This window comes from Xenopus laevis, chromosome 8L, assembly GCF_017654675.1.
Source record: "Xenopus laevis strain J_2021 chromosome 8L, Xenopus_laevis_v10.1, whole genome shotgun sequence".
Lineage (NCBI taxonomy): Eukaryota > Metazoa > Chordata > Amphibia > Anura > Pipidae > Xenopus > Xenopus laevis.
The window spans coordinates 65,541,238-65,658,843 of NC_054385.1; the positions used below are offsets into that span (position 1 = coordinate 65,541,238).

Sequence of the window (117,606 nt, forward strand, 5' to 3'; positions counted from 1 at the left end):
AGCACGAAGGTGATCAGTTCTCTCCATTTGTTATCTAAACTGTGTGTGACTTTAGTGGATATTTATATGTCCTTGACTGGAAGGCGTGTGGGGGTATCATTTCAGGAAATACACCTTATAAAGTTACTGCTTTATCTCACAGTGTCAACATAGATCACATTGCTGCCTGAACTTTTCTAATTTAGCTGTAAAATGACATAGCAGCTCTGTCTGATGCAATACAAACCAGCACATTTTAAATATACACAAACATATACAATGTGAAACTCTAATGCAACAGAAAAAAATGTGTAAAAAAAATAAAATTAAGAGGGTAATAAAGTGACATGATCACTTTAAAACTAGGGAACAATAGTAACTGACTTATTATATTAAAGATTTTACACACTAATGATTCTAACATTTTATTATTTTAAAGTCAGTTAGATGGGAAAAAACAATAAATTACAAAATGACAAGGGACCAAGGTCCTGAAATATTTACATATAAAAACAAGTCACACAATGTCTAATATAATAAAAATCAGATCAGATTGCTGTTATTTCTACGTGATTGACATAATCCAATCAGTATGAAACTGTGCTAGTCACATATATTCTTTATTCCTGGCAAATATCAGGGAGACATTTACAATGAAGCAGTCCCTACAATGCCTTGATGTAATGCTTTTGTATATACCCAAATATGGAGGATTGGATATATAAAAGAATAAAAAGACACAGACCCATTGGCAGTTAGGAAGACAATTGTGTATAAAAAGAGAAGCAAAGGTCTTTATTTCCACTTACGAGACAGGTAAATTTACAAGAGAATGGTCAGAATGTTGAAGGGTCAATAGATCAACACCCCGAAAGGATTTTCATGGTCATGGTGTAATGGAGTGACAATACAGGCACTGTAAATGGGGACTACACAGAGGTGCTCTGGTCAGTCAAATACATGAGCAACAAACAAGTTTACTGAAAGTGGAGTCCAGCAGAAGTAGGGAGAGAGTCACACAGTTTGTGGTGTTGATGCTGGCACAGACACTGCATCCGGAACTTCAAGCCTGGCAAGGCGGCTCTGCTCCAGGGCGATGGCTTCGGCAGAGTGCTTACATCTTTCTGACCCACACTGGCAAGTGAAGTACTTACTCTTAATGTCCCAGAAACGGTCACCATAGTCAAAGCTACCAAGAATAAGCAAGTAAGAGAAAAGGGGATGAAATGGTTTTTAGGTGTATTGATCAGATAGTAATTTTGCTGTTCTTACATGCTGCCATTCATGCCCAACTTAAGGGCAATGGCACACGAGGAAATCTGAGCTAGCGCGGGTGACAAATCTCCTGAAAATGCCTTTCCTTCTTGAAAACTTCCCATTGCAAAAAGACATTACACAAGCCAATCACGCATAATTGCCGAAAAATTGGAAGGAAGACATTTACCAGTGATTAAGCAGAGTAATGTGTTTAACGCTTAAAAAGCAGAATAACTACATTAGATTCAACTAGGATAGTATAATTTGAGGGCATAGCTCCCTCTTTATAATGACTGTGTGAGAGCTGCAATAGAATATGTAAATGCACAAATACAGGAAAATGATGCGCAAATACATATAAATAGTATATTTTTAAACTTTTATTCTGTTTCTATAAATCAAATTATTTCACGTCTTGTGAAATAGCTTTCTTACCCTAGTTCCTCTCCTGCACGGATATCCCTCCCACTAAAGAAAGCAATTCGAGGAAAGCGCAGATCTTGGTGAGACATGAAGACTCGCACTGGGATCAAGTTTGGCTCACAAAGGTGATTAATAAAACGGCTGACATTCCCATAATATCGGGCATCAATGCAGTACACTTCTCCATCCTGGCAGGACAAATCCAAAGAGAAAGAATTAAAAAGATAGAAAGTGGGAGATATGTGAACAGACTAAGGATAAAGCAATGGTAACAAGCATTAAACTGATCATCCCACAGGCAACCCTTACTGTTGCTTTTCCATGTTAGGTCACTTTCAGCTGATCATGTCCCCATGAAATCACACCTAAACTGCAGTGATTGTTCTTAGCAGGAGTCCACTATGCAGGGGTATTACCTTTGCAGTGGACCTCACAGGGACTAAACTTGGAGCAGCTTTAATTTCCCTGTCTTAACACCTACTAAACTATCACATTTTCACCAGAATTCAATTATTGGCTCATAAACCTTTTTTATACTTAAGTATTCACATATTCCTCAGCTCCAGACTAATCTTTGCTCTCACACTAATCACACTAGATCCATTTACCTACAGAAAAAGGTTTACCTTGTTGTCCAAATCAAACAAGTAAGAATCGTCTTCTCTTACATCAGCTTCAGCATCAGAGATCAGTTCCCCAACATACCTACATTGGACAAAAGATCAGGGTAAAGAATACAAGTTCTAAAAGAATATGAAAAGGTCAATTTCATCATATAAAATGGTAAGAGACTTTTATATTCTGCTTATTCACCATTTTATTTTGCATGGGGAAGCTTGCTTTTAGCAATCATAATTTGCAGATTTTCTTTCTAACCCTAACACAATTTATTCCACCCCCAATAACAAAGAAATGCAGCTTTTTTTTTATATTATGTTAGATGTTAGATGCTAGTCTATGAAGCATTGCGGAGCACGCAAAAATATTAAGAACAGTGTTAAAAAATCTCTGCAGTCTCTGCAGCTGTAATTCCAAGAAATTGGCCAATGACCCTATATATAACTCGGCATACCATACCAGTCTAGGATATAAATATTGAATAATAATATAAATATCAGAATTAGTACATTATAAGGGCTTCTAAAATAAACCCGTATACACCTTTAAAAAAAACAAAAAACAGTAAACATATGTAAATATAATGACTAGGCGTACATTAAAGGTAGACTTACTCGCAAATGAATGTTCCCTGAGGAATTGCTTGCAAGGCTCTCACACCCCAACCCATTTTTGCTGTGCGGTATAGCTGGAGACGCACCCTAAAATTGTAGAGCAAGGAAGGGGAACATATTAAAACAGGCTTTATGAAAGATCTATTAAAAATTGCTTAGCTTGAGTTTATGGCCTTCTGATTTAAACCTTAGTTCTTGTGTGTCACATACCACAAATCATCTGTATATAACTAGTTTATACTTGCTTAAAAAACCAAAGGATAATATTGTTATATTGTTTATAGCAATATAACCTTGGTGAAATATATTTTAAATTTCCTGAAACTGCTGTGACTATTTCTATTTTGTAAAGCAACTTAACTTTTACTACAATGCTGCTAGGTGGACCTGGAGTTGATCGGACAGAAAATGTACAGCTAACTTTCTGCATGTGTATAGTGAACCACCAATTCCAAACAATATTCATTATGAATATTGGCCAATTCAGGTAGTGAGCCTGCTTGAAAATCTTTTTCTGTTGATGCATCATATTGGCTAGTATATGGGTGCACTAACAAATTAGGAATTATAGAGGTGGTGTTCTGGCTGTCGGCCCAAACAGCAACAATATAAACGTAGCCTTACTGTATAGCCACTCAAACACTATTGGTCTGTTTGACTGGGCGCTAAAATATAGACTGGCGTAAAGAAACTGGAAATTTTGGCAAAAATATGTGACAATGGCCTGTTAAATATCTGTGGGTCATCTTTACACTCGATGGCACTTACTTTATACCACTTTGCACAACTCTGTTTTTGCAAGTCTGCCAACAAGAACAAGCCTGGTTACACTCAAAGATGAGAGGTGGTTCAATTTTGTTAAACTCCTGAAGCAGACGCCCATCCTGAGAAGGAAAAAGGAAAGGATCATTCTTGGCCTGTTACTGGCATAGACTACACATAATGCAACTGTGTAAGCTCACCTTATCATACCAGCAACGAATACTGAGCTGCCCACAGAGGCAGTTGCTAGAGGAGCAATCATCTAGACAGCTGCAATTCTGCATTAAGAAAACAAAGAATAAGCTTGGTGCAATAAATTAAACACATACAAGGATACGCAAATTAAACATAAAAGGAACACTTTGTACCTGAAGGTGAGTGATGTTACGATCAATACTCATGGCAGAAGTCTCACAGTTTTCAGACACGTACTTATAGTCATCTGGAGAAAGCTCCTCATCCACTCCATTTACACAAGGGATTGGGACACGCTCATATCCATGAGCAATGTCCCTATGGTGAAAAATATAAACATTATATATAACATAGATGACAGAATGTAAAGAAAACTTATTAAATAATAATGCTGCATTTTCTTACAAAAGGATAATTGTACACATGGAAATGTAATGCTTTACTGTAACTAAAATATCTCAAAGCATCTACCCAACAATAAACGATTGCAGGGAACAGTTTCCTATACAACTCATTTCTCTTCCCTAGAACTGATGGCAACATGTGCCTTGGCGATTAAATTCCACTAGACAGGAAATAAAGCACTGCAGAGTTACACAAAGTGACATCATCCACTGGTGACTTCTACTACTAATAGTTTTAGTATCCTCCAAGCAAGGATGAGTGTAGTATGACCTTTTGTGCTTATCGTTCCTCTCTGCACACCACCTTACTGACCTGGAGTACTTGCCTTTCACTCTGCTGAAGCTGCAGGCAGGGATTTTGCTCAGGGAGGTGCTCTCTTGTTTTTTTGCACCAATGTACTCTCTACTACAAGTAACCCCCTTTTGCACCAGAGAAATTATACTTCCTATGAGTCCCTTTTTCTCTGCTCGTCGCCAGCAAGCCAGAAAAAGACAAAAAATCTGGGCATTACGGCAAATACTACAGTTTTCACTAATTCTCCTGCAAGCAGTGCCCTGAGTAGATTTCTTGAGGCCTATAAGCCCTTCTTTTCCTCATCTAGTTTTATTTGTTAGCTATGTCTGAGGGAATGAAGATTTCTCTAAACCTGTTGGCATGTTGTCTAAAGCTAAAGTTATTTTGCTAGAGGCAAAGTTAAATGGAAATACATAATAATGCTTCTAGGCACACTGTTGGATAAGAAACAGGATTGAGTCATTGAAGGGATACTGTCATGGGAAAAAACGATTTTTTTATAGACATATTGTCAATTTCCCAGCTGCCCCAAGTCATGTGACTTGTGCTCTGATAAACTTCAATCACTCTTTACTGCTGTACTGCAAGTTGGAGCGATATCATCCCCCTCCCTCCCCCCCCCCCAGCAGCCAAACAAAAGAACAATGGGAAGGTAAACCAGATAACAGCTCCCTAACACAAGATAACAGCTGCCTGGTAGATCTAAGAACAACACTCAATAGTAAAAACCCATGTCCCACTGAGACACATTCAGTTACATTGAGAAGGAAAAACAGCAGCCTGCCAGAAAGCATTTCTCTCCTAAAGTGCAGGCACAAGTCACATGACCAGGGGCAGCTGGGAAATTGACAAAATGTCGAGCCCCATGTCAGATTTCAAAATTGAATATAAAAAAATCTGTTTGCTCTTTTGAGAAATGGATTTCAGTGCAGAAGTCTGCTGGAGTAGTACTATTAACTGATGCGTTTTTTGAAGAAAACAAAAACATGTTTGCCGATGACTGTATCCCTTTAAGGTGGAAAATATAGGAAGAGATTTGTAATCTGTATTTTGGCAGGGACATGCTTACCAAGAAAAATGGCAGACAAATCAGTTGCAGATAAAGAACAAATCAACAGTACCTTTAAACTAGTCTTGTAATTTAACCTTGTCATCATCCAATAAAGAAATAACTAAGGCTAAAAATTAAACTTATGCTTCTTAGCGCATAATAAAATGTATTGACCATTGGTTATATAGCACACTGAATTGGCAGAAAGAGGGTGATTTCTGCTCAAACCCACCCATTTCATATTTTCTCACATCACTCTCACCTACTGATAATCCTCTCAGTCCTCACGGCTCTGTTGTTGATTCCCTGGCGTATCTTGCGGTTTAGCTGCAAGGCATACCACACATCTGTATGTTCCAGGGTCAAGTCACATGGCGTATCTCCTTCATTATTCCGAATTTCTGTATCAGCCCCTCGTGACAAAAAAAGGCTAAAAAAAAACAAACATTTAAGGGAAAAGCATGTTTTCTTATGTATCACAATACTACTGTGTAGAATCAAGAGGAAACTATATATAAATAAAAAAAACTGCTTAACAGCAACATGTGTACATGTAATGCAAAATAATATTGCTTAGAATGTGCAAGGGATCTTGTAAGTAATCTATTAAAACTTTTCTTCATTCCCCTGTAAATGACGTAGTAGTACTGTAAAAACTAAAACAGTATACAATTACAGTTATCAAAATATATATTAAATGTATATAAATTACTGTAAGGTGCCTCTAAGTATAGTTGCCAACACAAGCTTTAGTCAGTCATTTCTATCCCTTCCTCAAACAAGATGAAGAGCTCTCACTTGACACACTGGATGAAACCCTCACGTGAAGCAATATGCAGAGGGGTATCGCCGTGGAAGTTTACAGCATGAAGTTCACATTGTGCATTAAGAAGAACCTCAGCAATTTCAGCGCTGCCAGTAAAGGATGCCCAATGCAAGCAGATGTTCTTTTCCTAAATGACAGGGTGGAGATGTACAATTATGATTAAGAGTGAATTAAGAGGGAATAAAGTGATATCTAGTTATACTGAAATAATACAAAGAAAATACTCAATCAAGCAGTGATAAATAGAGGGAGAGACACACACTCACATTGTCTTTCAGAGTGACATCTGCTCCCCTTGTCAGAAGTGTACGAATCACATCAATGTGCTTGTGCTCAGCTGCCCAAATGATAGGGGTCCATCCACCGTTATCCTATGCAAGAACATGATTAAAAACAGCCTAATTTTCTACAACTGCATAATGACTATGCATCTGTTTATTCTTACTTGGGCATTAACATTGACTTGCCCTGTAGACAGAAGGTAACAAAGTAACTCCAGGTTTCCACTTTTTGCTGCATGATGAAGGCATGTTGAACCATCCTCCTCCTAAAAATATAAAAATTAAACCTTTTTAGTTGCGTTTTTTCAGATAGCACACAAGAAATAAAGGCTATTTCAATTGCTTTCTATTCATTATTTTTTCTCAAATGGGTTTTATTGAAAAAGACAGACAAGCATGCATATGACCATACACATTGTAATAAACTTCAAGAAAATACTGTTACACAGTTGTGCATCTGCTAACATTTGGTTTGGTCTAGGTTGGCATCTTTACCCTCGATTGTTGATAACTTAGGTGCCACCAGGGGGTAGGGGTCTGCGTCCAGCGGTGCCAGATTTGTATGAATTTAAGCATTTGTCCTTTTTTGTCTGGTGCTGCTCTTTCCATAGCTGCTACATCGTCCATGGCTATGTGCCATTCCAGAAATGATAGTGGGGAGCTGTCCTTCCAGCGGATGGTGATTAATCTCCTTGTTTTAGTTAACCGTGAACATATGTCACTCCAGTACTGCTGGAGCTTTACACAGCTCCATATGCCCCAGGGTGGCTACCTCGCTATTACATCTTTGGCATCGTGGGGAGTGCAAGGTTTCATAGGATGGAGCCTCTGAGCCGTGTAACAAACCAAATGTATTGGGTACAGTTGGAGTAGCTTGTGCGTTTGGGAGATGGAGACTATCAGAGGTGTACTTCGAATCCAATCGCACTGGGCATCTTTGATTGCACCAACGTCCCCTTCACATGCAGCTCTGGCAGGGATTTCTCAGTCAGTGTGCGTTGGGTTTGTGGAATTGCTTGTATAAGGTAGAAAGTTTATCCTTTCAATTATAGACTTCAGTAAAGTGTCCACAATCGGAGAGCTGGTTAGCATGGATAGATGCATAGATTTCCTACGGGATTGCCTAGTTAGGGCCGTCTTTAGCCTATGGTACATTAACCACTGAGACGTTGGTAGCTATCTCATGTCATGCAAGGATTGCAGGGGCATAACCTGATTGTTCTCCCAGACATCCCCAAGAGGAGTGAGATATAGCGTAAGCAAGGCCCCTGGAGGGTTTAATGAAGCCAGGGAATTCTGCATTTCCCCTTATGGATGTTTGTGGCGGGTAGTGGTCAGACATTGCAATCTTGTGTGCTTGGTTTAGTACTCTTGTCTGCAAGATAACCAGGGGTGGAATGAATTTACAAGGTTTCCTGATTAGCAAAGCCTGCCACGGAGTTAGTATACCCAGTTATGGTCCCCCACAAACAGTATAGTGGAGGGGTTAGGTCCTAGTGTATCATTGGGAAGATATGCGTTAGCTGGGCTGCGATGCAATACAGGTGTCTGGGAGAGCCATTCCCCCATTATCTCAATCTCATTAGTGTATACGTTTGCAGTCTCGCTCTTGAGGTTCCCCATATAAATTTACTAAAAAGTACATTTATTTTAGTAAACACTGTCCTAGGGATAAAGGTTGGGGAGTGTCAAAGGATATACAGCACCTTAGGAAGAATAAACATTCTGATCAGGCGGATTTTACCTGCTGGGCCGATTGGTAGGGTGCCCCAGTGGGTCTAGGTTAAGTGCCATAAATTATGATACAGGGAGTGAAATTTGTGTCCCCAGGAATGTGAACTTGTTGGTGACTTGAAGTGGGCATGCTGCCAAGGTCTCCCCCTGTCTTAGTTTGTCTATTAAGAAAAGTCTTAACTTATCTGTACTTGTTTTAGGGTTAGGGTGCCTTTTAAAGATTTCAATTGGGATGCCATCTGAGCCAGCAGATTTGCCTAGCGGGAAAGAGTCTACCACCTCCTGGATTTCTATCCTAGTGAGGTTCCTGTGGGAGTACCGGAAGCTGCAGTGGGGCAAGGAATTGTTTGATATCTTCAGTTACTTGTAATTTAAAGGCGTATAGGTCCCTATAGAACTCTACCAACATCCCTTTGTCCTTGTCTGGAGTATTCCTTGGGCATCTTTCAGAGCTGGAATAGGTAAAGTGTGCGCCTTAGCCAGGTGTGCTAGCAGGCGAACGGATTTCTCTCCATGCTCATAGATACTGACTTTGGAAGACTTATGCTTACTCCGCGCCTTTTAAGGTGCAAGTACTTTTCTTGGGCCTCTCAGTTGTCCAAGGACTTATTTGTTCCACTAGCGCATTTTGCGCTAGCAATGACTGCTTCTTACAGGCCATTATCTCAGCTACTGTTGAGTTACGTAAAAAGGTTTTTAAGTCCCCGAAGGGAAGGATACAGTTGGCACTGTGGTTGAATGACATAAAATCTTGTTATTTTCTACTGATTCGCTGATATCAAGTATGTTTAGCCTGACTGGGTTGAGAGAGGGCCGGGGCGTGCCACCTTATATGGGAGGTTCAGCTGGGTATGGTCAGATATCCTCTGAGGTGGGTATGAAGAAGTGCTTATATATCATGGCCACGTTGATGAATGCAATGTCCATCCACTACAGTGCTAAGTGAGAAGTATGTATTCGGGTTGGCTGCTCTCCACGGGTCTGTAAGAGACAAGAACATTAGCCTTGCCAGCGGTGTTTTTTTTTTTTTTGGGGGGGGGGGGGGTTAGTTGGATGCCTACACAGCCTATCCAGGCTTGGTGCTAGGACCTCATTAAAGTCCCCTGCAGCCATCACCAGTGCATGTGGAAATAAGGTCTGCTGTTGAGACAGGATATGTATAACCTTTGTAACAAAGGGGGGAGGGATATAAATATTGACTAGCAGTACCTCGCAAGCCTGTATTTAGCAGTGCAAGAACAGGTACCTTCCCTTACTGTCGGACTTGAGAGAGTTAAACGAGATGGAGACTCCTGAGGAGTGCGAAGAGTATGGGACATGATAGGCCCACCCGACCCACTAGTTTGTACCCTGTGAGGTGGGTTTCTTGCAAAGATGCAATGGATGCGGTGTGGTTTTTTTAGAAAGTCCATTACCAATCTGTGTTTGATGGGGCAGTTTAGCACCCTCACATTCCAACTTGTCAGGTATAACAACATTCCTCTGGTAAGTAATTAATGTTACATGCATTGTCATAATTTGCCTTTCCTACTACCTTGGTAGCCCTTTGAGCTTTAGTATGCATTTAACCAGAAAAAAAAAAACTAACTTCACACGTACCAACACCCCCTGGGTCATGCCACTTAGTAAGACTGTGATGTTAAATCCTTTGTGCTGTACACCAGAGGGGCTAAGTCTATAGTCAGTATTGTCAGGGCTGCCAATCACCCCTGTTACATTGATGTGGGATTAAGCGTCATCTGCCATTTTACTTATCAGTGGTCTGGCCAGAGTCAGTGCCTTGGTTGCCCAATTGCCCTCCTGTGCACGTCCAGGGGCATTATGAATGGGGACTATTTACAGCTGGTTGTGTGGAGGGTCAGTGTATATGCGCTCCTTTCCAGGGCATCTTAGGCTATTTAGCCCTGGGTTCATTAAGCTTTGCAGAGAGGTGGGCACCGGGATGTGATATGTGGGGCCTACGAGAAAGGCTGTAGACCTGTTAGGTGTTCACTGGGCTTGTCCCGCCAGCGCACCTCTTGCATCCAGCTGTGCGTGGAGATCCTGGGGGGGGGAGTGTGAACTTCCATCTGCTTGCAGTCGTAGGTAAGCAGGGTACAAAATTGTGTAGACCAGTCCCACTGCACTTAGTAGATTCTTGCCCCTTTGGACTCCAGCCCTTTGTCTTTGCACCTGCATGGAATTATCCGCGTAGATAGAAATGTTGGCAGCTTGATAGCACAGCGGTCCTCTCGTTCTGGCTAGAGAGCAGCAGCCTGACGATCAGGAGTGTTGGATGGACTCCAGGTGAGACTCGTCATCTCTCTCAATTACTAGCGTGTTTGAGAGTTGTGCTGCTCTGAACTTGTCTTTTAGTCATGTTTCCAGGAAGGATTCAGGGGCATTGCCCTCAGAGAGCTTGGGGAATCCTATGAATCTCAGGTTGTTTCGGCTCAAACGGTTCTCCAAGTCGTCCAATTTGCGCTGGCACTCTGTGATCAGTTTGCACACTGCCCGGTACTGCTCTGGTAGGTTGTGGCAGGTATCTTTAAGGCTCCTCACTCAAGTTTCCACCTCCATTGTCCAGTCCCTCCATTTTTGCAGGTTGTCCTTGATAGAGAGGTCGTTTTTGATTTCTTCTGTTTTGGAGTGTATCAGCAATATGCAAGAGGTATTCACAGAGCGTATCTCTGCCATCACATCATGTTGCGTGGGTTCTACTGGGGCTGAAGGTGCTTCATGCTCCTGCAGCGTTGGCGCTGGAGGGTCATTGTCCACCGGGCCTTCTGGAGAGCTGGCATTGCTCGCCTCCTGTTCTGAGGAGCCGCCATTTTTGGAGGATTCCTGGGCAAACTTCTCCAGCCGTGCAGTGGGCTCGTTTTTGTGCTCTGCCCTATCAGTTGCCTCTGGGGTAGGGGGTCACCAAGCAAATTGCAATTTGCTACATTAGTTGATACATTTCTCATCAGCATTTGTGGACCAGTAGCAACTACTGTATCAATTACAACAGCTGCCTTTACTGAAACACAGATTCTGCTCACCTAGGCCAACAATAAGCAATGTATGGACTCATGTATCAAGTTAGACTAGTTTTCAGAGTTGTAAAATGAGAAGGTGAACATTTAAACTTTAAATTTTTATTTGGAGAACAGAAACAAAATAAAAAGTAGAAATCAACTGAAAGTATATTTCTTTTGTACTATCTGACAACTGAAATGAAAGTGTTTGGAAGGTGAACACCCCCTTTAAGGTGGAGGTAAATCTGACTGACAGCTCATCTCAGAGTTATGCAAGAAGCACATATCTACATTAATGTCTCATGTCAAGTGGAAAATTGTTACCATCCAACATTTATATAGTTAGAGCAGACATTTAGAACCAAGCATGCATAGTCCTCAAACTCAAGTGTCAAAGGTCCAAACATACATAGTAAATTTAGCAATATGTTCATCAAATGCAGTGAGGGCAATTAGCTAACATGAATACAAATGCATGAAAACAGGGCATAATAAAGAAGATGAGGATTGTTAGCAAAAATGTAGTGGTACCTTGTGATATACGCATGCACCACAGTGCGCCAAGTACTTGGTAAGCTCAATGTGGTTATTTACAACGGCCTCCAGAAGAGGAGTACGGAGCACCTTATCAGTTGCATTGATGTTGGCACCAGCCTGTAATAGTAGAATTCATACATCATAAAGAGATACAGCTTAAGCTAATAAAGTAAATAAAATAAGCAGATTGTGACATTACCTGTAGTAAAATGTGGCACAGCTCCAAACTGCCCCTCTGAGCAGCTGCATGGAGTGGACTTCTCTTCAGCTGCTGGTCATTCAAAAAGTTGGAATCCTGATTATCCACTGTGGAAAAGCACAAGGGCAAAAGCCTGTCAGTGAGGAAAACTTAATAATTGTAGTAGCAGAAAGAGAGGCTGAAGATGAACTAAAGGCTGGTGAGAAATATTTGCATAAAGTGCTCCAAGTCAGTGATCTGGCAGAAATATTGTAATAAGGTACAAAATTAAAAAAAAACATTTTTAAAACTATATCTTAGTGCAAAGAGCTAACATGTAAATGGTATTGTGGTCAGCAGTACTTGTCTAAATACTGCCCAGGGCTTAGGGATGGTGTTCATTCCCTCCTGAACCCAGCGCAGTGACCTGGTATTGCTGAAAGTACAGGAGGCTTCTGATTGGAGAGGCCTACTGTATTATGAAATATACCCTATTGCAATTTCAGTCATTTTGGACTCATGCATAATCTTTTTGCAAAATACTTTGTTCTAAAAAAGAAACATCTAGCTGGTGACTACCGGTAAGCTGCATTCTAACATTAATGGTAGGCATAGAGAGATGTCCAAGAACAAAGGTTATGGCCCAAAAATAGGAGGGCTGTACCCACAAAAAAGTACAAAGAAACATTGCAGGACATAATAGGATCTCTTTTCCTCCCTCCATGTCTCTGCAAAAGAGTAGAAAGGGGGAAAAAGGCCAGTGCTCTCTACCAACCAAGCAGAATGCGTTAAGGGCAGGAGAAATTGCACCACTGTTAAAGAGGTGACCCATGCCAGACAATAGAGTAGGTAAAGGTAGATAGACAAGAGGAAACAGTTCTTAGATTAGTATGCCAATATGTTGTCGCTATATAAATACATGTTAATAATAATAATCCTCAAAACCTGCTTCCATATTGGCCACCCACATATTCAATGGGGTTTGCAAGGACCACTGTAAAGAGTAAGAAGCAAGAAAAGCAACAAGAGCAGGGTTGGACTGGGCCAGCAGGACAGCAGGAAAAAACTGTGGGTTCTACCGGCCCAGAGCCGCTACCCAAGGCTGCCAGAGATTATGAGCCACCATAAAAAGGTACATGACAGTGGGAATATGGGCCCAGAGCTCCCCTCCCAATCTGACACTGAAGAAGAGACAGAATAAAAGATGAAGTGGCAGGTAAATAGAACAGACAAAAATGTAATATTTAGTAAGTCATTATTACCATTACAGGATGATGGAATATGAAGAATTAATAAACACGACAAACTATAACATGCAGACACTCACTGAGCATTAGTAAAACCTTCTGCAGTTCTCCTTGTTTCACACAAAGATATAGTTGACGGGAGTTGTACCGAATTTTTTTCCTACGATCTCTTTTCTGCTGCAATAAACTGCGTATTGACAAGACAAAAATAATTCAAGAGGATAAAAATAATAATTTAGGTTGAGATGCTATCATTAGTAACACTGCATATTTAAGTTTAAATGATCGGTAAGCCCAGGATGAATGAACAAACAGCAACCATATAACCCAGTGAAAGTTTCTCATGTGAGCGGATAGTTAATCTTGATCTTTTTTTACTAGACTTTTTTCTATTAGACATATTAGGGAGGCAGGGCAATTTGAACAAAACCAGGTATTAGTAACTGGTGGAAGCTTCTTTCCAGCCATTCAAAAAAGAGTAAACTTAAACAAATAGTCAAAGCCCACCACCCCAAGGAAAGCAAAAAGAACATATGTAAAACTAATGGTATAATGCAGTGATCCCCAACCAGTAGCTCGTGAGCAACATGTTGCTCCCCAACCCCTTTGATGTTGCTCTCAGTGGCTCAAAGCAGGTGCTTATTTTTGAATTCCAGGCTTGGAGGCAAGTTTTGGCTGCATAAAAACCAGGAGTCCAACCAAACAGAGGCTCCTGTAGGCTACCAGTCCACATAGGCGCTACTAATAGTCAATCACAACCCTTATTTGGCACTACCCAGGAACATTTTTCATGCTTGTGTTGCTCCCCAACTAATTTTACATCTGAACGTTGCTCACGGGTGGAAAAAGGTTGGGGACCCCTGGTATAATGGAAAGAGCACCACAAGTCCTCAGAGAAATGGAACAATGGGCAACTTGGACTGTTTTCTTGCCCTGGCATTTTGTAGCTCAGTGGGTGGGAGGTGAAACGCTTGGTGGAAGATTATAGTTTATCCTAAGTGTTAGTCCCTCCACCCATTGAGATACACAATCCCAGGAAATCAATACACACCACACAACCAAATGTGCCATTACCCCCTAAGCAATGCCCAGAAGGGATTTTGAAAGTGGATTGTTAACTCTGCAAAGCAAGAATTGTCAATGTTAAAAAGCTGCCATGCATCCACTGGTCAGAGGTAAACTACCATAGGGACTGACCGATCTACAAGAGAAAGATAATCCTTGCTCTGTAGAAGACTAAACCAGCATAAAAATAAAGTTCATAAGAAGCCATATATATCTAGATAGATAGATAGATAGATAGGATAGTTTGCAGCTGCAGATTCTGAAATAAAGAGTAGGCAAATGTTTCCCCAGCTTCATGAAGTCAAAATAATACGACCACTTAGTTAACACTAGATGAAGCAGCAAATGATGGTAAAATGAAATGAAATAAGGACAACACTAATGTCACCTGTCAGTCTCCTGGGACTGTAAGGCCTTTTCAAGAGCATCATGAGCATGTCCAGGTGGTAAACCTGCAGTACTTAGATACACGCCTGAATGCAGAAGCACAGAAGGACCTTGTGGCTCCTCGTTAGAAGAATTTTCCAGAGAAGATCTCTTCCCCTCACCCACACCACGCATACGTGCACTAAGATTAGATAGAAATAAAATGTATTTATAACTTTTATCCCACAAATTGCATATAAATGATATTAAGGATGCCTCAGTCTCACCTAGGCTGTGTAGTATCTGCCCTGCCTGGTCCCCCTCTATCATGATGAGGCGGAGCAGGTATGGGCACTGGAGTATCTGCCTTTGCTATAGTTATTTGCTCAGCTTCAGATGCATCCTCGCCACAGTGGGGACAGAAAACGATTCCATTTAATGGGGAGACACAAGCCTTGTGAAAACGATGATTAATCCTAAAATCAGGATGACACTCCAAAAATGTTCCCTGTAAACCAACAGAACATTGTAATGGTGAAGGACCAAGTTTCTGTTAAGAATAAAATGTAGGTGGGTGGGGTTGGAAACAGAGAGATAGAGAGATAGGGTGTGCTCTGGAAATACCAGTTAAAATTGATATTTTTGTTTGCAAGTTAATTTAAATTAAATTGGCTGTTCCACGAAGGGAGATGATCATTTTCCTAAGCCAAATTATATTACTATTGAGGCTGACGTATTACCCCACATAAAGATATCCAGAGTATCACAAGCAAAATTCAGTTAAAAACATAACTTATTTATATCCAAAATTCAAGATTAAATGTACTTCTCCAACCATAAAAATAATAAGGAATGAGACAGGAAGGTCCACACCAAAAAATATACCTTTGAATAGCACCAACCATATATGCTATTGACGTGCTGTATACTATATATAATATCTGCCAACACCAAATGAGCTATTAATATTGCAGCAACTAATTTCTGAAAAATATATAGTTGGGTGACATGTATACAACTCCAACCAGCAGCTACCATTCCATAGTATACTAGATAATATTTCTTAAAAAAAATCACCCACATGTGCTACAAGACATTGTTGTTATGTATATTTTTTAACTATAATCAAGCAACATTTATCCACTGCACCACTCTGTACACTACTTAAAGACGGCTAAACAATCCATTCCATTCATTAGGGGTTGATCACCTTCAAACACCTAGTTGTTTTCAATTCACCAGAAATAACGACCTTTTCCAATTACTTTCTATTTTCTGTCTTTAAAATATTGAAGAGTAAAGTGTAATTTTTCACCTACTAAAGCAGCTCTGGGTGGAGGGGTCGCCGATCCTGTAAACGGTTCTAAATTGATACATTTAGTGGATACATTTCTTATCGTTGTCCCTGCTGAGCAGAATCCCTGAGTTTAACTAAAGGCAGCTGTTAGAATTGATACAATAGTTGCTAATACTCCAGAGATGCTGCGAGAAATGTATCAACTGACTGTTGCAAATTTGTAATAGTTTAGAGTGCGCCTAAATTACTGAACTGCCAGATTGAAACACCAGACAGGGATATTCAATTTTAAACTTTTTTTTTTGGAAAAAAACCTAAAAAATAAATAATGGAAAGTAATTGAAAAAAAGTCTTTATTTCTGAGGAACAATCTGAAAACAATTGAACTGAAAAAAGTGTTTGGAAGGTGAACAACCCCTTATATTCCATTATGGTAAAATCAATACTCCTGACTCAGACTGTGCTATTTGTGCTGTAGATAATCAAATTAACTCAATATTGTAAACATCATTTACGTTATAGTGTAGAGCTGCTCCTTTCCAGACTGCTGCAAAGCAACTATAAAAAAAGAAAATGGTGCCATGGATAAATGTCAATGAAAAAGAGTTAAAATAACATACTTAACCATGATTTGTGTCACACATGGGCAAAAAAAAATGAAACAAGACATTTTTATCTAGTATACTACGGAGTGTTTGGAGTGCTACATTCTTAAATAACCCGCCAGAAGCTACTGTACTAACGGACTTATTCCGCCCACATTATATGATGCTAAATATAAGATAATGTGGGGGGAGGGTTATAAACGTCTTGGTGACAGATTTTTGGAAGGTGGCTGACATTCCCTGCAGGGGTTGGTGAAGCATTTTAAATCTCCTGCATTTTCCTAAGCAGTAACTAGGTACTTACAGTAGTACAGAAGTATCCACAGCCTGGACAACAGTGATGTGTGACCATCCTAGCCCGGTGGCTCTCACAAAGGACCATAAGAGGGACCCTGCTGGATGGACGCATTGTTTCTCTCTTTGTGATTGGAACATTGCAGCCACTTAGCTAGTGAAATAGAAAATAGAATATACATTATTGCATATCAGAGCAACATACACTGTTACTTGCACTACTGAATACAGGAAACAGACACTCCTTGATCACATGAACCGCATGTCTCATTTCTAGACTTTCTTGGCTGATTAGGAATTTAATATGGCAGATCTGTGTTAAGATTTACATATTTCACAGAGGACTGAAAGGGTCTGTGTGTATAATGACGAGATGTCCAGGAGTAAGGCAGGCCCTGAAACAGTCATTGTCTGTGAACGTTTTTCATTTTTAATGTATTCTCTTGGATGAAATGTTATTCTATTGACAAGAAGGGCTTAATTTAATCATGTCCTTTAGATAGTGCCTTCTTTACTGCTGTAATCCAAAATCCTAGCATTTTTATTCCACACACCTTAATTAAGCAAGCATACTATTTCTGACTATACTTAGGCCTAATAAAGCAAATGGCCCACAAAAAGAATTAAAGACAAAGCACACATATATTTGGAACACAAAAACTGTGTCCAGAGAGAATACAGGTAAGGCAATAATCATCACACACAATTCTTAATGTCTGATCTATTCACTTTTTCTCTGTAATGAGACAGTATTATGTACTTAGCTAATAAAGCTAGCAAAGATCCCTGTTAATGTTTAAATGTATATAAATATTGAATTTAGAACGCTCCAAATTAAAAATCGCAAGTCCCTAGCATTCCAGATAACTGAAATGAAAGAGAAAGCAAAATGGTATACTGCCACCTTGGTGATTCCTCTCTTGCTCACCTCTCCATCCACACTTTCAGTTGCCATACAAACATTATTGGCCTGCTCGCACACTCTCTCTACACTTGGAGCCTCCATGCGGCAGCTACAGAGGGGAACCTCTTCAAACCTTTCCGTATCCATGGAACTGGTTTCATTACACACACCTGAGATAGAGAAAGGGAGAGGGATCAGTCTGCATAAACTTAAAACAAATAGTGTGGGAAAAACAAAATGGCACTAAAGGGACACCATCACATTTTTTCTTCATAGCATTTAGTTACATATATTTATATATTTTAACCCAAGCAATAACAATAATATTAATATTTATTAATAGATTCTACAGAGATGACTCCACTAAAAACCAATGTCGTTGGTAATAAACTTCCAGGCAACAATGAAATCCAGTCCCTTTCAGCATGATCAACTCCCTTCAAGGTAAGCAAATTACCTTGAAACAAATCTCATCTTACACAGGGCATTTTTTTCTGCCAGCCTGTAAAGCACCCTAAACCAGCTCTTTTTTGTTGTTATGCAAACCGCTTCAAAGTGGCAGCATTGATGGTTCTTGGGAAGAAAACATGCATTTGGGCTTTTTCAGGCTAAGAACCACTGGTATAAACTGCTTGGATGTTTAATGAAGGATAAAACAGTACATAAGTAAAACGTGATAGTATCCCTTTAAAGAAAGAGTTAGCAATCACAGTACGGCCAAATAGGAAATTATTCAGTTATGGCTAGAAAGACTGCACGAAAGAGGGTAAAGGAATATCAGATGAGGAATGTAGCACTGCCATGCAGGAATGTGTGCAAGGTGGTTCTAAGATCACAGTGCTCAGATTACTAGCCATAGCTCATTAACAGGCAAATTACCTGCATGGTTGGGAGACAGTGTCCCCTCGCTGGGTAGATCCAGGGCTCCCAGAGGCACCTCTGTGTACTCACTGTTTGATACCCCCACGGAACTGACGGCTACAAGAGCGGGGTAACAAGAGGGGTGGTGGATCTGTGACTACCACAAGAGCACTCACCACCTATCTTGTGTTTCTTCCTACCACTTTTTTTCCTCCTCCCAATTACCACCCCCTTAACATCACTTGTTTTGAGCTTACCTGTTACTGGTTTCTCTCTCTCTCTACGTTTCCTTTTCCTTGTTGGTTTCAGCCAGGCTTTATCCATCTTCCACTTCTTCTTAGTCTTTTTCTTCATGCTGCTTGAGCTCTGGTTAAAGAAGAACTTGCTAAATGCCACAGTTCAAACCCCATTTTTCTGTCTAGAAATGTTTCCCGCTTATGCTCATTTATATATGTAGGATGTCTACATGCGGCCTATAGCCCTCACATATATATAAGAATGTCTATTTACCCGTTCAGACTGGTTGCCAGATCCTTCCTCTTCTTCATCCTCCTCCTCCTACAGACAAAAAAAAAAAAAAATAATGTTAGCAATCATTCATTTGAAAAGTTAAGAAAACCAAATACAGTTCAACATTCTCCTACTCACCTTGCTGTCACTATCTCCTTGTTCCTCCAGGGAAAAACTATCATAGAAGAGACTGAATTCTGCCCCCACTTCTGGCTCCCATTCTTCAGCATCTCCACCCACTGGGTGTCTGGAAGAACCAGGCTCAGGGGAAAGGAGCAACGAGGAGACCTTTGGATGTTAGATACAGGGATGTTATAAGTACAATGAACAATAAGTTATTCATCAATTCATTTTCCTATGTCTGCACCAACACCCCCCCCCCCCAAAATCCAACCTTCCGTGCCAACAAACGACATTTACTCACCTCGGCTTCTCTGGATTGGTCAGCTGATAGATCTGCCACGTGTGAAGATCTTTTCTGTGTAGAGTCTGGGCAGAAAAATATAAAAAGCATAAGAAAGCTAGACAGAATAGTAATTATTCTCAACACCCCTCGAAGTGCATACCTGGGCTGTCTCTCTTCTCCATCTCACCCTCTCTGCGGACACACTGTTTTTCTCCATCAGCTATAAGCACTCCATCTCCAGGCACCTGTAACAATATTTATTAAAGAAATGTATATCATTGCATTTATAATAAATCTGTGTAGTCACGGGTTAAAAAGTGTGGGTCAGCATCATTAGGTATATTGCAGATGATAGAACAAAGGCATTGGCCTTGCATTGGCTGCAGGCCAAAAAGATTCAGGAGAGTGACTGGTATTAATCAACCATGAATTTCATATATAGGGGCATATGCAGAGGGCTCAAAGAGATGCAGCTGTGGGAACCTATATTGTATTTTACTGAATGTGGCAGAAATTCCCTAAATTGACTTTATACAGAAGAGCATCTGGAAAAAACCCAAAGGTTTTTTTTTTGGTGCAGGGGCGAACAGTGGTATCTGTAACAAAGATAATCCTACATCCCCTGAAAAGGGGAGGCTGGAATTCAGGGGGATAACTCTGCAGTAAGGGTTTGAGTGGGCAACAGTGGTATAGGGAAGTAACTTTTAAACTATGAGCTGAAACATTTATCTGCTTTGACATCAGGACCATATGGCCAATAAACCTTTCTACCCTCAAACTTGCACACACATACATTTACTGCTCGAGGGATGGTTTTCCTAGCACGATGCACCTTGTCTGCTCCATCTCTGGTGATATTCAGCAGTCTCATTGCCAAGCTTTGTGTGGCATGAGGAAGTTTGCCAGTTCCTGTTAAAGACATTTTGGCTCTGCTGGAAATAGGTGAAGAAGAAGACGAAGGTGGTGTAGGTAGGGACTTTGAAGCATGGCCTGGAAAAGAAGGAAGGGAATGAAGTATTGAACTAAGTATTGTCAGTATGGTTCAATGAAGAGTAAACTTTCACTAAAGAAATTGGTCCTGTCACAGATTTTTCTCCATTGTTCTCATTAGCTGCCACTCTTACTCTGGTTTAAATGGCTAATATGTTTTCCCCTAAATCCATCTGTGCAGAAGTGCAGAGAATGTTACAACATTAGATCCGGTTGCCTGTCAAAACACACTTCTTATAAATGTTGTGCCTCATTTTGTACCTCTGTCATTAGCTTTGTCCTCTATTACTTTCATGCGTTGGCTAGAATTTTGTTTCTCTATCATTTTTTTGTGCAGTGTTCTATACCTGGACCTCAGCTTTTGATGTCTATAGAACCACACTTACCAGAAGGTCCCCTTCCAACAGGAGAGAAGTTCACACTGTCCTTCTCAGTTTCTTCTTTCGCCTTCTCTGTGGGAATCACATCATTTGGACTAATTTCCCTGGTGTTGTTTAACTCTTCAGTATCAGCTTCCCCTATCAAAGATAAAATAAATTATATAATTGCATTGGCGTGTACACATTTGACCCCCCACATGAGAGCAGTATAATATAAAATGCAATATGCATAGTTCTAATGATGCATAAAGCCCACAAAAGGAGAAATATGATTTAATGTGTATTTTAACAAAATCAAGTAATATTAACTTAAAGCAAACGTGATATAACAGGATATAATTCATATATCTTCTTTATAAAATCTTAAATGTTATACACATCACATATGCTTTAAAGCTGGCCATCCACTGAAAGATCCAATCTCCTCTATGGAGAGGGTGCCAAATCAGTTAATTTTTCCACCACATTACAGAGATGCAATGGAGGCTATTGGTGTGAGGATCACACAAACAAGCCAATGTGGTCCTCATCCCAAAGGGATTTTAAAGACTGCCTGATCAATATCCGCCTGATATTTATCAAGATATTAGTTAGGCAACCCCATCTAATAACCCTATTCACATGTCTGAAGGCTTTACACAAAAAAAAGCCATTATAAACAAGAGCATACAACAAATCTGCATTCATCTACAAGTCATTGCACTACTGTGGCTGCTTACATGAAACACAGAGAAAATAAAGAGATCCCGTTTTAACTAGGCTAGTTTCTTCTGCATGTGTTTTTTGTACCCATTCCACCAATACATACCACTGTTAATGCTCGCAGACAAGCCAGTCACATCTTTTTCAGGACAGACTTCATCAGCCCCCTCTGCTGAGAGCACCTAGAAGGGCAAGGAGTAAAGATTGTAGTAGTCTAGTCTCCGCTTACATTCTGCCCAAGCCCACACTCAAATCTTATTTAAACTTCCGGAGTTCCTCGTGCATTAATAGAGCCCTGGAGATTTCTAACATTTTGCAGATAGGGAACACGTAGTAACACTGGTACATGTTATACTAGTATATTACTTTACTGCACCATCCCACAAAACTAAAGCAATGGACACATTGTACAACACGTGCTTTCATGTAAAAATGGTGCTATCGGCATTATTGCCTAACCTAGCGTGCGCCCCATTATCCATAATTGCACCCCCACTCCATAATTGTTTCTCACTCTCTCGCTTTCTCCCGCCGGCGCCTCCATGTCTCCTCGGTCGCTGCAAGTTCCAAGCGGCGATTAGGCCTCAGATGACGTACCTCGCATGTGATGCAAGACGTCACCGTCACGTGATTTGTTTTAAAACTAAAAGCTGGAGCGCTCATTGCATGGCTATTTGTTTGCTGCCCTTATCGAGCTGTATTATATATATGTTTTATATGTATTTAGCTGGGGTTTGCTAGGGGCTGTGGGGGGAAGTTTGCTGAGGGCTGTAAGGGGGTTTGCTGAGAGGGATGGAGTGAGTTGCTGAGGGCTGGAGGGGTTTGCTGAGGGCTGGAGGGGTTTGCTGAGGGCTGGAGGGAGTTGCTGAGGGCTGTAAGGGGGGTTTGCTGAGGGCTGGAGGGAGTTGCTGAGGGCTGTAAGGGGGGTTTGCTGATGGCTGGAGGGAGTGCTGAGGGCTGAAGGGGGGGTTGCTGAGGGCTGTAAGGGGGGTTTGCTGAGGGCTGGAGGGAGTTGCTGAGGGCTGAAGGGGGGTTTGCTGAGGGCTGTAAGGGGGGGTTTGCTGAGGGCTGGAGAGAGTTGCTGAGGGCTGGAGGGAGTTGCTGAGGGCTGTAAGGGGGGTTGCTGAGGGCTGGAGAGAATAGTTTTCTGTGGGGGGGGGTTGCTGAGGGATATGGGAGGGAGGATGCTGAAGGCTGTATGGGGTGGTTATTTTTTATATATAACGTTCAAATCAATTTACTGTGTAGTAAGGCAATAATTGATGTTTCACCTCCTATTTGCAGGACTTCCATTACAGGGCTAAGCATTGGCTTGAGGTTGTACCTATGGCATTGTCTCCTTTCTGCTGTGAGCCGAATCCACTGGTACATCAGCATCAAGTTCTGCAACTGCACAACAACACCGGCAGTGTGTTTTTTTTTTTTTCTGTAACTCCCTGTAACTTCTCAAAGGCAACAACAGCTGCAGTGTTGTTTGTTTTTCCTGTAACTCCTGCTGCATCCATTCATAAAGTGCCTCTGCATATCATCGTGTCCTCCAATTCCACTACAGCAGTGGTGTTGTTTTTGCTATAACTCCCTGTAACTTCTCCAGTTCCATAACAATAGCTATTGTGTGTTTCTGGAACTCCTTGCATCCAATCATACTCCTTGCAACAGGCCTATTTATTAAAGGTTATATTTTAGTGGTTTTTGAAACCACAACTAAACTCACTTTCTCTAAAACCTCAAATATCATGAGCTGTATTAAAAAAATCCCAATATTAAAAGTACAAATAAAATGCTGAACGATGTGCTAGAAAAATATGAATACTTAGAAAACCTCTAAAAAGTTCCATTTTCTGGAAATAGACTCTTTGAATAAAAATCACTAGAACCTAGTGGCTGACTGTATCCTATAAGAACCAAATTCTACTATATACAGAGAAAGAGAGAGGAACCATTAAAAATGTAATAAGATATATCTGAGCTGATTGTCTAGTTTCTATTACTGTTCTTTTTCCCCACTAGAGTTTTGCCCAACTATATTAAAATGTCTATTTCCTAGTCTGTAAAGCTGCTCTGTCTCCTCAGGAGACTAGACAAAGCTTTCCGTCTTGCCTGGAACCTCACTTACGGTCTTTCGCTAATTCGATTGGACAATACTTTCAAAAAGGTGGGACGCAACAGAAGCCAAGCTTTTGTTTTCATTGGTTATCAAAGTGAAACATTTGTTTTCCTGTTTGTAAATTAATTCACTTTCTGATTGGCTTACATCTGCTGATGTTTTACTAGGAAAGCGTGATGTCGGGATTAGAAACTGACTTGATTGGACATCGTAGATAACCTTGTTGTGGTGTAAATACCTTCTCTTAAAAGGACCACAATACTGCCACTGTTTAAATGAAAAAAAAAATTCTGTTCAGCACGATTAAAATTAAATTTCACATAAATATAATGTATAGTTACAATGCAGATTAAGTGCTCAGTGTCAAGGAGACAGAAGGATGGGGGACCCTGCCCTGCAGGGCTTATTACAGTCTAAATGACAGTAACTTAAAGACACAATTAGGAGGAGTATTACATTCTGCAGGTAACAGTGTGTGACATTGCATATAAGTGCCAGTTTCCAGTTCAGGTGTCATGCAGGTGCTCCAAGAGGTAGTCTTTGAGTTTAGTTCTGAAATCATTGAAGGAGAGATTCAGGAATGGAATTTGAAATATAAGGAGCAGCAGGACAGAAGGGTTTGATGCAGGAAGTTGCGAAGTTGCGCTAGCGTTAATTCGTCAGGCAAAGCGAAGTTACGCTAGCATTGCCTAATTTGCATACGCCGCCAAGTTAAAGTACAATGGACGTATATGTAGCAGCAAATATATTACACTACACAAGCCTGGGAAATCTTCATAAAATAAAATAGAGTTGCTATTTTGCCCTATACATGTGCCCACGGTATAGTTTAGGTGCCATATGTTAGGAATTGTAGGGGGAGAAGGAGGGTAACCCCAAAAAAAATTACGTTCTTTTTCAGCCTATCACCCTTAAAAAAGTAAAAGACGGCAGCATTTTTTGGGACTTAGAAAAAATTTAAACTTTTTTTGAAGCAAGCCCTATCTACTCTTGCACTTCACCTGGTCTGAGGTGGTGAAGGCAAGTCTGGCGCATAAGGTAACGTTCAGTAAAATGCGCAAGTTAGTGACTTAGCGTAGTTACGTCCCTTCGCCATAGCACAACTTCGCCTGGCGTAAGGGTGCGAAGTAGTACTAGAGTAGGACCACTTCGCTAGCGAATTTACGCCAGCACCCATTAGTAAATCGGCAAAGTAACAAAATGACGTCACACTGGCAAATTTTCGCTAGCGTTAGTCACTTCGCAGTAAATTTACACTTCGTAGTAAATTTACCCCATAGAGAGACAAGAGGTGAGATGTAGTTAGGTACAGAGCAGTGAAGGGATTTGAAGGTTTAGAGGAGGAATTTGTAAGTTATTCTTTGTTTTATAGGAAGCCATGATAAGGACTTCAGCAGGGGAGGGGGGCTGCACCCTCTTGGATGAGAGGAGGAGAATTCTGGCAGCAGTATTTAATACCGACTGTACTGAGATAGGAGTTAGGGAGGCCAGTTAGTAGAAGATTACAGTAATCTAGTTGGGATAGGATGAGAGCATGCATTAGTGTCTTGGCCATAGCAAGTGAAAAAAAGGGACGGATTTTGACAATAATGCATAAGAAAAAGTGGCAGATTTTGACAGTGGTGCTAATATGATCAGAGAAAGAGATAGAGGAGTCAAAGATTACCCCCAGACAGTGTGCTCAGTTGACAGGGTTAATTACCATGCCATCAATATAGATAGTAAAAGGAGGAGTAGGACCAGGCTTAGGTGGAAAGATGATTAGTTTGGTTTTTGTTAGGTTGAGTTTGAGGTGGCGCTGGTTCATCCAGCTGGAGATTGCTAGGAGGCAGTTAAGAGATTTGAGCCTCGGTTCCAGCTGTTATTGAAGGGGTGGGTAAGTATATTTGGGTGTCATCAGTATACAGATGATAATTAAAATTAAATGAGTACAGAGAACAACAGAGCCTTACGGCACTCCTACATTGAGTGGAACAGGAGATGTAAGCATAAGAGACAGTGAATGTTTCGGTTAGAAAGGTAAGAAGAGAGCCAAGATGTAGCCTGGTTACAGATACCAAGCAAATACAGAATTTGCATCAGGAAGAGTGGTCAGCCATATCAAATGCAGATGATAGGTCAAGAAGGATAAGGATAGAGAAGTGGGCTTTGGCAACCTGAAGATCATTTGTAACTCTGTACAAAGCAGTCTCAGTAGAGTGAGCAGGCCGGAAACCAGATTGCATATTTTGGGTGTGTAGAAAGTTAGTAATACGGAAGAACGCTTTATGTTCTAGGAGCTTAGATGCAAGCGGTAGAAGTGAGACAGGAAGATAATTCGACAGGCAGGATGGATTGAGTGGCCTTTTTAAGAATAGGCTTTACACAGGCCTGTTCGAAAGGAGATGGGAAGGTTCCAGAAGCTAGAGAAGAATTGAAGATTTGAGTAAGCACTGGAGTAAGCTCAGCAGCACAGTGTCTAAGCAGAGAAAAAGGCATAGGGTCAAGAGTAAGTTGTGAGTGGGGAGAACAAGAGAAGCTTGGAGACTTCAGGTCCCTGTACAACCTTGTAACTGGATGTGGGGCTTGCTCATGTGATCAAATAAAAAGAAATTGGTGCTCTATTCTATCTATAGCATGAAACCAACTTTATTAAAGGACCAGTAACATCAAAAAAAAATGTTCAAAAATTCGTTAGAGCACAACAAAAAATGAACACAGAGACAAATGAAACTTTTAAATAGCAAAGACTTTATTAAGAAATAACTTACAGAAAATCCACTTCCTGTCCTCTTCAGAAACGGCGAAAAGGCGACCATCTACACTGCAGCAATCGATTTCTTCTCCCTGGATATTCACTGACATCCTCCTCTCGTTGTGTCCAACAGCAGCTGGTTTGTTCCTGTGCTGGCGGCGATGAACTGACAGCAGCGAGTCCTCTCGCTTCCCTTCCACTGGCCTGGCCGTCTACAGTCTCCCAACGGCACACTTGTTCCTGCACTTTCACTGTGCATCGGCTTCCCTGCTCCGCTCTCCTCCCTCTCCGTCTCCCCTCCTCCCCAAGCTGCTGCCTTATCAATGGGCTGCTATAGACATCACGCGTTACTGTGAATATAAAATGTCTGGACTAGCCGGCAGTGCAGCATGCATGTGTATATTTTCAGCAGCAGTAGAGCCGATCCTGCCCAGACCCTAGGGAAGCAACTTCATGTACAATCAGCGCGCCAAGCCGCGTACTTCCATTCCGACCTGGATCGAGTCTGGTTACTAGCTGCCCTTCTCTTCCTCCTCCCTCACTCACACCAGCGAGCGCCACGATCGGCTTTTGGGAAGGAAAGCTCAGGAGGCAGTGGCCGCGCTGTGGGAAATTCTGCCCCGGATTCCAATTCCAGCGCCGGGGAAGTGAAGGCAGAGCACGAGCAGAGATCCCAGACGCACAATCTGTCCCCTTCCCAGAGAGGAAGGGAAGCCGATGCACAGTGAACGTGCAGGAACAAGTGTGCCGTTGGGAGACTGTAGACGGCCAGGCCAGTGGAAGGGAAGCGAGAGGACTCGCTGCTGTCAGTTCATCGCCGCCAGCACAGGAACAAACCAGCTGCTGTTGGACACAACGAGAGGAGGATGAATATCCAGGGAGAAGAAATCGATTGCTGCAGTGTGGATGGTCGCCTTTTCGCCGTTTCTGAAGAGGACAGGAAGTGGATTTTCTGTAAGTTATTTCTTAATAAAGTCTTTGCTATTTAAAAGTTTCATTTGTCTCTGTGTTCATTTTTTGTTGTGCTCTAACGAATTTTTGAACATTTTTTTTTGATGTTACTGGTCCTTTAAGTCTGTCAGAGAGGCTGTAGTTATGTCCTCTTTATTTGGCGCACATAAATTAAAGTCGTTGTTCACCTTTAAATTTAGTATGATGTAGAGCAGTGATCCCCAACCAGTAGCTCATGAGCAACATGTTGCTTCCCAACCCCTTGGATGTTGCTCCCAGTGGCCTCAAAGCAGGCTTACTTTTGAATTCCTGGCTTGGAGGCAAGTTTTGGTTGCATAAAAACCAGCTGTACTGTCAAACAGAGCCTCCTGTAGGCTGACAGTCCACATAGGGGCTACCAAATAGCCAAACACAGCCCTTATTTGGCACTCCCAGGAACATGTTTCATGTTTGTGGTTCTCCCTAGCTCTTTTTACATCTGAATGTTGGTCACGGGTGAAAAAGGTTGGGGACCCCTGATGTAGAGAGTGATATTCTGAGTCAAGTTGCAACTGGTTTTCATTTTGTATTATTTGTGGTTTTTGAGTTATTTAGCTTTAGTGATCTGTCCCGTTTTGCTTCGACGAATAATTCGCTAAATGGCGAAAAAAATCGTGAAAGCATTGAAGTCAATGATGTCAAAATAATTTTGACACGAGCGTCAATTTTTTGTCCAAATGCATTAAAGGAACAGTAACTTCAAAACATAAAAGTGTTTTAAAGTAATGAAAATATAATGCAGTGTTGCCCTGCACTGGTAAAACTGCTGTGTTTGCTTCAGAAACACTACTATTGTTTATATAAATAAGCTGCTGTGTAGCAAAATCCATGAGTGTATCCAAGGCATAAGTGCCTTATAGTATACACATACATCTTAAGGTTTAAAACCAATACCATATATACTTTTGGAGTATCTATTGAGGTTCTCACAGGTAAATGCCAGATGGGCTGCTAAAGAGCTTATTTGAATCCCTGTTAGCTCAGCTATGTCAATAAATAAATAAAGCTATCCCGTAATGCAGTTTTACCAAAATGATTAACCCGATTTGTAATTGATGCAAACCGGTTAAATTCTGGAGTAAAAAAACAAAGAAAAGCAAAGATATGTCATATTAGCTCCTTTGTATCTTAGATGGTGACTGCAGACTTGGTTACATTTTCAAAGTGCTCTGCACATTGCTAAATTAATTTCAAAGGTTTCTAACCCTAAAATTCCAAGAGGCATGTCCACCTTACAGAAAAATATAGTTAAATGACATGCTCAATTGTTTACTGCTTGCTCTAGACCAGGGGTCCCCAACCTTTTTTTACCTGTGAGCCACATTCAAATGTAAAAAGTGTTGGGGACAACACAAGCATGAAAATGTCCCTTGGGGTGCCAGATAAGGACTGATATTGGCTATTTGGTAGCCTCTATGTGGACTGGCAGCCTACAATAGGCTCTACTTGGCACTATACTTAGTTTTTATGCAATTAAAACTTGCTTTCAAGCCTTCAATTCAAAAATAAGCACCTGCTTTGAGGACCCTGAGAGCAACATCCAAGGGGTTGGAGAGCAACATGTTGCTCACGAGCTACTGGTTGGGGATCACTGCTCTAGACAGTAGAGCTGTAAGCCTAGGTGCTCGCAACATTGTTTGAATGTTAGTCTGATGCAGGTGAAAATAATAAAATGTTATTATTCAAGTGGTAAAAAGGAAATTGTATCTATCCAAACTCACTACCAAAATTCTATCCAAATATTACTGTATTTGCAAATAATACATGTTGTTAGTTATTATTAAAAGCAATGGTAGCTAGAACAATTGAACAGTAAAACGATAGTCTGGCCTCACCATCCATTTATCATGTCAAGCCTGTAGCCTTATGTGGGAGCAAAAAGAACACCTATTCTTGTTTAATACCCACACAGGTCCCACTGTGAATTATCATTACATATTAGCTAAAGAAAGTAATTAGTTCTCTCAAAAAGAAATTCTAGACCCAAGTATAAAATTCTCCATAAGGAAAGAAATGTAATTCAATGTAATGATATACATTAATTACAGATGTTAAGCAATTTTAAAGTTTGGAATTTGCATTTTACACCAATTTTTTCTTGTCCCCTGAAAAACAAAACTGCACAAGCTATATAACGCTACCCATGATATACAGTATCTGTGTTTGTCCACCATTCAATGGCTTACTGTTTTGTAACCTCTTAAAATGCAAGGATGTTCTGTATCCTTTTCAAATTAAAAAAGCTGTCTGAAAAGGGAGAATCGCAGAAGTGCACATGCATTGTCAGAAACAAGATGGATTGTGAACAACTGCTACATTGTTTTAGTGGTATAGATATGGGACCTGTTATCCAGAATGCTCAAAACCTGGGGTTTCCAGATAAGGGATCTTTCTGTAATTTAGATTTTAAGTCTACTAAAAAAATAATTAAAACTCATGAGAAAAACTTTTTCTCCAGTTAGATTTAGGGGCCGATTCATGAAGCTCGAGTGAAGGATTCGAATTAAAAAAACTTCGAATTTCGAAGTGTTTTTTGGGCTACTTCGACCATCGAATGGGCTACTTCGACCTTCGACTACGAATCGAACGATTCGAACTAAAAATCGTTCGACTATTCGACCATTCGATAGTCGAAGTACTGCCTCTTTAAAAAAAACTTCGACCCCCTACTTCGGCAGCTAAAAGCTACCGAAGTCAATGTTAGCCTATGGGGAAGGTCCCCATAGACTTGCCTAAGTTTTTTTGATCGAAGGATATTCCTTCGATCGTTGGATTAAAATCCTTCGAATCGTTCGATTTGAAGGATTTAATCGTTCGATCGAAGGAATAATCCTTCGATCGTACGATCAAACTAATTGCGGTAAATCCTTCAACTTCGATGTCGAAGGATTTTAGTTCCTAGTCGAATATCGAGGGTTAATTAACCCTCGATATTCGACCCTTCATACATCTGCCCCTTAATTATATCTTAGCTGGGATCAAGTACAAGGTACTGTTTTATTATTACAGAGAAAAGGGAAATGATTTTTAAAAATTCTTTTCTGAAAATGGAGTCTATGGGACATGGCCTTCCCATAATTTGGAACTCTCTGGATAATGGGTTTCTGGATAACTGAGACCAGTCAGAACATACAAATGCTGCCTTCAGTAGCAACTATGAAAATGAGAGACACACAAACACACACAGTGAAGAGTAAATTAATTTCAGATAAAAACATTTTATTAAAAGAGCAACGCCCAGTGTTATTATAGAGCAAATGTGAAAGTGGGAAAAAAAGAGGTGGGGGAGCTTAAAAATAAGTGGATAAAAACTCGTGGTTTGAATAGTCTTTTGAATTGTCATGTATTAAGTCCTACAGGTGTAAATTGGTAAAAATCAGTGTAAAGATAAATTATTAAAAATAGGTCAACCCTAAGTCTAAAAAATGTAACTTAGCAGATCAGCACAACAGAGGTTCTTTCATGGTGTCCTGTAAGCACACATTTTTGTCTTCCATTATAGTCCTGTCAGATTTTGCTTTCATTCACTGAAATTGCCAGAAAGTCCTTAAGTCACCAACACTTTTATGTCAGATACTCCTGCTTCCAATACATTTTGGGCTGTGGTCTTCCCATGCTGCTCTTTAAGGTGACGTCTAATTGCTGGCTTGTGGGCAAACCTTACATCACAGTATGAGCAGCGGTATGGCCTTTCACCACTGTGCAGGTTAAGGTGGTCATGTAGTGTGGACTTTTGTGTAAAGCATTTGCCACATATATGGCAAGAATGGGACTTTACCCCTCTGTGAACATTCATGTGACGATTAAGGTTGCTGCTGTGGTTAAACTGCTTTCCACATCGAGGGCACATGAATACAAAATGCTGAGCCCGCATGTGGAAAACAAGTTTCTCAACTCCCTGAAAAATCTCTTCACATTTACAGCACTTTACTGATCTTCTGTTTCCCAGTCTTGCATCCCCAATAACCATTGCTTCTACTCCTGTAACTCCTCCTAAATCACCAAGAGGATTTCTTGAAGTTCCATCCACTACCACACTGCTCTGGCATCCACTGGCCCCTCCATCAAAAACCTCTTCATCTTCCTCCTCATGATAGCTGCTCGGGATTATGAGCACCCCCTCTCCCCCTTCCACCTCATCACTGTAGATTGCTTTCATTGTACCTCCCTGCTGCATGATACTCTCTCCAGGCTCACTTCCTTCTACAGTAGAATTCACTAAGCCCTCTTCAGATTGTGCCCTGAGGTTTTTTTCCTCAGCTCTTTTCCTCCACAATACTCCTCCTTTTCCTGTTCCTCCACCCATTCCTGATTCTACTTTTACAATGCAAATATCAGAAGATGACCCTTCTTCGTCTTCATCATCTTCTTCCTCCTCTTCTGCCATCAAAAACATTTCTTCCTCAAGCTCATCATCTGCTTTTATCTCAGTCTTGAGTGACCTGCGGTTCTCAGTAGAACAAACAGGATGCAGTGTTGTTGATGTTGTTGAGGGGGCACCGCGGGACGTTATAGCCTTGCTAGGGTCCCTCAGTCCGATCTTTGGCTCAATAAACTGAGACAAGGCTTGACGACATTTCTCTACAACATGCTCCATTTGTAGGTAACTGGCTGCTGTCAAATAGTTCACAATGTCTCTCACTGAGAATTCCAGGAGGCCTGTATAGCAGGAAAGAAGAAGGTCTGACACAACCCTGGGGCCATGCATAAGGGAGACCTGAAGTTCTGAGCCTGGATTAAGCAGGAACTGGTCTCGGAGAAAGGGTGAGCAAGCTGCTAACACCACACGATGGCCCCTGAATTTGAGACCATCGGAAAGAACAGTAACATCACAGAACCGCTCCTCTGAACGAAGTTGGTTCATGCTGCGGAGTGTGGCTGCTTCATGGCCAGGAAGCTGGAAGCGCAATATGTCAGGGAAGGATGCCATTGTTAGAAGTGCAATTATTTTATCTGAGAACTTCAATAGAGAACAAAAAAATTTTTTTGAGGATATTTCTTCTATGTGAAAGATAAAGATTTTTACATGTCTTGTTGTAGGAAGTTATTCATTGCAATAAAAACTGTTAATGTGTTTGTTGCCTGTAAGCACACAAGTCTTTAGTATTACTGCATGACAGGTGCTTCCTTGAGGACGATATAAAATGTAATTGATGGTAGTCACGGTTTATACCAACTTGCGTTGTAGATTTGTGGGAGACAGTTTTAAACTTGCAGTAACGAACAAAGGGAAATCATAAAGGCAAAGTATTCACTCTTTCTGGAACAGTCAGATCCTAGGAAAAGAAAGGAAAACAGTAAGGAACAATATATAATATAATACACTCTTTACTACCTAAGCTAGCATACCCAACTAACCAGGCTATTATTGTGACCCTGTAACTTACCATGGGTTAAATTCATAACCTATTGTTTTCATTCCAGTTAAAATATAAAGGGGGTTAAGTTAAAAAAACTAAATGGGAAAAAACACTTAATGGGAAAACAAATCTTAATTGTGGTTTTATAGCCAAAAGAACTAATAAAAGGCGCAAAGCAGCAAAGAGATTAGTATTCATTTTAAACCAAAAAAACTGGTGACCGATGATGTCACATGCATAAATGTTTCCATGTAGCCCTGTTTCAAAGGCTTTACAAATACAGCATGATCTTTTGGGGCAGAGACACAAGCAAAGATTCTGGGAGATGTAGTAGCACAGCGATAAATCACCTCTTCTAAGGGCGACTAATCTCTCCGAACTGCCCCGATTTCGATTCTAGCCGGTGGGATGGCACTCGGAGTGCTTCGTTTTCCGAAGTTGTCCTAAATTTCTTTGTGAGACAACTTCGGCAAGCGAAGCAGCAGGAAGGCTTTTTGCGGGGAGATTAGTCGCCGGGCGAATAAATCTCCCTGAATCTTCATGTGTGTCTCTGTCCTTAAGCATATGACTTGAGCTGTTTGCAGGTGTCGTTTTTCTCGTGAGTTTTAATATAGAATGACACTTCTGGGTTGGTTCCAGTCTGACTAGATAGGGGATATAATGGGCTCTTCTGTATAAAATATTCCCTCGCACACAAAGGGATAATAAATACAGCTAGAAGCTGCACAGACACTACCTAGTGGTTTCATTGAGGCGTTTGCGGCAGTGCATTTCTGGCAGGAGACTGGGCCAGGCTGACAGAAGAGAAAGGGTTAAAAGTGCCACTGCTCTGACAGAAAATGGAGGTACAATGGCGCTAATGTGGGGGACAGTTAATTTCGAAAAATCCCGAACTGGCAGAGGATCATCGCCTTGCAGGAGTGGGATGAATAAATTAGGGTTTTTTTGTGGAAAGAGGTTAATGCAAGTTTCTTCCCTATTGTCTCTTCCACCTGGCTGGACCCCAGCTCCTTCCGTTCAATTTCTTTTCTTTCACTATGGCATATGATTCTATTTAAAGTCTTATCCGCACATTACCTCCACACAGCAGCCCTTCCTCTCCTCTCCCCTCCTCTTCCCGTTCCTCTTTCCTGCGCTTTAGGATTTAAAGGGGCAATCTCTCTAGTCTGGGAGCTGTGGGCGGTGACCCTGCTGCTTACTGAGAGTGTCGTGTCATTTTTCTGGGAAGCAGCCATGCGATCGGCAGAGAAAGTCTGTTCTTGTGGGAATAAAGATGAACTATAGTATTGTTTGAAGGTCTGGAGTTAAGGCTGAAAGGGTTTCAAAAGCTGGAAAGATTAGGAGCGGCCAGCTAGGCGATCTGTAGCTAAACCAAGGCTGTAAAGCTGCAACTCGCTGCTCTTTGTTAGGGAAGCATTTACTTTACGTCCTCATTTTAGATAATAGAGCCATAAGATGTTCTCTGCGTTCAACTAATTTTACAAGAATGTCACCATTATATTCTAAAATTACAACTTAATGCTAAGAGGCTGCATAGTTCCTATATTATGACATTATGGATGTCAGAAATCACACTTAGTCAGATTTTCCTCTAAATTAAAGCTGCCAGCCTGGCACTAGTTAAACTTGTATTTTATATACTGAACTTATTTCAGCTTTTCAGTAGCAGCAATGATCCAGGGGGCAAACTCCCTAACTGGCGAAAATTCACCAGCAACGACTTTGCAGCCATCACAACACTTTGCCAGGCGTAAATTCGCCAGGACAACGCAAAGTCACTAAAGTGCGAACTTGCATCCATGGCGCGGAGCGCTGGGGAATTTTCGTTGGCGTTACGTTGGCAATCAAAGCAAAGATGCACTAGTGTTGCCTAATTTGCATACAGCGGGAAATGATAAAGTTACATGGACGTATATGTTACAGCAAATACATTACATTACACAAGTCCAGGGAACCTTAATAAATAAAATAGAGTTGTTATTATGCCCTACACATGAGCCCACTATATAGTTTATGTTCCATATGTTAGAAAATAGAGGGGGGGAACTCAGTTACCCAAAAAAAATTTCACTGACCTTTGCAGGCTATTACTAAGAAAAAAGGAAAATACACTGGCGTTTTTTGGGACTTAGAAAAATTTTGCACTAAAAATTGAGGAAGTCCTATGCAGTCCATTGCACTTCGCCTGGCCTGAGCGAAAATTTTGTCGCTAGCGAAGTGACGCCTGCACCTGGCAAAGTCCCTGCGAGCAGTAACGCTAGCGAATTGAGGCTAGCGTTAGCCACTTCGCCTTTAGGGAATCTGCCCCAGGACTTCAAACTTGTCACGGGGTCACCATCTTGGAAAGTGTCGGTGACACTCACATGCTCAATGGGCTCTGAGCAGCTGTTGAGAAGCTAAGCTTAGAGGTCGTTGCAAATTATCAAGCAGAAAATGAAGTTGGTCTGTAAATTTAAGATGATGCTACAGGCCTGATTATTAAATTCTGATGCTTTTTGCACTGGTTTCTGTGCTGCCATGTAGTAATTATCTGCATTAATTACTAATCAGCCTTATATTATGACATTTCTATTCTATGGGTACCAGGCCCTGGCATTTCAGGTACACAGAAGCCCAATCAGGCCACACAGAGGCCCAAACAGCCCCCACCAGCCCACTAAATACTGCCTTTCTATGGCACCTTATAGCAGCCCCTCTGGCATTTGCCAGAACCCACAGATTGCCAGCCCGGGCCTGATGGGTACTGTATATTGTGAGAGGGTTCCTAAGCTCAGTAAGTGACAGTAGCGCAGTGCATGTGCAGTGAATAAGGTTGCCACCTGGCCGTTATTTTACAGGCCTGGCCGGTAAAAATGATGGTTGATCCCAATGTTATTAATAGGGAAAAAAGATAAATATATAAGAAGGCCGGTATTTTTTTTCCAGAAAAGGTGGCAACCCTAGCAGTGAATCAGCAGAAAAGAAGAAGGGGAGATACTGGGACATCTTTGGAGACACAGATCTTTACTGCTAAATGGCTGTGGTTGCCTTTGGGCTGGTACAAAGCACAAAACATAATGAACAACATTTCTAGCTACTTCTTTAGTTAAGCTTTAGTTCTCCTTTAAATGGCAGCAGCCCAAGAGTTGTGAAATAATTTTCATGGCAAAAGGTGGTGGTGTTACTGTTGGAGTGAGAAAGGGAAGGAAGGACCTAAACATGCAGGGCAACCACTGCAAAACCACTGGGGTCATCATTTTGCTTTTCAACCTCAGTAAATGTAGTTCCTGCATTTCTTTTTTTATTTCATTCTTTTTTGTATGAATTTTTAAAAACCATGACCTGACCTTGTTCCCAAAAAACTTGCCCCTGTCAGTTTTTCATTGCATAAATAAGCACCCGAAATTAAACAATTTTTTACATCTATCATAATATTGACTTTAAAAGCTACTTATAACTTTGCCATAAAGTATTTAAACAATGCTTTTACATTACCTGTCTGCTGTCTGATGCCCTATGTTCCTGTATGAGGGGGCTGCCATATTTGTTTCCGTTAGCATTAGAAACTTTAACTGACAGGCTGAGATGGGACAGTCAGGTTGGCAATGAAATCAATTTGGGGGTCTCTGGTTTGTAAACGATGGGCTGGCTGCTGGGAAAGGTTGTGAAACCAGTCTGGGGGGAAGGGGTTTCTATTGGAAAACAATAGGCTGCTGGAGAGGTGGGAAAATCTGGGGTTGGGGCTAGGATAACAAGCATACTTAGTGGTAGTAAACAGAGAGGCATCATCATTACAAAAATGTGATTTTCTCCCACCATCCGTCCCTAAGTTTTTTTTTAGGATAACAATCCACTACAAGTTTAAAACTGAGAATCTGTGGAGAGTGGCAGCAATGCTGGTCCTATGTGGTGGTTGGCAAGCCCTGGAACTTTGTGGGGGCAACTACTGGGAATCCACCTGGCACTAGGGTTGCCATCTGGCCGGTAAAAATGAAGCTCGATCCCAATGATATTAATAGGAGAAATGCATAAAAATATAGGAAAGCCAGTATTTTTTTTCAAGAGGTGGCAACCCTACCTGGCACTGATCCTACTTTCCGGCCTTGTGGGTAAACCAGGCAAAGCCCATTCTAATGGCAACCACTGAGGTGCCGACTGGCACTGGTTTTGCTTCTGGGTCAAGGAGTACACCTACAGGAAAAGCCCTTAAAGTGAACCTGTCACCCAGACACACAAATCTGTACAATAAAAGTCCTTTTCAAATTAAACATGAAATCCAATTTCTATTTTTTATTAAAGCATTCATAGCTGTTGTAATCTCATTTAAAAATCTCAGCTGTCAATCAAATATTGTCTGCCCCTCCTCTATGCCATGGGCATAGAGGCGGGGCAGACAATTACTTTCACTTTCCGTTCAGCACTTCTTAGCTATCACTGCTCTCCCCACATTCCCTCATTCTCTAAACCATTTAATTGTGTAGTCAGGGCATGGGGATGGACATCAGGTCCCCCATTCTGGTGCACAAACAAGATTCTGAGATGATACAAGGCTGAAGGAAACAAGATTCAAATAATTTATATAGTGTCATTAAAGTTCATTTTGCTTGACTAATGTGATAAAATAGGATTTTGAATAATTGTTTTGGCTGACGGGTCCCCTTTAAATGTCTACTATTGCTTAAATGGGAATGCCAACCTATTTCGCAAGGTGTAGGCCTCATGTTGTGCTTGGCAGGCTCTGGAACTGTGTGTGGCAACCACTGGGAATCCACCTGGCACTGAATTTTGCTTTCAGGCTTCAGGGGAAACCAGGTGAAGCCCATTTTTATGGCAACCACTGAGGGGCTCACTGGCACTAGTTTTGCTTCCGGGTCAGGGAGTTTCCCTACAGGAGAAGCCCATGTGTACTATGATAACTGGTGGTGGGCCTGCCCATTTGCAATGGTGTTAAGTGGGAATTATTTGGGGGCCTGCATTTTTATTGGAAAATGCTTCATTACATTTTTAATAAATATGACCTCCCCTTTTTTCCAAAACTGATTATGTTGTCTGAGTGGTAATGTTAATACTGTCTTATGGCAAAATTAGGTCATTTGAGTTTTAGCTTTGAGTCAAAGGAGGCAGATTACACACTACAGACCTTATATCTACCACATGTGCTCCTACACCAAGAGCAGGGTTAACAAGTGGCACCATGATCATTAGAAAAAAAACTTTCCTGCTCTCTAGTTTCCTGGGAACCTGGAAGTAGTTTGACTTCATTGTAGAATAGGTATTTTAGCTTTGTATTTCGCATGGTTTACTTGCAAGAAGCAGTGCAGATATGTAATTTTTCAGTGTGAAAAAAAAAACTTCACATCACAGTTCCCGTTAATAATATCACTGTGTAAAGTCCAGAGACCTGTCCTTGGTTTTCAGGAGTGTTGTTTTGTTTCTCAATCTGTGCTTCCCAGAATTTGCGGAGTTTAAATGTGGCTGATTGCACAACCTGTTCTTGTTAACCAGTATAAATGAAATTCAGCAGTAGTTCCAAGAAGTTATTTTTTCTAAATCTCACATGGTACATTTTATTCATCAGCTAAAATATGACTTCTTCTTGACTTCAACATGAGGTACATAAGGTTGTTGTCAAAAAATTATTTAATGTATGTTTCTTGGCTGAGACCACGTATCATGGTCATGGTCATCTAATATCCAGGGCCATCCCTGCCATGATGCAAGTGAGAACTTTGTTTCAGACACAGTGTCTGGCAGGCTACTGGGGTAGCAAAAAGCCATCCATGTAATTTTATGAGCTGAAATGTTTTTCTATTGCATTTCTAATACCTGCACTAGCAGTGGGGCCCCTTCTCGCCCCTGTCAGACTGCATAGATGATAACAGTGGGGGGGCATTTGGAAGAGTTGCTAAGACTACACCACCCGGTGTCCTTTTAAGCAGTCACATGTGAGCCTTATGTGCACGGTTATGTTGTTTCACACACACACATAGAAACCTGGCTCTATCAGTATCTCTGTTTCCAAACTTTCTCCTTCCATACCAATTACCCATCTATTCCTGCATTCTCTTTCACTTTCGTGTGTGCAAATAATGTCCCCCCCCTCTCTTTCTCCTCCTCCCTATTGACATATGTAGTATTAGGCAAGCTGAGTTTCATGATCAGTTTTGTGGAACATGTCTCACAAAATGGACAAAGGCTCGATAGAAGGAAGAAGACATCTTATACTAAGCACTTTCCTTCTGCCATTCATTTCATCACTAGGTATGTTTCTGTACATATGCTAGGGTGCAGCCATCTATATAATTTGTAATGTATCCGGGGGCCAAGTTAAAAAAGAAACAGAAGTAATTTGCTATGTTTTCTTCTCGCACTGTAGTCTTGTACTGCCTTTTTCTAGAATTCCAGAGTAACTGTATCTGAGAAAAATCTTTGTACACAAAGGCTCAAAGGGCTTGTTGTGGCTAGCACCTCATTCACAGTTATAATCAATAGACATAAGGCAACCTGAGCAAAGCCACATTGAGTACAATGTTTTAACACATCCAGATGTGTGTGTTTTAGGTGTTGGACCCATATAAGTAAACATTTTTCACTTTAAATGGAATATTTAAGTTACTGATTTTCTTTCGCAAGGTTTTACAGCCTATAATGTTCCTGCATACCTCCCAACACTTTGCATTAGAAAACTGGGACACCAGGTTTTACCCAGACATCAACCCCATGTGCTGGAAACCCAGTACACCTTCAAGAAAGCTCTACTTATTTATGGTCCATGTTTTGAGATTTAGCATTTTAATTGGGACATTTAGGAGAAATGCTGATCTATAACACACTGCTTCCGAGTGTTCACCAAAGGCAAGGGAGGCAATCTGTGCCCCTTGTTCCCCACAGACCACCTGACACAGAACTCAACTAGTGTGCCATTTATGCATATACACTTTTATTGTGCGCTGTGTTAATCTATAAATTAGTTAATCCCATCTACTGACAAAGAACATAGAAAATATATGTTCAGCCTGTACACAAGTCATTAGAAATGATAACCAGCACTTTCATGAAACCATCCTATATTTAAAGAAAATGTGGTAGTCTCTGACTTTACATTGTTTAATGCTTGCCTGATCCATTCTTCTAAAATGCTTACTGTACGTACACTAGAAATCTCAGATTGCAACAGTCAATGTTTGTCCTTAATAAATGTACAGAATAGCCTCCAGACTAAAGTGTGTGGTAATAATTAACTCTCTTCAATCCCTCACAGCCTCTTTTAGACCTTTGTTCTTTGTAGCAAGCACATAAAAAAGGCGGCCCAATCTTCCACGTGTGTGTAGCACCCACCCCCCAAACTTAAAGACTGTTTAGACACCAATACCATTGGGCTGAGCACTGATCCTGTATTAATAAAAATCAGGACTAGAATGGGACTGAAACTAGGCCCCTCAGAATAGAAATGAAAGCTATATTTGGTTTATTCATTACTGTTTTCGGATTCTGACTTGGAGCAGAAGTCGGTCATCTTCCAAATCTATTAAATCAGGTAGCTTCTGCTACATGGTTACAGGAGTCAGAACCAGCAGTACGCAGAGTATAAACAGTCAGGCAGATTATGTTTTCAACAGAAATTACAATTACAAATAATGTTAAAGCCATTGATAGTAAAAATAGTCTGGATTCTATGAACAGTAACCTGAACACAGTACTTTCAGTTTATGTTTTGAGAGACAGAGTAGAAAGGCAAATAATATTTAATTTTTTTTAAAAATTTATCTTGAGGTTAGCACCCCCATATAAACATTTAACTCTGTTGATGCTATTCTCATCTATAAAGTTATTCCTGCTTTTCTTCAGTTTTTCTTGCAGGTGCTGAGTGTCCCCCTGAGACTGGTTACAAAGGGGATGTATCCTTGACAAATGGGTATAATGAAGCCAGCATTGTTCACTTTCTTTGCCCCATAGGGCAGTATCCATGGCCTGCTAATAGTAGAATATGTGAGGCCACTGGAAAGTGGAGTGTTATGCGATCCAGCACAGGAAGGATATACAACTCAATATCATGCAAAAGTAAGACTTTCGCCCCACTTTGTTGAAGAAGGTAGACATATATATTTAGGATTATCTTGTATATCAGTTCTAGGTCGAGATGGAACTGGATTGGTATATCATTTAGAGCTAGTGAATAGGTGGCAAATAAAAGAGTTAAAAGCTGTTTGCAAGTGCAGAATGTGTGAAGAAACCATGAAGGCATAGAGCTTATGCCCAACACCATTATATGTATAGACCCTGCCTTCAGCTGGCAGGTGTGTATTTGAATGTTTTAGCATACATAGAATGAGTACTAGGCAAAGGAACCTGCTAATGCACGGTACATATGAATTCAGTGTTTGGCAGATTCAGTGCATATACTACTGTACTACTATTACTACTACTATACTACTACTATTCAGTGCATATACTATGGTACTATACAAACCAAAAGAGCAGCTGCAGCGGTGAAATGTACTTGCATTTGAACTGATTAATAATCAGTTATTTACTGTGGGATTTTTTATGTATTTAAAGGGATGAGTTAGCAGCACTGAAAATCTAATTAGATATTGAGATGACTGGTGGTAAATTTAGCAGTAGGCCTGATCCTATTTTAATCCCTTACAGAAATGCTTTGCCCTCAGCCCGTGGCATTTGAAAATGGTGAGTTTTACCCAAGGGGGCCCTACTTCGTTGGGGCAAATATAACTTTCAAATGTAATGATGGATACACCCTGCGGGGGTCTGTGGAAAGAACATGCAAAAGGAACGCCAGATGGAGTGGAGTGACTGCAGTTTGTGATGATGGAGGTGAGAAAAAAGTCAGATTTTCAGGCTAAACCCAGTGCAAACCACGAAAAGTTCAAATTTAGATTGATGCCTCTCCCATTGACTTATACATGACCTCGACAGGTCTGAAATGGCCGATTTTAAGGGTATAATAAATCTCTAAAAATGTGAGTTTTCTAGTTAATTTTTCGCAAATTTTAACATTTGGATTTTAATAAATAACCCCCTTAGTGTTAGTACAATCCTACAAGATTAGATTACCACTTTTTTATGGAGAGACTGGAGTATGCCATGGATATACCCCTGATCAGTTAGGAGGAAGCAACTACAGGACCAAACCACCATCTAAAAACGTATCTAAAAAGCAATGGTTTTAGAATGGAATAGAGTTCTCCGGTTCATTTCCCAGCAGTTTAAGGCAGAGAATCATTAATACAGAAAAAAATATGAAGTATTTTTTATCAGGCTGCCACTGGTCATTTATTTTAATGGAAACTGCCAGCCACTAGAATTGTACTGTTCTGGGAGGTGGCTGTATAAAACTTTAAAATTTTAACAAAGGTCTGTTTATTATATCTTACAGTTTTTCTTTTCTTTAACTTGTTTAAAAACATAACATTAAGCATTCGTATTATATCTATCTCCGAACAGCTGGTCATTGTCCCAACCCAGGTATACCTCCTGGTGCTATGAAGACTGGTGTGCGATATGACATGGACGACAGCATTAAATATGAGTGCTCCCGTGGGCTGTCACTGGTGGGGTCACCCAGTAGGACATGTCTGGAAAGCCGGAGATGGAGTGGGAGAGAAATAGACTGTCAATGTGAGTGCTGCTATTCCACATAATAATCCCCCAAAATGCCAAATTCTTATTCTTGCCATTTTTAAACCAAAATATGTGCCTGCCTTTCAAATAATGATAAGCAAAATACTATCAGACCAATAAATAAATAAAATATTACGTAATGAGGGGCCTGCCGACAAGGACAAGAAAGGGGAGTACTGTTGCTTTCAGGGTACATGTGCCAGTAAGGCTGTTTATTTGATATCAATATCCAGAGTAACTTTTTTTGGATATTGAATAAATCAGAGCAATTCAATTGAGAAATTGATTTGAAATATCCAGTCCCATGCACCTATATGGGTTCATTTACTAACTGGAAAGCAGGATTCAAAGTGCAAAAAGGGGCACAGTGAGCTATTTTTTTTGGTACTATACTCTGCCTTACTCCTTTCCGCTCCATTTAAGATCCCCATGATCTGTCACTTCCCCTATGAATATAGTGTTGCCTGTGTTCAGCAGCACTGTATTCATGAAGGGCAGGTTGGAGGCAAGTAGGCTTCTCCCCTACTGCCCCCACTACCCTATCCCCTAATTTGAACATCATTCAGATGCAGTGGCGGACACAAGCTGTTATGGGGCCTAAACTTGCCACCTGACATGTGGAAGAAATCGTGAGCAATTGATATTGTCTTGGAGAAGTTATTATCTAAAATTAGTTACTTTCTCTAAAAGATAGTCAGCAATTGTGAGTTATGAAGGTGAGGGATATGGTAATAGTGATCCCTTTTTATTGATTGAGCCTTCCTGTGCTCCTGAATGTGGGAGAAATGCATGAGTATTTCATGTGTTAGTAAGTCATGTATGTTGTAAACATGCTAATCTTTTGGAATGATAAACACTGACTAACTCAATTCTCACTAGATTGAAATCAGATGTATGCTCCTTAAAGGGATCCTGTCATGGGAAAACATGTTTTTTTAAAAACTCATCAGTTAATAGTGCTACTCCATCAGAATTCTGCACTGAAATCAATTTCTCAAAAGAGCAAACAGATTTTTTTATATTCAATTTTGAAATCTGACATGGGGCTAGACATTTTGTCAATTTCCCAGCTGCCCCTGGTCATGTGACTTGTGCCTGCACTTAAGAAGAGAAATGCTTTCTGGCAGGCTGCTGTTTTTCCTTCTCAATGTAACTGAATGTGTCTGAATGTGTTCCCATTGTTCTTTTGTTTGGCTGGGGGGGGGGAAGGAGGGGGTGATATCACTCCAACTTGCAGTACAGAGGTAAAGAGTGAAGTTTATCAGAGCACAAGTCACATGACTTGGGGCAGCTGGGAAATTGACAATATGTCTAGCCCCATGTCAGATTTCAAAATTGAATATAAAAAAATCTGTTTGCTCTTTTGAGAAATGGATTTCAGTGCAGAATTCTGCTGGAGCAGCACTATTAACTGATTCATTTTGAAAAAAAAAAATTTTCCATGACAGTATCCCTTTAGAACACTGATCTCCTACTTCTATTTATTCATCGACTCCAACTTACTTTCACTTCACCTCTTCTTTTTATTTATAATCCTCCACTCCCCACCTCATTTCTGCCTTAAACTCTTTCACTCTATACTACTACACATGTTTCATTGACTAATTTAACAAAACTCAACACCTCCTTCCTGTCCCATCTTTTCTTTTGACTTTTTTACCATAATCTGTCACACTTCTTTACTTTCATACAAAAACATAGTATTTGATAGCAAATTAGTACCATTTTGCCTATCCATTTAGTCTTTATTATGATAGTTAGATAGCCTTTCCTTCCAGCTCACATTTACTTTACACTATACTGTTGCCACCTATGCTCATGCTATTTTACAGTTACTTAAGGCAAAAGCCACCAGGTATGGGTATCAGTTCAAAATTGCACTGGCCTGCACTACCCTATATTAGCAGGTTAATGGATTCCTAACTGCTGTACACTGGTTAGGATGTCAGTCTAAATAAAGATATCAGATACATAAGGGCAATAAATATTTGTGTACTGCATCATGTCCAGTGCTTGGGCCCCTGATCTCTACCCTGGCAATGGTAAGATAGTCCCTTATTTATATCACTACATTTGCAATGAATGTTAAAGTCCCCATTTCCCTTTAGCTTTTGGCTAAATAACTTTTCATCCTTTTTGTCTCCCAGACCCATGCTCATTTGTTTTTCTCTCCCAGATGCATACTCATTTGATCTACCAGAAGATGTGCAGGAGCAGTTTAAAGCCTCGCTTTCAGGAATTCTGAACATTATGGAAAGACCAGGTAATATCTATTTGCAATACATACTGTATATTTATTGCCCATACAGTAAGAACCATTTGCATTGTTTCACACAATAAATTTCTACAATGACATATACTGGAAAAAACCTTATTGAAAAAAACCCAAGTATCCAGCATTCTGGATAAGAGATCCCATGCCTTTATATTCATCTTTCAATTTTTCTTCTTTTTAATATGTTTCCTATAGACTAGAGGCTAAAACTGCTTTTCTCTCAAGGCAAGGTTTACTAGGGATCTGTCAAGAGGAAAAATATTATTCAGTCTCTTAAGTCAGTTCCCTTTTATAAAAAAGAAATTACTTTATTTGCTTCAATTTTTAATAAACAATAGACAATGACTGACACTGCCTAAAGTGGCAAACTCTGTTATGCACAATAACCACAAAATCCAGTAAAGGAGGCTACAACACAAATCCATTTAGTTCTAGAATCCGTGGTATTTTTGTCCGAGATATAGGTTTCTGTTTACCTCTTCCTATCAGTAAGGCGAAGAACCAAATGATTGGTACAACAGAAATGTGTCCATGCCATGTATGGCCCACCATAACCATTTGTTTGCCCAACAAGTTTTTAATCTGCTGTGGTTCAGTTACTAAACCTTAGTGGGATGCAGCCTTCAAAGGAATCTTTTCCTAATCCGCAACTATGAATTAAACTGGCACTATTTTATGGATTATTACTAGCTGCTTTCAAAGTAAAACTCCCAAACTTGGCTGCCCTTTTATTAGACACCAGTGGAATCACCTGACTATAGGTGGGAAGGGTGGGAGCTACAACATGGAGCTGGTCACTGCTCCTGTATAACTATAACAAACAAGTGAAAGTTGTGCTCACTACTAATTTTTAAACACATTAGGCGGGGGTGCAATGAGGCTGTGACCACAAAATACATATAGTCAACTACAAGAGTCCTCTGCACTCAACCCATTATCAATATATTTAAGACAGAGACATTTTGTGCCAGTCCTACGCTCAATTTTCATCTGATTCATTAAGAATTTAAATCTTAGTCCCTTTGTAAAATGAATAATATATAATGTATAATGAAGCAGTAGAATTCTTAATGAATCAGATGAAAATTGAGCATAGGACTGGCCAGATATGGGATGACTTTGACGTAGTTGGCCAGCTTAAATATATTGCAATATATGGACAAACAATCCCTGTTTTGTTTAAAGGGTAAGGCATTTTTCAGTAGCAGTATGCACAAAATGTCTCTGTCTTAAATATATTGATAATGGGTTGAGTGCAGAGGACTCTTGTATTTGTCTATATGTATTTTGTGGTCACAGCCTCATTGTACCCCCGCCTAATGGGTTTAAAAATTAGTGGTGAGCACAACTTTCCCTTGTTTACTATTTTATGGATTGCCATTACAGTTGAATCTAGAAAAAGTATTATGTTATTCTAAATATAGGTTTGTTTATACTTGCCTATTTGCTAACTTTTATCTCTTACAGCTTCTTTCGGGCGAACAATAAAGATAACGAAAGATGGCATTCTAAATGTATATTTTCTACTTGACGCATCTCAAAGTGTTGGTCAAGCGAACTTTGATATATACAAAGCATGTTCAGAATATCTTGTAGATGAGGTCTGTCTTGCACAATATTTATAAATGTATTAATATATGTATTTAGTACTTTAATCCTATTCCAGTCTATTGATCCTATGGCTTTGGGGGCAAACTTAATAACCTCTGAAAATTTGCCAGCAACAGTTTTACTCACTTCGCAACACTCTGGCAGGCGTAGATTCACCAGGACAACACTAATTCACTAAAATCCGAAGTTGTGTCCAGGGCGCTGAACACTGGTGAAGTTGCGCTAGCATTACTGCGGCAAGCAAAGCAAAGTTGCGCTAGTGTTGCCTAATTTGCATATGGCGGGAAATTAGTGGGCATATATGTTGCAGCAAATACATTACATTACACAAGCCCAGGAAACCTTAATAAAATAAAATAGAGTTGTTATATTGCCCTACACATGAGCCCAGTTTATAGTTTATGTGCCATATGTTAGGAAATGTATTGGGGAAGCCAGGTACTCCAGAAAAAAATTATGATCTTTTGCAGTCTATCACCCTGAGAAATGAAAAGTCGCCAGCTTAGAAAAATTTTCAACTATTTTTTGAGGAAGTCCTATCTACTCTATTGCACTTTGCCTGGTCTGAGGTGGCGAAGGCAAGTCTGGCGCAATAGGTAACGCTCAGTAAAATCCACATCTTAGTGAATTTGCGTAGTTAGGTCAATTCGCCATAGCGCAACTTCGCCAGGCATAAGGGAGCTAAGTACTGCTAGAGTCTCTTTCGCTAGTGAAGTTACGCAATCGGCCGTTAGTAAATCAGCGGAGTAACAAAATGACGTCACGCTGGCGAATTTTTTTTAGCGTTAGTCACTCTGCCCTTTAGTAAATCTGCCCCTTGGTCTTTGTCTCTGCTCAATATAAAAGTAGGATGATTTACTTATAGTGTACAAACGTGCAACAATGCAGTAATTCAATACAACAATCAGGGTTTAGCTTTGAACAGTATTCGTTTTAAACAGTTTATTGCATGTAGAGTTATGAATAATTTATATATTGTTTGTTTTTGCTTCAAGAAATTGAAGTAGCTGAAGAGCATAAATGCCTAGATCTGGCTGAGCTGTTTTTCCGATTTCAGTTGTATTGTAGACTACCTGGTGTCCAATCTTCAGATTCTGAATTATTATCTGATTGTTTGGGCCATGTGCCCACATGACCACAACAATGATATTTGGTCATCGCCACAATATCCTTCAGTTTGGTACTGGGACAAAAATGCAAGTAAATGCAAATAGTGGCAGACATTCAATTGCAGAGTTTGTCTACTTCAACAAGGATTTAAATAATCATAATAACAATGTACTGGCGAATACATCATCTTCCAAAATGAAAGGTGGAACAATATACAACAATTCTACAATTCATTTCCAAATAAAGCTACCAGAAAACAAATAGCACAAGTCTTTGTCTACTGGAATTCCCCTTGACAAAGGCTTCTGCCGAAATGTTGGGGTGATTCTCATTTGCCCAAAAGTATCTGTTTCTTGTAGCTTTTTCCTATATGTGGTATGTATGTATGTATTATAATGCATTTATCGAAAAGTGTTTTTCTGTGTCATTTAATTGCACTGCTTTGATTATTAATTAAGAATAATATGTCAGATAAGCCACAGGTTGGGCAGTGTATGGCCACCCTAAGGTCCAAAGCTGTATGGTGTGCACAACTCAATGATGAGTTTTACACTTTTTACATAGCAAATTTGGTCATAAATAATTAAGCCTATCAGATAAAATACCCAATAAATTATGGAGAGGATGGAGCTGTAGTTCCCAAACAAGCACGTTAGCTTTTTATTGCTTTACAATATTCATACTGTACTAGATGGAATTTTGAGGTAATTGAGATAATCTTACTGTTTCAATATTCTCATGTACTCTTTTTAGCTTGCCTTGTTTGATATGACCATACAGTTTGGAATAATCTCCTATGCAACTGTCCCCAAAGTGGTCATACCAATTTATGATGAAGAGTCAGACAACAATGATCATGTGCTTACTTTGATTAGAAATGATCTTAAATACAGTGGTGAGTGTTACACTCTAAACAACTCTTATCTGTAGATAGACTTATTTTTTCCTACATTACTGGGGTTGATTTAAATGGATACTTGAAGATTTAAAAGGCATTATGTATGTACAGTGGAAAATGAAGTATATGATAGTACTCAGCCATAATCATACCCAGAAACTCAGGAAACTCATGGGGAAAAACACACAACTGTACACAGTGTAGGTCACACAAGCTGCAATCATCATGCACACCCAAGGGGGTAAAATAAGACAATGTTCTGCACAGAAATCTGCAAAATGTGATCTTTTGGACAATATAGTTTTGTAGCTGTCTATGCAACGATTCTGTGAGGGAAAAAAAAAACAAATGTTGGAGTGTGAGAATGTCGGTGATCATGTATAATAGTGAATCAAATGATTTGCTGGCTCACTTATAGGGGTATATTTATCAAAGAGTGAAGTTAGAGATCACCACAGTCCACTAGAGTGAAATACCGCGTCTCTCCATTAATTTCTATTGGATTTTTAAAGGCGTATTTATCAAATGGTGAACTTTCACTTTCACCCTTTGATAAATACGCCTTTAAAAATCCCATAGAAATGAATGCAGAGAGGCGGCATTTCACGCTAGCGGACTGTGGTGATCTCTAACTTTACTCTTTGATAAATATACCCCATTGTTGGCAATATATTTTAATGCATTGGTTAACTTATTTTGGGCTAATAGTATAGTGACTAATAGCGACTTATATTTTATAGCAGAGTGTAGATTTTTACTCAAAAAGTTTGTAAGACTCTAAACATCTACTGCATCTTCAATTGATCCCTCGCTATTTTAGACCACAAAGACAAGACGGGCACAAATACTAAAGCTGCTCTGGAAGAAATCTACAGTATGATGTCATCTCAAAAAGAAACATACAAGAATGAATCTGTGTGGAATTCTATTCATCATATCATTATACTGCTGACAGATGGTAAGAACTATAGTATTTTCAAATCTAGCTACAATTTGGCTATGCTAGGATTCTAGCTGTATCATTTTTCAAATTCACCCTAAGATAAAGAACTTTACAAAAAGATCATTGCCCATAAACCAAACCTCCAGGTACCACATCAAATTGAAAATACAGATTTAGAGGTAGCTGAACAACTGTTGGCTCAGTAGAGACAATTGGGCAGATTTACTAAAGGACGAATTGTCGCCAGCAACCGATTCGCACACATCGTGCCAGGTGCAAAAGAGGCAGCTGCCTAGGGCGCAACAGTTGGGGGCACTGGGCCTCTTCTGCCTTCTCCTAGACCAGACTCACCTGCTCACCAGACAACTTGCGATGGAGAACGGGAAAGTCGCTAGCTCTTTGCTCATTAGTAAATCTGCGCCACTGTCTCTAAAAATCTCTATTAGCTTTCATCAGTTTAGTGTAGGTTAGACAATGAATGCAAATTAAACATTATGGGTTAATGCAATGGTGCATTTCACACCTACGTATGTTGACACATGAACCCACATAGAAGAGTAGAATTTAGGATCGTTATGCACTTCAATAGTGCAAACAAAATATGACTGCCAGAAGCACTTTTATCTTGCTAATTAGAATATTGTGAGGCAACCTAATTGCATAGTGATGTGAAGATATCACCCAATAAGTATTTACAAGCTCAAAATGCATATCTGATGCTGCCTGGTATATTAAGGCTGCCCCAAGTTGTGATTATCCTTCTGAATGCACAAGGACTAAGATTCCAGTGTTTATTTCCTGAAGAAAATCCATTCACACTTTGAGGTATCCAGGAACCTCCAACAAGTGTAATCACGCCATAGCAACTGGATGACCAGATCATGATATAATTGTGTTGCATTGCTACAGTTGCTTTGTGATGTTGTCACTGCAGCTGTTATAATGTTTTGGCACCAGATTGTAGGTGTGTGATGCTAATGAGTTCCTGGATACTAGATATTGGACTGCATTTCAGGTTTATGATGTTGGCTTGTCACTGCCTCTTTCTTGCCAGCTGCTTGCCCTTGCCTTTGCTTGTCTGATTATGCGAATGTTTCCTTTGCTTCCAACACTCTCAAAGGGGTCTTCTTAAAAATATTAAATGGTAACTCCTCCTTCTTATTTTTAACTTATTTTTATATAACTTTCGGCTGGGTATCATGAGGTTGTTCCACACCCTGTCTAATTTATATAATCAGTGCATGTAGACTAAGAGCTATCTGTTGTTATGTCAGTTAATGGAAGGTGCTTCTACATTTAGTGGATCCAGCCAGAAAAAGGAACAGGGCGAGTGACAAAATAGAACATACTTAGGTAAAACCCCACATTTCTCACAACAATGTTCAGATATCCAAAAGACTTGTTCAGAGACTCAGGGGTATATTTATCAAAGATTGAATTTAGAGGTCGCCACAGTCCTCTAGAGTGAAAGACTGCCACTCTCCATTAATTTCTATGGGATTCTGAAAGGCATATTTATCAAAGGATGAACTTTCACTTTCACCGATTGATAAATACTCTTTTAAAAATCCAATAGAAATTAATGGAGAGGGCTGTGGTGATTTCTAACTTCACTCTTTAATAAATATACCCCTCAGAGTTTTCTTTTTTATTCCAGAACACAAATGACTGCTATAGCATCTCACATAATAGATGGATAGTGCTGGCACTGAACAAAGATAACAACAGAGCAATACAATGCCAAAGGCAGTTAAAGGGGTAGTTCACCTTTAAGTTAACTTTTAGTATGCTATAGAATGTCCTAGTCCAAGCAACTTTGCATATGGCTTTGCTTTGCATTGGAAAACGGCTAAACAAAAAGCCAAATAACTGAGCAACAATAAAAATAAAAAAAATAACTGTCTGCATCATACTTAAAGTTAATTTAAAGGTGAACTACCCCTTTAAAGGAGAAGGAAATGTTAAAACTAAGTAAGCTTATCAGAAAGGTCCACCTAAACATACCAGTAAACCCTCAAAGTTATGATGAGTCCTCTGTCAAAAGAAACACTGCATTTCTTTCCTTCTATTGTGTACACATTTTTCTGTATCAGACTTCCTGCCTTCAGCTTAAACCTCCTTGCACCGGGCGTGAGCATGCTCAGTTTGCTCCTCTCCCCCCCCACCTTCTCTGCTGTAATCTGAGCTCAGAGGTATAAGTGAGCAGGGAGAGACTCGGGCAGGAAGTGATGTCACACCAAGCTAATACTGCAGCTGCTATCCTAAACAAACAGAGAGCTTCTAGAGCTTTTATTCAGGTATGGTAAAACTTTCTACTGAATAAATATAGCATTCTAGATTGCACTATTGCAGCTAACCTATTGGCAATAAAATGCCTCCATAGCTTTTCTTCTCCTTTAAGGTAACTAGACAAAGAAATTACAGCATCTTTTCCAGATAAAGAAGTTTTAAACCTTGTGATATTTGCAGGATGCCAACATGGCCATTGTCAGCATGTATAAATGTAATGATTTTTTAAAATAAGATTTTCACTTTAGCAATAAGATGTTATTAAGAAGGTCTGAATAAATCTTGACTCATGCATCATTCTGTGTCAACTTTGGGTAGCTTCATGTTCAAACATATTACATAACTACTAATACAAAATTGTATTCTTCCTCGATGTGTGTACCATTAGCGTAAAATGTTTTTTTATATTAAAGTCTTTCAGTAGATTATATTCAAATGTATTTAGAAAACACTAGTATAAAGTTTTTCAGAGAAGCCATGTCCTAATTACATACAGAGTGTCAGTGTAAAGGATCACATATTATACTAATTTTTAGAAGTCAACAAAACCGAAAGTAATCCTCTTTCATTAGTAAACTCATCAGCATTTACGTCCAACCGAAAGGAAACAAAAGAGTTTGAACAGATGTGTGGGTCCATGTGTGCCTGTGTTATATATGTGCACCTGTGTCAGAATGTATGTGTGGGTCCATGTGTGTCTGTGTTATAATGTGTGTATCTATGTATGCAGTGTCTGACTGGGATGCCAGGGGCCCACCAGAAAACCTTAGACCGTGGGCCCACCAGAAAACCTTAGACCGTGGGCCCACTTTTCAAACTATTATTCCTCCTCTCCTCACTTAACCTCTTTATTCTCCGTGCTAGTCTTTTATATCTACTTACTTTATAATTCAATTATTAAGCATTTTTCCCCATTAAGAAATAGAGAATGACCATGAAATAGGCTAAATAGTTAGAAGTAAGAGGCCCACTGACACCTGGGCCCACTGGGAGTCTTCCTGGTATCCCGGTGGGCCAGTCCGACACTGAACAGATAATAATTCAGATTCCCATCTAGGCATACATTTGTTTTGTAAATCACTTTTCCATTTGGGGAGGACTTAGTTACCAAATATGAAATTCATGTTACACAACAGGGTCAGACTCATGTCTGTCAACAGCAAATGTTTATATAGGAGGCTGGGGAAACTATTCACATTCTTGTAATTAGTCTTGTTCACTGTGTGTACAGCTAGAGTAAATATTGCCAAATATATACAGTGAGTTGCGAAGTATTTCAAACCTTAACCAGGTCTCTCATTTTACTGAATAACAAATCACGTACTGAAATTTTGTTCAGTGATATTATGAGAAAGCATTGAAAATCAAAAATTCTTATATAATATGCATGATTTAAGTATTTACATTTTACTAGGGATGCACCAAATCCTGGATTTGGCCAAGATTCTGCCTTTTTCAGCAGGATTTGGATTCAGCCATATCCAAGTACTTGCCTGAATAGTGTAAGACTCCAAAAAAAATCAAATGACTTTTCATCACACAAACAAGGAAGTCAAAATGTATTTTATTTACTCCAGCATAGTTCTATTTCCCCCTCATTTCCCTAATTTGCATATGCAGATTTGGATTTGGTTCAGTATTCAGAATACCGGTATATACAAAGATACAAAGATACAAAATAGTAGATTCGGTGCATCCCTAAATTTCACCCTTGAATATATTTAAGAGCCATAGTTTTATGGGTATATTCCTGCTCTGCACACTGTTCAGAAATGATTTTGGAGACAAATGGGCAGAAGTGGCCGTCCCTAGCAAAATTAGTCAGAAATCCCATCCTCAGGGACAATTTACTAACAGGTATAGAGGACAATTCGCTAGCAAAAGAGAAAGTCACTAGCATAATATATGATCTCTATAACATCCATATATTTGCATCTCATAGTGGTTAATCTAAACCAATTGGGATTATTAAACAATCTTTTAAAAAGGCATTGAATAAGAAGGTGAAACATTTTCAAGATTACGGTAGCATCTCCAGGTTATTTAGCCTTACTTCTATCAAACCTAGTTTTAAATGTCTATGTATTATACCTGGCTTGATGCACAACTAAAATCTGTTTATTTTGATGATGGTAATTTGTTAATTTTTTCTATTCTCTCATCCATAGGGAAAGCAAATTTAGGTGGTCGTCCTGCACACACAATAAAACGTATTGAAGATTTCCTAGATATTAAACATAAAAGAGAAGATTATTTGGGTAAGGAAGCAAACCCCATTTAATTGTAGTGTGTCTATTGGGAAGATTTATCATGCTCCAATATATACATTTTGAAGTGGTAATGATGATTAATAAAAGTATCTGCCATTTCAGTTACTTTACACTCTGAAACAATTCATTCCAGCAAGTATACAAAGTTTTAGGATCCGTGATATTAATTACACTGCTGATTCACAATTCAGAGGAGTGTTAGAGCTCAGCACTGATGCTGTGCTCTCTAACAGACCATAGAGCAGAGTGGTATTCAGATGCTCAAAGCAACAGAACATAAGGAATATCAATGTGTTAAAATTTCTGCTACACAGGAAAAAATTGCTGTGAATTCTTTATCGAGCTTGACTCAATCTCAATCTCTGCCTCTGTGTGTTGTACTTGTTTCATAAACAAAAGACTTAAATTCTCATATTTTGACATCAGTGACAAGAGTGTAATTTACAAAGAAGATCTTGGGAAGCTGAGCCAGAAAAGTTTAGAGTGGACCAGACTTTTTACTGCATAGGAATACTGTATATTCAGAAGAATACAGCAGCAACATTAGCATCCCATAGATAAGACAAACATAGTGCTCCATTAGTTTCTTAACCATGTTTTCTTCATCTTATCATGCTCACTCATCCTCTCCAATAATAAAAACTCTCCTATTTGCTTCATGTATTTACTTTAGCCATCTTATTTTCCTCTATGGTTTTACCATTCGGTTTCCCCACATCAGTATATAATTTTTTTATATCTGTTTATATCTTCTCTTTTTGATGAACTCTCACACTTGTTACATTATTTAATTCTGTCCCTTTGTTTGTTTTTTTTCAAGATGTTTACACATTTGGAATTGGTCCAGAGGTAGACATGGCAGACTTAAGTGAAATGGCATCAAAGAAGGATGGTGAGACCCATGTGTTTCGAATGGAAAGTGCAAATGAAATGAAGACAGTGTTTCAGAAGATAGTTGGTATGCACCTTACCTCTTCTGAGTTCTATACTCCTCTCTCACACTCTTCTCATTTTAATTCATTTTTCTAGTTCAGCTGATTTGAGGATCCTCCTTTCCTGTTGCAGATTGTAGAATATATGGTGCTGACATGTAACTACCGAAATACCATCGCCATAGAGCTTACATTTCCAGTTTCTACATTCCCCATGGGAAGCATTCGTCATATAGAGCACATGTAGTCAACAGCTTCGTGATTACCTTCTAACTCACAGCAGATATGAATGTATTTATGAATTGTACATGGTGAAGTTGCAAATGAAGATGCAAATGAATGGTTATACTGTGTTCCCTTTATAGATATTAAGCACTATGGTGAAATGTGTGGACTTAATGATGAATCTCAAGAATCAGAGAGCAGCTTTCGTTTCCCATGGAATGTCTTGGTAAAAGTAGGTATTTAAAGCAGCAGGAAGACCATAGTCATGTTTTTTCCAGGTCGAGTAACCTCAAAAATAGAAATTACTTCTGACTGAGCAATGTTTTCTCTTCAGCATAAGATCTAATATTATTGTCTTATATTTGCTTATTTGCCTCTTGTGGTAGGAACTTTTTATATGTTGTGGAAAGACCAATGTCCTCTGGCCAGATGTCGATAGGGCAGGGTACGGTAAATCCGTCGGATCGCGGCTGCATCTGTTCGTTGATGCTGTCCTGCGGTCCAACCGCCCATATTGCCTCCATTCTGATCCGATCGTTAAAAGTACATTGTTAACCTGTCCAAAGAGTCTTCAAAAGCAAAATGCATGCAATTTAAAGGGGCTGTTCACCTTTAAATTAACTTTTAGTATAATGTAGAGAGTGATATTCTGAGACAATTTGCAATTGCTTTTGATTTTTTTTTTTATTTGTGGTTTTTAAGTTATTTAGCTTTATATTCAGCTCTCCAGTTTGCAGTTTCAGCAATCTGGTTGCTATTGTTCAAATTACCATAGCAACCATGTATTGATTTGAATAAGTGACTGGAATATGAATAGGAGAGGCCTGAATAGAAAGACGAGTAATATAAAGTAGCAGTAACAATGAATGTGTAGCCTCGCAGAGCATTTGTTTTTTAGATGGTCAGTCGGTGACTCCTATTTGAAAGCTGGAAAGAGTCAGAAGAAGAAGGCAAATAATAAAGAAACTATAAAAAAATTAATAATGAAGATCAATTGAAAAATTGCTTAGAATTGTTCATATTATAACATACTAAAAGTTAACTTAACGGTGAACCACCCCTTTAAAGAAATATATCATGCTTTCTGTAAATGGTGCAGAAATGTCAAAAGTGTAAAAGCGTAGAGTGCATTATATATAAACATATATAGGGTATTTTTTATTTTACCCACCCAAGGGAAGCAAAAGACAGCTTTGCATTTATTAGTGGTAAATGAATTGAAGGGTAAGCTCGAGTATCAGTTTAAAATTACACATTCAGGAACTAATCAACAATTTTCCCTGCAGTCTCGTAGGTCCGTGTCTGGCCCTTGTTTGGGGTCCCTAATATCTAAATCCTGGGTCCTCTCTGCTGCACATTGTTTCAAAGAAGGTGAACCATCAGATGCATATGACTTTGAAATTGGTAAGGGAACACATAATTCTAATATCATGAATGTGATGGGGGATAAGATATAGAGGTGGATAAGTGATGCCAATGCTGAGCCACCTCCAATTTCCCCATACAAATCTACATTTATACATTGTCTTTCTCTACCACATTTTCAAGTGTCCAAGGAACTATACCTCTAAATCATGCAGGTCTTTATAAAAATATATTGCATAATACAGCCCATATGTAATACTGCTTCATCTAAATAAATAATTTTCATAAATATATACATTTATAGTAGTAGGTGCTATTGGATAATCCTAAATAGAAAACTGACATTTTAAGTATTAAGGGCCATCCCCAGCTCATATGATTCACTGTGCTCTGACCTCTGTCTTATGCTCTCACATTTCTTCCTTATACAGTTAGAGCTGCATTTTTTCCTGCCCCTCACCTCTGAAGGAGCACACAAACCATCTCAAAATCGCGGCTCCAGAGAAAAGATGTATAACGTCAATATTGCTAAATCATAAACGCTGTAAAGCAGGTAGAAAAATTATTAATACAATATATTGTGATTTATCTTCTAGGGGGGCAAAACTACAAGGCTCAAAGAATTGAGATCCATAATTGTTACAATATTAGTAGAAAGAAATCGAAGAACGTCAATGAAGATTATGATTATGATGTGGCTTTGGTTCAACTAAAACAGAATGTGAAATTCTCAAAGGAGGCCAGGTAACTCTATGCATTAGGTGTACTTCTCACTCCCAGCCTTGCCTTGGTGTACCATTAACTTGTTAAATTGTTTTCTTATTAGACCAATTTGTATCCCATGTACTGAGCCAGCCAACAGAGCCATGAAAAAATTGAAAGGATCAACCTGCAAAGATCACAGTAAATATCTGTACATATGTCTCCATGGCTACTGCTGTTCTCTTGTTTATATTGATTCTGATATTTAATTCTGGGGTTTGGGGGCGGGATATATTTTACTACCTTTTTATATATTAACATGTACCGTTATTCCTCTATGATCAGTTTGTAGTCAAAAGCAATTCCCATAGCTCTTTTTTTTATGCCAAACCAAAATTATAATTGCCAAGGAGCTTTTTGCCTAATTTTTTGCCAAGGATTCGGGGATTCGTCCAAATCCCAAATAGTGGATTTGATGCATCCCTACTAGAATGATCGGTTGTTTGGCAACAGCTTGGCTAAACCCACTCCTTCATGATACAGGGAGACCTCTGTCAGCTCCATTCTTCACCAACACCCTTTAGGGAGCCAGGAACTTTCTATTGCTGAAACAGACAGTGAACCTACACACTTTGGAGTGAGAACAAGGCAACAGGGTACAGACAAGAATAAGGCTGTAGCATACTCAGGGTCAGGCAAGAGCTTAGAATAGGTGCCAATTCTTGTGGTCAAGGAACAGGCAAGGTCAAAACTTTACAAAATCACTAATACAAGGCATGGGCAGCATCTGAAATACAGAAGCCAGCTTGGACAAGTAAGCAATGCAGTTAGTGCAATGAGTTAAAGTGTTTACATTTGAAAACTAGGAAATGATGCCTGGCAGTTTAGTTGCAGCACCAAGACACGGGATGTTGTCATTGCTCTCAAATGCCTTGGTGCACATGTGCATAGGCAACCTGGGACAAGTTTAAAAGGCAAGAAGACTTGCCAGTCCCCTGGTATGCCTAATAAGTACTTGTGCAAAGTACTGTATAGTAATAATAGTGATAATAGTATACCACAAAGCATTTACATATTCAGGATCCTGGCCTGCAACAATGCTACTGGTAAACGAGAGAATGGGAAAAGAATACTTTTGGTAAAAGGTAAAAAAATAGAAAATCGAAATCAAGTAATGAATCTGGGAGAACTATTTTAAAAGTTGTGAAAGTGCTGTCCATTTAAATTCTTCCACATTAACTAATGTACAACTAGTACACATCTGCTTCCTGTAGCTCTGCCTCCTTCCTTTTTTTCACTCTCACCCACTCCTTTACTCAGGAGAGCAACTGATGGGAGTCAATGAAATCCCTGCAGGATATCTATCTAAGAATAAACAAAATGAGCTGATCGAACACAGAGTTTTTATAAAAACCAACAAGGATGTGAGTGATTTTTCCTATTCTATTCTGTAACTTTGGGTACTTGGTCATACCATTATGAAAATGCTTTCCCTGCAAACATGAATTGATTGGCCAATTATTATCAAGAAACCCAAAAAAAAATACTTTATACAGATACAGATTTACTAAGTGAATTTTCAAAGTACAAAAAGTTCGAATTTCGAAGTAATTTTTTGGATACTTCGACCATCAAATCGGATACTACGACTTTGAATTTACTCGTACGAATTTAAATCGTTCAACTATTCGACCATTCGATAATCGAAGTACTGTCTCTCAAAACTTCGACCTCCCAGAGCAATTTTCTAAGATTTTTATATTCGAACGAAAATTGTACGATCGTACGATAAAATCTTTCGTACAATGAATAAAATCGTCCGACTTTGAATGTCGGAGGATTCTATTCGAGTCCAGGCATGGTCACTGAATAATATAACTGAAATATCTGCTGTGCATTTATGTGCCAGTTTATCTGTAGAACATACCTTCCCACACCTAGATACTAACATACACAGCAATGCCTATAATTATTATGTATTATTTGTATTTTCTAAATGTTCTATCAAGTAACAACAAAATGCCCTATTAGTTTCATCCAAAACCATATATTTTCCAACACTAAACTTGTGAATACAATGATGGCTAGAAAAACCAAGACATGGGTATTCATTTGAATAACTAATTATATGGGGAAGTTTGTGCTACCAGAATCATGGTACAATATCATTTAAATACCCTATCCCATACCATCTCTATGGCACTTGTATCAGCTTAATGGCTTAGGTACCTTGGAGGTTCAGATAAATGTCTATCTGTATAAATTAAGCTGTTTTTCCCAAAAAACCATACCTCTAACTAGAATCCTGCAATCTCAATCAGACAAATTTATTAAAGCCCTCTGTCTCCATTTGTAGAGAGAAACCTGTGTGGCCGCTGTTCAAAAGTGGCCCAAGTTTGAACAAATCGATCCAGTTCTGATGGTTTCACCCCGACATTTATGTGTTGAGGGTAAAATGTCATGTAAAGGTAAGATTTTTTATTGTAACTGTGTAACTTAATTAAGATAAGTGATCAATCAAATGATTGATCAAAATATATTGCCATTGCATGTATTTTCCCTTCTCCCTATTATGTCTAATACTGGTGCCATGCTGCACATTTCTTTGCATATTGCAGTCAGTAAGAAAACATTGCATTATTTAACTTATTGTAAAATTGACTTGAAATAGTTTTTTTTCTTTTACTATGAAATCTTACAACTCTTATCTTCCATAGGTGAATCAGGTGGATCTCTGTTTGTTCATCTTAGGGGAAGGCGGCGCTTTTTTCAGGTAAGAAAGAATTGATGAGATACAAGTAATGGCACTGAGCTATGGCAGATTTTTTGTGTCTGAGCAATGATTACCATTTGTCTATTTGATGATCTGAAAATTTGTACGACAAAATTCCCTTTCCCTAAAAGAATTAAAATGATCAAAATTGCTAAAAGGCAACCCACATTATAAATTAATTGGTAAAAAAAATATTTTTGTAAGAACCACTGATTATGTAAAGTAGTACATACCTTGGCTAATTCAATACATTTTTTAACTGTTTTTGAAACACAGACTATGGTGTATATTTTTCAAATAGAGATCACCACAGTCCTTTTCCTATAGTGAAATTCTCCATTCTTTTCTATGGTATTTTTAAAAGAGTAATGATAAATGGGTGAAAGTTCATTCTTTGATAAATACACCTTTCAAAATCCAATAGAAATGGATGGAGAGTGGCAGAATTTCACTATAGAGGACTGTGGTGATCTCTAACTTCACTCTTTGATAAATATACCCCTTTGTGTCCAACGATCTGCTCTTTAGTAAACCAAGATGCTTTTTTTCCAGTTTGTTGTCTTTATACCATTTGCACTATTTATGGCCATTCTTGCTTTATATTCTACCAAAATTCTTTTTTCATTTTATTTCACAGGTTGGTGTGCTAAACTTTGGAATATTTAACCCCTGCAGTCGACCTGGACAACGTGAGCCTCCACCTCCTGGATCTGAACCCAGAGATTTTCACTTTGATGTCATACAGATTTTGCCCTGGATGCGCAAACACCTTGGGAATGAACTGGAGTTCTTGCCTGATATTCAAAAGCAAGATATACCAGCATGTCCTACTTGATAAAAAGTATTGACATCATTTTATTTTATACCTTTGTACCTGCATTAGTACGCATGTGCATGTAGTATACAGATTCAAGCTTTTTATATACACCAGCTTGTTGTTCCATTATGTTGTTACACTCAGCAAAATGACAGCTTTTTTGCTTCTTTTTCCCAGAAATACCCAACCTAAAACTACACAAATTAAAAAGTGAATGGTATGCTCTGTCAAGAGTGCCAACGTGTGGCTTTTCACAAGAGGTATACAATCTAAAATGTTTCAGTTAATGTCCTGGTTTCAAACATCTAGCACAAATTTTATGCATTTAAAAGTGTGGTTTCATTTCATCCTTAAGACAATACTTCTGGAAATACTCAGACATTCCTTTTAAAGATCCTATTATATTACACATTTCAAATCACAAGTTTAGGATGACAATTTTTTTCAAGAGAAAGATACTGACTGCTTAAAGTCTTCAAACCTTTGACCGACCTTAAGAATGACAAAAGTGACTATATTTAAAATTTTACATTTAAATGTTGTACAGTAGGTTGTCAGAATTTTTCTGGGGGAGTTTCAGGGTGGGTGCTGAATAATTGATCACAAATTATTTAAAATAATCACATTAACATGAAATCTTTCCTTTGAATAAGCTCCACGGTAATTATGTTGAGTTGTGAATTTCAGGATGACAGTCAAAGCATCTGAGGAGGGTTGATATGTTTGTCCTGTAGTGTTGCATGAAGGACAACCTTTATGCGATGTCCTTTAAAAACATGACATAAGGCAATTTACTATAATTACAGAAACCTGGTTAGAAGACCTAGAAATATAGATATACCATTCAGATGGCATATATAAAGGAGAATCTCTTTCCACAAGGATAGTGTCTACCTCATGGGCTGAAGCTGCTGATAATTCAGTGGATCACATCTATAGATCTGCTACATAGACTAATCCGAATTCAACACTACAAAATAGACATCCTGGCCTCTAATAGAGCTTCCTTTGGCAGTAAATCCTTCAGAAGGTTGTGTAACCAGAGAGCTTGTCCTCAGTACTTGCAAAGTCTATGCTGGTTAAAGGGCCCTTCTCCTCAGCAGCTTTTCCCATTTAGCACACAGTACAGTGCTGATGGGACTAGTATTGTAAAAGAACAACTGATTTTGGCACAGCTGATTTTGTATCAGTAGTGGTTTGAGTTGTTTAAATTTTTCCAGCACTAACAGCAGTTTTAAAATGAAGTTCTTTAAAGTGCAAAAAATCTAGGTCTATAATTTAGGCTGTTACATGTGATAAAAGTACACCATTCCTGTGACACTTAAGCAATAATATTTGAATTTCCCCTTCTTGAGCCATGTACATACTGTATGCATGCTGGGCTGCAATCAGAGCACTGACTCCATGCAAAACTGCTTGTAGAGAGTTCGGGCATGCAGACAATCTTTTAAGAGGATGTAGGGGGAAATAATATGAATTGTGGCTCACATGGACACATTTCAGTTTTGGGCATTATTTGCACACCTGTGAAAAAGTATTTGCATGGGTTATAGCTCATTTTGAAATATAAAGCCCGGATTGAAGGTGTGTAGATCAGTCACAGCAGCTGTATTTCACTTCTTCAAGCAGCATTGACAGACCATGGACAATATAAAGATGAATACATGGGAGCAAGAACAGCAGTGACAGGTATGATGGGCAAATTGCTTTTTATTGACAGCACTAAGGTTGATGTCTCCCTTTCTCACAACAATAAAAATGTAGGCCACATTTCTGTATAATCGTGACTGCTTTCTAAAGAAACAATGCAAACAGTCACCCTTCACAAATAACCAAAAAGTAATTTAAAATGATAGTTTTACAACATATAGTTTTTTAATGGTAATGGTATTAAAAAGGGCTACAAGAAAAGTGCAAAAAAACAAAACAAAACAAAAAATTCCTGGGTATAGAAGATAAGCATAGTCTTACTTTATTCAATAGTCAATAGACACATTCTTACACTTGTTTTGTATATCATATACACATGGATATTCACGGGCCCTAATATTCTCTTTTCTTCGCTGCTCTTTACCCTCACTTTTCATCAGCACCAGTTTGACCATTACTAAAAAATATCTTCAGAGTAATTGACTTGAGACCTCTTATCTCTGTGAGAACCTTTCACACTGTTCTGTACAGCTGTGGAGGAAACAAAAAGAGAAGATAAGTTTGTGAAACTTTTTGTATAAATAGAAGTACTAGAGATGCTCCAAATCCACTATTTGGGATTTGGCCGAATCCCTGAATCCTTCATGAAAGATCTGTCTGAATACCGAACTGAATCCGAATATGCAAATTAGGGAAGGGAAAGAGTGCAAAAAAAACATTTTTACTTCCTTGTTTTGTGACAAAAAGCTACGTGATTTCCCTTCCCGCCCCTAATTTGCATATGCAATTTAGGATTCGGTGCGGCCGGGCACAAGGATTCAGCCAGGTACAAGGATTCGGACAAATCCGAATCCTGTTGAAAAAGGCCGAATCCTGGATTCGGTGCATCCCTAATAAGTACCAACCCAGGGAAGAAGGTGAAAGTTTCCTTACAGGTAAAGTCTTATTTGTTTCTGTTCTTTGCCTCAGACAGCAGCACCCTCCTGATCACCTTCTTTTAGAGCAGAGTGAGCAATGGGGCTCTCTGTACTAGTGATGTGCCTCCTGACTTCCTCTGGCACAGGAAATGTAATTGCTGAGGGGGGATGGCACATCACGGTGGGTGAGTAGCTAGAATCGGCCCTGTACCTGTGCTGTCAGAGCACCTGTGTGGTAGCATTAACTTTTGACTTCTCTTCTGCATTTCCCTTCCACAGGTTGCTATTATTATAATTAACATTTATTTATATAGCGCCACCATACTTCGCAGCGCTGTGCTATGTTTATAAAGATACTTGCCTGCTACAGCTTGCCTTTTTTTCTCGCAATAGTATTTCATGCTAGTTCTAACCCTTTCACTGGTACTCCTATTGGTGAATATTTCTCAACACCTTTTCCCATAGTTTTCTAATTTGTACCCATCTGCCTGCTCACAAAGAGCTGATTTAAGAGTACTTTTTGCTATTCTTCTTTTGTCTCTGTATACTCAGTTCTGCACCATTCTCTTTGCCTGCCCTCCAGCAGTCCCACAATCTAAAGGTGGCCATTCACGGCCGATAAAAGCTGCCAAAAGATGAAGTTGGCAGCTTATTGGCCAGTGTATGGGGCCCTCTGATGGGCTTCCACTACCAATAGCTGGCCAATAATCAAGCAGATGTCAATCGGGCAGGTTTAAAGGACTGCATTGGTTCCTTGATGTGTTCCTCACTCTCACCTGGCATTCACAGCATTGTGATCCGATCATTAAGCAATAAGGCCCACGATCGTATCAGCCCGATATCGCACACCAAAGGTGGGCATATTGGGGCAAGATACGCTCATTTGGCAACCTCTCCAAAAATGCAGATCTGGCCATGTATGGCCACTTTTAGAGATGCCATAACTCTGCAGTCTTATGACTATCTATGTACATAAATTACAACAAACAAAGACAGATAAAGTTACAACTCACCCAATGAACCCCAAACAGATTTTCCTGTGGCTGCCTCCAACATAGGCTGTTTCCGTGCTATGCTGACCTTTACCGGTATGTCTTCTATCAACTTGTTATTAAGCTGAATTGGAGGAAAAATGTAATTCAGGGAAACCAAGAATAAACTAATACAGACGTTCAAGGAACTTGACCCAATAGGGAACTGATGTTAATCTTCTTAAAGAACAGCTGTTTGAGATCACAACCTGGAACGCTTATCAAAGCAAACAACCAGGCACACAATAACTAAAACAAACATTCAATGAATTATACATAACACGTTTTTAGAAGCCTTGCCTTGTAAAGAAAGAGTCCAGTCTTTAATTTACTAAAAATCTCAGCAAGCTGGAAGACAACTAAATGAAAAACTATTTTTTTCAGTTGTATGTGTCTTATGCTCCCAATGACAAAAAAGAGAGGAAAATAGTAGAGGTCAAATAGGGGTAGTAAAAGGGAGCCATGCAGCAAAACTCACCTCTGCAATAGCCTGGTCTGCGGACTCCATCTTCTCATAAGTAACAAAAGCACAGCTGAGAATAAAAGGCCCGCAAATTATATGGCTGTCAGCATATAAACACACTAGTAGGGTCCATACAACATGCCTACTTACTTCCTTGGAGCATCCATAGAAAGATCAATAATGATCCCAAAGCTTGAAAAAGCCTCACGAAGCACTGTCTGGCTCATGCCTACACCATGGACATAAACAGTATTACCTTTCCTCGGGGCCCGACGTTCAGGGAATGAATCTGATCCTGCAGGCAGAATTACAAAAGCACTGGTTAAATCATTGGCGAAAACACTTTTATTCACACACATAAAAATCCAGCACCTATGTTAGTAAATGTAAACAGATGACTTAGAAGTCCAGCCCTCCACTTCAGTACTTAACAAATAAAAAGGATTATAGTTCAAATCATATTTCTATTAGTTAGGGAAATGGAATTTCTGAATATATGAAACAGAAGGGCTTCCTTAGGGTATCACAAATTAAAGGCTGCTGCAGATAGTAGAAAATTACTGCGGTAAAAGCCATCTCTGTCCCTTTCGCGATCTCTTTCCCGGTCTTTCTCACTGCGGTCTCTATCTCTTTCTCTGTCCCGGTCACGATCTCTCTCTCTTCCGCGTTCTCGATCAAAAGGTTCTCTGTCTAAAAGTTCCCTCTCTCCTTGACGAGTATCCTTCTCACTCTCTTGTTCCTCACTTTCCCTCTCAGCATCTTGCATGCGCTCACTGGGGCTGACAAAACTAGATAGTGAAAAAAAGGAAAAGGTGCAAAGAAGCAATAAATTAACAAGGAAAAATTAAATATGGAAAATATTAAAACAACAAAAGATAAGATAATCAGAGTTTAAAGGAAAGGGAAAGGCGAAAATCACTGGGTGGGGGTACCAAAAGTTACGCACCCCCCCCCCCATGATTGTATTCACTTAATTTGCCCCGGCCTGGGGTTCTTCCAGAGAGCAGTACATTGCAATCCTCTTCCTGCTTCTTTTTTCACTCATGCGCAGTTGATCGAAAATCCAAACTTTTAACTTTTTTTACTCTACTGCGCATGCGTCAGCCCTGGGATTTTGAAGAAAGAAGAGGCAGAAGATGATTGATCTGTGGTGCTGGGTGAGAAAAACCCCAGGCCAGGAGAGCATTCTGCTAACAGTAGCACACTCTGGGGTATCAGATAAGTGATTACAATCATTTGGGGGTGCCTAACTTTTGGCATCCCCAAGTGATTTTGACTGAAGGTATATATGCAATCATTAAATAAATATGTATGCACAGCATAAGACACTGGAGAAAAATCTTTTGCTATTTTTGCTAAATAGTGTGGATTAAAACAGAATATTATCTTATGTAAGTGTATGCATTTCTAAAGGGGTTGTTTACCTTCCAAAAACTTTTCTCAATTTAGTTGGTATCAGATAGTACACCAGAAGACTTTTTTTCAGTTGCTTTATAGCCTTATTTTTGATCATTTTTCTAATGAAGTTTGAACATTGCAGTTTCTATCTCTAGTGTTTCAGTGTGGTATCTCAGTAAGCTACATGCAGACTCTGAGCCGATACAATTTGTTACATTTGTTGATATATTTCTCAGTTAGTAATTATTGTATCGGTTATAACAGCTGCTTTTAAAGACACTCAGAGGTTATGCTCAGCAGGGATAAATATAAATGTAACAACAAATGTAGCAAATTAGTTTGTATAGTAAATGGAATCCCCCTTCCCAGAGCTGCTCCAGTGATACATGAAAAAATCTAAACTTCAATATTTGAAAACCAGTCAAAAATAAGGATTAGACGTCAAAACAAGTGAACGACAAGTGTAAAGAAGCTGTGAGACATGTAGCTTCCCTTTACCTTTCATAGAGTGATTTCCTCTGAGACCTTCTGGAAGCCTGTATAAGAAATGAAGAGGTTGGACATTATTTTATCTGTTGCACCATTTAACTCTAAATGTATTCTTCCCTTTAATTTGCATTACCTCTGCCTGTTCCTCATCCACCGAAATGCTACGCTGAAAAGGCTGAAAGCTTGGAGCAGGTCCCTTTTCAGGGTCCTGAAAAATATAAAAAGAGTACAATGGCTGTTACAACATACAAAAATGGTTTATTCACAGATATGCAATATGGGAAAAGCATTGAAAGAATTGATTTACAAAAATATCTTTCACTTGAGAAAATAAAGAGAACCTTGAGTTTGCATTCCAAGGTCCGAGAACGTTTGAAGCCACTGTTTTTTGTCCCTGACTTTATAGCACTGATTGCTCCAGTCTTCACTAACATCTTTGCTTGTTCTGTAGCTGTAGCTGTGTCAATTGCAGGCTGGTCTGAGAGAGCTGAGAAAATATAAAAAACAGTAATAGTGGAAAAAAAAATAGGCAAACATTATAGCAGGACAAAGCCACGAGAGAGAACTAAGTACAGAATGCATGGAAAGAAACTGTAAGACAGAAGAGAGAAACCACGGAAAACAACAACAGAAACATATAAAGAAATAAAAGATGAGACACGTGGCACCAGAGAATTCAGAATGATAAATACAACAAAAAAACTAATATGTTTTTAAAAGGGTGGTTCACTTTTAAATTACCTTTTAGTATGTTATAGAACGACCAATTAGTAAGCAACTTTTTTATTGGTTTTCATTATTTATTTTTTATAGTTTTGTAGTTATTTGTCTTTTTCTACTGATTCATTGCAGTTTTCAAATGGGCGTCGCCTTCCCCTTCTAAAAAAAAAACAAATCCTCTGTAAAGCTACAAATGTATTGTTATTGTTACTTTTTATTACTGATCCTTCTATTTAGACTCTCTCCTATTCATATTCGAGTCTCTTATTCAAATCAATGCATGGTTGCTAGGGTAATTTGGGCCCTAGTTACCAGATTGCTTAAAAGGCGAATTGAAGAACTGTTGAATAAAAAGCTAAATAACTGAAAAACCTTCAATAATAAAAAATTAAAACCGATTGCAAGTTATCTCAGAATATCATTCTCTACATCATACTAAAAGTTATCCAAAAGGTGAACAACCCTTTTTATGTGCTTATTGTAGGACAGCTGAGTCAACTTACATCTCTTTATTCCTGTCTGGCTTGTCTGGTTAGTGGATGTTTGCTTCTTTATAGCAAGCAGGGCTTTTTTCTGCAAGAGAGAAACAAGAACAGGAGAATAGCTACTATGTGGTGCCAGTGTTCTCCAACCTATTAAAACTCTCGAGCCAAACTATTGTTAAAATGCAACATAGAACACTACAATTTTCTCTTAGGTTTTAAGAAAGCTAAATAATTACAAGTATAGTAATATGCATTTTAATGATGTAACTTGTGTTCCTAAACATTATATGTCATTTAACCAATATACAATGCTATTATCCAACATAACAAGGTCATATAAACAATGACCTGCTGTAGTACAAGTCCTCTCTGTATCACTTAGACAAATAGATTATTTACTTTCTTTTTCAGTTTAGCAAACTTCCTCTGCAAAGCCTCCTCTTCTTCTGTAAGGCTGGTTGGCAGCAGTACCATGATGCTTGTGCAGAAGGGTACTTCTGAAGAGAAAGATTTATAATAGCAGACATAACATATTACAAGGATTACAAACACTGAAACATATGTCACATATAACATACACAAATAAGTAATGAAAATCCATAAACACTACATGAAACTATCAAAAAAAACCCTAAGCTTTTGAAGTTTAAAGCTAAAAGGACTGCCCATTTTACATAACTCCTTAAAGGATAAGGGAAAGTTAAACCACTTGGGGGCTGCAAAATGTTAGGTACACCCCAGTGATTATAATCACTTACCTGATACTCGGGGCTGGTGCTCATGTTAGCAGAAAATTGCACTGACCCAGGGTACTTTCCAATTAGTATCACAGAGAAATCTTCACCAGCCCGGAGTATCAGACAAGCGATCATTATTATTACTTGGGGGGAGGGTGCCTAACATTTGGCAATGGTGGGGGTGCTAGACATGTATTTCTTTATATCTACTCATAGTCCAGGACCTCAATCATGCGCAGCATCCAAGTCCCTGTCCCCCACCTCCAGCTTGTCACTTTTCTCACTTCTGGAGGTGGTGGTTTTGGTGAAACTCTTGTTTGGGAAAGATGAAATCGATTGTTGGGACTAGCAGATTAATTTTGGTTGCAGCATGGGTGGAAATGAAGAACAGCTTCTGTACTGTCAGACAATGTCACTTGATGCACAACAGAATTTTCCCATGTCTGGTCAAGATTAAAGTGATACTGACGATAAAAAACTACTTTTTAAAATATGAATGTACATTATGGGGGCAGATTTATCAAAGGTCGAGGTAAATTTTTGAATTAAAAAAATTTGAATTTCGAGCTATTTCTGTACCTCGACTAGGGAATAGTCCAAATTCGATTTGAATTTGAAAAAAAAATTAGAAAATCTGAATATTGAAATTTATCATGTACTGTTTCTTTAAAAATTCAACGGCAACCATTCAGCATCTAAAACATGCCGAATTGCTGTTTTAGCCTATGGGAGACCTCCTAGAACCTAATTGGAGTCAATTGGTTGACTTTGAAAAATTTGAATTCGATTGCATGCACGATTACTTCGATTGGAGCGATTCAAATTCGGCCAAACACGTATCTATTTGATTGAAAACTGACCTATTCGGCCCAAAAAAACACTTCGACTTAATTTCGGTTGGTCTTTTTGAATTTTGACGTTTTTCAAATTCGACCCTTGATAAATATGCCCCTCAACGTAACCTATAGGCCATGTTGTTAGTTTTTGCAAGTTGTTGGGTGAAGTTCCTAAACCTGACTGTTTTGCCAACCTGACTGTCCCTTCAGAGTTTCTAATGCTAACACACTTCTGCTGCACACATATGGCAGCCCCCTCATAGACGAACACAGGGAGTCAGATGGGTATTGTAAAAACACTGAGCAAATACTTTATGGCAAAATTATAAGTAGCAAACAAATCCAATATTATGATAAATGTAAAAATGGTTTAATTCTGGTGTCAGTATTTCTTTAACGTGGTGGTTCAACTTAAAGTTAACTTTTAGTATGTTATAGAATGGCTATAGCAAGTATAAAATTGGTTGACATTATTTATTTCTTATAGTTTTTAAATTAAATGCTTTCAAATGGGGGTCACTGACCCCATCTAAAAAAACAAATGCTCTATAAGGCTACAAACGTATTGTTACTTTTTATTACTCATCTTTCAATCCAGTCCCTCTCCTATTCATATCCCTCTTATTTAAATCAGTGCATGGTTGCTAGGGGAATTTGGACCCTAGCAACTAGATGGCTGAAACTGCAAACTGGAGAGCTGCTGAATAAAAAGTTAAATAACTCAAAAACCACAAATAATAAAAAATGAAACCCAATTGCAAATTGTTTCAGAATATCATTTACTACATCATAGTAAAAATGAATTGAAAGGGATGCTGGATCTGGCAAGAGTTGCCATAAACAAATACTACCACCTGTACTACAATGCTCGTGGATGTTCCCACTGACAGAAATGCAGGTAAGTGCAGAGGAACTCGCTTCTTCGTTACCTCCAACATGCTGCAAAGGGAAATTACACTTTCAACCTGCCATACATGCCCCATATGGTTCAGCTGAAGAAGTCCCGAGTAAATGTGAGCATGTATATCAAGCTTAGCGATACATTGTCTAACATGCAGGTTCCCAAAGCTCCCACATATCAACAAGTTCGAGATGAAACATCCACTACATATTTAAAGCGAGAAACTCACAAGTACCTGTTTATTTACCTTTCCTTAAAGCGGGTCGCGTTATTTTTACGTCACATCGCTTTAAACCAAAGGATGCCAGTCCCTTCCGCGCTTCACAGTGATAGCCTAGACAGGAACAAGACTCTTAGTGACGTAGGGTCACGTGACACGTGCTGGACAGAACGGGGCTCGATATGGTACAGTTGAAATAGAAGAGCACTTTTGACAAACTGTGAGTGCTGTGTCTCACACTGATGAAGGGAATTTGCCGTAGGACAGGCGTGATTTGTCGGAGGCAAAGTGGAAAAAAGATCTATGGTGTACATATTAGTATATGCGTGCCCCTGCTCAACTGCCAAGCTGGCACCATAGGGTTCTTCTACTTAGTCATGTATTTATGTGGATTTTTATTTGTATAGAGATACGTATGTATGCAGCACTTTACAGCAGAACAATACATGACTAGAACAAACAGGGTTAATTACAATTATACATACAAAGTGCAGTGTGACTCATTCAGTGGCCCCACCACTCAGGTTATATATAAAATATGGCTGGTAATAGGAAAATAATAGAACGTGGTGGCATTGACAAATACTAATCAGAATAATTATTTGCTCTATATTTACACTTTAGTAGCCATTAAGTAATGATTTCATAAATGATTGTGTTGAAGCCTATTCCTTATATCTAGTCAGAATTTCTATGTTGCTTGCCATAGAGAATTTAGAGAATTTCTCATAGACTTAAATAGTACGTCACCATTAATGTTCTCAATGGTAAGGGTCTCTTAAATATTTGGAAAAAGACTCCACAGAGCCATGCACTATATTGGTTGCCTATCACTATAATATAATATAATATTAATTATCCAAGTTTTCAAGGCTGGGGTTGTTCACTTCTAAACACTTTTTTAGTTCAATTTGTTTTCAGCTTTTTCACCAGAAATAAAAAAACAGTTGAAGTTTAAAGTTGAATGATGTATCCTGTCTGTGGTGTTTCAGTCTGGCAGCTCAGTAATTCAGCTGCAGAATATGAACTGTTACAATTTGCTACATTAGTTGCTACATTTATGTGATACATTTCTCAGCAGCATCTGTGGCATATTAGCAACTATTGTATCAGTTCTAACAGCTGCCTTTAATGTAACTCAGGGATTTTACTCAGCAGGGTCAAAGATAAGAAATGTATCATTTAGAACAGTTTTTACAAAGTCAGTGACCCCCCCAGAGCTGCATTAGAAGGACAGAAGTTGAAAAACTAAATTATTAACTTCAGTATTAGAAAAAGGATCATAAATAGAAAATAGAAAGTAATTAAAAGGCTGTATTTCTGGTGAACTATCTGAAAACTACTAAACTGTTAAAAAGTGTTGGAAGGTGAACAACCCCTTTAATTTATTGGTTAGGATACAAAAAAGGTTATTGCCATGGTGTTTGGGATTGAAACAGTAACACCAAAAAAGGAAAGCATTTTAAAGCAATGAAAATATCATGTACTGTTGCCTTGCCCTGGTAAAACTGATCTGTTTGCTTCAGAAACACTACTATAGTTCATATAAACAAGCTGCTGTGTAGCAATGGCGGAAATGAAAAAAGTCTATTTGTCTACAGCTCCCAGCATGCCTTAATCTTGATAATATGTTAAAGTATGCTGGGAGTAAGTCTGGTTGAGCAAACTGAGTAAAGTATGGTTGAGCAGTACAGTGCAGCATGGTTTAGTGTCCCTTTAATGTAGTTGTTGCTGTATTTCCCTGCGTATTTGTGACAGTTGAAATAATTTATCAATATAGAGCAAATTTGCAACAAATCAAAATTTTTGTTTTCATTGTATCAGCAGCTGGCTGGAAAAAAGCGAATTACTGATTGGTTGCATTGGGTTACTGTCAGGTGCAAATTTCCCTTGTGAGGATAAAAAAACTAATTTCTCCTTTCCTTTGTGTTCTTTCTCCCCTTTCTTCTTCTTTTTCATTGCCTGTCTTTGTCTTAAATCTTTCATAAATTAGGCTTCTTTTCTCTTAGTAGGAAATTAAATATCTAAAAGAAACACTGCTCTTTGTATTTTATAGTGAAAATCCTTCTTCGTTTCCTATTTAATACAATTCTGGAAGATGAATACATTAGGTAAGGAATCATTTACTAAACTTGTTCTATGTTTTTCTAGATCCCTTATTTAAATACGCTTACACCTTCATATATATTCTGGATTAAGTTAGCCTTGTGGTAAATGGCTGTTTATTCTTTTGATTTTTTTAATTCTACTCTGGTTTTTAGTTTGTAATTTGGTTTTACTTTTACAGACTTATCCAGTAGGGATCCACTGGATCTTCCCCTTTCACTACTAGAAGTGGGTATTGCTGGGAGATTGGAACTTATCACAGATCATGCCAAATGCAATGGATCTTCCGTTCCTTTATCTACGGTATAGTAATTTAAAATTAGAATTTTCATGCTTCATATTTTCTGTATATTATTCCTTACCTTTTTTGTGTATTATTTAGATCCCTAATGGACTACCACCTTATGATGTTGATTTGTCATATGAAGTTATCCAGAAATATCTCGCTGATCCTGAGTGGCTTTCTATTCATCACTTTGACAGGTGCCAGAGGTAAGATGCCCCACTCGTCCTTGAGATAATTATCCACCAAATCCATCATTTTGTATTCTTACCAAATACTACAATACTTTGGCTGAATACCAAACTAAATTAAAACTATTCCATTCTATCTGCTTCTTCTTCTGGCCTAGAACTCCATCGCTTATACAGTGGCATGTTTTCTACATTATACAAATGTACGTGTTGTATTATCAGGTCCTGGCCACGAGTAAAGAACTTGGACTCCCTTTATCACATGGAAATCACAGCTCCGCACATGGAACTTAGTGTGGAACGAAATGCAGCTACGGGGGAATTACGTGGAATTAATGAGGTGTGGTGATGCATTTGGGGGAGGGAAATTAGATTAGTGTTTTCAGTTGATATAAAATAATCATCCTTGATTCAATGTGTTTTTCTTCTCTCTAATTTTTCTTGGTTTTCTCCCCCCACCCATACATATGTCCACCTTGAAGACTTCTGTGGATCACACCAGTCTGTCAGCTCAGAATTCCCTCTCTCTTCGCCGCCCCCCTGGCCCTCTTTCCCAATCTGTTAGAGGCAGCAGCTCAAACTTTCCTTTTTGGCCAGGTAGGTGGCTTTTGTAAAATTAACCTGTGAAAGTCGCTGCAAAGTGGCTTTATATAATTAAGTGCAGTCTTTCTTTAATTTTTTTTCCAGGTGGGATGGATGAACCAACACTTGAACAGATTAAACACATAGGAGATGAAGAAGAAGTTCTGGACTTTGACAATGGTAACAGGCACTTAGGCAGGGGTAACATAACAAAAGATCAATAGTGAGGCAGTAGCTGTGTATGTCATTGTTTAATTTTGCAAGGGAATAAACATGCCCAGTATGTCAGTATTTGTATGGAGGGAATAATGGACAAGAGTTGGGTATCCCTGTGGAGATGCTCCCATAGCCATGACATTTTGTGCTCCCAAAAGTTCTTAGCTATCAAGGATGTCCAACCAGTTGCCTTTCAACTTTAGAACTCCAGCTTCCATCTTCAGCCTTTACTCTTTACTTCTTGGTGATTGTAACAGTAAGGTTGCTAGTTGGCTAACCCTGATTACACAGTATACCTGGTACTCCAGTACTTCATACGTGTGTTTTGATCTTTATTAATGCTGTGTGCCATTAATAGTTCCTCTGATTATTGGTGGACGATACTTTTCTGAAAAACAGTTCTCCTGAACATAAACTTTTTGTGTGTGCATTCATTGCTTTATGCACATTTGATTGAGAATTGGGGTTACAATTGTTGGCTACAGTATAAGGGCATCTCTGCAACATATTAAGTGGGAAATGCTTTTCACAGGGTTAAACACAGAACAAAAATGGGAAGTCTTTAAAATGCTGCTTAATAAATATACTTGTCAGTATATTCCACTTGTAAGCAAGGAACGTCGTTGCAAAGCAAAACCTTTTGGTTCAATAGAAGCGTTGGTGTTGAGGTGGGTAAGAAAAGACGTGCTTTTAAGGCTTTCAAGTTAGCTGGTACAGCCGAAACATTTATAAGGTACAAGGAGGCCAATAAATCATGCAAAGAAGCTATAAGGCAAGCTAAAATTGCTATAGAAAAGGATATTGCAGCAAGCAGTAAAAAAAATCCAAAATTATTTTTTAAATATGTCAATAGTAAAAAAATGAAGCAGGAAGGGGTGGGACCCTTACTATCAGAGGGGGGTCAGCTGGTTGATAAAAACAAAATAAAAGCGCAGATTCTGAACTCGTATTTTTCATCTGTCTACACAAATGAAGAACCAGTAAGTGAAGGTTTCCTTCTTAACACTCCCAATTCTAGTAATACAACTAATGATGCATGGTTCACACATGAAGAAATTCAAAAGAGACTTGAACATGTTAAGATTAACAAAGGTCCAGGGCCAGATGGTATTCATCCCAGGGTAATTAGCGAGCTTAGCTCTGTGATTGCCAAACCTCTTTACTTAATTTTTCAGGATTCATTGAGATCTGGCATTGTGCCGAGAGACTGGCGAATTGCTAATGTGGTGCCTCTATTCAAAAAAGGATCATGTTCTCAGCCTCAAAACTATAGGCCAGTTAGTCTGACGTCAGTATTAGGAAAGCTTTTCGAAGGGTTAATAAAGGATAAGATACTGGACTTCATAGCAAATCATAATACTATGAGTTTGTGCCAGCATGGTTTTATGCGTAATAGATCTTGCCAGACTAACTTAATTTCTTTTTACGAGAATGTAAGTAGAGACCTCGATTCTGGGATGGCAGTGGATGTGATTTACTTAGACTTTGCTAAAGCATTTGATACAGTGCCACACAAAAGGTTACTGGTTAAATTAAGGAATGTTGGCCTGGATCATAGTATTTGTACCTGGATAGAGAACTGGCTAAAAGATAGACTACAAAGAGTGGTGGTAAATGGAACATTTTCTAATTGGACCAGTGTTGTTAGTGGAGTACCGCAGGGCTCTGTACTAGGTCCCTTGCTTTTCAACTTGTTTATTAATGACCTGGAGGTGGGCATTGAAAGTACTGTTTCTATTTTTGCAGATGATACTAAATTGTGCAGAACTATAGGTTCCATGCAGGATGCTGCCACTTTGCAAAGTGATCTGTCTAAACTGGAAAACTGGGCAGCAAACTGGAAAATGAGGTTCAATATTGATAAATGCAAGGTTATGCACTTTGGCAAAAATAATATAAATGCAAGTTATACACTAAATGGCAATGTGTTGGGAGTTTCCTTAAATGAAAAGGATCTAGGGGTCTTTGTAGATAACACGTTGTCTAATTCTGGGCAGTGTCATTCTGTGGCTACTAAAGCAAATAAAGTTCTGTCTTGCATAAAAAAGGGCATTAACTCAAGGGATGAAAACATAATTATGCCTCTTTATAGGTCCCTGGTAAGGCCTCATCTGGAGTATGCAGTGCAGTTTTGGACTCCAGTCCTTAAGAGGGATATAAATGAGCTGGAGAGAGTGCAGAGACGTGCAACTAAATTGGTTAGAGGGACGGAAGACTTAAACTATGAGGGTAGACTGTTAAGGTTGGGGTTGTTTTCTCTGGAAAAAAGGCGCTTGCGAGGGGACATGATTACACTTTACAAGTACATTAGAGGACATTATAGACCAGGGGTGTCCAAACTTTTGGCTTGCCGGGCCACATTGGAAAAAGAAAAATTGTCTGGGGCCACACATAAAATACACTTTTAATTGTAAAAGTAAAGGAAATACAAAGAAAAGAACTACAATGCCAATTGAATAAGCAGATAGAGCTATACACTGGAATATGGGACACCTGGATAATAAATAGACGTATTATTACTAACTGGGCAATGGGCAGAGACCCCCCTCCTCCTATTTCCTCGGGAACCAAGAGTTTCAAGCTGGGCCGCATTCATATGCATCCTGGGCCGCATGTGGCCCTCGGGCCGCAGTTTGGACACCCCTGTTATAGACAAATGGCAGGGGACCTTTTTACCCATAAAGTGGATCACCGTACCAGAGGCCACCCCTTTAGACTAGAAGAAAAGAACTTTCATTTGAAGCAACGTAGGGGGTTCTTCACAGTCAGGACAGTGAGGTTGTGGAATGCACTGCCGGGTGCAGACATAATATTTTTGGACAGACATAATATTAAAGGCTATTGTGATACTAAACTCTATAGTTAATATTGGTATGGGTATATAGAATTTTAATTAAAAGTAGGGAGGGGTGTGTGCATGGATGCTGGGTTTTCTTTTGGAGGGGTTGAACTTGATGGACTTTGTCTTTTTTCAACCCAATTTAACTATGTAACTATGTAACTATGTACTAGTGATGAGTGAATCTGTCCCATTTCGCTTCACTGAAAAATTCAGGAAACTTATTAAAGTCAATGGGCATTTTTACGTGCAATAATTTTTAGGTGTGACAATTTTTTTCTGCTCCAAATGCATTAAAGTCAATGGGCGTTTTTTCTCATGAGCATTTTGTCTCTGTAAATTTTTCAGCAGATTCACGGAAAAATTTGCACATAGGGAAATTCAGAATTTCGCCGCAAATCCATGGCTGGCGAATAAATTTGCTCATCACTATTGGCTACTTGTGAAGGATGCTACTGTACCTGAACAAGTATTCTTACCCCTTAAAGGTTCTATACTGACTTTTTTAAATGATTATGGCTCTATGTGTGGCATTTCCTTTTTTGTATTTCTCCATGCTTTTTATTGAATTGTGGATATGCATTTACAGTGAACAAAGATGCTGTAAGTGTGTTTATTCAAGTGAACCCAGATAATGTTATTGGGTATGCTTATACCAATTTCTAATCTGAGAAGAACAATGTACAGCAGTGCGGCAAGGTTAATTAAATTATTTCTTGTCTACTGGATTTGGCTGCAAGTAGGGTATTTTCTTTAAATTATATTTGCACAATTTATTGGTACAGTATTCATGTTTTGAAAGGAGTAATGACAAAAAAAAGACACCCTATAAATGTATAAAAAAAACTGTTTATTTTTTACTTTTGTGTAAGCAAACAAAATTGAGAAAACATTGCTATGTCCACTAGTTATTCCCTTTTTTGTTTTTTTGTAGATTTACTTACTGTTCCTCCTGGATGGAAACATGGAATGAATTTCAAACAGTCAGGTAGTCTTTCAGTCTTTTCTCTCTCTTTACTCCTGAAAATGAAAGTTTAAGTGGCTTTAGCAGAACACATAACCAAACTCAAGTGGAGATTTCGAACTTTGCTTCCTTATAGATGGCACCATGGTCAGTTTGGCATCTCTTGTTCAGCACATTAGTAAGAGATATGTTATTATAGTATTGCTGGCATTTGAATTAGACCCCCTCCCCTGTAATAAGTAACGTTACAACCGTTTAGGCAACCTTCTTGTAAAGTCATTGTTAATGTGCCAGCAGCACTGTAGACATAAGCAGGGCATGACATCTCCAGAGATAGTGTAGTAAAATTCCTGGTGTTTCTAACAGTGATTTAAATCAGAGACAGATGGGAAAGAAGATGTGTAGTTAAGCAGCTATCTTAAAGGGGCCCTATTATTGCACAATTTGGGTGTTTGTTAATTTAACAGTTCGTGTTTCACAAAAGTTTTAAAGGGGTGGTTCACCTTTAAAGGGATACTGTCATGGAAAAACATGTTTTTTTCCAAAACACGTCAGTTAATAGTGCTGCTTCAGCAGAATTCTGCACTGAAATCTATTTCTCAAAAGAGCAAACAGATTTTTTTATATTCAATTTTGAAATCTGAAATGGGGCTAGACATTTTGTTAGTTTCCCAGCTGCCCCAGTCATGTGACTTGTGCCTAGGATGGAATTACTTTCTGGCAGACTGTTATTTCCTATGGGACTTGGCTTTTACTATTAAGTGCTGTTCTTAGATCTTCCAGGGAGCTGTTATCTTGTGTTAGGGAGCTGCTATCTCGTTACCCTCCCATTGTTCTGTTCTTAGGCTGCTGGGTGGGAGGGGTAGGGAGGGGGTGACAGCACTCCAACTTGCAGTACAGTATCAGAGCACAGGTCACATGACTGGAGGCAGCTGGGAAATTGACAATATGTCTAGCCCCATGTCAGATTTCAAAATTGAATATAACAAAATCTGTTTGCTATTTTGAAAAATGGATTTCAGTGCAGAATTCTGCTGGAGCAGCGCTATTAACTGATGTGTTTTGAAAAAAACATGTTTTCCCATGACAGTATCCCTTTAAGTGAACTTTTAGTTTATAGAATGGTCAGTTCTAAGCCACTTTTCAATTGGTCTTCATTATTTTTATAGTTTTTAATTATTTGCTTGACTCTTTCCAGCCTTAAAATGCTCTGTAAGACTATACATTTATTGTTGTTGCTACTTTTTATTACTCATCTTTCTATTCAGGCTCTCTCCTATTCATACAGTTTTGCAGCCTCGTAACCAGATTGCTGAAATTGCACTATAGAACTGCAGAATAAAAAGCTAAATAACTCCAAAAGCCACAAATAATAAAATATGAAAACCATTTGTCTCAGAAAATCACTCTCTAAATCATAATAGACTTTAACTCAAAAGGTGAACAACCCCTTTAACAGTGATGTGTTATTTTGTTTCACATTCAGATCCCATATATTTATTTTAAATTTTGTAGATGTATTGCGCCCTTCTGGTACACTCACCCTCACTAGCTTGTTAGGGTCATTGGAGGATTTCACCTTTGGTGATTCTAGTGATGATGAAGACACTGTGGAGAACCACAGTGGAGCTGGCAAAGAAAAAAGTAAAACAGAAGGACTGCAAAGGAGCAACAGCTTGGAGGAGCTTGGATTGGAGGTCAGCTTATTTTATTAATATGATACTTTTTTTTTTTTTTTTGCTATCAGAATTTCTTCCTCTTTAACAGGCGGCAGTATACAGAAAGAAATATGTCTGAATCTATTATTCTCCCATTCTCATTTTTATACATTGAATCCATTCTGTTGTTCTGTTCCCCCCAGACCAAGTCTCCTCCTGTCCTTGCACCGTTGTTTCCAGAGGTAGAAGTTCCAAAAGAGCATTGGGCAGTGCCCCTGGATAGTAATTCACCTGTTGCTGATTTTTATAAACAGATCCCTGACCTGGCCTTCAAGGTGGGAATGTTCACTATTTCATTACAAATAAGGAGCAATAAACTCAGAATAAGGAGTTGAACTCTGTAAGATGTTAATAGCTTATAGCGAATGCGTGGGTGAAAGGCTTGATTTATTGACCATAAATGAATCCATGCCAATTCTTGCCTGTGTGCCATACTCAGAGATGATTGTTATGCAAAGGCATTTTTTCCTTAAGGTTTTACAAGGAAAAGCATTAGGGGATAATGTAATAAATGCATTTTTAGTATTCCATGGCAATTAATCAATAGTTATAATTCACTGGTAAGATGTTTAAAAACAAAGATCTGGTTGCAATAGGTTACTAGTAGGGATGTGCGGGTGGGGGGGTGAGTGCCACCTTCAAATGGCAGCTTCCGACTTCCGGGTTCGTCTTTTATCGACACTGTGCCTACTCGCCTGCCCCTTTTGTATCTTCATCAGCGGGGCGGGTTGGCGCAGGTCTATAAAAGCAACCCGGAAGTCAGATGCGGGCAGGCGTGGGCTTGGAGGGCGGATTAGGGTCGGTGCAGGTAGGGGAAATCCCAACCCGCAAATCACTAATTACTAGATGTGGGCCAACTTTAGACATCTGTACCCATGTGTAATAAAAGGCATTAAGTGTGCCCAGGTACAGTAACCCATAACAACCAATAAAATGATTCCTTTTAAAAAAGTAACCAGTAACTGCAACCTGCTTCTATGAGTTAGTGCACCAGAGCAATCTTACTTACATACCCTAGTTATTCCATTACCCTTTTAAAGAAAAAAGGCAGACATGTTATAATATAGTGAATAAAGTACCCCCTCTTGTAAAATATAAGGATATTATAAGTTACCGAGGAGTTTCATGACCATATAAAAACACGAGGCCGAAGGCCGAGTGTTTTTATACAGGTCATGGAACTCCGAGGTAACTTATAATATCCTCATATTTTGCAACTGGGGGTACTTTATTTATTATAATACACAAATTTCAATGAGCCATGTGACAGAAATGACATCAGAACTCACCGTTTATAACTGATGACATCAGAACTCACCGTTTATAAGGATATAATTTACAGGATATTCATGGCATTTGTGTATTATAATGTAATAATAATGAGATATGTAATCATAATGAAAACAGGGATGCCACGTCCTTCAATTCCAAAGGTTGGGAGAGAGTGCTAAATATTTCCCAGCCCTTCCTTAAGGAAATTCATTTGTAAAATCTTGAGTAATTTAAGATGTCTTGGGCATAATTGTAGTTTGTAATTTCCAAGTTATATAGACGATATACACGTTATGCTTGTATAAAAGAGAATTGTACTAAACTAACAATGGAGTAACCTGGAGGTACAGCAGCTTTGTGAATTAAATGTATTTGATCATCTATTACCCAACATAACCCTACAATTATGACACTGAACAGTTTAGAAGGTATTTACAGCATGAATAATATTCATTCTTCTTAAATCTTCAGCACCCATTTGAGCTAGATACGTTCCAGAAAAAGGCTATCCAATGTCTGGAGGCTGGCTCCTCTGTATTTATTGCAGCTCACACATCTGCAGGCAAGACTGTGGTGGCTGAGTATGCTATAGCATTGTCACTGAAACATATGACAAGGTTAGTAACTCTTAGAATGATTGCATTCTCTATTTCTCTGTCATCTTAGGGGGACACAGTGAACGATGGGGTTAAGCGCCATCCTCCAGGAGGCAGGACACTTGAATAGTAATTAAGTGGGCGTCGGGTCAGGCTTAACCCCACCCACAGTACAATCCTATTCAGTTTTTTAAGTGTCCTGCTACCGGGAGGATGGACTACCATCTCATGGATGGATTATTTGGTCAGTCACTGACTGGGTTACCTGTTTTAATATGGTTAGTCCCGTACGAGGTGAACCCACCAGGGTCTTTTCCCTAGCCTTTGGCTATACTGACCACTCAGACGAATTCCTGGACTTGGGCAGAGGGTCTGGCAGGTGTGTACGGTAAGTGACATCAGATGAGGGCTGTTACCCTGGGTCACTACCGGTATATGTTTGGGGCACATGGGAGCATAGTATAGCACCCTGGTTGCACCCCCCCCCTTACTCCTCTGTCCTGGAGACGCTATTAGGCACCTAATATGCCTTCCCCATCCACAGCCCCAGCACATAAAGGAGCACTTCATCCAGCGCTTGGGGAGGGTGGATGTTGGACTAGCCAGGGAGGGAGAGAGGAGCCCTGCCCGTCGCCTTGTTATTCACACACCTAATGGAACGCATTCTGCGTTCCACAGAGACTTGCCAGCGAATTTTCAGGGGGTGTTTTTTCGGCACATGTGCAGTAGGTGGAACGCATGCGTTCCAGCAGCCATTTTATACTCGGTGGCACATACAGCAGCTCAGCACAGTCTTCTCTGTTGGGAGAAACATTTTCTGTACTCAGGCGGAGCAGTCTGGCTTAACCTCTCCCACACTCAATGGCATAAGGTAGGACAGGGGGCTGTTCACCAGGGTGGAGGGGAGAGTACCCACTGCAGTACAGGTCAAGTACCTAGCCTGTACAAAATGCCAAACTAAATTACTTGAGGGCCAAAAGGAGCCATTTTGCAAAGCCTGCTCTATGGGGCAGCTTCAACCTCTGGGGGTCTACCTGAACAGTCAGAAGACCCTCTTCAAAACACTCCCTTAGAACCGGGTCAGGGGCCTGCAGCAGAGCCGCCCCCCCTCTCTGGGCAGTTCATATTGCCCCTCCGTTTTGTCCCCCAGTGGCGGGATGGGATCTGAACTTGGTGCTGGAAGCCCTACTCGATCCACCATTCGAGCCGCTGGGCTCAATATCACCTGGGTTACCTGGAAGGTGGTGTTCCTCGTAGCAATCTCATCTACTAGAAGAGTGTCTAGTAGATGATCTCCCTTCTGGACCCCGCAGGGTTCAAGCAGCATCTAAAACATCAATATCTCTATGGATCAGAGAAATAATCAAACATGCCTACACGGCAAAAGAAAGAGCGCCACCAGAAGGAATTCGGGCGCATTCTACGAGAGCGCTGGGGCCTCCTGGGCATGGCGTAACTCTGTTCCATTGGAGCAGATTTCCAAGGCGGCTACCTGGTCTTCCATTCACACATTTACCAAATATCAACACATTTTCGTCGGCCAAGGCTTCCCTCGGACATAGAGTGTTGCAATCAGTAATAAAATAATTAATCAACACCCTTCAAGGCTTGCATCCACCTTGCTGTTTTGGGACTGCTTTGGTAAGTCCCCATTGTTCCCTGTGTCCCCCTAAGACGACAGAGAAAACAGGATTTTTGTACTCACCGTTAAATCTGTTTCTTTGAAGTCGATAGGGGGACACAGGGCTTCCCGCCCTGTATCAAGCTTTCGACCGTTGACCATGTTGGTCTCTACTGAATACTGTTTTAGAGTTCTGCCTGTTTTTTTGAGTTAATGTATATAAGTTCCGTTAGCAGCTTTGGAACAAACTAAATAGGATTGTACTGTGGGTGGGGTTAAGCCTGACCTGACATGCCCACTTAATTACTATTCAAATGTCCTGCCTCCTGGACATTCAATTTCCTTATGCATTCAATTTCCTTCTGCAATCCCAAACATACTGGTAGGCTGTCTCTTGGTAAAAATGACACTAGCATTTTATTCGAAGTAGTGTATTCTGTAATTCACTATATATATATATATATATATATATATATATATATATATATATATATATATATATATATATATATTTATATATATATATATATATATATATATATATATATATTTATATGCATGTCTTACTTTGGTCTAATTATCATTCATGATGTAACTCCATGCACTTTCCCGCTATTTGGTGTTTATTAGACACACAGCACTAAATTTTTTTTACTTTGATAAAGGCTAGAGTGCTAGCCGAAATGTCAGTTCTTTCCAATAAATAACCTTTTTCACTTTTTAAGACCTGAGAGTGCCGACATTGTTTTTCGATTATTCTATATTTTGTGACTGCACCCAGATTAAGATAAGTAGAACCTCTTTAAAATTTAGGGTCAGCTTGTGTTAAAATTGTTTCAGAATATCACTTTCAACACCATGTTAAATGTCAATTTAAAGGTGAACTACCATTTTAAGTGACTGCCTTTCTCTGTTTTTAGGGCTATTTACACCTCCCCCATCAAAGCACTGTCTAACCAGAAGTTTCGAGATTTCAAGATAACATTTGGTGACGTTGGATTAATTACTGGGGATGTCCAGCTATACACCGGAGCTTCCTGCCTAATTATGACCACTGAGATCCTGCGGTATATATCATTGATGCCTGTCTCTAATATACTTTCACCTGCCATTCTGTCTTACTGCTTATCCAACATTTTTAATTATTTTATTATTGTATACCCTAATCTCTAGCTAAACAATTCTTAAATGCATGTACCGATTTACATCATCTTTATCTTTCCCACTCTTCCTTTCTTTTTTTTGTGCCTTTATTCACTGCTTTATTTTCTTAGTTTCTTCTCTGTTATTTACACACTCATTCCCCTATTTTTATTTATACACTGTAGACATGTTTCATTTTCCATTTTTCCTGTTTATGCTTCTGCTTTGTTATATTTTTACCCAACCAACTGTTGTTATACCTAAGGCATGCTCTTTTGCCTCCAGGTCTATGTTATACAATGGTTCAGATGTAATTCGGGATTTAGAGTGGGTTATCTTTGATGAGGTCCATTACATTAATGATGCTGAGGTTAGTATCTCCCTTCTCCCATAACTGCCTGTTTGCGTTTCTTGTCATCCCCTAACCAACTTTTTTTCTGTCTTTCCAGAGAGGTGTGGTGTGGGAAGAGGTTCTCATCATGTTACCTGACCATGTCAACATCATTCTTCTTAGTGCCACTGTTCCCAATACAGTGGAGTTTGCTGACTGGATAGGGTGAGTGTTTGAAACTCTGAGGTAATACATGCATAATAACAAATTACATGCAAAGATGTAAATATTAATTTGCAGAATAAAGTAATTGTTAGGATGCCATAAAACATATGGGCTGTTTTTTTGCAGTGTACTTTTATAGAGACCTGAAATATTTAGAGGTATGGTTCCCCTTTAAGCAACAGGCAGAGAAGCATGGGTTTAATTCTAATTGTACACAATGTTGTGTACAAATTTTTCAGCCAGTTTGATTAATGCCACAAGCAATGGACACTGGAATCTGTGTCAGAGCTGTCTTAGGTGTCTTTGTCTTAGAACCAATCCTTTTTGAAGTTTGCGTGATGATTATACGGGTGCTCATTTTTCAGTTTGTCCCTACAGGAGGATAAAGAAGAAGAACATTTATGTGATCAGCACAACTCGTCGCCCCGTCCCATTGGAACATTATTTGTATACTGGAAACAGCCAAAAGACACAGAATCAGTTCTTCCTGTTGGTGGATGCCTCTGGAGGATTCCAAACAAAAGGGTAAGACTGTATGCTTCACATGGTATCACATGGGGATGTTTATTTTTCAATTCCTAAGTTGAATTCACTGGTTTATGTGCTATCCTGTAATGTGATTTTGAACAATTTACTAATTAGATTTGTATTGTAAGTTTTATATTGTATATTTTCTATTCCATACATGTATGCAATCTATTATCCAGAAGCCCATTCAGAAATCTCCCTCACTTGGTAGGCTTAACTTTACTTAAGGACATGTAAACCCTATATTTTCCTACCATGTATATAACCACAAATTAATATTGTATATTAATAATACTGTTCGCCAGTGCCATCACATTTTCCCAAATCAAATAGCTGTCACACGGCTGCCATTTTCTCTGACACATTACTTCATTTTTCAAGATTTTTTCATGGTGATGTCCAGCCAGAGAACTGAGATTCCACTAAAATGTGTTTGAGAAGAATTTCAGGTGGGAATACTATATATACACCGGCTGATTTTATATAGTGTATAGAGTGGCTTATGATTTTCCAATATCAAAATACCTACTGTAATTGATATTAACATGTAGCTAGATGGAAGACACACAAATATTACACAGGCCTCACTATGTACTGTAAACGGTAAGTCATCTTTCTATAATGATCAATGGTGTAGAGACTATGGGGTTTGTATTTAAAGGGATACTGTCATGGGAAAAAATTTTTTTTCAAAATGAATCAGTTAATAGTGCTGCTCCAGCAGAATTCTGCACTGAAATCCATTTCTCAATAGAGCAAACAGATTTTTTTATATTCAATCTTGAAATCTGACATGGGGCTAGACATTTTGTCAATTTCCCAGCTGCCCCATGTCATGTGACTTGTGCTCTTATAAACTTCAATCACTCTTTACTGCTGTACTGCAAGTTGGAGTGATTATCACCCCCTCCCTTTCCCCCCCCCAGCAGCCAAATAAAAGAACAATGGGAAGGTAACCAGATAACAGCTCCCTTACACAAGATAAGAGCTGCCTGGTAGATATAAGAATAACACTCAATAGTAAAAACCCATGTCTCACTGAGACACATTCAGTTACATTGAGAAGGACAGAAAGCATTTCTCTCCTGAAGTGCAGGCACAAGTCACATGACCAGGGGCAGCTGGGAAATTGACAATATGTCTAGCCCCATGTCAGATTTCAAAATTGAATATAAAAAAATCTGTTTGCTCTTTTGCGAAATGGATTTCAGTGCAGAATTCTGCTGGAGCAGCACTATTAACTGATTCATTTTGAAAAAAAATTTTTTTCCCATGACAGTATCCCTTTAATAAAAAAACCATTGAATGAGGGTTACCTATCACTGGGCATTTTTATGTGTATTGTCTGCCCTGTGGAAAATTGAACACTTTTAATGAGGGCTGACTAAGTTGAATATGCAGGTAAGGAAAATTATTTTAGATCTTTGTAGCATGATGTTATGTGGAAGAGCAAATCTGGGCACTGTGCGTGCATATATTGTGCCTAAGTAAGTGAATGAGTGGACAATCCAGATCTTGGCTGCAGATATTACATTGCCCTTGTTTACATATATTATAGTCCATTTGAGCTAATCAACCCTACCCTACAATGACTTGTTTGTGTGCTTACCTCAATCTAAGGAGAAATTAGAAGGGTATCACAGTGCTGACATAGGATAAAGCAAGCAAATTCCAATTCCAAGTCTTAATAATTCTTTTACTGTATCTTCAATATTTCTGTGCATGATCATAATGACATGGCATTATGCATGAGGTTATATACTGTTATAAAAAAGCTTATTTAATGTTCCCAGGACAAGCACAAGTTACTAAGCATTATGGCAACCCTCACAGATAACGCAGATAGAAGGTATCATATTAAGATGCCCTATATTGTTTATATTTTTTTATCTTATTTTCCATTAGATACTATGCTGCAGTTGAGGCAAAGAAAGAACGATCCTCTAAGTACTCGCAAACATTTGGTGCAAAACACCCGCATGGAGTAGGACCTGGACATGTGAGTGTGGAAATGGAGTGACAGAAAAGGGTAATTCAGGGTTAAATCCAGTATTACAGGTGGGTACATATAATAGGTTGACAGACAAATCCCAGCATGGCATAAACAGAAGGTAAAAAGGTAAAAAAAAAAAATGCTATATCAATGACAGGAAGAAAATATTGGGGGAAGGTAGCCCTGTAACATGCACGGGTGTAGATTGTGGCAAACTAAAAACAAATTCTTCATTCTACAGGATAAGGGAACATGGTTGTCCTTGGTGCAGTCTCTCAAGATGCGGGAGGCACTGCCTGTTGTGGTATTTACGTTCTCACGCACAAGGTGTGAGCAGAACGCTACAGCATTGAGCACTGTTGACCTGTGCACCACAGCAGAGAAAAGTGAAGTCCAAACTTACTACACAAAATGTCTTAGCCGCCTACGTGGAGGAGACCGTCAACTGCCACAGGTGCTTCTGTTTGTATTTCTGTGTGTATAATTGAAATTATGTTAAAAAGAGTACTAATTTACTTAAAGGCTTCTTTATTTTCATTAATTTATTTATATTCACATTCTGATGTGTTTATTAGTAAAATTTATGGAAGTGTGGATGTTTATTTACAGCTTTTGTGTGTTATTTTGTCCCATGCCTGTAAGTATATAGGGCATATATTCCAACATACATGTTTCATGTCCCAGATTTTACACATGCTTGATCTGCTAAAGAGAGGAATTGGAATTCATCACAGTGGTATCCTGCCCATCTTGAAGGAAGTTGTAGAGATGCTGTTCAGCAAGGGACTTGTCAAAGTAAGCGTGTGTGTGTGTGTGTGACCTTTGGCATGCTTCTTGAACACAACTCCAGCTCAATAGAGTGTATGGGAGGGATTGAGAATGTAGGACTTCTTGATTTTTATAGGAATCCAGCCTTTCCATGGTAGTGAGATTGGTCAGATTTTAATAAAGCAAATCATTTTTCTTCCATCCTTAAATATTCATGTATTCTGTTTGTCAGATCCTCTTTGCTACAGAGACTTTTGCCATGGGAGTAAACATGCCTGCACGCACAGTCGTTTTTGATTCAATCAGAAAACATGATGGATCCAACTTCCGAGACCTGACACCAGGTGATGTTTACTTATGCGGCTGGTAGATTGTTTAGCATTATGTCATACACACAACATATCATCATATTCCATTTGGTGCATGGGTTATAAGTTGTTATCATCTGTAAAAAATGTGGAAATCTCTTCATAATGTATGTACAATTTCTGTCACAATGAGTCATGGTGCCATCTTTTAACATTAAATGTGTGTAACATACATACATAATATCCTAGTACAACTTAATTGTATATGCAGCTTAAGGATGCAGCTATATTTTGCACGTTTGAGCATATTGTAACCTCCTTTATATCAGAGAAAATAAACTGAGAAAGGAGGAATGATTTGCTTAAAAGAAGCATATACACTTTTATATACTATATATACATGTATCAACTGGAGTGTGAGTATTTTAATTCTGCAAACGCATGGTAACAAATACAGTTTCATATTACTGAGATGCTATCTTATTTGTGTATCTATGTTTTGCAGGGGAGTATATACAGATGGCTGGCCGTGCAGGACGTCGAGGTCTAGATAACACTGGAATGGTGATTATATTGTGTAAAGCAGATGTACCAGAGATGAGTGACCTGCACAAGATGATGCTGGTAAGGAAAAGTGGATGATGCATAGGTGTATGTATAGCCCTATTAATAATGATGGGCTAATAGGTAAAACAGCAATTTGACCAAGGAGAGGGGACAAAAGTAATTATTACAAATACATATACCAGCAATTGTATTTAACTATATTTTTTATTTTATGTCTTCATTTATCTGTTTCTGCTTTGACTTTGTCCATAACATGATATTTTTATCTTCCACTTTCTTCTGACACGCACTTCCTCTCCCGCAGGGAAAACCCACACAGCTACAATCTCAGTTCCGTCTCACTTATTCCATGATTCTGAATCTTCTTCGTGTTGAAGCTCTCAGGGTTGAGGATATGATGAAGAGGAGTTTTGCCGAGTCCAGGACTCAAAGAGACAGCAAAGTAATAGAAGTTGCTGCAGACACTATGGAGTTATTAATCATTCCTCTTGCTCTGCTTGAATGGGATATAGTTATAATCATAACATAACATTTAATAACATAGGTATTGAGGAAAGGTTGTTTAAAATATGTTCCCCACTCCCACCACAAATATTCTGGAACAAGAAATCCCAGGATACCTCCAACTGGCCATAGATAGGAAGATTTATCCTTATGCCCAACAAATGATTTTGTGTTGCAATCTCCCAACCTACAACTAAACATTCAGATTAAATAAAGTAGCAAAAAGAAAAATATTAGATGATGTTCTGGCAATTAATTGATAGACATCCATTGTACGAATGTTATGTTCAACAAATTGTAGTGACAGTCACCCATATTGTCAGATAGGCAATACATGCAGAGATATCGATAGCCAACAGAAATCTTCTAACTCTTCTGATAGACTAAATGGGCGATCGTCATGGTATGAAAAATGTCAGGAAAATCCACACACAGTCCGAAAATCATATTAACCTAAATTTCGTACAACTTTACCTTTGCGTCTATGGTGAACTTTTGAGTTATTTGATAATTTAGATAAAAGGACCATTTGTTGTGACAGCATACTTCAGAAATTAGACTAATCCTTTCCTTTAATTTTTCATACTAATTCAATTAGATCCTTTATGGTGTAGGTCTGTAAATAACCTCTAATGAAGCCTCAGAAGAAATAATATACCTGTCCCCCTTACCCTCCTCCTGGACAAATGTAGAAGCACTGATTAACGGCAGTTGTAAGTTTACTTCCCCTTCCAGTGTCATCTGAAATTATTCTCTTGGACCTCTAGGCCCACGAGCAACGTATAAAGCTTCTTACCCAACAGATGGCAGACATGGGTGATATTGAGTGTTCTGGAGACCTGGCAGATCTCCGTGACTACTTTGTCACTGTTCAGGAACTCATTCATACCCGTGAGAACGTGCAGGTAAGGTCCTGGCACAGATTGAAAAGATTTTTTGTATACCTTTCTTTTGTTAGATTATTACAGCTTTTAGAGATAATAATAATTGCATTTGATTATGCAAGTCTAGTGAATAATGAAGGTGGTAATAATAAACGTTTTATAGCAAGGTTATTCAAGGGCTCATACAATTACTGTCATTGCAAGAACTAGGTAATGAGCTTTAGTTACTCAGCTGAAACTGAATTGTGAAGAAAGATTGTGGAACCTTAAAGGAGAAGCAAAACCCTAAAGTTAGAGAAAAAACCTTACCCCCCCCCCACCCTACATAGACCCTCCTCCCTCCAGCCTAGCTGCTACCCTGGACGAATGCCCTTAAATCTTTACTTACCCTTCGGTGCAGATTCTGTCCAGCTGAGTTCACCGGCGCCATCTTCAGCCTCTTCAGGTCTTCTCCCGGCACTTCAGCAATTTCCGTGAGTTTCGGCACGTGTGCAGTTGTCGCGAAACAGTAAATTGCTCCAACTGCACATGAGCCTATACCGCACTTACTTCCCGAAGATTACCGAAGAGAAGAAGATGGCGCCCATGAACTCTGCTGGACAGAATCTGCACCGAGGGGTAAGTAAAGACTTGGGGGCATTTGCCTGGGGTAGCAGCTAGGTTGGGGGGGGTCTATGTATGGGGTATGTTTTTTTTTTTTTTACTTTAGGTGTTGCTTCTCCTTTAAGGGCACTCACAGTCAGATACTCAGATTTCACATTGTCTTCTTTTCTAGAAAAGAGTGGTAGAGTCTATCAATGGAATGAAATGTTTGAGTGTGGGTCGCATCATCATCATCAGTACTGAGTATCACCCATGGGTGCCAGGTGTGATTCTACAGGTAAAGCTGAGCCTGATATGGCAGTCGGGGAGGCATTGTCTGTGATGCATTTCTCTTGTTAGTCTTTTTATTTATCCCACAGGTATCTTCTGATGCCTCCAATAGAGTTTATACCACTCTTGTGCTATGTGAGAAGAAAAGAGAAATTGGAGTCACACATCTCGAGACACGAGAAAAGGAAGGAAAGAAAGCACCTGTTCCTGAAGATTTGCTGATGGGCAAAGTGTTCCGACCTGAGGGTAAGAGAATGGGGTTTACAATACTTTGAGCTAAGTCCAAATATCATATGTTTGTAGACAGGACAAATCTGTTTCCAGATATATTTTATCTTAATATCTCTCTATTGTGCTTCATCAGGCCCCTGTGATTACAAACTTCTTAAGCTCCGCTCATCAGATATAAATATTGTAACTGGAAAAACATTACGGATCCATGCAGACAAGATCCTAGATGATATTACCAGGAGCCAGATGCCTCGCTACAGGTAGCTGCCTATCATTATCATGATGTATCTTGCATATACTCAATTTCCACTTTTGCATCTCTATTTAATTACAGTAGAACCTCCATTTTGCATTTTTTCAGGGGAACAGACAAAAATGGTGTAAAATCTGTGAAATGTGTTATGCATTATATATTGTTGGGACCGGAAAAAGAGAGTATGTTAAATTGAAGTTTCACTGTATTGTCTAATCCTACTTATTCCCTTTATACGTTATACATAATCACATTCTGGTTTCTCTCCCTCGCACTCTAAATCACATTTATATGGATTATATGCATGTAACATACCATATAGCAATGGCCACCTCTCTATCTACATGTCAACCTTTTCCAGTTTTTGGTTTTTTTTCCACTTTATTTCTCTCTTATCTTTATATCCACACACACAGAAATGACCCTCCAGGCCCTGCAGTCTCAAGTGTGACCCAGGAGCTCTCTCGGCTCTCTGATCTACCTCCAGGCTCCCTATCCTCGTTATGTCCAGTCAATGATCTTCAACTTAAGGACCTGGAACTAGTGGAGGCAGTAAGCAGAGGAAAAAAGCTAGAAGGGGCATTACAGAGCTTCACGTGTCCTAACAGTCCCAGATTCAACACACAGGTATCCTGGCCTCTGATTTGCATCATTTGCCTCACTTTATGTTTGTTCCAAAGTATTACGGTATGTACAATGTGATGAATAACACACAACATTGTATTTTTTTTAGTATATTCTCCTGGAGCAGAGATCACAGGTCCTGAATGAGTTAGAGCGACTTCGCTTCTTGACATCTGACCAGTCACTGAGCCTTTTGCCAGAGTACCAGCAAAGAGTCAATGTGAGATACTACAAACTGATGGTTGTTATACTGATTTCAAGACCAGGCCCTGGCTGGCCATCTGTGAACTTGGGAAAATGCAGGTTGGGCCACTGTCTGTGTAATGTAAATAGGCCGCACAGCCTGCTGTCCCATTACTGTAAATGTAATGAGGCTGCTGTTGCTGACAAACACCACTAGATGTCACTTATTTCTTAAGTGACTTCTGGAACCTGTAAGGGTCTGGCCACACGGGCAGATTCAGGGAGATTAGTCGCCAGGCGACAAATCTCTTCTTCACGGGAAACCCTGGCCACCAATTTTTTTTTACTTGGGGGTCCGCCCACCAATTTTTTTTCCACTTGTGTGTGTGGGGGGGCTGGGCACTATTGTTTGTTTTAGCTTGGATGGAGCAGTCCACCAATGTTTTTTTAACTGGAGGGGGGGGGGGCTGGTCACCAATTTTTTTTTTCTTTTTATCGGAGGCCCTGACCACCTTTCCCCCCCCTTATTTTATTGGGGGGCCCTAACTACCAGTGGGTGCGGGAGCTTGGCTGCCAGTATTACACATGTATACAGGTATGGGACCTGTTATTCAGAATGCTGGAGACCTGGAGTTTTCCAGATAACAGATCTTTCCAAAATTTGGATCTTTGTCTGTGTCTACTAGAAAATCATGTGAACATTAAATAATCTTTAATAATCAATAATCTTATTTTGCTCTCAATAAAGACTAATTATATCTTAGTTTGGCTCAAGTTCAAGGTTCTGTTTTATAATTACAGAGAAAATTAAATCCATTTTAAACATTTAGATTATAATGGAGTCTATGGGAGATGCCTTTCTGTAATTCTGGATAATGGGTTTCTATATAACCAATCCCATACCTGAAGTGGGCTGCTTTGATTTTTTTTTTTTTTTTTTTTTTTGCCAGGGCTGCATTTTTCTCCCAGTCCGGCCCTGTTCAAGACAATGGGATAACTGAATAAGATTGTCATAAGAAGTCTTATGTGGCCTGAAGATGATACTTTTATAATAACAGCAAGCTTTCAGAACATTTCAGTTCCTTTTTCAAGATAATTTGCTTCAAACTACTTTTGTTATGTTTCATATAAAATTATTTCCCTGTAATTTTTTTTTTGATTGGCTAAAAAAAATACCAACTGCTTTAAAGTAAAGACTGTCTGTGTCACACCAAGATTCATGTTTAACATATTACCTGTCTTTTATAACCATTTACAGGTCCTTCGCACACTGCAGTATATAGATGATGGTGGGGCAGTTCAGCTAAAGGGCAGAGTGGCCTGTGAGGTCAGCAGCCATGAGCTCTTGGTAACTGAGCTGGTCCTGGATGGTGCACTGTCGCCACTAGCACCTGAAGAAATTGCAGCTTTGCTTTCATGTCTGGTTTTCCAGCACAAGACTCAGTGTGAACCCCGTCTTACCGACATCCTTAAGCAGGTAATATTAGCTTACTAAACTCATCTGTCAACAAATCTTTATTGTGGTTGACGTCCACAAAAAAGGATAAGAAAGGTGTATGTGGTGAGTTATGCTAGTTTTACCAGTAATATTGACTTTTTTTGCTTAGGCGACTTACTTCCCTCTCCTTTTATAGTATGTTTTCGCTACATTCTGGGCCAAACCTGAGATAGTAACATATTTATTTGCAAAACACAACTAATAGCTGTCCTTTGTGTGAAATTAGTTTGTGTTGAAAGAAGCAAGCACAAGCTTCAAGTAGACAGCACTGCACGCTGAGATTTCTTTAAAAGGCCTTTATTAAAAAAGGGCTTATTTTTGGACAAATGTATAGCAGTGATGTTTCAGGCTCACAACAGCCTTTCCTCAAGCTACTGAATGCAGATTTGTGAAACCATTTTATATCATTCATCGCAGCGCCATCTAATGGCTAATTGCTTTTCACACAAAAAAAAACCTCAGCTGGAAGAAGCAAGCATACATATTTTTGAAGAGATGGTTAAAACATATATCATGCTCTAATTTATTAAATAACCTTTTTTTGTTGCCTCAACTTAATTAGGGAGTTAAAAAAGTGCGTGAGCTGGCTGAGCGCTTGGCGCTAATACAACGAGAATGCGGCCTGCGTGAGTCGGTGGAAGACTTTGTGGCCCAATATAAGTTTGGTCTCACGGAGGTTGTCTATGAATGGGCACGTGGCATGGTAAGTACAGCCAGGTAACATAAAGCCTAAGGGGAAGCAATGTTATTGCTGTCGTATAAACACTAGAAAGGGTAAGCTTACTGAAAAATAGAGAAGTCAAGTGAATAAACCGGCAGTTCTTTATTGGCTTAGGACAAAAAGATGTTTCCGAAGTCATTCATCCAGTGTGTTTTTCAGAATGATTTGTAGGAGTATTTTGCTAGGCATAAGGCACCTATTGCAGTCATTCACTGAACATACCCATATAGCATGCAGGTTTGCAGTGATATCACATATTATTTTATACTTTACAGCAGTGCTGTCCAACTTCTGTGGTACTGAGGGCCAAAATTTTACTGGCCTATGTGGTGGAGGGCCAATAATAGAAGTCAGTATTGGCCACTCCCCCTTTTAAACCACACCCACTGTAAACCACACCCATATTACCACAAGAACTTTTAAGATCATATCCACATTAACGGTGGTAGCACACCAAAAAACCAAATGGTTGGTGCTCACTGCAGGGAAATCCCTTGAAGTTATGTTAGAAACATACCCTTAAATCCATATGCCTCCTCCTCTCCTGTGGATAACACAGCAACCCCCCAACACATGATTAAACACCTTAGGGGCCCCTAACAACAATTTCAAAATGCTAACAAACCCCAAGAACAAACCCCTAACAGGCTTACATCCCACAGGCAGCGTAGGGCAAGCAGAGACTGGCACACACAAGCAGCACTGGGCAAGCAGAGAATGGCACACACAGGCAGCACTGGGCAAGCAGAGAATGGCACACACAGGCAGCGCTGGGCAAGCAGAGAATGTCACACACAAGCAGCACTGGCCAAGCAAAGAATGGGACACACAAGCAGCACAGGGCAAGCAGAGAATGGCACACACAAGCAGCACTGGCCAAGCAAAGAATGGGACACACAAGCAGCACAGGGCAAGCAGAGAATGGCACACACAAGCAGCACTGGCCAAGCAAAGAATGGGACACACAAGCAACACTGAGTAAGCAGAGAATGGCACACACAAGCAGCACTGGCCAAGCAAAGAATGGGACACACAAGCAGCACAGGGCAAGCAGAGAATGGCACACACAGGGAGGGAAGGCAGAACAGAGGAGGAGACATGGAAAACTATCATTCTAATATATACTACATACAGTGACACAGTGCTGGTGCCCCATTAGCATTTTGAATAAGGTGTGAACAGGTGAACAATGAGGGCAGTTTCAGTCTGGGTCTCAGGTGTGAACAGTACAGTTTTTAGGATATAAACAATAGAGGTGTCACAAATGTGAACAATACAGGGGATTAGTCTGAATTTAAAATTTAAACAATGCAGGGGCCAGTTAATCTCTGTAGTAATACCTTTTTAAATTTACATATGGTAAACAAACACAGCAGGTAGGTGGAGGGCCACAGAATGGGGGGTCGTGGGCCACCAGTTGGACAGCCCTGCTTTACAGCATAGATGTGTTGAATAATTTTGTAACGGTGGTGTGTTTTTTGTGCCTGTAATTGTTAATGCATATTTCTATGTGTGTGTTCAGAGCTAGTTGCATATAAATATACATAGAGATATATTTGGGTTTCTTTACCAATGCTATAGGTAAAGCTCTAGGGCAGGTGTTAATTACATGCTGCTCAATGCCTTGCATCCCCTGGCACTCCCCAGCTTGTGTGCTCTAAATAAAGTCCAAGCTAGATGGATTCCATAGGATATCTATATGCCACCCAACCTCTGTCCCTTCTGCATGCAGTGCTGGTAAATACATGCAGCACTGCATACAAAGTACAACCAAATATTTTTACTACATCCTAGGAATGCAAATAGCACGCACAGAAGCAAATTGTGCCTCTTTTGCACTTACTATGCATTCAATTTGGCTGTTGTGCAGTGCATTGTAGGACATGGTCCTGACCTGAACGCTTTCTGAACAGTTATATTTAAAGAAAATGGTACATATTATTTTATAGGTAATAGAATTATATTAACTGGGATTGTCTGAAGGTGGGTTACCAGTCCTCTGAGAAGCCCCTGATAAGATGATCAGATGCTGCTGCTTAGAGAAGAGAGAGGTTTGTTTAAGGTAGCTTGGCGGTTATGAACAAAATGTCCTGCTGAGAAGGAAGTTAGTGCTTTAAAATAGCAAAAACATGTAACATATATGTAATCAATATACAGTGCAAATGATCATATAATAGTAGTAGCAGTACATAAGTAAGTACTCAAAAGAGTATTGTGATACCTCTGAGATGGGAGGTGCTATTAGCTAACAGACAGTAGCTAATAAGCAGGTGGATTATTTTCTTTCCGCATGATGAATTAATACTGAATTGACACAAATGAATACCTTAATGTTTACAATTGTGTTTTGTGGTTATTCATATTAAAAATTACATCAGAAGAGTAAACTTGCACTGATATTCTACCCACAGCCCTTCTCTGAGATCATGACACTAACCGATATCCAAGAAGGCTTGATTGTGCGGTGTGTGCAGCGGCTGGATGAGGCTTGTCGAGATGTACGCTCAGCAGCACGCCTTGTAGGAGACGCAACACTCTGTGCAAAAATGGATGCCGCATCTCAGCTTATTAAGAGAGACATTGTCTTTGCTGCCAGCTTGTACACTCAGTAGTTTCAGGTAGGATGGTGCGTATATAACTATATATATATATATATATATATATATATATATATATATATATATATATATATATATATATATATATATATATATATATAGTACTGTTCAGTTCATCTTCTTTTGTTACCCAAATCCATTACACCATGCTGTATTTTCTCTATATATCATTAAGACTATTACTTGTCTTGTTGTTAAGGCCACTAAAAAGACTTGTTTATACAGATGTATAACACAAAATGTATAATGACAGTCTACTATGTATAGTTTTTTTTTCCACTGCTCAGCTGTAGTTTGTATTCGGTACTAACTAATCCAGAATGGATCTTTGTTCATAGCAAAACAATTATGTGGTTGTTTTTGCTGTTTAAATGGCTAGAATTTTGCATAATGGATTCTATCTAATAGAAATCATTTTCACTCCTGCCATTTTTAACACAACCCTGTGTTTTCCATCTAGCGTTTTCCCAGTTCAATGCCCAGTGCAGTACCCCTGTATATAAACAGAACATAAAGCTTCACACTGAACAGCTGCCACCCAATATGCACAGGCCCATGGCTTGTATTTTAAATCATAAAAACAGATCATTTCTGTGAAATGGTTACCCATTATTAAATAAAAGGTGCAAAGTTTGCCTAGGTGCAGCATAGCAACCAAAAAGATGTTCTTAAGCAGGTGACCAAAAAATTGCACCTGCTGATTGGTTGTTATAGGGGATAAGACCAGTAGCAATTTTGCACCTTTAATTACCTCACACCCTTACTTAATGTATAATTAAAAGCACAATAAAATGCTTGCTTTGACCAATAATTTGCCTGCTGATTTGTTGTTATAGCCAAAAGGGCTAGTAGAGTATGCCACACACAGGTAGGGTAGAGCCGGCATAGGCAGAGTATGACAGGAGACTGGGAAACCTATCAAGGCCATTCTAAGATGAGCAGTATGTACTATATTACAATATGTATGAGGTGTGAACAATGTAGGGAATAACAGTTTTAGTCTGAGGTTCAGGGCTGAACAATGCAGGGGTCAGTTGATCTCCGCGCTGATACCCTTTAAACATACACAAGGTAAGTAGTCACAGCAGGCAGACTTCAAGGGGCACCATGGGCCGCCAGTTTAACAGCATTGCTATAGGTGATAATAAGTGTAGCAAACTTTGCTCCTGATATTACATAATCCCATTAATGTCAAAAATGTCTATCCAATAAAATGGTGCATTGTTTTATTATTTTAACTACTAGTTAAAGTACCAGTAACATCAAAAAATTAAATTGTTTTAATGTAATAAAAATATAATGCAGTGTTGCCCTGCACTAGTAAAACTGCTGTGTTTGCTTCAGAAACACTACTTTCTCTGTCGTCTTAGGGGGACACAGGGAACCATGGGGTTAAGCTCCATCCTCCAGGAGGCAGGACACTTGAATAATTAAATAAGGGGCGTGCCCATCAGGCTTCACCCCATACACTGTACATTCCTCTTCAGTTTTTTAAGTGTCCTGCTCCCGGGAGGATGGACCGTCGCATGTCTCTACGTTCAGTCTTGAGCTGATACCTGGGGTGAGGCCTGAAAAGCAGGGTTACCTGTTTTCATAGAGGCAGCCCCCTACGAGGAGCTACACACCGGGGTCAGCAATAGCATTAGCTAAGACCACCTAGACGTTGCCTGCCTGAATGTCTCAGAGCAGAGGGTCTGGCCGGTGGCACAATGTCTGCACTGTAGCAGGTCTGTCTGCCTAAGAGTTCTTAGGAACTACCCCTCTCCCCCCCCCCTCTCTTTACCCTGGTCCTCCCTCCTGTAGCTCTCCCTGCCTGGCTATCATTGGGCCTGCATTGGCTCCTACCTGGTCCGTTTTTTGTTCCCTGCAAAATGGGGCAGCTCCTAGGATGTGCGCTGTAGCAGGCGCATTGAGGCAGGCTGCTGGAAGGGGGGATGCCGGTGCAGGCTGCGACGCTGCTGGCAGCCATCTCCGTGTGGCGCAGGAAGTGGAACGCATTGCGTTCCGTCTACAGTCTGTTCGGCGGCCATCTTGGTTTGGCGCGAACCGGAGCGCATGTGCGCATGCGCAAGTGCGCATGCGCGCGCACGCAATGGAACGCATATGCGTTCCAGCGGCCATTTTGAGTAACGAAAAGCATAGCAGCAGCAGCACAGAGCAGCTGAGAGAGAGAGAGACAGAAGCGACTCAGCTTAAAGTCTCATAGGTGTTATCAGGCAGTACCCAATACACTCTACCTTTCCTTATGGCAGAAGGTAAGTCAGTGGGACTGTTCACGAGGGCTGGACGGAAGGGGTCCTTAACAGCACAGGTGACTTACCTAGCTTGTTCTGTATGCCAACAAAAAATTCCAGGGGGACAGGGGGAGCCGCTGTGCAGGTCCTGCAACAAGGGGCAGGGGCAGTGTCGGACTGGGCCGGCGGGACACCGGGAAAAAACCCGGTGGGCCCCGGGCTCTTGTGGGCCCCGCCGGCCCAGATCCGCTACTTAATTTGGCTGCGCGACCCCACTTTGTCGGGGGTCGCGGTAGAAAAGAGGATCTGCGCATGCGCACAAAGGTATTGCTGCGCGTGCGCACAAATGCGGCGCCGCGCGCATGCGCACTGCATTCGATGAAGCACGCCGGAGCAGCAGCGGGGGCCGGAGCGGGGCCCTGGGGCAATAGCCCCGGTGGGCCCAAAGCCCCCCAGTCCGACCCTGGGCAGGGGGAAACCACTGCTTCAGGGGGGCTTCCAGCAGAAGCAACTGGGGTAACAGTTATGTCCCAGGAAGACTTAGGAGCGGCAGCAGAGCCTCCTGCGCCCCTATGGGCAGTACAGCTCTCACAGTCATTGGCAGCGCTACAAGGTTTACCTGCTATTGCGGAGAATCTAGGCAAAACACTAGTGAGGCTAAACCACAGGACTAGTGGCAAACGTAGACGAATGGAGGATGCTAGTGTGGATGTTAGGAATCCTAATGCGTCTGACGACTCATCTCCTGAGCTGCTATCATCTCAGTCAGAGGGGGAAATTGAGTCTCCTGGGTCTGTCTCTGCTGATGAGGAAGAGATTCAGGATGAAGGAAAGGATCGTGACAGTCTACATGACATAGACGGCATAATCAAAGGGGTTCTTGAGGTGCTTAATATTTCTCAGAAGCCTAAACACACTGCAGAAGCGTCAAACTTATTCAAGAGACAACACAAGTCTTCTGTTTGTTTTCCGGAGAATGACCAACTCCAAAGTTTGATTCAGAACGAGTGGGACTCACCTGAACACAAATTTCAGACGAATAAAAAGTTTAATAAACTATATCCATTTCCTAAAGAACTAGTGAATGTTTGGTCTAACCCACCAGTAGTTGATGCTCCTGTGTCTAGACTCTCAAAGTCCACCACACTGCCAGTCACAGATGCAGCAGCTTTTAAAGATTCCTCAGACAGACGGCTAGAGGGGTTTTTACGTGCAGTTTACTCATCTGCAGGTTCGACGCTGCGTCCATGTCTGGCGTCAGCATGGGTGTCCAGGGCTGTTCAGGCATGGTCAGAAGCTCTGGTTAAAGACATTCAGAGTGGTACCTCCTCGCGACAGGAGCTGTTAGAATCGGCACAGGCTATTGCTGAGGCATCTAGCTATCTTTGTGATGCCACTCTGGACACTTCTCAAGTCACGGCCCGGACGTCGGCCTTGTCCGTTGCGGCACGCAGAACTTTATGGCTCAAGAATTGGTCGGCGGATGTCAGCTCCAAGAAGTCGCTGACTTCACTTCCCTTTAAGGGGCAAAGACTGTTCGGGGAGGAGTTAGAGTAAATTATCTCCCAAGCGACGGGGGGTAAGAGTACCTTCCTACCGCAGGCCAGAAGTAGAGCAACCACCTCAAATAGAAGGGGAAAATTTTTTCGTGGCCAAAGTGGCAGATTTAATAGACGAAGCAACTCCCCACAGCGATCTCACTTTCGGTCAAAGACGGGAGACAAAAGTCGGTCCACATGGAAGACCAACAGGCCACACATCAAACCCACAGGAGAGAAGCCCGCCTCAGCCTGACGGGGCACTCCCTCCGGAATCGTTGGAAAAAATAGGGGGCAAGTTACTTCGATTCCGGGAGGAATGGATACATCATTCTTCGGATGTATGGGTAAAAGAAATTGTGACAGAAGGATATCACCTAGATTTCAAAACCATGCCCCCCAAAAGATTTTTCATGTCCAGGGTTCCTCACAGTCCGCAGAAGGCACTAGCTTTCATAGAATGTATAGAAAGACTGGAGCGGTCCGGAGTAATCAGTCCAGTACCACCTACGGAGAGATTCTCAGGTTTCTACTCAAACCTTTTTACAGTGCCAAAGAGGGATGGATCGGTCAGACCAGTGCTCGATCTCAAGGGTCTCAACAAATTCATCCGATCGGTAAAGTTCAAGATGGAAACATTGAGATCAGTCATTCGGGGGATGGAACAGGGGCAACTGTTGATGTCCCTGGATATAAAGGATGCATACCTTCATGTCCCGATATGGCCGCCCCATCATCGTTATTTACGTTTTGCCTTCAAGAACAAGCACTTCCAATTTGTGGCACTTCCGATCGGTCTGTCGTCCGCCCCCAGAGTCTTTACAAAGTTGATGGCAGCAACAGCGGCCACCTTAATGTTACAGGGGATTTCAGTGACACTTTATCTGGACGATCTCCTTCTAAAAGCCAGTTCAGTGATGAGGGCCAAAGAGGACCTGAACAAGGCGGTGCGATTACTCCAGAGCTTCGGATGGACTGTCAACTGGTCCAAGTCCAACACGGAGCCCAGTCACAGAATGATGTTTCTAGGCCTGGAGTTCGACATGATAGAGCAAACTGTGAGCTTACCCACAGACAAGCAGACCAGAATCAGAGACCAAGTCCGCTACTTAATCACCAGTCAAACCACGACGATACACAAAGCAATGCAAGTGTTGGGAACAATGGTCTCAGCCATAGAAGCAGTTCCATTTGCACAAATACACCTGCGACCTCTTCAAGCCTGTATCCTAGCAACATGGAAAGGGGGATCTCTTTCTCGACTCCTGTCGCTGTCGCAGCAGACAAGGACGGCACTTCAATGGTGGTTGAGCCCCGAGAACCTAGCCAGGGGTCAATCATGGGCAATTTCGGAATGGGTGGTGATATCCACGGATGCCAGCCTCAAGGGATGGGGGGCGACATGGGACAAGCAGTCAGCACAAGGTCGATGGTCTCCGGAGGAAGCCAGACTACCAATAAACATTCTGGAACTGAGAGCAGTGAAGCTGGCCCTAATTCAATGGGAAGATCACCTCAGAGCATGCCCAATACGCATTCAAAGCGACAACGCGACAACAGTGGCGTACATAAATCGTCAGGGAGGAACAAGAAGTCGGGCCGCGCTGACGGAAGCCAGGCAGATTCTGCTCTGGGCAGAAATCAATTCAGTAAAGTTGTAATACAATACATATTCCGGGAGTGTCCAACACAAAAGCGGACTTTCTCAGTCGGAATCAGCTGGATCCCGGGGAATGGGAACTACATCCAGAGACATTCCAAGAGCTTGTAGATCAATGGGGGACTCCCAGCATAGATCTAATGGCATCAAGAGACAATCGAAAAGTAACAAGGTTTTTCGCCCGCTGCAGAGACCCATTAGCAGTGGGGGTGGATGCCATGACGCAGCACTGGCAGTTCAACCTCGCATATGTCTTTCCGCCGCTCCCCATGCTGCCAAGGGTTCTGAAGAAGATCAAGCAATCTCTATCAACAGTAATAACAGTGGCCCCATACTGGCCTCGGAGAACTTGGTTCACCGACCTGCAGGAGATGTCCGTAGCGCAACCACTTTGGCTAAAATGCAGGCCAGACCTGCTTCAGCAGGGTCCCATAGCTCACCACAACCCGGGTCTCTTCGCTTTGACGGGATGGCTATTGAGAGGTCCGTTTGGCAGAGACAAGGATTAGATGAGAAGGTCATAACCACTATGCTGAAGGCTCGAAAAGCTTCATCGGCCAAGTCATATCACAGGGTTTGGCAGTCCTACTCCAAGTGTTGCGAAGAATCACATTTTCCGTTTCTGGAACTGCAATTGCCTAGGATATTATCCTTTCTACAACAGGGGCTACAACTGGGTCTCAAGCTCAGTTCTCTTAAAGTCCAGGTGTCGGCCCTGTCAATTCTGTTTCAATCTCGGTTAGCGAATGAAGACTTGATCCGCACGTTTCTACAAGGAGTGGCTCATATCAGGCCGCCTTTCAAGCCACCGGTTGCTAGCTGGGACCTCATTGTAGTGCTGGAGGCAATGCTGGATCCTCCATTTGAGCCAATGCATGCAATATCTGATACATGGATAACCTACAAGGTGGTGTTTCTAGTAGCAATATCATCGACTAGAAGAGTGTCTGAGATTAGCGCCCTGTCGTGTGTTCCTCCTTACCTAATTTTCCACAAGGATAAGGCCGTTCTACGCACGATTCCTGAATTTCTACCCAAGGTAGTATCGGCGTTTCATGTAAACCAAGAAATTGTTCTTCCGTCTCTATGCCCAGACCCTAAGAATGATAAGGAACGTAGAATCCATAATCTGGATGTTGTTAGAGCACTAAGATGGTATGTGGAACGATCAAAACCTTTCCGAAAGTCTCAAGCTCTGTTCGTCATCCCATCCGGCCCCCGTCGGGGTCAGGCAGCTTCCAAGTCGACTATATCAAGGTGGATTAGAGAATCCATAAAACAAGCATATTCCGCAAAGGGAAGATCACCGCCTGAAGGACTCAGGGCTCACTCCACCAGAGCGGTGGGAGCCTCCTGGGCATGGCGAAACTCTGCTTCCTTGGAACAGATCTGTAGGGCGGCTACCTGGTTCTCTGCTCACACATTCTCTAAATTTTACAAAGTCGATACATTTTCTTCCGCCGAGGCTGCCCTCGGACGTAAGGTGTTGCAGTCAGTGATTTCCTAACTCTGCAACCACGTACTTTACTGTTAGCTCGTTCCCACCCTGCTGTTTGGGACTGCTTTGTTAAGTCCCCATGGTTCCCTGTGTCCCCCTAAGACGACAGAGAAAACAGGATTTTTTGATACTCACCGTTAAATCTGTTTCTCTGTAGTCATAAGGGGGACACAGGGCTTCCCACCCTTGACGAGCTTTGACCGGTTTGGTCGAGTTTTTGTTCAGTTTCACTGGTTTCTTTCTGCCTATTAGGAGAGTTTTTTTGAAGTTAACTACGATAGCAGCTTTTGGAACAAACTGAAGAGGAATGTACAGTGTATGGGGTAAAGCCTGATGGGCACGCCCCTTATTTAATTATTCAAGTGTCCTGCCTCCTGGAGGATGGAGCTTAACCCCATGGTTCCCTGTGTCCCCCTTATGACTACAGAGAAACAGATTTAACGGTGAGTATCAAAAAATCCTGTTATTGTTTATATAAATAAGCTGCTGCGTAGCCATGTGGGCAGCTGTTCAAAGGAGAAAAGGCTCAAGTTACACAGCAGATAAGCTCTGTAGAACATAATGTTATCTGTTATCCATTATTTATCCTGTGCCATTTAGCCATTTTTCAAATTTCCGCCATTGCTACTCAGCAGCTTGTTTATATGAACTATAGTAGTGTTTCTGAAGCAAACACATCAGTTTTACCAGTGCAGGACAACACTACATGATATTTTCATTACTTTAAAACACTTTTAGTTTTTGGTGTTACTGTTCGTTTAAAGATTAAAATGTACTCGTGTTTAAGAATTTTTTTGTTTGTTTGTTTTACAGAGATCCGGTCACAGAATATGAAACCAAATAACGGTGCCTGATGTGGCCTGTGAAGTTCAAGGTTTAACCTCCATGAGGTGTGCCTTCATTAGTGTGAGATATACAGAACATAGAAGCCACTCTTAATACCTGAATTCAGCATTATATTCAGTATCACATAAAGGCTATAATTGAATTTCTTAACAACGCCAGAATGAAACCATGCTGATATTTAGGCTGTGTTACTATGGATTTCAGTAGTCCAACTCCTATTAAACCAAATGTGAGCTCTCATTATGTTTTTCTCTTGTTTTGTTTTTTTCCCCTGAGCTGTTATTTTCTTTAGCAAAACAACCGCTACTGGAAGTGTTGTAAATGGAATTTCTCCTAATTGCCCACAGTCTGTTAGCTCAGCATGGCAGGTGGTTTATTTGGTACATGGTAGGGTCAGCAATGCTGTAGCTGCAGGTAGTCAGAAAGTACTTTATGTAGTGTAACACACACTTATGCACAGTTTCAGCAAGAGCCAAAGGAAAGCAAGTAACAAATGTGAAGGTTTTGAAACCGTATGTCTGTGAATTCAAAGCGAGTGTGGGAGCTGCTAAGCAAGTGTTGCATGTGATCTAAATGTTGCATGTGGATTAAGTGTTAAGCAGCGTTAAAAACCTTAGCGTTGGTATCTGAAGAGACAAACAGCTTTTTCTTTTCTCTGTTTGGGGTAAACTGGTAGATACATTTAGTGCATTTATTTTGTTTTGGTGTTTTATCCTGATTCAGATCTTGGAATCTGAACTGCAGACTCTAAGGGGGGAACTTGCAGCACTGAGGGCAGCGGCAAACGTGGGGGAAGAAAGGAGGCTTACAGAGCAACCACTGGCAGGGGCTAGTGGAGTGGGGGGAGGAGAAGGGGCAGTGGAGGCTAATGAGGGAGGAAGGTTTGTGACAGTCAGAAGTAGGGGACAGAAGGCTAGGGGGGCTGGTCCACAGCTTGTCCAAAACAACAAATTCACCATTTGTTGTAAGTAATGTATCAGTGTTTGCAGATGACACAAAACTATCCAGCCCGATTAATTCCATACAGGATGTGGCATCTTTGCAATACAATCTTGACAAACTGGCAATCTGGGCAGCTAAGTGGCAAATGAGATTCAATGTTGATAAATGTAAAGTCATGCACCTGGGATGTAAAAATATCCAAGCCACTTATACCCTTAATGGGACTGCACTAGGCAAATCCATTATGGAAAAGGACCTCGGAGTCCTTGTAGATGATAAACTTGGCTGTAGCAAGCAATGCCAGTCATAGTACAAGTTGATCCAGGGACTAGTCCGATTGCCATTTTGGAGTCAGGAAGGAATTGTTTCCCCCTCTGGGGCAAATTGGAGAGGCTTCAGATGGGTTTTTTTGCCTTCCTCCTGATCAACTGGCAGTTAGGCAGGTTAAAAAAAGTTAAAAGGTTGAACTTGATGGACGTGTGTTTTTTTTAACCTAACTTACTATGTTACTATGTCACTCAACTGCCATTTATAATTGCTTCCCTCTGGCTCTAGTAGGGACTACATCGATTTCATTAGAATCAGAGTTAAGGCTGCCTAAAGCAGCTGTATCTTTTTGAGTCTAAATGAGGTTTGTCACATGAACCAGACTATAGGTTTCTCATATTTTATAGCACTATAAGCACTATAATTTGGCAGGTAGTAGTTTAACACACTTTTACTTGTCTTTCTATATACTTTTCTAATATTTAGTAACAGGAAATTTCACCACTTGGAGTTATCTCTGAAACAAAGCAAATGACTATACTGTCTATATTGGCGCTGTTGTTCTGAACTGCACCATACTTGGTTCATGCTTTACTTCTCTACAAAATAGCAGCCTCGTAATTAACTACATTATCAATAGGCGCCTGCCTATGCATCCATAGAGTCCAGTATCTAGTCCATCCACTAATTCTTTGAGTAGAATAAACACTGAACGTGGAAGTCAGATACTGTAAAAGTTAAATCCAGTTTATAGAGATGTGCCAGCTTGGGCTGCATTGGTTTGTGGTCACTGCAGAGTCTTACAAGGTCATTGAAGAGGAATCATGACCTTATGTAGGTTCTCTTTATGCACGAATAACTGTTGCCTATGTGTTTTGCTGTATGTTATACTTTGATGTATTACATTGTGCAGAAATTAAATTAGAATATTTGTGCCTTACACAAGAATAACCACCAGGCTTATTTATTAGAGGATTGCACTGCTTGAATACTGGTAACAAACTGCCACAGTGATTGATTGATTGATTCATTATTTATGTTGAAATGGGTTGCTGTTTCTGTACATTTGTCCAAGACACATTGCTATGGAAACTAAATGGAACCACACACTGCCCATTGGGATTATTATTAAATTCCCGTGGTTACCGTATAGTCATCGCATTTACCATGTCAGGAAACCAGGTAATATTAACTAAACAAATTGACAGCTATCTTTTTCCACCACTCCCATAGATAAGAGTAGGGCTCCTGTCTACAGTGCACATAGGCAGTTATTTGCTTCACTGGAAAAAAAGACAGCTTAATGAACTTACTCATATATTGTTTAACTTGGACTGGTTGAGAGTGTTCCAAAGAAAAAGCTCTATTTGACCTTCACCTGTTCTACACACACAATTTTACCACAGGAACAGAAATTCAATTAATCTAAAGTCTTAAAGGAAAACTATACTCCCAAAATGAACACTTAAGCAGCAGAGAGTTCATATCATATTAAGTGGCATATTAAAGAATCTTACCAAACTGGAATATATATTTAAGTAAATATTGCCCTTTTACATCTCTTGCCTTCACTCACCATTTCGTGATGGTCTGTGTGCTGCCTCAGAGATCACCTGACCAGAAATACTTCAACTCAGAGGGGCCGATTCATGAAGCTCGAGTGAAGGATTCGAAGTAAAAAAACTTCAAATTTCGAAGTGTTTTTTGGGCTACTTCGACCATCGAATGGGCTACTTCGACCTTCGACTACGAATCGAAGGATTCAAACTAAAAATCGTTCGACTATTCGACCATTCGATAGTCGAAGTACTGCCTCTTTAAAAAAAACTTTGACTCCCTACTTCGGCAGCTAAAAGCTACCGAAGTCAATGTTAGCCTATGGGGAAGGTCCCCATAGGCTTGCCTAAGTTTTTTTGATCGAAGGATATTCCTTCGATCGTTGTATTAAAATCCTTCGAATCGTTTGATTCGAAGGATTTAATCGTTCGATCGAAGGAATAATCGTTCGATCGCAGCATTTGTGCTAAATCCTTCGACTTCGATATTCGAAGTCGAAGGATTTTAGTTCCTAGCCGAATATCGAGGGTTAATTAACCCTCGATATTCGACCCTTAATACATCTGCCCCTAACTGTAACAGGAAGAAGTCTTGAAGCAAAAGACACATCTCTGTCTGTTAATTGGCTCATGTGACCTAACATGTATAGTTTGTTGGTATGTTTGTGACTACAGTGAATCCTACGATCCCAGGGGGCGGCCCTTATTTTTTAAAATGGCAATTTTCTATTTATGATTACCCAATGGCACATACTACTAGAAAAATATATTATTATGAAAATGGTTTATTTACATGAAGCAGGATTTTACATATGAGCGAATTGACGCTAGCGTTCGGCGCTTAGTGAATTTGCCCCTATGTGTCTAGGTGCTTATTTGACAAGACCGCTAACTGCTGGGCATGGATGTTGCCCACTTTAGCATCTCTCTTCTAGAGCGGGTTACATAGACTGGGTTTTTTTCAACCCAAATGAACTATCAAGTTCAACCCCTCCAAATGAAAACCCAGCATCCATACACACACTGACCCCTCCATACCCTCACATAAATGATATATACTCAATATCTATACTAACTATAGATTTTAGTATCACAATAGCCTTTGATATTATGTCTGTCCAAGAAATCATCCAAGCCATTCTTAAAGGCATTAACTGAATCAGCCATCACAACATCACCCGGCAGTGCATTCCACAACCTCACTGTCCTGACTGTGAAGAACCCCCTACGTTGCTTCAAATGAAAGTTCTTCTCCTCTTGTCTGAAGAGGTGGCCTCTGGTACGGTGATCCACTTTATGGGTAAAAAGGTCCCCTGTTATTTGTCTATAACTAATGTACTTGTAAAGTGTAATCATGTCCCCTCGCAAGCGCCTTTTTTCCAGAGAAAACAACCCCAACCTTGACAGTCTACCCTCATAATTTGTCTTCCGTCCCTCTAACCAATTTAGTTGCATGTCTCTGCACTCTCTCCAGCTCTTTTAAATCCATCTTAAAGGAGAAACCCCCTAGGTGCAAAAATCCCCCCCCCCCTCCCCTGGTCCAAATAGAAAATGTTCCATTTACCACCACTCTTTTAGTCAGTTCTCTATCCAGGTACAAATGTTCCAGGCCAACATAACTTAATTTAACCAGTAACATGCGACAGAAATAAGGTAAGAGATAGAAATGTCGGATGAAGTCACAGCGTTGATCCGAGGCAACACGACTGTCAGATGCAGACGCAGCATGCAGTGTACTAGTGCAGCAGTGTTAAAATCGTATAAGCAATATAACCTGTGCTCTCTGCTATTCTGGTGTCATATGCCAGTATTATAATATATATATATATATATTTATTTTTTTTGTGACAGAGCTCTGTCCCAGTATGCTGGCTGTATATGATGGTAGGTATATAGCACCCAGCCTGAGGTATTGGCTCATTTAAATCTCCATGGTAAGACAGGCTAGGACCCTGGTGCAAGGTGAGACCAGTATGCTGTCCAATTAGTCCACAGGTGGGGCTGTTTCAGGGAGCCTGGCTGTGCAGTGTGGGGTTGGACTGGGAGTCAGAGAGAAGCTCTGAACACACACCGTGACTTATTTTGAATAAACTGTGTATGCTACGGGAACTCCAAATTGGGACTGCCTCGTGATAGCAGTAAGGAGTTGTTTCTGCTTTCTATAAAACTGCAAACCGGTGCGGTTTTCGCTTATTGTTTAATGTTATACCACAGAACTTGTGGTATAGTTTGTAAGTTTGTTTGGTTTGAACAATAAACCCCAGGCAGGAGCCTGTCCATTTTTGTTACAAACCTAAGCCTCCTGTCTCCTCCGTAAGAACGGTTTTACCTGAGCCCGACCCACTTTTTTGAGCAATTCCCCACAATATATATTATTATATATTATACTTGTTACTATTCATAATGTGCAGGCAAATTTCCTGAAGCAAGATCCACCCAGGGTCTACTTGGGGGCTATGTGCCAAATCTCCTCAATCATATTTGGGCTGGAGGCCAGTGCTGACAGGAATTTATAAATCCAACACTGGAAGAAATCTTTGAATTTTTCTGGACCATGAAAACAATTTAACTGTACCTTGTCTGGTGTTAAAAAACCCAAAAAGAATATACATGAAATCTAATAATAAAAAATAATTGAAATGATTCATTTATGTGGACAGAACTTTTATGGATTTCTGTCCTGTGCATGTAGGACATAAATTGGGGGGGGGCAGCATGCCACTCGCTGGTCGTATCACCCTGGGGACTCGACAAGGAGATTTTGACAGCAGTTTGGATCTTCCACCCACCCAGTCCCCAGTGGAAGAGATTGCAATGGGCCCAAAGAAGAAAAGTGAGGGGGAAGCAGGTTGGGGCAAGGATACAGGCCCACCCTTTTTAAATGCAGCTATGTCTAGATCAGATAAGATATGCTTCACCATCTTTCATCTATTGTGTCAGCATCACTTCTCCTGGTATGTTTAGAGTCTTAGATCATTTATACAATGTAATCTTTATACAAGTATAGGATCTTGAATGCTTGGGACCTGGATCAAGTGCAAGGTACTGGTTAAAAATTAGAATTATTTGCTTAAAATGGACCTTATGGGAGATGGCTTTACCATTATTTGAAACTTTCTGGATACCTGTTTTTTGGATTAGCGATCCCATACCTGTACAAACAGAGGATATGAAGGGTTCTTGCAATTCACATAAAGGCAGCAATAGAAGGGTCAATTAACTGCTAACTTGTTCCTTTCAGACGAAGTCTGTAGCTTTTTGACCCATGTATTGTGCACACTGATAGGCCTGCCTGACTAATATTTGTCTGATAATCCCCAGATATCAATTGGGCAAGCTTCAGGTCAGATGAGGATTGCATGAGTGCATTGATGCATTCCTGGTTTGTCAGGTTATTTGTGAGCTAGAAACATTTTTAACACAACTTAATACCAGAAATCAAATGACATAGATAACTAAATTCTTCATCAATTAATTTAATTTTTCTCAGATTGTGAGAAAAAAATGTGAACACTTGTAGGAAATCCAAGTCAAGGGCTGTACTGAGAGCATGGAAATTAATCAACTAATGCTTTGATTTAACTGCAATCAGTTGGCAACGAGTGCAGCTCAGAAATGTGCAATTATTAGAAGTGTCCCTGGTTTTCCAAGTGATAAATTGTACATTTCTATTACCTTGCAATGTAGTCTGGTGTGTTTGAAAACTGCTTTCATATGGAATAGTGATCAATGTAGGTCAAGAGATGTGATTATTGGCTTACCTGCTTTTCCAACCATATGCAACTGCACTGAATAAAATAACCATGCCTATATCTAAACTGCTAATGAATGAATATTAAAGCTGATTTCAAATGCCTTGATTATATGTTCTTGAGCCATAGTTCATAGGAGATGAGAATAAGAGCAGGAATTAAGTTGCATTAAATGGAACTACGGTGACTGAAGAATGTTTCACAAATATGAGGAAGATCAGAAACACTGTGTGCTAAACTGTGCGTGACTGGTAGTGCCTTTTATGTGCTCCAGTTGTTAATCTGTTCCTAGTCTATGATAGGAATTTGCTTACACAGATGCTCTTAGCAAGTTGTCTAAATATTGATGATATTGAGTTATTAATGCATCTGTCCAGTTTGTAATTTTAGAAATGTTTTATCTTTGCTAATCTAATGAATATTAGCAAATGCACGTGCAAAGAGTGCAATGGAACCGCACTATGCTGGTGCAAACTGCAAAAAGAAGCCCCCATTTTTGAGGATTGTTGAGCTGGCCATACATATTAAGATCCACCTAATGAATTACATCAGTTTGCTAGAAATAATATAATTGATGCCCATATTAACTGATAAAGTACCAAAACGTGTGTGTGCATTAGCATCATGGATACTAATTCACTTAGGGAGGGCCCTTTCTTATGGTCAGCACAATATGTTCCCTTACAGAGTTGATTTGCTGTGATAGAGTAGAAGGTCTTGACCAGGTTTGTACAGCCTTCACCTCAGGCTAATTAGACACCTATGGGATGAACTAAAAAGCTAACTCAAGTAAGGCTTAGTTTCTCAACCTCACTAATACTTTTGTGGCTAAATGGAAGCAAGTCAGCCATTGAAAAACCTTCCCAGAACAGTAAAGACTGTTACAGCAGCAAACAGAGGATCCGTTTCAGATACGTAAATACCTTTGTTGTGGAACGGAGGTGTTGGGTAGTGTGGTTTCCAGACTCTTGGTCATATAGTGTAGATGTCTGTTTCTCCTAGCCCAGGACATACCCAGAATTGCTATGGCAGTCGGGCCAATTTCGTAGACCTCTTTTGATTGCCTCTGGTGTATCCCTTATTTCTATTTAGCATTTTAGAAGGAAAAAGTTGTTATGACAAACATGCACCTTATGGGTTGAAAGTGCCATTTCTAATCACTCTTTCTTGAATACATACAATTAGGGGTTTATAGGTTACAGGTGATTTATTTTATGCCATAAGCAGTGAGAAGAAAATTGAATTTCAATTAGGCTAGGGAACCACTATTTGTATCATGCAGTATTTATATAGCACCTGCACATTCCCAAGCTCTTTATAGAAACTATATGCAATACACTCTAACCCCAATGTACCCATCCTAAATAATGATGGGCGAATCTGACCGGTTTTCGTTTCGCTGAAAATTCACAAAACGCCAAAAATTTGCTGAAATTCATTGAAGTCTATGGGCGACAACATTTTTTTTGACAGGCGACAAATTGCATGATCCATGATTTTTACACGCATTCGAGTCTATGGGCATAATTTTTGTGGCGAAACTTGGTGAAAAATTTCGCTCATCCCTAATCCCAAGATTACCAGGGGAATATCAGCCCCATAGACTGCTAACAATAATACCACACTGACTTAATACTTACACTTTGATATAATAAAGATCACACCTCAATATAAAATTATAGCCTTTTTGCATATGGCTTAAAGTACTTGTCCCATAAAATCAACTGTGAAATTAGGGGGAGTGGCCACAGGCAGCAGACCCGATGGGCCCCAGACACCCCAGTCCGACGCTGAAAAAGATCCCATCCCATTGATCAGTTTTACCAGGAGCCAATTAACCTGCCTGCATATTTATGGGGTGTATTCATTTTTTTACTGTTAGAGTTAACTTCTACCTCTCTTAGCTTGTTTCAAGCACCTTGAGGAAACCCATGCAAGGAGAACATACAAACATATTTAATATCACATAATATTATTAGTTTAAGAGGAAATCTGGAACTAAATCTTTTGAGATTTGTGTGCTTCACATCCTTCATAGCAATGGCTCGACCATCTTGCATTATGAGCAGGGGATTAGAAAATCACTTTCACATTCCTGACAACGTGTTTGTTTACAGGGCTGATTAGTGAGTTCCAGTTAAGCTTAGTGAGCAGATTTGCATAAATTAGTTCCGCTTACTTGTTCTCTGTAAGCGATATAATAAAACTAGGAGTCTGTGGAAAGTTGCCATTTGCACGTACAATGCAAGTTTCAAACTATTTACAGTCATTGCTTCCTGGAAAAAACACAGTTACAAAATGCTCGCAGATACATATGGTGAAAGGAAACTGCAATACAAAGTTGTGAAAGCCTTCTGAAAGAGAGGGGGTGGGGGGGTATTCCCCTACTTCATTCTGTACACAAAGAACTAACTTATACCAAACTGTAATAGGTTATGTACAAACATACTCCTTTATTTGCCAATGGCTTACAGTGCATGCACAACTACCTGTAAATGTGTCGTAAGCCTATTTTGTATTACTCATCTTTCTATTCAGACCTTCTCCTATTCATATTCCAGTCTCTTATTCAAATCAATACATAGTTGTTAGGGTAATTTGGATCTGGAGGGCTGTTACTAAAAAATTAAATCCAGTTGCAATTTGTCTCAGAATATGACTCTCTACATTATACTTAGGGGCACATTTACTAAGGCTTTTCAACTTTATGATCATAACTTTGCAACTAAAAACCCCTGTCTTTGTTAACACATGCATTTGCATATCTACTGAATTACTTAGACAGGGGCCCAGGGAATGTGCACTGACCCATTTGGATATGCCAGTAGCACTTCCCTTATACTTATATATATTTTTACTTAGCAATGCGGGTGCTCCCACAACCCCCCTTGTGTATTTGCACATTTACTAAGGGTCGAATATCGAGGGTTAATTAACCCTCGATATTCGACCAGGAACTAAAATCGTTCGACTTCGAATATCGAAGTCGAACGATTTAGCGCTAATACTTCGATCGAACGATTAAATCCTTCGAATCGAACGATTCGAAGGATTTTAATACAACGATCGAACGAATATCCTGCGATCCAAAAAACATAGGCAAGCCTATGGGGACCTTCCCCATAGGCTAACATTGAGTTCGGTAGCTTTTAGCTGCCGAACTAGGGGGTCGAAGTTTTTCTTAAAGAGACAGTACTTCGATTATCGAATGGTCGAATAGTCGAACGATTTTTAGTTCGAATCGTTCGATTCGAAGTCGTAGTCGAAGGTCGAACTAGCCCATTCGATGGTCGAAGTAGCCAAAAAAACACTTCGAAATTCGAAGTTTTTTTTATTCAAATCCTTCACTCGAGCTTTGTAAATGTGCCCCTTAAAGTCAACCCAAAGTTGAACAACTCCTTTAAACCTGAAACAACTTATTACAAATTATTACTTTATGAACATGTATGTTACAGTGTAACAAAATAGATCAAATGCAGAAATACAACAACACTTCTGATCTGTTACACAAGGGGCACGTGATTGGAGCCAAAGAACCTGACTCCTGCTTCTCAAAGGCCATATACTGTCAAACAAAATAGGATTTTTTTCCTTTCTCGCATTGTTGTTTAGTACTTTCTTTTTCCCTGGCTTATATTTTTAAATGGGCTATAAAACAAAAAGATTCTCCGTGTACACTTATCTTTCTAGAAAAGATGAGCTGGCACTTCCAAAAACCAATCTTCCAGGCAGACTTGTCAGTTAAAAGGAATTTTTATTCCAGCGCACTAGGATATAGCCTTACGCGTTTCGTATCAATAGGATACTTAATCATAGGCTCAGCCATCTTTTCTATACGGTTATCCACTCTCTCAGCTGAAGGTTCAAGGCGGTGCACCTGGACCCCTTCTCTAAATTTGTGAGTCTTTACTTTGAGACCTAAGAATTCTACTACAAACCATTACCTATTAGTATCTATGACTTTATTTTCATACATTTATTTTTGTTGTGTCAACAGATTTTCGCCTATAAAACTCTCCTGGATATACAAAGATCCACCTTGTTAAGGGGATATAGGTTCCGAGAACACAACTGCATGATATGCTTAGGCCTTTAGGCATAGCTAAGCACAGATTATTTTGCATGCAATGTCCATGTTACATTGCGGGACATGGTTCCTGTAATCACATACAAACTATTACAGGCTCTTTTTCATCTGAAGAATCAGATTGAATATATCTGTGTAAAAAATTATAGTGATTTCTGGAAGCACAGATGTGCACCTTTTCTACAAAAAAAAAAAGGAATGTGCTCATGTTAAAAAAAAAAAAGGATATAAACTGTAACGTACTAAAACTTGTGAATGCAAAGGCTTTTGCCAGAAATTACAAATATGAAAGTGTATGCTAGAGCCTTTATCCACAGCCCATATACTGATCCATTCTTGGACTTGTGCACTAATACTATTTGACCTGGCTCAGAGTCAATGAGCTGGGGCAGAGCTGATTTCTGGCTCTTCTCTGTCATCTGAAATATGCCAGGTGATAATATGCCACATGCAGTAAAACCCTATTTGACACAGGCTGCAGCTCCTTTTGCCCATTATTAAATCTGTCATGAGTAAGTACAGCAGAAGCTCTTAGTGAAATTAGGTCATGAAACAGACTGATAATAACCAAAGGTCTGGGCAGACAGTAGACAAAAAATACCTAAGGCCAGAGTCCAAGGTAGGTGGTAAATAAAAGCAGAGATCAGAAAAACCACAAGGTTAACAACTGAAAAGAGTTAAGATACTAGAACTAAAAATGAACAGAAATAGGCATGTTTGTTAGGAAATTGCTTGCAGATGGATTCGCAGGTGAATGCTTAGATGTTAAGCAGCAAAAGAGAAAATGCCTTCAGTAATGATTGCAATGTTATATTTCTATAGGGCTTCCTGTGGCTCCATATCTCTCAACTGTCCCATTTTTAGAGGGACAGTCCCTCTTTTGACAGCTCAACCCGCAGTCCCTCGTTTGTATTGGAAAGTCCAGTTTTTCTCTGCACTGAACAGCCAGAGAAAGAAACAAAGTGCATAACTTAATTGGCTTTTGGCACAGAGTCCAGAACAGCTTCAGATAAGATACTTTTGTAACATTTTTGAGATGAGCAAATAAGTAATTGTAACAATATAAGATAACCGGTCTCTTGAGAAAAGTTAGACTCACAGCTTAAATGGTAATTCACCTTCATTAGCAAAACTGTAATAACTGAAAAAAAACACAGAAATATGTTCAAGCTTTCATAACCTGCCAAATTTTGTAAAATTAACATGGTAATTAGGGGGTGTGGCCACAAAAAAGAGCATGGTCAAAAAAAAATGTTGTCCCTCTTTTTATTTCCAAAATATTGGGAGGTATGTGGCTCAGCCAGATATATGAGTGTTCAGCCACTGTAAGCTTCTGGATTTTAAGTAATGTTGTCAAATGAAAGTTCATGTAACTCCATTTGTAAATGATTGTGCTAATAACAAAGTCTGCAGTGACACAGCTAGCATCCTGCCAAACCTAGATTTTCTATGGTGTTATCTGGAGACTCGGATGTTGCACTGCCTATGGTCCGACACAATGTCATGCTCGTCCTCAGGAATAACCAGCCAAAGAAGCTATAAGAAATGTATAATTAATAAATATTCAAAAGAAGTATGGCCATTTCTGCAGTTTTAATACAGATAGGGAAGCCTGTAGCTAAATCCCACCACCTGTTAAATACTGGGTCTTGTGAGAGGAGCACTAACCAAAACATCGAGTCCCACTTTTTTTTTTTTAATCTCTTTTATTTTTCAAAAATAGATACAGTGACAGAGAGTAACGTAATTATCTTTTCCAGTACAGAACATTGCAATTAGTTCACATCAGTATAACTCCATGTAGTATAACATATGTTAACCGCATTGTTGTGCTCAAGGTTGCAGAAACACATTCCATGGTGCCCAAATTTGCATATGTCTCTCTACCCTGTCATCTAATAAAGCTGTTAAATACAACATATTCTGTGTTTGGGTAATTC

At 39.8% G+C, this 117,606-nt stretch overlaps 6 protein-coding genes across 16 annotated transcripts; 3 read left to right on the forward strand and 3 right to left on the reverse strand.

The window, feature by feature from the left end:
• Nucleotides 1-753: 753 nt before the first annotated feature.
• On the reverse strand, nucleotides 754-22,595 carry ehmt2.L (euchromatic histone-lysine N-methyltransferase 2 L homeolog). Of its 3 annotated transcripts, XM_018230144.2 has the most exons (28): nucleotides 22,292-22,595; nucleotides 21,884-21,959; nucleotides 21,082-21,213; nucleotides 20,499-20,695; nucleotides 19,866-19,950; nucleotides 19,724-19,788; nucleotides 19,438-19,587; nucleotides 19,300-19,347; nucleotides 19,047-19,155; nucleotides 18,808-18,906; nucleotides 17,953-18,098; nucleotides 17,035-17,178; nucleotides 15,116-15,336; nucleotides 14,851-15,030; nucleotides 13,478-13,584; nucleotides 12,172-12,278; nucleotides 11,967-12,089; nucleotides 6,870-6,971; nucleotides 6,691-6,795; nucleotides 6,397-6,551; nucleotides 5,861-6,028; nucleotides 4,022-4,166; nucleotides 3,854-3,931; nucleotides 3,660-3,775; nucleotides 2,892-2,978; nucleotides 2,286-2,364; nucleotides 1,672-1,847; nucleotides 754-1,168 (listed from the first exon to the last, which is right to left on the reverse strand). In XM_018230144.2, the coding sequence occupies exons 1-28, from the start codon at nucleotides 22,319-22,321 to the stop codon at nucleotides 994-996; spliced, it is 3,405 nt and encodes a 1,134-aa protein (XP_018085633.1). In that variant the 5' UTR covers nucleotides 22,322-22,595; the 3' UTR covers nucleotides 754-993. The 3 variants fall into 3 exon arrangements, with proteins under 3 accessions (XP_018085633.1, XP_018085635.1, XP_018085634.1); XM_018230146.2 differs by lacking the exon at nucleotides 14,851-15,030; XM_018230145.2 differs by lacking the exon at nucleotides 18,808-18,906 and having other exon boundaries at nucleotides 22,292-22,593.
• Nucleotides 22,596-30,806: 8,211 nt separating this feature from the next.
• On the reverse strand, nucleotides 30,807-36,594 carry zbtb12.L (zinc finger and BTB domain containing 12 L homeolog). Of its 5 annotated transcripts, none has more exons than XM_018228847.2 (3): nucleotides 36,443-36,509; nucleotides 34,046-34,221; nucleotides 30,807-32,884 (listed from the first exon to the last, which is right to left on the reverse strand). In XM_018228847.2, the coding sequence occupies exon 3, from the start codon at nucleotides 32,536-32,538 to the stop codon at nucleotides 31,156-31,158; it is 1,383 nt and encodes a 460-aa protein (XP_018084336.1). In that variant the 5' UTR covers nucleotides 32,539-32,884; nucleotides 34,046-34,221; nucleotides 36,443-36,509; the 3' UTR covers nucleotides 30,807-31,155.
• A 2,535-nt stretch (nucleotides 36,595-39,129) lies between these two features.
• c2.L (complement C2 L homeolog) lies at nucleotides 39,130-61,027 on the forward strand. The gene is given in 18 exon segments (NM_001122694.1): nucleotides 39,130-39,208; nucleotides 40,796-41,008; nucleotides 41,600-41,782; nucleotides 42,413-42,586; nucleotides 44,766-44,852; nucleotides 46,332-46,465; nucleotides 48,339-48,480; nucleotides 49,304-49,441; nucleotides 53,884-53,973; nucleotides 54,806-54,943; nucleotides 55,283-55,374; nucleotides 56,429-56,546; nucleotides 57,104-57,251; nucleotides 57,334-57,410; nucleotides 58,530-58,633; nucleotides 59,566-59,677; nucleotides 59,927-59,982; nucleotides 60,620-61,027. Coding segments are annotated over 18 exon segments (2,280 nt in total). The 5' UTR covers nucleotides 39,130-39,132; the 3' UTR covers nucleotides 60,818-61,027.
• Nucleotides 61,028-62,491: 1,464 nt separating this feature from the next.
• nelfe.L (negative elongation factor complex member E L homeolog) lies at nucleotides 62,492-70,813 on the reverse strand. Of its 3 annotated transcripts, none has more exons than XM_018229242.2 (11): nucleotides 70,674-70,813; nucleotides 68,352-68,449; nucleotides 67,971-68,040; nucleotides 67,089-67,234; nucleotides 66,881-66,955; nucleotides 66,757-66,794; nucleotides 65,422-65,648; nucleotides 65,011-65,155; nucleotides 64,876-64,930; nucleotides 64,380-64,482; nucleotides 62,492-62,980 (listed from the first exon to the last, which is right to left on the reverse strand). In XM_018229242.2, the coding sequence occupies exons 2-11, from the start codon at nucleotides 68,424-68,426 to the stop codon at nucleotides 62,907-62,909; spliced, it is 1,008 nt and encodes a 335-aa protein (XP_018084731.1). In that variant the 5' UTR covers nucleotides 68,427-68,449; nucleotides 70,674-70,813; the 3' UTR covers nucleotides 62,492-62,906.
• Nucleotides 70,732-105,302, forward strand: skiv2l.L (Ski2 like RNA helicase L homeolog). Of its 3 annotated transcripts, none has more exons than XM_041572882.1 (31): nucleotides 70,732-70,866; nucleotides 72,703-72,757; nucleotides 72,934-73,055; nucleotides 73,135-73,244; nucleotides 73,449-73,566; nucleotides 73,709-73,823; nucleotides 73,914-73,988; nucleotides 77,798-77,851; nucleotides 79,343-79,524; nucleotides 79,689-79,820; nucleotides 81,289-81,434; nucleotides 83,955-84,101; nucleotides 84,463-84,547; nucleotides 84,627-84,733; nucleotides 85,112-85,258; nucleotides 87,167-87,260; nucleotides 87,496-87,708; nucleotides 87,939-88,049; nucleotides 88,255-88,366; nucleotides 88,836-88,954; nucleotides 89,202-89,339; nucleotides 90,169-90,306; nucleotides 91,061-91,165; nucleotides 91,248-91,404; nucleotides 91,523-91,649; nucleotides 92,059-92,269; nucleotides 92,376-92,486; nucleotides 93,708-93,926; nucleotides 94,510-94,650; nucleotides 97,080-97,286; nucleotides 105,030-105,302. In XM_041572882.1, the coding sequence occupies exons 2-30, from the start codon at nucleotides 72,745-72,747 to the stop codon at nucleotides 97,278-97,280; spliced, it is 3,750 nt and encodes a 1,249-aa protein (XP_041428816.1). In that variant the 5' UTR covers nucleotides 70,732-70,866; nucleotides 72,703-72,744; the 3' UTR covers nucleotides 97,281-97,286; nucleotides 105,030-105,302. The 3 variants fall into 3 exon arrangements, with proteins under 3 accessions (XP_041428816.1, XP_041428817.1, XP_041428818.1); XM_041572883.1 differs by having other exon boundaries at nucleotides 70,813-70,831; XM_041572884.1 differs by lacking the exon at nucleotides 70,732-70,866 and adding an exon at nucleotides 70,935-70,952.
• On the forward strand, nucleotides 98,647-101,077 carry LOC121397049. The gene is made up of 2 exons (XM_041572885.1): nucleotides 98,647-99,684; nucleotides 99,992-101,077. Exons 1-2 carry the CDS (start codon nucleotides 99,532-99,534, stop codon nucleotides 101,075-101,077), a joined length of 1,239 nt encoding a protein of 412 aa, XP_041428819.1. The 5' UTR covers nucleotides 98,647-99,531.
• Nucleotides 105,303-117,606: the final 12,304 nt, after the last annotated feature.

What these genes read in the sequence shown, in the direction of transcription:
- skiv2l.L (XM_041572882.1), top strand. An exon ending in ATGGAGTAGGACCTGGACAT is followed by an intron (nt 87,261 to 87,495) that starts GTGAGTGTGGAA and finishes TTCATTCTACAG; the next exon opens with GATAAGGGAACATGGTTGTC. An exon ending in CTTCCGAGACCTGACACCAG is followed by an intron (nt 88,367 to 88,835) that starts GTGATGTTTACT and finishes TATGTTTTGCAG; the next exon opens with GGGAGTATATACAGATGGCT.
- zbtb12.L (XM_018228848.2), bottom strand. Translation starts at nt 32,538, where the DNA reads ATGGCATCCTTCCCTGACATATTGCGCTTCCAGCTTCCTGGCCATGAA.
- ehmt2.L (XM_018230144.2), bottom strand. Translation starts at nt 22,321, where the DNA reads ATGGAGGCGCCGGCGGGAGAAAGCGAGAGA. An exon ending in GTCTGCGAGCATTAACAGTG is followed by an intron (nt 21,214 to 21,883) that starts GTATGTATTGGT and finishes TATCTTTGATAG; the next exon opens with GGGAAGCTGATACTGAAGAG. An exon ending in GTGCATGCGTATATCACAAG is followed by an intron (nt 6,972 to 11,966) that starts GTACCACTACAT and finishes TTATATTTTTAG; the next exon opens with GAGGAGGATGGTTCAACATG.
- LOC121397049 (XM_041572885.1), top strand. Translation starts at nt 99,532, where the DNA reads ATGGCAGAAGGTAAGTCAGTGGGACTGTTCACGAGGGCTGGACGGAAG. An exon ending in GGTCCTGCAACAAGGGGCAG is followed by an intron (nt 99,685 to 99,991) that starts GGGCAGTGTCGG and finishes GACCCTGGGCAG; the next exon opens with GGGGAAACCACTGCTTCAGG.
- nelfe.L (XM_018229242.2), bottom strand. Translation starts at nt 68,426, where the DNA reads ATGGTACTGCTGCCAACCAGCCTTACAGAAGAAGAGGAGGCTTTGCAG. An exon ending in CCAGACAGGAATAAAGAGAT is followed by an intron (nt 67,235 to 67,970) that starts GTAAGTTGACTC and finishes ATATTTTCTCAG; the next exon opens with CTCTCTCAGACCAGCCTGCA. An exon ending in CAGACCAGGCTATTGCAGAG is followed by an intron (nt 64,483 to 64,875) that starts GTGAGTTTTGCT and finishes CCTCCAATTCAG; the next exon opens with CTTAATAACAAGTTGATAGA.